Source organism: Hemiscyllium ocellatum, chromosome 9 (genome assembly GCF_020745735.1).
Source record: "Hemiscyllium ocellatum isolate sHemOce1 chromosome 9, sHemOce1.pat.X.cur, whole genome shotgun sequence".
NCBI lineage: Eukaryota > Metazoa > Chordata > Chondrichthyes > Orectolobiformes > Hemiscylliidae > Hemiscyllium > Hemiscyllium ocellatum.
The window spans coordinates 104,763,675-104,907,853 of NC_083409.1; the positions used below are offsets into that span (position 1 = coordinate 104,763,675).

The 144,179-nt window shown below is 44.1% G+C and overlaps 1 protein-coding gene across 1 annotated transcript; it reads left to right on the plus strand.

Annotated features, from left to right (window-relative positions):
• The first annotated feature begins 388 nt into the window (after positions 1 to 388).
• On the plus strand, positions 389 to 68,495 carry gipc2 (GIPC PDZ domain containing family, member 2). Its single transcript, XM_060830633.1, has 6 exons — positions 389 to 799; positions 41,740 to 41,925; positions 51,791 to 51,971; positions 62,349 to 62,461; positions 64,560 to 64,641; positions 66,017 to 68,495. Exons 1-6 carry the CDS (start codon positions 512 to 514, stop codon positions 66,166 to 66,168), a joined length of 1,002 nt encoding a protein of 333 aa, XP_060686616.1. The 5' UTR covers positions 389 to 511; the 3' UTR covers positions 66,169 to 68,495.
• The last annotated feature ends 75,684 nt before the right edge of the window (positions 68,496 to 144,179 follow it).

Genomic DNA, 144,179 nt, shown 5'->3' on the forward strand with positions numbered 1-144,179 from the left:
TAAATGAGAAGGTACAAAAGTACAGTATCAATGTACATTCCTATACAATGACAAACTCACATTCCAGGTATTTCTCTCTCATCTGACTCACACTACTCAACCAAGCCCAAATCTTTACAGCTCACTCCAAAAAGCGCATGCGTCCGAAGCCATAGGACAGAACCCATTGCGCCTGCGTCCTCAGGAGGTTGGATGGGAGGAGGCGGCTAAAACGGCACGACCGAGCATGCGCAATCCGGACTGGGCCATAGTGCGCATGTGCAGATGAGAATCAAAGAGAAATCCTGGATGGGAATTCTGTGCAAACGCCGGAGCGCACAGACCGGTAGAGTACGCATGCTCCAGAGGGTCGGAACGCACGAGCCAGTGCGCCTGCGTATCATTCTGGCCCTTCCCCGGGGAGAAGGTGGAGGAGTGCGCCTGCGCGCTGTTGCTCCGTGGTCCCTCCCTCTCTTACCTGTGGAGCGCGGCCGTTGTGGCTAACGGCAGGTCGGTGAAGTGAACGGCCAAGATGCCGCTGGGTCTGAAAGCCAGGAGGAAGAACAAGTCGCGGGACAGCTCCACCTTGGTGGATAACGAGGGGGGTCCGGCGTGGAGGGGCGGCAGTGCCGGCGCTGTTTCCCCCGGTGGTGGTGGTGGTGGACCGGGGCTCCCCGCGCCGCCGCCTCACGCCCGGCCCAAGCTGGTCTTCCACACGCAGCTGGCGCACGGCAGCCCCACCGGCCGCATCGAGGGCTTCTCTAACGTCCGCGAGCTCTACGCCAAGATCGGCGAGGTGTTCGGTATCCCCGCCTCTGAGGTAAGGGACCAGATCCCCCTCGGCCCCCCCTCCCCCTCGATCCCCCTCGGCCCCCCCCCCCGGCCCCCACTCCCCCTCCCCTCCCCCTCGATCCCCCCTCCCCCCCGATCCCCTTTCCCCCCCTCGATCCCCGCCTCTCCCCCTCTCTCCCCCTCCCCCTCTACCCCCTCGATTCCCCCTTCTCCCCCCCTCGATCCCCCTTCTCCCCCCTCGATCCCCCTTCTCCCCCCTCGATCCCCCTTCTCCCCCCTCGATCCCCCTTCTCCCCCCTCGATCCCCCCTCCCCCTCGATCCCCCTTCTCCCCCCTCGATCCCCCCTCCCCCCTCCCCCCTCGATTCCCCCTCGATTCCCCCTCCCCCTCGATTCCCCCTTCCCCTCGATCCCCCCTTCGATTTCCACCTCGATCCCCCCTTCGATTTCCACCACTTATCCCCCCCTCGATCCCCCTTCTCCCCCCCACGATCCCCCTTCACCCCCCCACGATCCCCCTTCTCCCCCCACGATCCCCCTTCTCCCCCCACGATCCCCCCTCTCCCCCCACGATCCCCCCTCCCCCCCTCGATCCCCCCTCCCCCTCGATCCCCCCTCCCCCTCGATCCCCCTTCTCCCCCCCTCGATCCCCCTTCTCCCCCCCTCGATCCCCCTTCTCCCCCCCTCGATCCCCCTTCTCCCCCCCTCGATCCCCCTTCTCCCCCCCTCGATCCCCCTTCTCCCCCCCTCGATCCCCCTTCTCCCCCCCTCGATCCCCCTTCTCCCCCCCTCGATCCCCCTTCTCCCCCCCTCGATCCCCCCTCACCCCCTCGATCCCCCCTCCCCCCTTCGATCCCTTCTCCCCCACCTATCCCTTCTTCACCCCCATCCCTTCTCAATCCATCCTCCCCCTCTAATACCCCCTGGTTTCCCCCCTCGATCACCCCTCCCCCTCGATCACCCCTCCCCCTCGATCACCCCTCCCCTCGATCACCCCTCCCCTCGATCACCCCTCCCCTCGATCACCCCTCCCCTCGATCACCCCTCCCCTCGATACCCCCCTCGATCCCGCCCCGATCCCCCCTCCCCCTCGATCCCCCCTCGATCCCCCCTCCCCCTCGATCTCCCCCTCGATCCCCCCCTCGATCCCCCCTCCCCCTCGATCTCCCCCTCGATCCCCATTCCCCTCCATCTCCCCCCCCTTCTCCCCCCCGATCCCCCTTCTCCCCCCCGATCCCCCTTCTCCCCCCTTTCGATCCCCCCTCCTCCCCCCTCTCGATCCCCCCTCCTCCCCCCTCGATCCCCCCTCCTCCCCCCTCGATCCCCCCTCCTCCCCCCTCGATCCCCCCCTCCCCCCCTCGATCCCCCCCTCCCCCCCTCGATCCCCCCTCCCCCCCCTGATCCCCCCTCCCCCCCCTCGATCCCCCGATCCCCCCCTCCCCCCCGATCCCCCCGATCCCCCCTCCCCCCCGATCCCTTCTCCCCCACGTATCCCTTCTTCCCCACCTATCCCTTCTCAATCCATCCTCCCCCTCTAATCCCCCTCGATCACCCCTCCCCCTCGATCTCCCCTCCTCGATTCCTCCCTACCCCCTCGGTTTCCCCCACCCCCCCCCAATCCTGCCCAGATCACTCCTTCCCCCCCCCCCAACATCGCCCCCCCATTCCCCCTTTGATTGCACCCCCGACCCCTCCTCTCCCTCTTGATTGCCCCCGATTCCTCCTCTCCGCTCGATTTCCCCTCCCCAGGATCCCCTCCATCACCCCCCATCCCTCACCCCCCACCCCCCATCATTGATTCCCCCACCCCCCTGATGCCCTCCTTGATCGCCCTGCCCCTATACACCCTCCCAGATCGCCTTTGTCACCCCCTCCCCGATTCCCTTCCCCTTTGTCCCTCCTTTGACGTCCCTCACCTCACCTCTGTGCCCCATCCCAATCCACCGCCTCCTGCCCACCAAATCCACCTTAATGCTCCTCGACCTGTCCCTGATCCCACTCCCCTCCCCGATCCTACTCCCCTCTGTTTCCCCCCTTTTCGATTCTCTGCTCCATCCCCTCTCTGTCACCGATCTCCCTCTGCTGCCCCTGTCCCCACTCCCTACCTCCTTGATCCACCTCCATTCCCCCCCATCCAGATTCCCCTCTCCTCTCCCCTCACACTTACCTACCCTCTCCCATACCAACTGTCCTCTTCCTTCACCTCCCCTGCTTCCCCCTCGTCCATCTAGCATCTACTCTCCCTTCATTACCTCTGTTCTCTGACTCCTTCAACCCCACCTTCATTTCTTCCCCCTTTTGTCTACTCCCCTCTCCTTTTCCACTCTTATCCCCCCGCCCCTTGCCCTCAGTTTCGTTCCCCTTTTTGCCCTTTGCCAAGCATTGCAGTTGATTTGTTTCCTTTTCACTGCTGCATCCACACCCACCGTCCCCAAATGCAAAGGACAATTTTACTAAGCCAACAAACCTGTTGCAACGTCTCTAAGCATTGCTGCTTGATTTTGCATGTTTCAATTGGTTTCTTACAAAACACTCATTGTGTAACTGAATTTGGTTTTGTTACTAATTGTTATGATCATTGTTGTGTATTTTTGTAATGTGATCTGCATACTGAGTCTTGAATTCTTACAGCTGACTAATTCCTAAAAGTTCTAGTTGCTGCCTCAGGGTTTATTTCACAACCTGAAAGTGTGGTGGAATGGATTCAGCTCCATCTTTCAAACAGACATTGAATTAACTCTTGACAAGGCAAGAACTGGTGATATGAAGACTGATTGGATAGCTCTTTCAGAAAGTTGGCATCAGCAACATGGACTGAATAGCTGTGTCCTGTGCTTGAAATCAATGACTGGTATATTATTTGTGTTGTATTTTGTGGCTTCATTGGAGAAGAGCATTCAACTCAGCATCGTTTTGCATTTGCGTATCACCTTTTTTTGTAATAAAAGAGCCCCAATCATTCCAAGGTGCTTAATCAAGTTAATCTTGAATACCTTTTTTTTGTTCCTACAAAAAGTAGAGAATGATAAGTAAGGATGAGCGCCATTTGGCCTATCATACCTGATTTAAATTTTCTGTTTTTCACCCTGTTTCTAAAATAAAAGATTTTGGGAAGGATATTTCAAGAATGGAGCCTGGATTTACGTCAGGCGTTTCATATTCTTGGCAAGTTCCAAAATGTTTTAAAACCAGTGAAGTTACTATTAAATCTAGTCAATGTTGTCACCATCCATTTGCACACAGCAAGATCCCACAAATAGTGAGTGATAATGACCAGATAATCTGCTAATTGTGTTGGTTGAGGGATAAATACAAGTTGGGCTTCTCCAAAATCAATCATTTGAATTTTTAAAGTCTTTCTGGGTGACAGGCAGTGCCTTGGTTTAATGTTAAACCTGGAAGGTTGCACTGCCGACTGTACCACATTGGACTGTCAACCTACATTTAGTGTTGAAGTTTCTGGAGTGAAGCTTGATTTCTGACTCTCTTAACTGATGGGAACCATCATCAACAAGAGTTACACACCCGCTTGATAATTACCTGCTCACTGCCACTCAATTAATTTCAATTAATTCAGACTCTGGTACAGCCATGGTCAGAGATGGACATGTGAGCAAAATGCCAGAACAGATGTGGCTGCCTGTGACATTAAGACCTCATCACAATCTCTGGGGCGCAGACAAATGACCATTCGGGTGCTTGACAAATGACCATTCCTCTGTTATGAGCTTGGCAGGGGTGCTGAATACTAATTGTTTCAGTGTTCAGTTTCATTTGATGAAGATTTAATTGAAGATGAGTACATAACCTCAGTAATATTTCATGGCCTCTTAAACTTATGAAAAATGCTATATCAGTAGGATTTGTTCTTCCAGGATTTGGTGGTTTATTCAGTATCAGTCATGGAAATGTGCAGTGAATAGTTGTATTTGGTTCCTACTCCTTTGAGACCACTGATGTACGTACATCCTGCATTTTTCTGCCACATAATCCATTTAAAGAGCTGCCTGTGGGTGTATCTCACATCCTCTCTGTAACTGAAACCTGATCTGTCATGTCCATTTATTACTTGTAATTGTCTTTTTCCGATTTTTCTTTAACTCAAGTTTGATTGCAATTAATATATTCTGAGGTGCTTGCAGCTGTTTATGTCCCCTCTTTAATTGAATAACCCAGTCGCTGTGTCGGCAGTTGTAATATTACCAAAATAATTATCATCGAGGAGATGTTAGTAAGTGGGATGCATTGTAATTCCTTTGTAACAGTGGAGCAGTAACTGGGGTTCAAGCAAAATTGTTTGCAGTGTTTAATGAAGATAGGCAAATCTCATTCAACTTTGGATGTGAATGGAGTGATTTCTGTTTTTGTCAATTGGCAGGTGAAGGTTTTGTGCACCAAAATCAAGCAGTCACATGAAAGACTGGGGAAATTGTCTGCATCCTGTTTCGAAGCAAAATAGTTTTGTGCTTGAAACTTTGTGTAATGGTCAGCTCTGACAACTTGCAGAATGTTGTATTGCTCCTGTCTTGGTGATCATATTTTAACAAGCACAGAAAAACTCAAGTTTTTCCAATATGTAAAACTCAGTTCCTTGATTTCCTTAAAACAATCAGATATGTTCATGAATGTAAAGAGAAACAAAAATATTGCACAGTGCAGTTTTCCTTTGCATGCTGTTTTACATGAATGTTTTGAATATTTTTATATAAATAGATTGCTGTGACCTGGGATTGGTGCTAGGACTTAAACTTACAATTTATATTTGTTATTTGTGGAATGTGGGCATGTGTGACCAGGCCAGCATTATTGCTCTTCCTTATTTGCCCAGAGAACAGTTAAGAGTCAACAACATTGCTGTGCGTCTGGAGTCACGTGTAAGATGGACCAGGTTAGGATTCCAGATTTTCTTCCCTAAAGGACACTAGTGAAGTGTTTTTATAGAGCAATAAAACAGTGCTATTTACTGGGTCTGGAGATTGGAAGGAGTGATATGCTCTTATTGTCGGATATGGAAATTTTGGGAGAGTTTTAGGGTTACTGAGGATTATATCTGCAATAAATGTTGTTGGCTGTGAATCCTGTCAGATTGAATGGATTGGTTGGAGTGACAGTTAGAGGCACTGAGGAATTTACAAGCGCTGGGGGGTGTGGTGGATGGCAGTTACAGGAGGGGAGAAAAGCCACAAATAAAGTCAGGTGGATGGGTTAACTCCAGCAAAGGTAGGCAATAATACGGTGTCTTCTGTGGCTATCCCCATTTCAAATAGGTATGCCGTTTTGGAAATCATAGGGGGTGATGGATGAACAGCCAAGTGTCTGGTATCAAGGCTGGCTCTAATGAGGGGCACATCAGGTTCCAAACGATTGATTCTGTTGGGGGACTGTCTAGTTGGGGCACAGGCAGACGTTTATGCAGCCAGCAGAGAAAAATCAGAATGGTGTGTTGCCTCCCTGGTGCCAGGATCAAGGGTGTCTCAGAGGGTGCAGAATGTTCTCAAAGCGGGGAGGGACCAGCAGAAGGTCATTGTGCACATTGGTACCAATGACATAGGAAGGGAAAAAGGTGAGATTCTGAAGTGAGAGTACAGAAAGTTCGGCAGGAATTTAAAAAAAGGTGGTCCCCGAGGGTAATAATATCTGGATTACTCCTGGTGCAATGAGCTAGTGCGGGTAGGAATAGGAGTTTTGAGAAGATGTGTAGTTCAGGTTGAGGTTCTGGATGTAGGTTTGCTCGCTGAGCTGGAAGGTTCATTTCCAGACGTTTTGTCACCCTACTGGGCAACATCTTCAGTGGGCCTCCGGGCGAAGCACTGCTGATGATTCCTGCTTTCTATTGATATGTTTGGGTTTCTTTGGGTTGGGTGATGTCATTTCCTGTTCTTTTTCTCAGGACGGTAGGTGGTGTCTAACTCTGTGTTTGTTGATAGAGTTCCGGTTGGAATGCCATGCCCCTAGGAATCCTTGTGCATATCTCTGTTTAAAATGTGTTGCTGGTTAAAGCACAGCAGGTTAGGCAGCATCCAAGGAATAGGAAATTTGACGTTTCGGGCATAAGCCCTTCATCAGGAAGGTTTATGCCTGAAACGTCGAATTTCCTATTCCTTGGATGCTGCCAACCTGCTGTGCTTTAAGCAGCAACGCATTTTCAGCTGTGATCTCCAGCATCTGCAGACCTCATTTTTTACCCATATCTCTGTTTAGCTTGTCCTACGATGGATGTGTTGTCCAAGCAGAAGTGGTGTCCTTCCTTTTGTGGCTATGACCCTCTCTCACTAGTATCCTTACATACAGTTAAGGAAGGACACCACTTCGACTGGGCCAACACATCTATCCTAGGACAAGCCAAACAGAGACATGCACAAAATTCCTAGAAGCATGGCATTCCAACCAGAACTTGATCAACATACACATCTAGTTAGACCCCGTCTACCACCCCCTGAGAAAAAGAACAGGAAATGACATCACCAACCCAACAAAAAAAATAGAAAGCAGGAATCATTAACAATGCTTCATCCAGAGGCCCACTGAAGATGTCATCTAGTAGGGTGATGAAACGTCAGGAAGTGAACCTTCCAGTTCAGCAAGCAAACCTACATCCAGGAATAGGAGGATAGAGCATATGAATGCGTGGCTGAAGAGCTGGTGTATGATTAGATTACCTACAGTGTGGAAACAGGCCCTTCAGACCAACAAATCCACCTAGAAGAGTAACCCACCCAGACCCATTTCCCTCTGACTAATGCAGCAAACGCCATGGGCAATTTAGCATGGCCAATTCACCTGAGCTGCACATCTTCGGATTGTGGGAGGAAGCCGGAGCACCCGGAGGAAACCCACACAGACACGGGGAGAATGTGCAAACTCCACACAGACAGTTGCCCGAGGCTGGAATCGAACCTGGGACCCTGGTGCTGTGAGGCAGCAGTGCTAACCACTGAGTTACCGTGCCGCCCCATTGGGAGAAGGTTTGACATTTTTGGATCATTGGAATTTCTTCTGGGGTAGAATTGACCTGTACAAGAAGGATGGATTGCACCTGAATTAGAAGGGGACTAATATACTGGCAGGGAGAATAGCTCGAGCTGCTCGGGAGGATTTAAACTAATAAGGAGGGCCGGGGTGGGACTTAGTGAGGAAAGAGATCAATCTGAGACTGGTACAGTTGAGAAAAGAAACTAGTGAAACTGTTAGGGCAGGCAGGAACAAAGCAGAGAACAAGGTCGGACTGATAAATTAAACTGCATTTACTTCAATGCAAGAGGCCCCACAGGGAAGGGAGATGAACTCAGGGCATGTTTAGGGACATGGGAGTGGTATATCATAGCAATTACAGAAATGTGGCTCAGGGATGGATAAGACTGACAGCTTAATGTTCCAGGAAACAAATGATATGGGAAGGTTAGAAAAGGAGACAAGAGAGGAGGGGTGGTGGTATTTTTGATGAGGAATAGCTTTACAGCTCTACTTAGGAAGAATATTTCCAGAAATACATCCAGGGAACTGAGAAATAAGAAAGGGATGATCACCTTATTGGGATTTGATTATAGACCCCCTAATAGTCAGCAGGGAATTGAGAAACAAATTTGTAAGGAGATCTCAATTATCTGTAAGAATAATAGGGTGGTTATGGTAGGGGATTCTAACTTTCCAAACATAATCTGGCACTGCCATAGTGTTAAGGGTTTAGATTGAGAAGAATTTGGTTATAGTGTATAAGAAAATTTTCTGAGTCAGTATTGGATGAACCTACTAGAGGGGGGCAAAACTTGACTTACTCTTGGGAAATAAGGCATTCCTGAAGAAGGGCTCATGCCCAAAACATTGATTCTCCTGCTCCTTGGATGCTGCCTGACCTGCTGCGCTTTTCCAGCAACACATTTTCAGCTCTTGGGAAATAAAGCAGGCCTGGTGTCAGTGGGGGAGCAGTTTGGGGCCAATCACCATAATTCTATTAGTTTTAAAATTCTAATGGAAAAGAATACACCAGACGGAACAGTTGAAGTTCGAAATTGGAGGAAGGTTAATTTTGGTGATATTAGACAAGAACTTTCAAAAGCTGACTGGGTGCAGATTTTCTCAGGTAAAGGGATGGCTGGAAAATGGGAAGCCTTCAGAAATGAGATAATGAGAATCCAGAGACAGTATATTCCTGTTAGGGTGAAAGGAAAGGCTGTTAGGTATGGGAAATGCTGGATGACTGAAGGAATGGAGGTTTTGGTTAAGGAAAAGAAGGAAGTGTATGTCAGGTATAGACAAGATAGATCAGGTGAATCCTTAGAGTATTCAGACAGTAGGAGTATACTTAAGAGGGAAATCAGGAGGGCAAAACGGGGACATAAGATAGCTTTGGCAAATAGGGTTAAGGAGAATCCAGAGGGTTTTAACAAATACAAATACATTAAGGTCGTCACAGGTCAGGTGCCAGAAGACTGGAGGTTGGCTAAGGTGGTGCCACTATTTAAGAAAGGCAGTAAGGACAAGCCAGGGAACTATAGACCGGTGAGTCTGATGTCGGTGGTGGTCAAGTTGATGGAGGGAATCCTGAGGGACAGGATTAATGCAAATTTGGAAGTACAGGGACTGATTAGGAGTAGTCAACGTGACTTTGTGCGTTGGAAATCATGTCTCACGAACGTGATTGAGTTTTTTGAAATAGTAACAAAGAGAATTGATGAGGGCAGAGCATTGGACGTCATCCATATGGACTTCAGTAAGGTGTTTGACAAGGTTCTTGTTAGCAAGACTGGTTAGCAAGGTTGGATCTCGTGGAATACAGGGGGAACTAACCATTTGGATACAGAACTGGCTCGAAGGTAGAAGACAGAGGGTGGTGGTGGTGGAGGGTTGTTTTTCAGACTGGAGGTCTGTGACCAGTGGAGTGTCACAAGGATCGGTGCTGGGTCAACTACTTTTCGTCATTTATATAAATGATTTGGCTATAAGCAGAACAGGTACAGTTAGTAAGTTAGTGGGCCAATGGGCTGAGAAGTGGCAGATGGAGTTAGCTAAATGCGAGGGGCTGTGTTTTGGAAAAGCAAATCTTAGCAGGACGTCTACACTTAACGGTAAGGTCTGAGGGAGTGTTTCTGAACAAAGAGACCTTGCAGTGCAGGTTCATATCTCCTTGAAAGTGGAGTTGCAGGCAGATAGGATGCAATCTCAGAATAAAGGTTGCACATTAAGACACAGGTGAGGATTTTCTCTTCTGAGGGTAGTGAATCTGTGGAACTCTGCTCCAATGTCTTATGGTCTTGCACAAAGTTTAGCACAGCTTTTCTGCTGATGTATTATTTTCTGTCTCTTTTGATACTTCATGTTGGAGCACACACGATTGCTGAATTGTACAATGTGTAAACGTGGACAATGAAGCTTGTAATACTTTTGCAGAAAGCACATCAATACTGTCAAAGTTATGAGAAGAACTGGAGGTCAGAGCTACTGGTTCCTCCTCCTCCACCTTCCCCCATCGATTTTCCCCCCCCCATCACCATCACAAACTTGGGAGAAGAGGTCTTGTATTGTTCAGCAGGGTGGTTATTGTTCCCCTGTTGATTCTCAAAATTATCAGTGACTGAAGGTTAAAAGTTTCCTTTTGGTGAAGTGCAGTTAATTTTATAAACCTAAATTTGTTGAGCACTTCAGATTGTTAGTTGATCCACCCTGTAGATTCCCAAGAGTTGGATCCAAATTAATTGAGATGGGGTGAATTAAAATATGTTGTTTTGTGTGTGACCTTTATTTGAACTTGGTGTACAAATTACTGCTCAACAAAAAGAATATTGATGGACATTTGGCAGCATTGGCACAAGACTAGAGATCTGCTAAGGCTAATAATGAAAATAGACAAAAGACTTTGGTATTTCAAACAATGCAAAAGTGAGTGTGTTGCAAGATTGGGCTGTCCACTTATTGGCCTGTAATTTTGAATATTTATATGTTTTGGATTTTTCTTAATAAACACGGCGAATGGTCCACTCTTGCCATATAAACCAATGCTTTTATCTACCTAATCCATCAGTTTCTTTTGCAAATCTGTGAAAGTGCAGCAAAGTCGATTTTGAGTCCAGATTCAGATTATTTTTCATGAACCTGGTGATATTCCCCAAAGTTTAAAGGTTTAATTTAGTTGTTGAAATAATGTGTTTCTTCTCTGGGGAAGCTGATAACTAGTGGACGCAAGGCTAAAACGAGAGGTACACTGTTCGACTTTGAAACCATACAAAACTTCTACATGGTCGTGGAAAGTTGCATAACCCATGTTTCCCCTGCTCCCCCCTCAAAAGGATGTCGCAAATTGCTTTTTAAGTAAAGGTGTCAGATGGTAGAAATCAGAACAGCATTTGACAGTGTGGCATCAAAGATCCCAAGAAAAATTCAAGTTGATAAAATCTGTTGCTTGGAATATATTAAAGATTGTTGTGGTTGTTTTTTAGTCAATTAATTCTCATGGTATGACTCCCTAAGTTTCTCACGGTAGCTTTCAAGGCCCAACCACCTTCAGTTGCTTCATGAATAACCTTTCCTTCATCAGCTGTGGGAATGTTTGCAGATTACGTCCTGTTGAGTACCATTTGCAGTTCCTCAGATAATGAAGCAGTCAGTGTTCCGATGAAATAAGATCTGTATGGTATTTAGGGTTGGGCTGACAAATGACCAATTTCTTGATTCCAACCAATTTCAACTTAAGGTTTAATTTCAATGTACTTTGTCAGTTTCTCTTTTTAAATGTCTCCAGCAGTTTGTCTTTATGTTGCTTTCCCTTAGGAATTTGACATCATTGGATTGCTACAAGAATCTGAGCTCAGGACCATGTTTATGTGAATGATGTGAAAGTAGATATTAAACAATTTCCCATGTTCACTGAGTATGTAAATGCATGTGCAAAACCTATAAGCATGGGTAGAAATGCTGGTCCCCCAGCCTGCTCAAGGCACTGAACCGCGCAATTTGAGTCAATACTTACTTCAGTTACCACCCAGGCCAATACAACCATTTTCCTGCACCACTGTAATTTCTGGAGACACAAAAACTGGCACCCAGGAGCAGGCTGCTCAATTACTTAGGTGTGTGTTTGTGTGAGAAAGAGAATATGGACATGGGAACATATAAGATTAAGGAGATTTATTTAAAGCTTTCAGTAATTTGAAAGAAATCATTCTAAGCTGTTTGCCTTGTTTGGTGAAGAAATCTAGGCCTTTGAGATGCAGATTTAAAATCATTCCTGGAAGAAGTTGGGAAGCATTTCCTCGTGCAAAGAATTGTGAAATTTGGAATGTTCTCCAACAATCATCTTTACTTTTTAAAAAAATGTCTGCACTTGTTTTAGCCTGCTGTGTCAAGGGATGTGGAGCTAAGATGGACAAATGAAGTTGGGATCCAAATCAGACAGAATCCTTTTGAATGGCAGGACAGTCTTTGGGGCTGGATAACCTAATCCTGTTCTCAAGTGAAGAGTACAAGCTGTATGAAATTGATTGCTACGGGAGGGAGTACGGACTGACTGGATCAACAAATTCAACAGTTACATGCATAGAAGGAAAATGACCAATCAGGATAGGGATAATGTGCTCATGGAGAACAATCAGTAGGAATGCAGCAGTCTTTGCTAATCCTGAACGTTTCTGTGTGCATGTCTTTGGACTTGGGCCGAATTCCTACTTGCTTAAGAAATCCTAGTGTAAGAAGGTTGACTACATTGATTTAACTCCTCACGTATTTCAGGTCCGCTCATCTACATTATCTAACTGTGTGGACTGTGTACCATCTGTAGGATTTTTATTAATTTGGGGAGCATTAAGTGACCCAGTAAATTAAAGCTGGCAATAATAGTGATCGGTTGCTGAATATTCCTTGAACACAGTTGGTTGTTTCATTATTTAGGAGAAAGTGAGGACTGCAGATGCTGGAGATCAGAGCTTAAAAATGTGTTGCTGGAAAAGCGCAGCAGGTCAGGCAGCATCCAAGGAACAGGAGAATCGACGTTTCGGGCATAAGCCCTTCTTCAGAAGAAGGGCTTATTCCCGAAACGTTGATTCTCCTGTTCCTTGGATGCTGCCTGACCTGCTGCGCTTTTCCAGCAACACATTTTTAAGTTCTGTTTCATTATTTGGCAATGTTTGCACAGGCAATCCAAATATTATAATTGAAGGTACTTGGAATTTGCTAAATAGTGGATAGAGCTTGGTAGCTGCATTGTGTGGTTCTGTACAGAATGAGAGCATTTCACTCTAATGTGTGATAAGCTTGTATAAACATGCATTTATATTTGAACTGGCGTGCCATAACTTCCTGCACTGAGTCAGTGCATCCTATTTAATTGGGTAAAATTGTGTCCCAGTGCTGAGATTGTGGCCAGTGTGCTGTACACATTTCGAATTCGGCAACATGGTTCGGACGCTACTTGTTCTGGTCATATTCATCATGTTTAACACTTTGTTCCCAAGTTCTTGTCTAACATAGGCACTTGTTCAAGAATGCTGCATGAAGAGGGATTTGAATTAATTTATTTTGTATGAGTCAAACTGAGGATATCTCATGCTTTACAGCCAGTAAATTACTTCTGAAGTGAGATTTAGTATTTAAATCCTTAGTTTAATTTTAATCAATTTGCCACATTTTGCACTGTGCTGTGGTTTCAGTGAAAACATGAGGCTGCTTATCAAAATAGATGATTTTTTTTCATCTTGACAGCATGAGTCATCTTGGAACTGGCAAGCCTGATCTTGTCTTTAGATGATTTTCCAGCCTGGAATGGAAACCTTGCTAACTTTTCTCCTTCCCTTGGAATTATTGAATGAAAACAATCAGCTTTTATCAACTAGTTTGCAACCGTCTATTAATACATGAAATGAGAGGAACTCAAGTGGTGGAGAGCTTTGGGAGTTGTGTTGAAAATTACTACCTGTTCATTCTCTGTCAGATAGAGCACATGTCCTTTCTAAAATTACTCATGCAAATTACAATATTCCAAAATGTTATTTTTGGCAAAATATTTATCCCTTTCACGTTCAAGACACTCAATACATTGTACTAAATCTGTGAAATTGTTGTGTGGCCATCAGTCACAGTTGGGATTTTCAATTGAACTGAAGATGATGGAGGGCTGTTGACTCTATTATCTTTCATCTTGAAACAAGAAAGCTGTCTCTGGATATGAATGGCACTCGATCAGAATTTAATGCCCGACCTAGGTTTTTATTGGAACTAAATGGCTTTCGAGGCTGCCTCAGCAGTTAAGTGCCAGCTGGTAAGAGACTGCACTGTGGTTAAAGCTGACGATGCTTTTACAAAGGATATCAGTGGGCAAGTTAAGTTTCAGGCAAACTTTTGACTTTGTTTTGACCTGGTGAGAGTAGAATAATTGAATCTTTTTCATCGCCCTAAAGTGAACACCAATAGCAGAGTCAAGATTAACTCAAAGGGATAAATCTTGATAAAATGCATGTTAGTAGTTTAGAGTAGAGAGGGTCGAAGTGGAATGATTGAGGTGGTTTAATTGTTTTGCGTATATTTGAGAGTGCATGAAGAGAGGAAGGAATTCTCCAGTGGTTTTACAATTTGACTTGTCAGTTTCTGAATAAATTGATACAGTAGATCAGTGTATAGCAAAAGCTCTCCATGATCTCAATGGTTTAAGTGGAGAGGAATTCAAGTGTGTACAGGAAAATGTTCTGATTCAGAATGTGGATGCACCGACGAGAGAAAGTGCAATACTTAACCCACTCTTGGGAAATAAGGCAGGGCAGGTGACTGAGGTGTCAGTGGAGGGACAGTTTGGGAACAGCAGCCATAATTCTATTGGTTTTAAAATAGTGATGGAAAAGAATAGACCAGATCTAAAAGTTGAAGTTCTAAATTGGAGGAAGGCTAATTTTGACGGTATTAGGCAAGAACTTTCAAAAGCTGACTGGAGGTAGATGTTTGCAGGTCAAGGGATGGCTAGAAAATGGGAAGATTTCAGAAATGAAATAACAAGAGTCTGGAGACAGTATATTCCTGTTGTGGGGAAAGGAAAGTCTGGCAATTATAGGGAATGCTGGATGACTAAAGAAATTGAAGGTTTGGATAAGAAAAAAGTGAATAGACTGGAGAGATCCATTGAATCCTTAGACTGTAAAGGCAGTAGGTGTGTACTTAAGAGGCAAATCAGGGTGGCAAAAAGGGGACATGAGATAGCTGTGGCAATTAGTGTTAAGAAGAACCGAAAGGACTTTTATAAATACTTTTAAAGACAAAAGGGTAACTAAGGAGAGAATAGGGCCCCTCAAAGATCAGCAAGGCAGCAGATGTGTGGAGTCGCAGGGGGTGGGGAAGATACTAAACGATTATATTGCTTCAGTGTTTACTGTGGAGAAGGACATGGAAGGTATAGAATGTGGGGAAACAGATCGTGACATCTTGAATAATGTTCATAATACAGAGTAGGAGGTGCTGCATATCTTGAAAATGCATAAAAGTGGATAAATCCCCAGTACCTGATCAGGTGTACCCTACAACTCTGTCGGAAGTTAGAGAAAGATTGCTGGGCCTCTTGCTGAGATATTTGAATCATTGACAGTCACAGATGAGATGCCAGAAGACTGGAGGGTGGCTAACGTGGTATCACTATTTAAGAAAGGTATTAAGAACAAGCCAGGGATCTGTAGATTGGTGAGCCTGACGTCGGTGGTGGTCAGGTTGTTGGAGGGAACCATGAGGGACAGGCTTTACACGTATTTGGAAAGGCATGGACTGATTAGGGATTGTCAGCATAGCTTTGTGTGTGGGAAATCATGTCTCATGAACTTGATTGAGTTTTTTTTTGAATAAGTTACAAAGAGGATTGATGAGGGCAGAGCGGTGGACTTGATCTATATGGAGTTTAGTGAGGTGTTCGACAAGATTCCCCATGGCAGTCTGGTTAGCAAGGTTAGCAAGGCCAACCCAAAGGACTGGCCACACTCCCATACATCAGGAGCATTTCTGAACTGACAGCCAGACTGCTGCGACCACTAGGACTCATAACAGCACACAAACCAACAGCCACTCTCAGACAACAACTCACCAGGACAAAGGACCCGATACCCAGCAGGAGCAATATCAACGTAGTGTACAAAATCCCATGCAAGGACTGCACAAAACACTACATAGGACAAACAGGAAGACAGCTAACAACCCGCATCCGTGAACACCAACTAGCCACGAAACGACACGACCAGCTATCCCTAGTAGCCATACACTCCGATGACAAACAACATGAATTCGATTGGGACAACACCACTATTATAGGGCAGGCCAAACAGAGAACAGCCAGGAAATTCCTAGAGGCATGGCACTCATCCACAAATTCTATCAACAGACACATTGAACTAGACCCTATATACCGACCACTGCAGCGGACAGCAACTGACAACTGGAAGCGGCAGATTCAAACCAGTATAAATGCCTGAGGAATCGGCACAGGAGGCTCCCAAGCACTGAAGATGTCACATAGAAAGGGGACGAAACGTTTGCAACAAAAACTCCCAGCTTGGCAAAAAGAACCACAACAAGGTTAGATCTCATGGAGAACTAGCCATTTGGATACAGAACTAGCTCAAAGGTAGAAGACAGAGGGTGGTGGTAGATGGTTGGTTTTCAGACTGGAGGCCTGTGACCAGGGAATTGCTCCAAGGATCAGTGCTGGGTCCATTACTTTCCATTATTTAACTTATTTGGCTGTGAACATGGGAGGTATAGTTAGTAAGTTTGCAGATGATATCAAAATTGGAGGTGTAATGGACAGTGAAGAAGGTTCCCTCTGAGTACAATGGGCTCTTGATCAAATGGGCCATTGGGCTGAGGAGTGCCAGATGGAGTTTAATTTAGATAAATGTGAGGTGTTGCATTTTGGAAAAACAAATCAGAGCAGGACTTGTGCAGTTAATGGTAAAGTCCTCGGGAGTGTTGCTGGTCCAAGAGACCTTGGAGCTCAGGTTCTAGCTTCTTTAAAAGAGTCGTAAGCAGTTAGGATAGTGAAGAAGGCATTTGGTATGCTTTCCTTTATTGGTTAGAGTATTGAGTACAGGAGTTGGGAGGGCATGTTGCGGCTATACAGGACATTGGTTAGGCCACTGTTGGAATATGGTGTCCAATTCTGGTCTTCCTATTGGAAAGATGTTGTGAAACTTGAAAGGGTTCGGAAAAGATTTACAAGGCTGTTGCCAGGTTTGGAGGATTTGAGTTATAGGAAGAGGATGAATAGTCTGGGGCTGTTTTCCCTGGAGCATTGGAGGTTGAGGGGTGACCTTACAGAGGTTTATAAAATCAAGAGGGGTATGGATAGGAGAAATAGAGAAAGTCTTTTCCCCAGGGTCGGGGAGTCCAGAATTAGAGGACATAGGTTTAGGGTGAGAGGGGAAAGACATTAAAAGAGACCTAAGGGGCAACCTTTTCAGACAGACGGTTGTGTGTCTATGGAATGAGCTTCCAGAGGAAGTAGTGGAGACTGGTACAATTACATCATATAACCATCCAGATGCCTTTTAAATTAAGGGTTTAGAGGGATATGTGCCAAGTTCTGGCAAATGGGACTAGATTAGATTGGGATATCTGGTCAGCATGTATGAGTTGGACTGAAGGGTCTGTGTCTGTGCTATACATCTCTGTGACTCTATATCAGTTGGGGACCAGCAATGAATTTCATAGAATCCCCAGTCTGGAAACAGGCCCTTTAGCCTAACAAGTTCACCAGAAAAAAACATGGTTTTTTTAAAATCAAGCTTGGATTATGTTAAACCTTTTGTCCAAGGGAGCACTTCAATTCTGTTTCTAATATGAAAGATGAAATCCATTTGATTGTAAATTTGAGTTTTTCAGTTTCATTCTCCTGATTTCATTGGTTAATGAGGTAAACAGATAAACTCTGAAAATGGTAAATAGTAAATGGTAAATAGCATTTCTGTTCTCCAGGTCTTGTTGCATTTTGTCATGGACTGCCTCAGCATTGACAGAGTTGTGTATGATTCTGAACATTATAGTCATCAGCAAGCATCCCCACTTTGACCTTATTACAGAGGATGGTCATTGATGAGGAAGCTGATAATAGTTGGGCTGAGTACACCACCCTGATGAATATCAGCAGAGATGTACTGGAGCTGAGAGGTTGACCTCCAACAACCATATCCATCATTGGATGTGATAAAGTACAACTTCAACCAGTGGGGATTTCCCCTGATTCTCAGTGACTCCAGCTTTGCTAGTGCTCCTTGATCCCACACCCAGTCAAATGGGGCCTTGATGTCAAAGGCAGTCATTCAGACCCCAGAGACAGTGTTGTATTAACCAATTGTCCCTATGTATTTAGAAAGTCTAGAATGCTGCAGGTCACTCCATGATGAGTGGTTGCCTTGGTTACATTTGACATTAATGGCTGGAATGAGTGTGCAGCTGTTCAGTTTCTCAGCTGTCAGCAGCTTATGGGAGGGAGAATTGTTGAGTTGTCTTGAATTTGTAAGAAATTCCATCGCTTGTATGCAGCTAACAGATCCCATGTTCTGTTTTGGGCAATGTGCACCTTTGTATTTGTCAAGGTGAAAGATGTTTAAACAAGAGAATGGAATTTATTAAAGCTGCTTGGTTGACTATATGTATGCATCAAGCATGTACTTCTTACACCCTGATGTGAACAAAATAGAGATGCCAGAACATCAAAAGTTAATTAAATTCTGAAGAAAAGTCACTGGACCCAAAATGCTTTCTCCAGACCTGTTGAATTCCTGCAGCAATTTCTGTTTTTGTGCAAGATAATTGCATTTTGGTTTTAAACCACAGTGGGCTTTTAAAAACTAAGACCACACACTTGAATTAAGTGAATATTTGTTTCTGTTCAAGTTGTGAGATTTGCTTGGTGACCATTAATAGAACACGGCTGAGACTTAGACTTAGGATTGTTTCAAACAATGAAAGGTATGTTTCTTTAATGTAGGATACAGAGTACCACTATTAAATATGACTGTCGTGACCCATTTTTGCATGTGCCAAGATTAGATTGGTGCTGGAAAAGCACAGCAGGTCAGGCAACATCCAAGGAGCTGAAAAAAATCCACGTTTCGGGCAAATTGACATTTTGCACGAAACGTTGATTTTTCTGCTCCTCTGATACTGCCTGACCTGCTATGCTTTTCCAGCACCACTCTAATCTTGACTCTAATCTCCAGCGCCTGGAGTACCCACCTCTGCCCATTTCTGCATGTCTCATTACACCTGAGAGTTAGTTGCTAAGAAGATCTGCAGCCTTGGGAATAAGCAGGACTGGTCCCAGAATTCGCTTTTGCTGATTTCCCCTCCACCTTTGGAAACATTTTCATAGAGTCATAGAGATCTACATCACAAAGAAGAGGCCCTTCGGCCCATTGTGCATGTGCTGGTCACTTCTCTAAAGTCACTTCCCCAAACACCTTTCTGTTTCTTATAATTTTTCCATCCCTAAATACTGTAGTCCTGTCACATTTCTCCTCCCCTTCATAGAGCTGTGTGTTGATGTGTTGTAAAATTAAATCAAAGTCCAACTATCATCTAGGGTAGATAATAAACTTTGAGCTTCGTGAAAGTGACTTTATTAGGGTGTTTTGACAGATTTGCATAACTCAGGCTGAATGGCTCTTTTTCTGTACTGTTATTACAGTGTAATTTGGGTAATTGCAGGATAACATAATGAAAGAGAGGTTGTGCTTAAATTTGTTCCATTCTTTCTTTACCTTGCCAAAATTGACAGTATACCCGTGTGAAAAATTGGATTGTTTGGATGAGTAATTGACTCTTGATTTGAGACCTGATTCTTGAGATTCATTTAGAATTCACCCTTGCTTGTTACTGCCAACCTATAGCAAGTAGACTGCAGTCGTACAAGAAGGCAACTCACCACCACTTTGCTGCGGGAAACTCTGAACAGGCAATAAATGCTGGCCTAGCCAACGAAGCCAATGTTCCACAAATGGGAAGAAAATCTCAAGTGCTTTAGTGCAGCAGACAGTATATGTGGTGAGTTAAAGGACTTCGAAATAACTCTGACCTGAAATTGTTTTTTTTGTTTGAGGTAAGCACATTTGCTTCAAAATTGTACATCAGTTCTTGAATTCGTTCAGCATCTTGTAATTCTTTTATCTCTTCCTCCCTCCTGTAGTTGCTGAAATTATGAATAATTGAATTGGAGCCAATTATTTTAGTTTGTTTTGTTTTGTAATAATTCCGACTCCAGTTGTATGTCCTTCTGTTTGGATGAAGTACAGCATGGGTGAGTGAATCCTATATCCATGTACAGCCTCAGAGTGAAACTCCAAACTCTGTTGATAACTGACTTATGCGTAATGAATCATGCAATTTGATCCAATTTAGACTTGAAGATTAGGTTTATTGAAAAGTCTGTTGACAGCCATGCTGCTCTGTATGTGTTAACTGCAGTGTAACTCAGTGGTCTAAGGTGACTGTCACATTTATGCTGGCTATTACACCCCAAATGTTATAATACTCTCAGTGACTAATCTATGTTGCCACCAAATAGGGAGTGCACTGTACAGTCATGAGATGTTCCTCTGGTTAACATGGAGATCATGTGACATAAGGTACAAGGTGAGTTGTGTTCTTTCCAGTGCTTAATCAACAATTGTCAGCCAACAGGCAAAACAGATACCGTCTTCCTTGCACTAATTGTATTTATGGGACATTCCTGTGACTGAATCTGTTGCAGTATGTTGTTTAAGTTGCAATTATGCTTCAGCAAAGTATTTATTTAGAATATCCTGGTGGCTGTGAACGGTGGTGCAGAAATGAGTTAATGCTTAAGTCTACATAAATAATCTGTCTGTGCCATATTATTATGGATTTAGGGCCATTTGGTGCAGCCTATTTTGCCACAGACCCATTTAGGCACAGAACTATTTTGGCGCAGATATGCGGTAGTCATTAATGAAAATCATCATAGTAGTAGAATTATTTAATGGGTAGTTTCCAGTAGTTTATAGTTATTTGTGTATCAACTGCATTTAGTCTGTGATTAGTCCACTCCTAACAGTGGTTCCTCAAAATTTCTAAAAAAAAGAATATAACCCATTAAATTTGGGCGGCACGGTGGCACAGTGGTTAGCACTGCTGCCTCACAGCGCCTGAGACCCGAGTTCAATTCCGGACTCAGGCGACAGACTGTGTGGAGTTTGCACATTCTCCCCGTGTCTGCGTGGGTTTCTTCCGGGTGCTCCGGTTTCCTCCCACAGTCCAAAGATGTGCGGGTCAGGTGAATTGGCCATGCTAAATTGCCCGTAGTGTTAGGTAAAGGGTAAATGTAGGGGTATGGGTGGGTTGCGCTTCGGCGGGCCAGTGTGGACTTGTTGGGCCGAAGGGCCTGTTTCCACACTGTAAGTAATCTAATCTAAGTAATCTAATCTAAAAAATTCCCTGAATTTCTTTAATTTCAATGGAATATCGTGCCGTGCAAGTTCAGAGTCGCAGTTGATAATGTCAGGGCGGCATTCAGGCTGTATTTCCAGAACCATTTCAAATAATTTATCGTATGTTCGTAACTTATTTGAGAGTAAAGCATACAACAGTGGGAGCACGCCTTTATGTATTTCCCCTTAAATTACATAAACTTGTGAAAATAGAGGTGGGGAAATTTTGAATGCTCCATCAATGTATAACTTTTTTGATTGTTTCAGAAACTCGGCATTCCCCTTTCTTCCAAATATAGGAATTCTGCAGGTGGTGCTATCGCTATCGGCTAGTAAAAATTGTTCTTCATTATATTCATTAACAGAATATGTTTTAAAGCTAATTGGAATTACAAGTTCTTCTAAATTTCTTGGATTTACTGGGTAAGCAGCAATTCCTTTCCTTGTGCTACGAATCATTTTCTTCAGTGCTCTGTTTTCAGGCATTATTCCGAAAAATTTTCTCTGCGCTTATTAATCACTTGTGAAGTTCCCTCTATAGTTGTTTTTCTTTGATGACTAGTTATTTTAATAATAACTACAAACTTTTGGAAACTGCACATTTAATAATTCTACTTATTAGGTTGGTTTTCATTGATGACCACCGTATATCTGCGCCAAAATAGTTCTGTGCCTAAATGGGTCTGCAGCAAACTAGGCTGCGCCAAACAGGCCGCGCCAAATCGCTCGTGCCAAAATAGCTGCGCTGAATGGTCCCACTACGTATTATTATGGCCTTTCCCAGTGCAAGTCAAGGATTTAAAGTTTGTGCTCTTGTTTGCTGTCTTTTGAGCTTCTTGAGTATATTGTTTTCATTGATACATGAAATCTCAGTTGGAGGTCCAAAGTGTGCCTTGGCACCTTTGCTGCATACCAGATTTTTTTGATCTTCAAAATTCAAGCCAGGCAATGCACAAACTACAATGTATGCATAATTAGAACTGACCTTTTTGTATTGGATTGATGAAAGTTTGCAGGGCAACTCTCGATGGGTTGCATTTCGGACACCCAGCTTTCTGGAAGTGACAGTATGTCATGCAAACTGTCTGAGGACTTCCTTTGGCTGGTTTAATCTGGCAACGTTTTGGGTATACCCATGGATTTTCAGGCTTAGGAATGGGAGGAGTCACTTCCTTGGTTTATGTGTGACTTTATGACCTCTCAGATGTACTGGAGAGCAATTTGTGTCTATTCTCCAGCAAGGTTTTGGTGATCAAATGAGAAGGGTACGCTAAATCAAGATGTGCCAACTTGCCCTGAATGAATTCCTTCCTTAAACCTCTGCAGCTCCCTTTAATGACCCAATCTCCAATGCTCTCTTCTGCAAAGAATTCCACTCATTTGTTATCTGAGAGAAGCATACCTCTTTATTTCCATCTTAAATGGGCAGTCATTTATTCTGAGATCATGCCCTCTGGTTCTGGACTCTCACACGAGGGAAATAACCTTTCTGCATCTATCCTGCCTAGTCTTGAAGGAACCTTGTCTTGTTTTCTAAGGTTGCCCCTCAAACTTATAACTCCAATGCGAAAGTTCAACCTTTTCTAATAAAATAATACCTGTTATATCCAGGAACAATCTCGCTGGAATGTCAGTATGTCTTAGGTAAGGGAACTAGCGTGTTCACGATATTCCTGGTGTGGTCTGATTAGTGCCTAGTTTTAGTTAGCCCATCTAATTTTATATTCCATTCCCCTTACATTCAAGCCAACATTCCAGTTGCCTTTTCTGTTTATGTTGGATTGCAAGCTTTTTGTGATTTATGCATGAGGATTTCTAAATCCTCCATGTGGTTAGCTTTCTAGAGTCTTTCTCCATTTAAATAATACTCCGCTCCCCTGTTCTCCCTGCTATGTTTTTGCCCATTTGATGATCCTTCTGCAAACTTTGTGTCATCCTAATCATTTAACTACTTTTGTCATCTGCAAACTTGTTGGGACGAATGACCTGTTTCTGCAAATGTAGGGGGGAATTCAAAAAAAAAACTTGACGACTGCATGCACCTTCTGATCCAACTCATTAGAGTCTGTTGTAAATAATTGTGATCCCGGCACTGAACCATGTGGCACTCTACTAGCTATGATTATAACAAAAAAATTGTCAATTGTTCAAAGCAAGAATGTTGAATTGTAAGCCTTGTATGACGTACTTGTTCTGGGAAATATGTGAAATTTATGTTTTGGCAAAACAAATTCCAATGTGAATAATACGGCACTCCTGGAATATACCAGGCAAACGATCCTTTTGAATGTGGCGATGTGTAGATATGTATCTGTTCTCAAACACCAATGTTTGATGGTATGTTATTGTATTTCCTTATGTATCAAGCAGACTGAGAAGCAGCATAATGGTTATTGAGAGTTTACAACCACAGCTAGCTAGTTTGCTGACATTAATGTGCATTAAAAGGTACTAAGTGCACCAAGGTGGCTTTTTAAAAATGAAGTCTTCCTGATGATAATAGTATTGTGTATCTGGAAGTTGAGTATTTTGTCTGTGTTGAGTGGAAGACGTGGGTAATCATTTTTAAGAGTTTCATTTGTGAGCTGTGGTGAAGAATCTAGGAGCTTCAATTGTCTACATTTTCATAAACCTGACTTGTAAGATCTGCTAAGGTTACCAGTCATTGTGCTAAAGAAAACTGTATGATTGCCTTGCAACTGAATGCAGTGACACTGCAGTAGAAGAATCTAAAAATACATCACTCAGTCTGTGCCAGCCAGAGTGTGGAATCAAGTCTGCTGGGCACTCTCTCTGATTAGGGATCTCTGGTACTTGTTCTGAAAGTAAATTTGTAGTGAGATTAGTTTGCAGTTTCAGGGAGCGATGTTATTCAGGAAAAATGGCATCTGATGAAAACGTAATTATGTGAAGGTGTGTTGCCTCGTGACCCAGGTTTGAATGTTTGTCTGGATTTCGCTGGGATAAAAAGAATGGTGTGAATTTGAATCCTTTTGTAGTGTCTGCAGTGAATCCTTTCCAGTCTTTCATTTTGTCTAGTGTATTGAAGCTTGGATAGAATTGAGGTGGAGGAAATACTTGCATAAGAAGGAGGGACCAGGACCTGAGGCTAGAACCTCGGTGAAAGGATGACCCTCAATTGAGATGAGTATGAATTTCTTCAGCCAGGGGGTGGTGAATTTGAGGAACTACTTGCCGCAGAAGGCTGTGGAGGCCAAGTCTTTGAGTGTATTTATGATAGAGTCTTAATTCATAAGTGAATCCAGGGTTACCGTCGTCCCTACAGTGTGGAAGCAGGCCATTCACCCCCATTGAATTCACACTGTAACCCTCTGAAGAGCAGACCTAGACCCACTGCCTGTACTCGACCCCTGTAACTCTGCATTTCTCATGCAGACTAATCCATCTAGTCTAGGAGAAAGTGAAGACTGCAGATGCTGAAGATCAGTGTTGAAAAGTGTGGTGCTGGAAAAGCACAGCATGTCAGACAGCATCCGAGCAGCAGCAAAGTTGATGTTTCGTGCACAAGCCCTTCATCAGGCATGGATGCTCCTTGGATGCTGCCTGACCTGCTGTGCTTTTCCAGCACCACACTTTTTGACTATAATCCACCTAGCCTGCACATCCCTGGACACTATTGGGCAATTTAGCATAGCCAACCTACCTTAACTGCACATCTTTGGACTGTGGGAGGAAACACTCGCAGATAAGCGAAGTTGTGCAAACTCAAACAGACAGTTGCCTACGGCTCGAGTTGAACCCAGGTGCCTAGCACTGTGAGGCAGCAATACAAACTGCGGAGCTACTGAGTCACTCCATTATGGGAAGAAGGCTAGAAAATGGGGTTGAGAAACATATTGGCCATGATCAAATAGCAGAACAGACTCAATGGGCCAAATGACCTAATTTTGCTCCTACATCTTATGACCTTATGGTTTTGTCGTCTTGTTTACTCAACATTTTACTCTTTGTGGTGCAAGTACTCTGGCAGCCTTATGAATGTGTTCAGTAACTGACTTGCATATCTTCCAGAAAAAAAAGGGAGTAAGGATTTTAACAGGCCACGTTTCATTCTGGGTTCTGACCTGTCCAGCATTAGCGCCTGCTCTGATTATAACAGTAGCAAACCTGGCACGTTTTCCAAGGGTTGAGGAGCTGAAAAATCAGCCTAACTTCTGTTTTCCCATCAATGCTACCTGCCCTGATGAGAATTTCCAGGAATTTATACTTCCATTAGGTTTCCATCATTGCAATATTTTGATTGTCTCACAAAGCTAATGGAATGTTAATCTTTATCTCAAGGTTTGTTGAGGAGACAAAATGATAATTGAGTTGCTTTACGCTGCGATTCAACAAAATCTGGAAAAGTATATTTGGTACAGCACCCAAGGAGGATAGATTTTCTTGAACAATTTGTTCAGGCACGCGTCTGGAGAACTTGAGACTTGAACCTGGGTATCTGGCTGAACAGTAGGAATAATACCACTGCACAGTGAGCCCCCGCAAAGGAAGGATGTATTGGTCTTGGAGGAGGTGTAACAATTTGGATGAAAAAGGTTAACTTGTGTGCATTGGTTGCACAGCCTGTGCTTGTTTGCTACTCCTTAATGATAAAAGAAGCAGAGATGATCTAATTGCAATGTTTAAGATGATTAAAGAATTTGTTAGGAGAAGGAAAGACGGATGAGTGGCACAGAATCCGGATAAGGACGAGTCGTCTTAAAGTTGAAGCCAGGGAGGTCAGTAGTGATGTTAAGAAGCATACCTCTACAGAAGGTTGTGGAAATCTTAAAACTGCTCCAACAGGTCCAGAAAAACTTATCAGACTGAGGCTGGATGAAAATTTCAGTTTTTTTTTGTTGGTTATTGATAATGAAATTAAAATAATTATTAAGCTAATTTCAAGCTCAAGGGGCTGAATAGCTTCCTTCTGTTATAAAACAAAGAACTGCAGACAGTGTGCGATAAAATCCGAAATTGCTGGAGATTTTCTGGCTCTGTCTACGGAGAGAAAGCAGAGTTAATGTTTTGAGTCAAGTGACCTTTCTTCAGAACTGGCTTCTTTCTGTTCCTGTTCTAAAGTTTTAACTTGCCAATGGCAATTTTGGAACGGGTATTGCCACACCAATTGCAATGTTAAAAGAAGTAAGTTTCTAGTTGACAATAACTTGGATTTGATATCAGCCCCAAGGTTATAAAGAAACTGTTTGGGCATGTATGTGGTTCTCAGGACTGCAGAAAAGCAACTTTCTTTTTTTAAAGTCGCAATGGTATGCTTCTTTACATCTACTTGTGTTGCACAAAGAATGTATCAAATCCACTCATGCAGTCTTTTGTCTATTCTGTGGGAAAAAGGAGATGACTATTGCACCTGCCAAGAATTTATAACTGGGTTTCTTGTTACTCTAATGCAGTTGGGCAATTTAATCTGTTATGAATATTTTGGTTGGAGTGTGACGGGAAAGCAAGAAGATTGATTGTAAGGCAAATTTAATCTCATAGTTTATGTATTAATAAAGTTTCCTTATATCCTGTACCTCTTCCCACATCTACCTCCTGCGTCCCATTACGCTGTGTTTTTTTTTGAGAGAAGTTACTTCAATAAATAAATGCATGAGAGGCCATTACAGGCATATTAGGAGGAGCACAGAGTGAGATGGGCTCACAGCTAATGTGAACCACAATGCATATGACAAAACACATAATCAGGGCATGAATTGGTGACTGAGGAAACAACTGAGGCACGGTAATAGAAAAGCTTGCTGTAAATTGTTGTCTGAGTGGTAGATTAACTGGCAACATTTTTCAAATTGTCTATGAAGGTTAACAGAGAATTTAAACCTACTTGTTTTGTTTTTATTAATAGTTTACAGATATGTTAGAATGAAATATAAATTGCTGTTTTTTTTTATATAGGATTTATACAGTCCACACAGTTTGACAACCTGAATTCATCACATTCCTTTCTTTATGCCAGATAAGTGGCATGAACCAAAATGCCCCTTTAGCTTCATGGGTGCGCAGAGTACAGGGGATAAACATTCCACATATCCAGAAACAGAGTCTCTAAGGTGTGCGCGTATGTGGCTGTTAGTGCTCATTAGGTTCTCTTATGCCAAGGTGATAGTATCCATTACCTCTGGATCAGAAGGGTTGGGTTTCATTCCCACCTGCTATGGAGGTGTGTCATGTTTGAACAAGTAGTTGATTTTTTTTTAACATGGCTACACGATAATACTTAAAATGACTGCACAATTTATAGACAGCAGAAGGAAATTAGTCGCCATTAGACGAAGCATTGTGCTGATGATTTGCCATTGCTGTTGTTTCTGTCACTTTAATGGAACTCAGCTTTTGAGACACTTTCATGAGCTTTTTGCACCTGTTAGAGTGCTCAACTATTTATTCCAAAATGTGACTATCCTTGAGCACTACCCACCCATTTTTGAATCTCTTTATAGTTACAAGGATCAGATGACTGAAACTGGCAAGGGTTTTCAATTTCAGGCTCTGCAGTTATTAATAGTAACAACAGCTGATAGAGGTCAGGCTAGACAAGCAGGACGTTGAAAGAACACAACAAGCCAGGCAGCATCAGGAGCTGGAGAAGTTAACATTTCAGGTGTACCCATATCTGAAACGTTGCCTTTTCCACCTCCTGATGTTGCCTGGCTTGCTGTGTTCTTCCAGTCTCCCACTTGTCTACCTTTTTGGATTCCAGCATCTGCAGTTTCTTTGTCTGTGATAGAGTTCAGGCAGCCATATTAATAAATGCAGCCTGATTTTTGATCAATTCCATGGATGCCACTTTTTAACTACATTTTGTAGGCAACATGGAGTCTTAGATTTAGAGATTAGACTGGTTAATGGGTAAGTTGTTTTTGCATGAATTTACCTGGCCTTAGTGGAGGAAGCTGTACTGGGGCAGACCAAACTCTAGATTCACTGATAGCAACTTGGTGTTTATAAATATTTGTAATCAACCTTGCAAATTGGATGTGGGGCTTGAAATTGTACCTTTTATGGCCCAAGGTAGGGATGCTACTTCTGCACCACAAGATGCTCAAATATTGCACACAGCACCTTTAAGTCTCATAAATTCTGCAGCTGTTGATTGCCCATAGTGCTTCAAAGATGCTCAGTCTTGAATTGCTAGATCTGTTCAGAATCTGACCCATTTAGAACAGTGATAGTGCCCACATAATGGAGGGTATTTTCAATGTGAAGGCGAGATTTGGTCTCCACAAGGGTTGTGCAGTGGTCACTGTTAGCCATACTGATATGAACAGATGCATCTGCAGCTGGCAGTTGGTAAGGATGAGGGTGAGTGTTTTCCTCTCTGTTCATTCCCTCACAAACCCAGTCTAGCAACTATGTCCTTGAGGATTCGATGTGCTCCATCATTATTGCTGCTGCCAAGCCACTGTTGGTGGTGGACATTGAAATCCCCATCTAGAGTACATTTTGCCACCCTTATGTCTTTTTAGATTGATGTAGTCCTTCGTAAATAGGGACACCCATAGTGCTGCAAGAGAGGAAGTGTCGAGATTTTGACCCAGCAATAGAGGTATGATTATAAGACAATGGTGTGTCACTTGGATGTGTTGGTATTCCCAAGTATCTGCTGTTCTTATCCATTTCCGTGGCAGAGGTTGCAGTTTCTCAAGATTCTGTTCAAGGAGGAATGCTGAGATACAGCAGTATACCTTGTAATCAATACATGCTACTGCTACTCTGCATTCATGTAAGGACATGTATGTTGAATATGAAGTTAATAGCTGAGGTTAGGTGATATTTCAAAAAGTCAAAGTGGCTGCAAAGATTGGTAATCAGTTAGACTCCTTTCATCCTCTTTCTTAGTGAGCCAATTAGCTGGGAGTTGGTGCCATGTGCACTTCAAGTTCGATAAAAGTTTTCTGTGTTTGTTCCAAAAAGGTTGAAAATTATTGGGATTGCAACAACAGGATGAGACATAGTTTGGTCTTGAAGCATTGGGTGATCTGTCTACTTTCTATTGCAGCCAATAGCCTATGCTGTTTGTCCACTACTTAGAAGGTGGCCACTTACTGATTGGAAGTCACTCAGAGTAACTTATGCTGTAAGATGATTGGATATTCTGGATCCTTTGCAATTGAAATTGCCTTTTGCATGAAGAACGCCCTTTGGTTGGGATCTTGGGAATTTAATTTTCTTAACCTTCAGATGATTAGTCATTTGATTTGGAATGTGCCCAGGTAACCTTTGAATGCAGGAATTACTGTTGTGGCCTAGTCAAGTGGAGCTGAGGTGAAAACCCATTACTTTATGTATAATTATCCATTGATGGTGCAACTCTGTACCTTGGTTTCTATCTGGGAGCGATTGGAAAAACCCCATGTTTTACACATCTCATTTCCACAGGTGGAGAAAAGTTTGTGTAGTCTGCTGCCAGTATTCTCGTATGTGTGCTGTGAAGAAGCAGGCATATCACTTCCAGTGTCTTGAAGTGTTACACAGTTGGATAAGCAAAAACTCACCCACTTTGTCAGTGTCAAGGCCATTTGTTCATTGCGTGCTTAATTTGTTTCTTTTTTAAATGTTTGAGAGGGAAGCAGACCATATGAGTTGCTGACACTTGCTTGAATTCACCATGTAGTATCTTGCATTCAGCTCAATTTAACGTGCTATTTGAAAAGATGGTATATTTGTAACTGCAACATTCATTCAATGGTTTTAAATGTCAGCCTACAATACATGCCCAAGTCTATTGTAGGGTTAAATTTTTTTTGTTCATGTGATGCGGTCTCCACTAGTTAAGGCAGCATTTATTGCTACACTTATCAGTATTATCAATCCATGTATTTTCCCTTTTTCAGCTGATTGGCATTTTACCCAACTTGTTCTTTGCATTGTCAAGAAATTGTGCACCATCTTGATACTGACCTGTCACTATGCCAACATTAAGCATTGGGTTGTAGAGTGCAATGTTGATTATCTGTAGTAATGGAGGATAATTGAAAATTAATATGTAATTGAATTATCAAAATTTGTAGCTTGCATTTGGAGCATAGCAGTAATCTTAACGTACCTTTCAGGAAGTTTATTCAATTCACTGACCAGTCTGTAAATTTGAACTTTACTTTGGCAATATTTGAATGATACCAGATGCTAGTGAGAATGAGTATGGGGTATAAGTGGGTAGGGAAAGAGTTAAGTTCAGAGTTTTGTGAAACAAGAGGTTCAGTTGAGCATGACTCAGATCAGATAAGAACTTGCAGTTAACAGTTACCAGAGACAATGATAATGGCTTAACAAGGTGGAAAAGTTTTCATTATGTCCGGCCATTTAACAATATTGGAAGCATTCAATATGTAAGGTCAGTTTAACAAGGTGAAAAGTATTCATTCTGCAAGCCAGTTAAGGTTAAGAACATTCATTGTGTAACAGTAGATGGCTTAATGTCTACTATTGGCACTCACTGATTGTAACAGACACCCAATCAGTATGTATGTTGCCTACTCTGAATGCTCCTCCCTGTAAAATGACTATATAATTCACTAAGAAACTACTGTTCGAGAGATAAGACCGAGAACTCACGTCCCTGCGCACATGGGCGATCATTCTCTATCCCTCCAGGGCCCAGAATAAAAATGAAGGAGATCAAACTATACCGTGTCTCTGAGTGTTTTGCTTCGACTGAGGGGGGGGGGGGGAAACAGGATGACACTGGTGCTGTGTGACGTCAAAGGTTCATAATCGGTTCTCATCGTCTGATCACTTTTTGATTCCATATTTAGCCATGCAAACTGGTTATTATGAGATTGTGTGATTTGCTCACTGAGCTAGTAGGTTTGTTCTCAGATGTTTTGTCACCATGTTAGTTAACATCATCAGTGGGCCTCCGGTGAAGCGCTGGTGTTCTGTCTCATTTTCTATTGTGTGTTTTGGTCTTTCGATGTGAGTGAAATAGTTATTTTGACTTAGATGAGATACCAAATGTTTTATGGTCTCACTTGACATTACTGCTTCTGGTTCAGATCCCAGAATGAAATCTGGCTTGATAAAATCACTTTTTTGAACTTTTATTCACAGCAACATAGACACACAAGGCTTCAGACTTTTATCTAACAAAGAAATGACATTATAATGAAGAAAGAAAACATATCAAGCTATCTATAAATGGCGAACAAGGTTTGAAAGATCTTATAACACAGGAAAACAAAGTATTTTTTACCCCAACACCATCACTTGATAGTAATCCAAATTCACAGTCATAAACCTTAGGTGCCAAATCTTGAGGTTTGACTTAAATTCTTCCTACTTCTGACCTGCAAACTGTAAAGTTGTCTTCATGAATGCACAGAATAGTGAAAACTGAGACTTCCTTAGTGTTCCAACAGTCTGATTTCTCACTGAACACCAAGGATCTGGAGGTTTCACAAGTTAAATGTTTACACCAAGTTAACTGAGTTTTAGGTGAACTGTCCTCTGCTTGTTTGTTTCTAACCCAGTCAGGTCTCCTCCAGAATTGCCCTCAAAGCTTTTAAATTAAAATTAAGCCTTGATTATTCTAAACCATAAACAAGTTAATACCTTTCAATGTTTGTACTCCCTGTTGTAATCCCCACTATATCAATTACCTTCTTTTAAGGTTCACAGTATGCAGTCACTTACCCTCTGATGCTTAACAGTTGTGGATCTGGTAGGACATTTTTGACATTTTTAAAAATCCTTTGCAAAAGTAATCAACAGCCATAATTTGAAATCCAAACTTTTAAAAATGATATTTATACATACAATTAAAACACACGTATATAGAAAGCATACAGTTTTCATTAGATGAGTACTTTTTCCTGTAACTTTTAAACAACACCAAATATTCTTGATGTGCTGAACTTCATTGTGTGGATTGACAGCCCAGTTGAAGTCAACTTCAGTTTTATTTTTATATTGCACGCTGATATTGATGAACAAGGAAAAGCAACCAAATTCAAAGTGATGAATATGATAGAAAGGGAGTAGGAAGCAGATGTAGTGATTTCTCTGTGATGGATTTATACTGATTGTGTGATGTCAAATTGAATATTCAGATTACTGTAATGTATAGCAATATCATGGGGATACTTTACACCATTCATCTATCCAACATTTTAAAATGGACATACCTCATCCTCAGAAAATTGATAATTTCCTCTACTGCCAGAGCCAGATCATTAGTTGTGTTGCTTGCTCCTGCAATAATTTCCTGATATCTGCCTTAACTTTCTATTCCAGTGATTCAGTCTGTCCTCCCACAGTATCATACTTCTCTCCCCACCCCATCCCCTAAACACAGCTCAATGTACTGCTCAGGATATACTTCAACTATGATGCCTTGTCCTGCAGAGTTCGATATGTTCCCCATTTTGATTGCTTATTTTCTGTCATCTTGCTTTAGAACTAGGTCTGTGAAATGTATGAATATAGAATAGAATATCCTTTATTGTCATGTGTACTCAAGTACAGGAGTACAGTGAAAAGTTTACAATGTCACCTCTCATGGCGCCATCTCAGATACAAATCAAAAGAGGAATAAAAGAGTAAAGAAGTTGCATTACCTTACAGTGATTCATAATATAAGTTAGACTTAGTTAAAAGGATAAACATTGCAGACAGATAAATAAATTACAGGTATGGTAAAGAAGCCATTTGCAATGTGTCTTGTTGCCCTGACCTCAGAGTTGATCTAGCACATTATCAGAGATGGCCCATTGGCATAGCCTTATATTTGTTTGATGTTGTCTCACATCACTCTGTACTCTTAGTCACTGAATTAAATGTTCTGATCTAGATGTTTCCCATTTTCCTCATATTGCCATGTGCGTTAATAATATATTTTAAGTATCGACATCTGGAATTTAATGGTGACCTCTAACTTCACCATCATGTTGCTTCAGTGCTGGAATCACTGATCTTCAACTGTCCAAAGTAGAGGAGAAGGAGCATCCAGGAAGGCATCGTGCACCTTGGGACTCGCTGCCAGGGGAAAAGTAAAAACCATGTGAAAACAGCAAAAGGAGTGCACTTCCATACCAACATCCCACCTACACCTTCCTGTGACCACCTTCTGCCCCAAGTGTCAGAGAGTCTGCAGTAGCTTCAATGGTCTGTACAGCCACCTCCGGAGATTGGAAAAGAGTCATCCTCATCTGCAAGGGACTGCCGATGATGAATGATGCTTCATAGCAGATTCTGCACATTATCTGTATCTTTGTTCCGACAACATCTTCTGATATTTTACCCTTCAAATATCATCTGCACTTTACTTTGTGCACCTATATCCAAACCCTGGACAGCAAGTGGGCGGCATGGTGGCACAGTGGTTAGCACTGCTGCCCCACAGCGCCAGAGACTCTGGTTCAATTCCCGCCTCAGGCGACTGACTGTGTGGAGTTTGCACATTCTCCCCGTGTCTGCGTGGGTTTCCTGCGGGTGCTCCGGTTTCCTCCCACAGTCCAAAAATATGCAGGTCAGGTGATTTGAAATGCTAATTGCCAGTAGTGTTAAGTGCAGGGGTAAACATAGGGGAATGGGTCTGGGTGGGTGCGCTTTGGTGGGTTGGTGTGGACTTGTTGGGCCGAAGGGCCTGTTTCCATAGTGTAAGTAATCTAATCTAATCAAACAATGCTATGTGCGGACTGCATCCTAACTGCAGCAATGTTATTGAACTGTTCAATTAGACTTGAATTCTTGATTCTCTCTTAGTGTTGCCTACTTTGTTATATATTCCAATAATACTTATGTCATTGTTCAATGACACACAAAGGTCTGCTTTATGGATGTTTGCAAGAATTGTCATTAAGACTGTAGGCATGGAGTGTCACACTTAGGAACCACCAGTTGATGATGGGGGAAAACAGTAATGTCTCCAGTAGGCTGGTGTGTGCAACGGACAGTAGCTGCAGTGGCTTGACAATGGCTGCCAAAAAGAACAGCCCAAAAGCCCCTCGGCAACTTCGAGTCAGAATCTCCCCATAAAGGATGGGCTTCGTTAGTCATCAGCAACAGTGTACGTTATGCAGCTACTTCAACACTTCTCTGGAGATGGAAGGATGCTGGAAAAGTTTTTGATTTTTGAAATTCACTGGCCATACTGGTTACTGCTCCAGACCTGAAACTATAACCCTGTTTCCACTTCTTTCATCCTTGTCCATCTTCAACTTCTCTTTTCTGTTACCTGCAATATTTTTCACTTCTGTTGCAGATACTCTGCCCTCCCTGATCCTTCAGTTCATCATCTTTCCCAGGCTTGGCACTCATTCAGCTATGTTACAGCTTCCTGCAATGCCTCTTGTCCTCTTACGAAATAGCCCTTTGAGTCACAAAGCATCACCTCAATATAAGCAGCAAACAAAGTGCTCTATTGCTGAACTCACTGCCAACTGTGCCCTGGAGTTAATTTTGTCAACTTCCTTCTTACCCCAACTTTCTTGGTGTCTGTAAACTCTGTTGATTGAAGTGCTCATTCTATGTCCTCCTCTGTATCTCCCTCCAGAGTCTTTGTTAATTTGTGAGCAAGGCCTTTCACATCCTTGAAGTTATTATGGGTAATTATAACAACATTGTTGCTTTGATGCAAGTGCAGCTTGAGGAGTATTGCCGCATTTCTTTAAATGAATAAATGCACTGGAGTGAGTGTTTGGCTTGGAACCATCTGACAGGAGGTCGTCAACTGGAAATTTAAATCAGCTTTTTGCTCCACTCCTATCTGACTGGAGTATTTCCAGTGCATTATGTATTACACAACAATATACACCAATAGTATGTTCTGTATTAGAACAGTATTCATGTAATTTAATTGCTTGATTTTCATCAGGTTAATTTAAACCAGAAGAGGGTGAAACTGATAGCAACTGGTCAAAACTGTTATTGGTTAAACATAAACATGAGCAGTGGGATGTGTTGAAAAAGCATTTAAGTTTATGCGGGGCCAGTATCTATGCTAAAGGAGAGAACTCTACAGAGCAAATAACACAGCCATGGTTGACAAAACAGATGTGATTACATAAAACTATAAGGTGATTATGAAAGTGCAGAGGATTGTGTGGACTCGGAGGGCTAGGGGTCTGAGGTTTCACAGAGGAAGATTTTTCTTTGAAAAGGAAGACCTGCAAAATTGAATGCAAAAAGAAACTTGGGTTTATCCATGTTAACGCACAGTTTTTGTTTATTTTCAAGAGGGTCAGTAAAACATAAAATCTTCAGAAACAGGTACAGGTAATATCACAACCGAAGTTCTATCTTCACAATAGAGGGAATGAGATACTGTACCTGACCTTCGAGGTAACCAAGATGTGGAATTTGAAGTTCATGTCAACAACAAAGCAGTTTTGGGAAAAATAATTGCCTGAAAGACTGCCACTTGCCGAGGAACTAATGAAGAGTAGTATCCCCTTTTTGGTCCATTTCTTGGGGATAGAGGATTATGTATTTTCACTTGAATTGTGGGCCCTGAGGTGACTAAATTAGCTAATCCTGGTTTCACTACCCTTTCAGATATGGAAGTTTTGAAGGTGGAATACTCTTTTCCCATGCTTACTCTAGTATTTGCATATGGTTTCCACCGAGGTTTGTTTGAGCTGCTTGAAATGGTTTCACTCCTTTATGTATGCTTCTTTGGGTTGTCTTGTGCAAGAGATTGTCGATTGGATTTCAGACTCTGAGGCTTTGAGGACAGCCTTGAAACATTTCCTCTGACCTCCTGTTAAGGCCTTGTGATACAGCTTGGAATGGAGCATTGTTTTTGGGAGTCTTGTATCATGCGTATAGACATTGTGGCCTTTCCCAATGCAGCTAACCATAAACCATGTCTCTACTTAGGGGTGTTTGCCTGAGAGTGGACACTGATATTTGAACACCTATATTGCTATTAAACTAAGATTGTATCTACCTTCTTGAGATGTGTGTGAAACATTCTGTTGTAAAATTGCAAAGAAGATCTCATGTTCTGTCTAGTACCCTGACAGATATTTCTTTCTCAAGTAGTGCTTAATAACAATAACAAAACAAAAACAGACATTGCTGGAGAAACTCAGCAGGTCTGTCAACATCTGTGTGGAGAAAGCACAGTTAATATTTTGAGCCCAGTGACCCTTCAGAAAAGAAGTGTTTCTAATTTCTAGCATCTGCAGTCCTTTGTTTTATCCTGATAACAAATGATCTGGCATTAAGCACGTTGCTGTTTATGGGATCTTGTCTTACATAAAATCATATTACCTATTTATAACAATGACTGATTTCACTTGGAAATATATTTCAGGGGCTGCCAACCATGTTGGAAGGTAAATTGCAGGTTAGTTTTAATTAAGATTAGAAACAATCTGTCCAAAACCTCAGGGATTCGATTATGATAGCCTAGTTTTTTTTCTTCTATTCCTTTATTGACTGGTTCCTTGTTTTAACCCATCTGCTAATTTTGTATCTCCCTCCTTCCTTTCAGTTGTCTTTTTTGTCTTTCCTTTTCTTTGCACCCATCTATTTGTCCACTTTTCTTTATGTTCCTGGTTGTTCTTCATTGCCCACAATTGTGACTTACCTGGTTACCGTCTTCTCCAACCTTGGACTCATCAATATGCTTTTAGGCACATTATTTGACCGACAGCTTCCTTTACAAGATTTCCAGTTGCTCAAGGTTGATGTTGATTGCTTTCATTTATTTGTGATTTACCATGATTTTGTCACTAATTGGAGCAGGTAGTGTCCAACAGGTAAATGATTCTGCCAAGAGAACAGAACAAGATCTCAGCAACTTAACTCCTATTCATGAAAGGTGCTTTATTGGCCTTCTTTTGTAAATATTTCACAGTTATGTTCATAGTCATCCAGTAGGATGAGAAAGGTACTTCAAAGAATATTTTTGACAGGACAGCAGCATTTCCACCTAAGCAGTGAATCTTTAGGAGCTAGCTCTAATGTATCTTTACCTCTCTCCAAATTGCACCAATGTGAAAGGTGTTTTAAGGCATACCTTGCTCCTCTTACGTTTGGAATTTTTGTTCTTTCCTACTGTGTTTATTTATTGCAATTCAAGAACACATGGTTAATTTACTGTCTTTCAGATGGGATATTAAACTAATGACCCATGTGCCTTCTGTAGGTGGATATTAAAAGGTACTGTGGTACTTGTTAAAATGAGAGCACGAATCTTACCTGATGTCGTGACATACATTTATTGTTCAACAAATCTTTTTGTTTCTATCCTTGTGGTGGATGAGGCAGGCAACACACATGCTCGTGCCTGTTTCCATGGCTAGAGCGGCTATGTTGCAGAGCAGGAAGTGCTGGATGCATAAAAGTGGTTAAATCCCCAGGACCTGATCAGGTACACCCTAGAACTCTGTGGAAAGCTAGGAACGTGATTGCTGGGCCTCTTACTGAGGTATTTGTATCATCGATTGTCACAGGTGAGGTGCCGGAAGACTGGAGATTTGTTAACATGGTGCCACTATTTAAGAAAGTGGTAAGGACAAGCCAGGGAACTATAGACCAGTGAGCCTGACATTGGTGGTGGGCAAATTGTTCGAGGGAATCCTGAGGGACAGGATATACATGTATTTGGAAAGGCAAGGACTGATTAGGGATAGTCAACATGACTTTGTGAATAGGAAATCATGTCTCTCAAACTTGATTGAGTTTTGTGAAGAAGTAACAAAGAAGATTGATGAGGGCAGAGCGGTAGATGTGTTCTATGTGGACTTCAGTAAGGCATTTAACAAGGTTCCCCATGGGAGACTGGTTAGCAAGGGAAGATCTCATGGAATATAAAGAGAACTAGCCATTTGGATACAGAACTGGCTCCAAGGTAGGTGACAGTGGGTGGTGGTGGAGGGTTGTTTTTTAGACTGGAGGCCTGTGACCAGTGGAGTGCCACAAGAATTGGTGCTGGGTCCTCTACTTTTCATCATTTATATAAATGATTTGGACGTGAGCATAAGAGGTATAGTTAGTAAGTTTGCTGATTACTCCAAAATTGGAGATCCAGTGGACAGTGAAGAAGGTTACCTCAGATTACAACAGGATCTTGATCAGATGGGCCAATGGGCTGAGAAATGGCAGACGGAGTTTAATTTAGATAAATGTGAGGTGCTGCATTTCGGGAAAGCAAATCTTAGCAGGACTTATACTCTTAATGGTAAGGTCCTAGGGAGTGTTGCTGAACAAAGAGATCTTGGAGTGCAGGTTCATAGCTCCTTGTAAATGGAGTCGCAGGTAGATAGGATAGTGATGAAGGCATTTGGTATGCTTTCCTTTATTGGTCAGAGTATTGAGTACAGGAGTTGGGAGGTCATGTTGCAGCTGTACAGGACATTGGTTAGGCCACTGTTGGAATATTGCGTGCAATTCTGGTCTCCTTCCTATCAGAAAGATGTTGTGAAATTTGAAAAGGTTCAGAAAAGATTTACAAGGATATTGCCAGGGTTGGAGGATTTGAGCTATAGAGAGAGGTTGAATGCACTGGGGCTGTTTTCCCTGAGGCATCTGAGGATGAGGGGTAACCTTACAGAGGTTTATTAAATCATGAGGGGCATGGATAGGATAAATAGACAAAGTCTTTTTTCTGGAATGGGGGAGTCCAGAACGGGAGGGCATAGGTTTAGGGTGAGAGGGCTAAGATATAATAGAGACCCAAGGGGCAATGTTTTCACACACAGGGTGGTGCGTGTGTGGAATGGGCTGCCAGAGGATGTGGTAGAGGCTGGTACAATTGCTACATTTAAAAGGCAACTGGACGGGTATATGAATAGGAAGGATTTGTTTGGATGGATGTGGGACTAGATTGGGTTGGGATATCTGGTCGGCTCGGATGAGTTGGACCCAAGGGTCTGTTTCTGTGCTGTACATCTCTATGACTCTGACAACTAGCTTGCACCCTGTTATCGAGGCTATAGCTTGTGGACTGGCATTCCACATCAAACATGACTGACCAGGAGACTTGCTTGCTTTTACTACTCATCATAGATATAATGGAAGGTGATGATCATCCTCCCGGCTATTTTATAAACACAACTTCTTGGCCACCAAGTCCTGGAGTGAACCTGGTGTTTATGGTTCCGGTTGGAATGCTGCTCTTTATGTCACAAGGCTTATCCAAAAAGATTAGCTGGACATCATTTAATTGCCATTTGTACAAGCTTTATTTGGAAAATTGCCTGTCTCATTTCCTGACATTCTAATGATGATGGCACTTGAAAATAGTTTCACTGATTGTGAAAGGAATTGGGACATGAGTTCGTAGACGACAAATAAGATTTTTTTGCTGACATGGTGGATGGTGGTAACTGGATCAGATGCTGACAGATGAAACAAACTGATCTTCCGTAGTGAATGGCAGTTAATTTGAAATGGCAGGTAAACTCTGTCCATCCACTCTGTCCTCACAGTCACTGATTCTTTTTGGTGACCATATGTTGTTGCTATTTAATGATTCCTCAATCTTTCTGATTAAAATGCTGTAAATAAGCTTTAAATCCTTTTTTTAGATCCTTACATGACACAGTTTAGCAATGGTCTTCAAAAAGCAATTTGTGTATATTTTACTCCATGATCTAGACAGGTGTGCAGGGCATAATTGAAAATAACAGATGACAAAACCAGAAAGTCTAGTGAACTATGAAGAGGTTAGTGTTGAACTTAATGGGGATATAGACAGGCTGGTGGGATGTACAGATAACTGGCAGATGAAATTTAATGGAGAGAATTGTAAAGTTTTACAAGATTACTTTTAGAAGAAAGAGTGAGGAGAGCAATACAACATTAAGTTCTAAAGTAGTAGAAAAGCCATAGCACCCTGAGTATATGTGCACAAATCATCAACGTGACAGGACATGTTGAGCCTTTTTTTGAGGTAGTTTAGGTGTTGGAGGTGATTTCCTCAAATTCTAGGAGCAGCAATTACTGTTTCATACGCAGTTACATTGTTTTGGAACTTTGGAGAAAAAAAGTCAAACAACAGCAGTTTTGAAAGGGAGAAGAACAGGCAGAGGAAGCACATGGTGAGGTTAGTGCAAGAGAGAGAGAGAGGAACCCACATTGCTAACTGAGAGAGTTAGCAGTTACTGCCTTTGCTATTGAAATCATGTATCTAGTACAATGCAGCATTTAAAAGGCATCTGGATGGGTATATGAAAGGAAGGGTTTGGAGGGATGTGGGCCAGGTGATGGCAGGTGGGATTAGATTGGGTTTTTTTTTAGATTAGATTACTTACAGTGTGGAAACAGGCCCTTCGGCCCAACAAGTCCACACCGACCCGCCGAAGCGCAACCCATGCCATACCCCTACATTTACCCCTTTACCTATCACTACGGGCAATTTAGCATGGCCTATTCACCTGACCCGCACATCTTTGGACTGTGGGAGGAAACCGGAGCACCCGGAGGAAATCCACGCAGACACGGGGAGAATGTGCAAACTCCACACAGACAGTCGCCTGAGTCGGGAATTGAATGCGGGCCTCTGGCGCTGTGAGGCAACAATGTTAACCGCTGTGCCACCGTGGTTGGGATATGTGGTCGGCATGGACGAGTTGGACTGAAGGCTCTATTTGCATGCTGTACATCTCTATGACTGTATGACTCTATAATACTATATGAGTAACTCTCTGGCCTTTCTGAAGAGGTGCATAGAATACAAAAACAGCAAAGTGTGATAAGCCTGTATAAAACACTAGTTCAGCCGCAACTGAAGTAATGTCCTGTTCTGGCACTTCACTAGATGATGCATGTGAAGGTATTAAGAAAATGCAAAAAGGAATTGTCGTGAATGGATCTAGGGCTGAAGGAATTCAGTGAAATTTGAGAGGTTAGACTTAGACTCTTCTGATGAGAGAAGTCTCCTGATTGAGGTGCTTAAAATCATTAAGGTTCTGCACAGAGTAGATGGGGAGAACCTTTCCATTGGTGGTAAGATCAGAGGACACCAATTTAAGGCTAATAGCAAAATAAACAAAAGAACAGTGACTTCTGCTCTGTGTGTGGCAGAGACAAAGTCAAGGCCTTCAAAGAGAAATTAAACAGTTATTTGAAGAGGAACCAGTGATGGTGGGAGGAGGCATTATGATGGACTGGTGACCTTGTCTTGCTGTCCATTGTACTGGCAGGAATCGGAGGAACTAAATCAATGGAAGACAGGAGGAGGAGTGGTTCCGAGGGAGTTGCCTTAGTTGAAATCTGGTGTGGTCACAGCATTTGCCTGTGCTGTAACCATGCTGAGATTTGATTTAACAATTACAATACAATAGCAAAATCATTCTCAGAATCGGGCAAAAACTGGCACTGGACTACATATAGGGATTTTAGGGACAAATAGTCAAAACACTGTTTAAATAATTAGATGAGCAGTGAGAAAGTCCCAATTTGAACCAAAAACATCACAGTGGTGGAGTAAATTAATTGACAAATCTACAAATGTTATGAGTTGAATGGGTTGAAATTTTTCATGGATTTGTTTGATAAATGCAAGGAATAACAAGTTTGAAGGCAACTTGTGTCATCCTGTAGGTTAGGGCCCCTGCTGTCCTGTGCTCATCATTTATGTTTTTCTTCCCACACAGATTCTTTTCTGCACATTGAATACGCACAGAATTGACATGGAAAAACTTCTTGGAGGTCAAATAGGCCTGGAAGATTTTATTTTTGCGCACACAAAGGGCCTGAAGAAAGAAGTGGACGTGTTTAAAGCAGAGGATGCTCTGGGATTAACTATAACTGACAACGGGGCCGGATTTGCTTTTATAAAAGTAGGTTTGAATTCTGTACTTGAGCAAGTGGAGGAAGTCGCACTCACTTTCCATCAAATGTAATGTGGAACATTTCTAGTCAAGGAATTCAGTTTTACTGCTTGCTCTAGTAATACAGTTACAAATGTTACTGCTATTGATAGCTGTTTTGAACTTTATCTGTATGATTATTGAAAGTTTTTTTTAACCTCTTAACATAAAGTTGCACACAATCCTGACTTGGATGTATGTCACTGTTCCTTCATGTTTGCTAGATCAAGTTCTACTTGTTCAAATTCCTACTTACCTCATTGCAGTGTAATACTATCATCATCATGAGTACTGAGGTGCTAGTTGATTCATTATATCATCTTCAGGCCAGTTAAGAATGGGTAGTAAATGCTCATTATGCCAGTGACTTGTATCCAGAGAATCATATTGCAAGTTGAATTGGACTCCGGTGTTCCTATTGGCAGGCTCGTACATCGAGTCATATAGCACAGAACAGATGCTTTGGTCCAGCCACAATCCCAAACTAAACTAGTCCCATCTGCCTGCTCCTGGTTAACATCCCTCCAAATCTTTCCTATTCATGTACAGTATCTTTTAAATGTTGTAACTGTGACCATATCTACCATTGCAAGTTCATTTCACATACAAACCGCCCTTTTAAAAAAAGGATTGCTCCTCGTGTCTTTTTTATATCTCTGTCCTTAAATGTCTCTGTCCCCTGGTCTTGAAATCCCCCATTCTCGGGAAAAGACATCTACCATTAACCCTATCCATACCCCTCACAATTTTCCAAACCTCAATAAGGTCACCTGTTAATTTCCTACAGTCGAGTGAAAAATGTCCCAGCTTTTTAGCGTTTCCTTTTAACTCAAACCCTCCATACCTGGCAACATCCTGGTAAATCACGTCTGAACCCCCTGTTTTTTAACAATATCCTTCCTATAACTGGGTGAACAGAACTGGACACAGTTGGCCAAAAGAGGCCTCTGTACAATCTGTCACTTTACACTCTTTTCCTTTGATTCCTGTCAATCTTTATATGACTTCTACTGAAACTAAGAGTGATCATGTATTTGATGATGCCTGCTTTTGTTAGCTGTACTGTTGTGTATATTTATAAAGTTTGTTAGCTGCAGATCTTGAAATTCCTTCTTCAGGAATGCCTGAAATGTCGACTCTCCTGTTCCTTGGATGCTGCCTGACCTGCTGCGCTTCTCCAGCAACACATTTTCAGCTCTGATCTCCAGCATCTGCAGACCTCACTTTCTCCTCCTGGCTGCAGATCTTGGCATGGTGGGAGAGAATATCACCATCATGGGAGAAAAAAGCCACCTTCACTTGTAGAATGTTTGCTTTTTGCCTTTACCTCCCCTGAGGTGGCATTGTGGAATGGGTATTGGTGTGCTTTGTACTTCTACAAAGCTCAGAAAACTTCAATTTAATGTTAGTAACCCAATGCCAAGCAGATCTGCATGGCAATGACTTGATCTGTTTAGATGTTGAATCATTTTTCTTGCACGATGCACTGGAGATGAAAATGTTCTCTGGATGTAACTGTGTTGCTGCTTGGATTGCACACTTGTCATCTGTAACTATTGACTTAAGGCAAAAGAACAGGTGGACAGATGAAAATACTTCTTAACGTAGTCAGCTATGATGATCAGAAGCAGACTTTAGAAGGTCACAGAAGCAGACGAGCAGCTTTGAAAAAGAAATTGGATAAAATCTTCATGTGTTTTAAAAGAGACCTAAGGGGCACCTTTTTCCACCCAGAGAGTGATGCATATATGGAATGAGCTGTCAGGGGAAATGTTGGAGGCTGGTACAATTATAGCATTTAAAGGGCATCTGGATGGGTGTATGAATAGGAAGAGTTGAGGGGGATATGGGCCAAATCCTGGGAAATGGGACTAGGTTAGGTTAAAATATCTGGTTGGCATGGATGAGTTGGACTGAGGGGTCTGTTTCTGTGCTGTACATCTCTGAGTAGCTTAGCCTATGGCAGAGAGCAATGAAGACTAATTAATTCCATTTAACAGAGCCAGCAAAGGTACAAGGTGCCGAATGGCCACATCCTGTGCTTCATATTCCAAGATAAAATCCAAAAATAAAAGACTACTTTGCGTAGCTGTGCAAGACTTTTTCAAAAAAAACCTTATAAATTGGGAATGCTGTAATTTAGAACAAAGCTACTCCACTGCAGGGACTGGAAGTACAATGTCAATGTCCTTTTGCAGGCTCAGTGCAGGAGGAAGTGCCAAAAGGGTTGGGTTTGGGTGTGGATATTTCCAGTAGGCAGTCAACCAAGTGAAAAAGCCAGCCAGCAGATCATTGTTGACATAATAAGCACTGTAAAATGTTGGCATGGGGAAGGAAGTCATTACTGCTGTGTTTGCCCTGAATAATGACCTTTTTTTTCTGTGTTATAGTTAGAATAATAATTCTAGGTGAAAACTAGGGTTGGCTACTCATTTACGTAATTGAATTCATTAATGTTGGAAGATATATGTCATTAGTTTCCAGAGTAACTTAGAAGGTTCACAGCAATGCAGGCAGATATTCACAGGGTTTACGGCATAAATTGTAATTGACAATTAAATATGCAGTTAGATTCTCTGGGTTATAAACTCTCAAGTACTGATAACCATGAAATTCCCACTGGATCAGATCTCAGTGAATTCAAAGATCTATCATGTAGCCACATGGTTCTAGTTTGCTTCTTTGTAATCTGTTCTGTTTTATATTGCCGAATGTTCCGTTTTGGTGCCTCATTAATGATTTTAGTTCTGCAGAATATGATTCATTGGTTAAACAGATCATGAAGACAAAGCTACTTATGGAGCTACCTAAGGCTGTCTCTCAGTACCACTCACAATTACTTAGCTAATACATTAAAACATATTTCTTTTGACAGAAGCCACTTTCCAGGATGCCCTTTGTATATAACTGTTTATGTATCAATACAAACACCTAACCACTGTGAAACTGACACACCTGTGAAACTCAAAACCAAATTTTGACCAAGATGACGTTATGACTACATGCCCCTCCCAACATTTTCCCCTTTCTGTATTGGCTTTGGGCGAATAGGAAATAAATCTGAATTGTTTCGGTTAGCACTCAGGTCCTTTAATCACATACATGTATGCTTGTTATTTATCTGTCCTCAGAAATATCTATTCAGTAATGTCAACAAGTTGACAGTTTAAGTTCATGGATATACACTTTAATAGGAAGAAAGCATTCTGCTTCACATTCCTAAAAAATACTTGTCTGATTGCAGTTCATGTAATTACATCTGAATTGTATTCATCAAGGTCTCATACTAGCATTGGAAGTAGTCCAGAAAAGGTTGACTTTGCTGATGACAGCTCTTGAAATTTTGTCTTGTATGGAGAGATTGAATATTTCCTGTTCCTGTGCTATATTGTTCTTTGTTCTTTGTGAAGACAGTTTTAGTGTAGAAGGGCAAAATGTGTCCGCACAGGCTTGAGAGATGTTAAAGGGTTGATTTGTTCTGCTGACATGTTAGACATTGGATATCCTGGGGTGGGAGGGTGTTTTTTTTTCTGTCTTGCAGGCAGGATGTGACTATCAATTCATACTCTGTAAATACTGCTGTTTGAGGAATAACCTAATCACTCACTGTTTTGAGGAATAATCCACACTGTTCTGAGGAATGGTCTGTTCACACATTGTTTGAGGAATAATCTAATCACACATTGTTCTGGATATAATCTAATCACTTTACATTGTTTTTGGTTGGCATATGATTATAGGGGAATGGCAGGGGGCGGTGTCTTGCGTGCATGACTGACTGTGGTGTAAAATCTTGTACAAAGGGAGGACTGTTCCCTTAATCGGGAGACATCTCTTGATATGGCTCCACAAACCTCGCAAAGAGTGTTAAGTGATCCTGCAAAGGCTTGTACTTGCTGAAATAAATTGTGGCTGTTCACAGAATATGGAGTATTGCAGTTGCATCAAGCGTGTAAGAATCTCAAGAAGGTAACCTAACACGTGGAGGGCCAAAGGACCTGTCCCTGTGCTGTATTGTTCTTTGTTCTTTGTTCTCCGCTTGGGTCTGTACTTGTTGTAATGTAGAAAAATGAGAGGCAACCTTACTGAAACATCCAAGAGTTTTCGGGAACTTTGTAGAATAGATGCAGACAAGTTGTTTTCTTTATAGTTGAGTCAGGGAGCAGAGGGCATCATTTCAGGATAAGGGTTCTCCCATTTGAGACAGATGATGGGGAATTTCTTCTGAGAGGGTAGTGAATCTGTGGAATTCTTTACTGCAGAGGGTTGTCAAGACTGATTCATTGATTATATTCAAGGCTGTGACACAGATTTAATCAGTAAGGCAATCAAGGTTGATAGGGAAAAGGCGAAATAGTGGAGTTGGATCTCGGGTCTTCACAGTCACAGTGGCAAAACAGGCTCAATGGGCTGAAAGGCCACATTCTGCTCCTATGCCTTGTGTTTGCCAGGGACCATTGGAATGAATGTGTATTGCATTGCCATCTAGTGGCTGTAAGAAGCCTATACCAGAGAGTTGCATTGCTACCTTCCTTTTTGCATTTCTGATGTGTTCTTAAAAAAAGGCCATGCTAAAGGAAAATTACTTTCCCATATATAAACTTGTTGTAAAAACGAGTTATGTTTCTGAAGTGTATTTTTAACATGAAAGATGTATTGGACGCCTTGAACCTAATCAACCCAAAAATCATCCACCCACTACTCAGTAATTCTTAACATTTTTTCTGATTCATCCATTTCCTGGCTCACTTCTCTCACTTTGAGTGAGGGACTGGGGGAGCTGGCTGAAGGAAGCAGCAAATGGGAGGATAGAGGTACGGAAGTGAGGAAGTGACAGTTTGTTTTTCAAAAAGTGACCATGCTTTATTTTAGAAAAAGGAGACAGTACCATTTAGGAGAGAACCCTATTTTACTGACTCTGCCCAAGTAGGAAGTCACAGCTTTTGTCTATTTAAAACATATTCAAACTATCATTGAAGATCTGCATGACTTCTTAAAATTTGTACATGTTGATTGTGATTGTTGTTAGTGTAATCATTCTTCTTCCCCACTCTATCAGCAGATTGTGTATCTGTGAGAAGCCAGTATGATCAAAAATCACATCACACCACACCACACCAGGTTATAGTCCAATGGGTTTGTTTGAAAGCACAAGCTTTCGGTGCACTGCTCCTTCATCAGGAAGGAACAGCGCTCTGAAAGCAATTGTTTTCAAATAAACCTGTTGGACTATACCCTGTTGTGGTGTGATTCTTGGCCTTGTCCAACCAGTCCAATGCCGGTACCTCCAAATCATAGAAACCAGCACAGCCTAGTTCACAGCTTATTACCTGTCGAGATCCGTTGATTACAATCAAGATTAGTCTGAGTTGCTTCTTCTCTCATTCATTATGATAGTGTAGATTATGGAGACTGAGAATTGGGGATTGACCCAATTTTGCACTGAGTCCAACTTCTTTATTTTTAATTGCATTTTTCATTATTTTCAAACATTTGGTTTGTACTAAATAATATAGTGACTCTCAAATAGTTTGAGGTGGACAGTTTGGGATAACTGTAGGTTGCTTAAGAATTGATCTTTGACAGAGATCTTGCTGCTTGGTTCACCAGGAATATTCTCATCAATGTGCACCTCCTATCCTTTTTTTTGGGGAAATTTGTTCAAAGATATGCTTTATTCAAACGTGTCTAGGTGGAGCATTGAGAGTTGGTTAGACTCTCTCGTTTAATGAATTACATAGTTTAAATCACAGAAATATGTTCCATTTGCCTCCTTCCATTTTTCCTGATCTAAATCCGCCACCTTTGCAAACATTTATTTCAATATATCTTCTATTCTCTTTGCCCTCATATACCTGTCTAACCTCAAAGCATCTGCACTAGTCATTCCAAGAGAAATTGAGCATTTCATATTTTAAAATTCGTTTGTGTGATATGGATATGGCTGGCTTGGTGTGCATTTACTATCTATCTCTAATTTCCCCAGAGGAGTTAGACAATAGACAATAGGTGCAGGAGTAGGCTATTCAGCCCTTCGAGCCTGCACCACCATACAATATGATCATGACTGATCATTCCTAATTAGTTTCCTCTTCCTGCCTTATCTCCATAACCCTTGATTCCACTATCTTTGAGAGCTCTATCCAACTCTTTCTTAAATGAATCCAGAGACTGGGCCTCCACTGCCCTCTGGGGCAGAGCATTCCACACAGCCACCACTCTCTGGGTGAAGAAGCTTCTCCTCATCTCTATCCTAAATGGTCTACCCTGTATTTTTAAGCTGTGTCCTCTGATTCGGCACTCATCCATCAGTGAAAACATGTTTCCTGCTGCCAGAGTGTCCAATCCTTTTATAATCTTATATGTCTCAATCAGATCCCCTCTCAGTCTTCTAAACTCAAGGGTATACAAGCCCAGTCGCTTCAGTCTTTCAGTGTAAGGTAATCCCGCCATTCCAGGAATTGACCTCGTGAACCTACACTGCACTCCCTCAATAGCCAGAATGTCTTTCCTCAAATTTGGAGACCAGAACTGCACACAGTACTCCAGGTGTGGTCTCACCAGGGCCCTGTACAGCTGCAGAAGCACCTCTTTGCTTCTATATTCAATTCCTCTTGTTATGAGTTGGTGGTGAGCTGCCTGCTTGAATTGCGACTGGCCTCGGGGAATAGGGGCCGTCACAGCTGTTAGAAAGAGGATTCTGACCCAGCGACAGTGAAGAAAAGGTGATATAATTTCAGGCCAGCGTGATGTGTGGCTCAGAGGGGAATTCCCAGGTGCAGTATACCCATTTCTTGCTCTTGCTCATGTTGGAGCTTGAGTTTGACAGGAGTTGTCAAGGGAGGCTTGGTGAATTCATGCCATGGATCTTGGAAATGACACATACTGCTGCCACAATGCATCAGTGATAAAGAGAGTTCATGTTTGAGGGTGGCTTATGGGCTGCTAATCATGCAGACTGCTTTGTTCTGAATGGTTTTGAGCTTTGTGTATTGTAGGAGCTGGACTCATTCAGGCAAATGGAGAGTATTCCATCACAGTTATAACTTTTATATTGTTGCAGGCATTGGGGAGACAGGATGTAAGTTATCAACCATAGAATTCTTCGCCTCTGACCAGATCTTGTCATCACAGTATTTATGACTGGTTCAAGTTTTGGTCAATGGTTACCCTGAGGATGTTGATAGCAGGAGATTAGTAATGCCATTGAACATCAAGACATTTACAGAGGAATCTCGATTATCTGAATTCTGGATTATCCGAAGAAGATCTCAAGGTCCCGATAGAAACGTTACATCAAAGAGGTGTTTCCAACACTGATTGCTTCTTTTGTTTACAATGATTAAAAATGAATTTGGCTTATTGAAATGCTGTCAAGAACAGCCCTGGGCATCGATGGGAGCCCAGGCACTGTCTCCAAATGACTGTCCTCTCTCTCTCTCTCTCTCTCTCTCTCTCTCGGGGGGGGGGGGTCTGCTCAGAAACAAACCCTGAGACAGAGAGAGGGAGAAAGGCAGGCAGAGCGAGGAAAAAGAACTTCAGAAAATTCCAAGGCCCAGAGGAGAGACATTAAATCAATTAACTGAATAATCAATTGTCCGAACGAAATACTGCCCGCGCATCTCATTCGGATAATCGAGATTCCTCTGTATTAGTAAAGGATTCAAGGGTAAAAGTAGGAAAGTGTTTCTGCAACTACACAAAGCAGTCGTGAGCTCACACTTGGAGCGAACAGTTTTAATCCCCTTACTTGGGGCTCGATTCCAGAGATGACTTATGAAGAGAGATTGAACAGTTTAGGCCTTAACTCTGGAATTTAGAAGAATGAGAGAAGATCTAACTGAACTTTGCAAGATGCCAAAGATGATTGATAAAGTAAACATAGAGTGGATGTTTCCTCATAGAGCAATCTAGAATGAGAGGTCATAATTCTCAGAAAAGGGATAGCAGATTTCAAAATGATGAACATTTGCTGAAGACAACCGCATAAGACCATAAAATACAGAATTTTAATTAAGTCATTGGGCCTATCAACTCTGTTTCACCATTCAATCATGACTGATATGTTTCTCAACCCCATTCTCCTGCATTCTCCCTGTAATCTTTGATCCCCTTACTAATCAAGAATCTATCTATCTCTGTTGTAAATACACTCAATATCTTGGCCTCCATAGCCTTCTGCAGCAATGAATTCCACAGAATCAGCATCCTCTAGCTGAAGAAAATCCTCCTTGTCTCAATTTGAAAGGGTCATCACATCACTCCGAGGCTGTACCCTGGGGTCCTAGTCTCTCCTCCTAGTTCTCTCAAAGTCTGTGGAGTTAACTACCTCAGAATATGGTGGTTGCTGGAGCATGCATAAATTTGAGGTGATTGACAAATGTTTAATTAGTAATGATTGAAAGTTATTGGAGAGTAAGCAGGAAAGTGGAGTTGAGGCGACATGAGATCAGTATTGATTGTATCAAATGGTGAGCTGGCTCGAATTGTCTGTTCCTGCACTAAGTTCATGTGTGTTTAGATTTGATCTGTTGATTGGATAATTATTTCATCATGTCCATGGTAGGAAAGGTGCAAAAAAGATTTACAGTGATGTTGCTGAGACTGGAGGGTTTCAGTTGTAAGGAGAGAATGGATAGGCTGGAACTTCTCCCTGGAGCATCGGAGGCTGAGGGGAGACGAGGTTTATAAAATCATGAGGGGCATTGATAAAGTGAATAGCGAAGGTCTTTACCCCAGACTATGTTTAAGATGTGGGGAGAAACATTTAAAAGTACTTGAGTGGCAATTTTTTCCACTCTCAGGTTGGTTTGAATGTGGAATGAACTGCCAGAGGAAGTGATAAATGCAGGTACAGTTACAACATTTAAAATATTTTTGGACAGGTACATGAATAGGAAAGGTTCAGAGGGGTATGGGCCAGAAGCAGTCAAATGGGACTAGTTCAGTTTTGGAAACCTGATTGGCATGGCCAAGTTGGGCTGAAGAGGCTGTTTCCGTGCTGTACTACTGTATGTTACCTAACTTCTATGGATGTTGTTGGCATGCCTACCTGCATTTTTCAGTGAAACAGAGTTAAAATCACATCTTGTTCATGATACTAAAGTGGGAGACATGCAACACTGAGGTTACAGACTGAGATTGAATGCAATTCTGCTGATGACCTACAGCATCTCATGGGTGTCCGGTATTGCTTAATTTGTCAGAGTTGCTGGCTTTTTTCGAAGCTTGTTAGTTAGCATGGGGATTAAAAGGCAGTGTACAAATTTGACGTTGCTGACCTGGTGATATTTTGTAGAGATTTCAGGTTTACAGTATTAATTACATAAGCTCATAACTGCATTGGTATGGCTCACTGTTTGAGATGAGGAATAGCTGGATCTGCTTTGCTGTCATTCATCTATTTGGTGCTAGAGTTTTTTTTCTTCTGTAGATAAAGTACCACATTTGATTCTGCCAATGTCCTGAGAAGTTTAGAAAGAAGGCAGCCAACTGGGTAGCACTTCGTCAAGTGAAGCATCGAGCAGAACATTGACAGCCTGAATATTAAATCACCATGTTGGCTTCCTAAACTGAGATTTTTTCCAACTTAAACAATAACATTTTGGAGTGATTATAGTCAGCATTGCAGAGAGGCTTGATTTGGAGGAGTGCAAATATATTATGTTGAATATATTAACATATATGAATTAACATGTAAAAATTAAAATATAGCAGAAATATTGAGTATATTGACAGTCACAAGCTATTTCTGTTGCAGAGTGTTTATTGGAAAGAAGTTAGTGCTGCTTGACTCTAACAGTGCTTGGTATTTTCATTTTCTTTCTTTTTCCAGCGCATTAAAGAGAACAGCATCATCGACCGAGTCAAAGTCATCCTTGTCGGTGACCACATTGAGTCAATTAATGGCCAGGGTGTAGTGGGATGTCGGCATTATGAAGTGGCCAAGATGCTGAAAGAGTTGCCAAAAGGCCAGACATTCACTTTGAAACTGGTTGAAACGACAAAAGCATTTGGTAAGTTTTGACGACTATGTGGTTACAGCCCTACTCCTTCCTCTCTCAGCCCACCCTGGAACTGTTTAACAACAAAGATGGATACTGTGGCTTCATTATTTGCTGTTTATATTCATGCCTTGAAGTGGGAGCAGAATATAATGTATCCAAATTTGCTACTGGTACAAAGATAGGTGCATATTGTGATGAGGGCAAGGATCTGTAAGGGGTTAAATGATTTGAGTGAGTGGAATTTAATGTAGGAAAATCTGAGGTCCTGTATTTTGGTAGGAAGTATCAAACGACAGATAATTATTTAAATGGGGAGTAGCTCCCAAAAACTGCAATGTAGAGGAATCTGGTTGTTCTTGTGCACGAAAGACAAAGTTAGCACGCAGGTACAGCAAGTAATTAAAGTAAGTTAAATTTTGGCCTTTATTGTAAAGGGACTGGAGTTTAAAAACAGGCATGTTTGTTTCGAACTGTACAGGCTGTTGGTGTGGCCACACCTGGAGTGCTGTGTTTTGTTCACCATATTTAAGAAATGATGTTGTGGCTTTGCAGATTGTGTTCAGATGAGATGCACTGGATTGATTCTTGGGTTGAAGGGGTTGCCTTATGAACGATAGCTAAACAGATTAGTATTTGGAAGAATGAGATGTGTTTATATTGGGTAATACAAGATTATAAGTTAGTTTGGTAGGGTGGATGTTGAAAAAGTGTTTCCAGTAGTGGAGGAGGCTTGAAGTAGGTGATATATCTAAAGAATAAGGGCATTTTCCTTTAAAACTGAGAGGCAAAGTAATTTCCTTTTGCGGAATGTAGAGTATATCTGGAATTCTGTATTCCAGAGACTTGTGTAGGTTAGATCATTGGAAATGTTTGAAGCGGAAGTAATAGATTTTTGAAATCTCAGAATTGAGGGGTATGGCACAAAAGAGGAGTTGAGGTCTGTGGCAGTTTAGCCATCATTTTATAGAATGATGGGACAAGCATGAGGGGCTGATTAGCCTACTCCTGCACCTATTTCTTATTCTTATTTGCGTCAGTCTGTATCTGGGGCATGTTTAAAGACTGATTCTTTTCTTTAAAACTATGTGCTGCATTGTGGCTGTGTTTTTTTTTTCAAGAGCTAGTGAATGCTACCTAACCCACCACCGCCAATTTATCCTGCCTGCTCTGCCATTCCAAAGTGACGGTGAAACTATTGAGTTGTTGTTTAACAGAATGCACATTTTTTATTTGTTTGCAGAATGTGGGCATTGTTAGCCAGTTCTGCATTTATTGTTCATCATATTACCAATTCATGATTGCCCTTGACAAGGTGCCTTCGTGAACTGCAGCTGTTGCTGTCATTCATGTTGGGGAGGTACATGTGCAGTGCTGGTGAGAAGCAAATTCCAGGAATTTGACCCAGCAACAGTGAAGGGATTGCAAAACAGTTAGAATTGAGTATGCTTTGGGATTTGGTGGGGAGCTAGCAGGTGGCCGTGCTTATTTGCTGCCCTTGTCCTTGAAGGATTGTTCTTCCCATGCTCGGAAAGTGATGTTAATATAACCTTCACAATTGATCGTTGAGTCTAATGTGAACCTCTTTTGGGGTAGGGGGTGTGGGGGGAGTTAGTATAGTACAGTTCCGTCCTGAATGAAAAGGAACTGCTCAACATTATTCTCTGCTTAGCTAAATTTGTACATTATTATCACTTAATCATCCAATTCTAACATCCTGGGCGTTGCCATTGCCCAGAGACTAAGTTGGATTTGTACCTACAGTGGTGGGTTTCACCAGTTTCCCCATTCTCCCTCCCCCACCTTATCGCAGTCCCAAGTCTCCAACTCAGTATCGCCCTCTAGACCAGTCCATTGTCTTTCCCATCTATCCACTCCACCCTCCCCTCCGACATATCACCACCTCCCCTACCTTCATCTATCTATTGCATTCCCAGCTTCGTGCCACCTCCACCCTCCCATTTATCTCTCAGCCCCCCTGCCCACAAACGTCATTCCTGATGAAGGGCTTATGCCTGAAATGCCAATTTTCCCACTCCTCAGATGCTGCCTGACCTGCTGTGCTTTTCCAAAACCACACTTTTGACTCTGATCTCCAGCATCTGCAGTCCTCACTTTCTCCTGAAGTAACAGTGAGCATATTATTGCAAAGCAGTTACTGTTTGAAGTGCTATTGATTGATAATAGAGTGATGGGAGTAATTGGGTGCGTTGGATTTGTTGTTTCTGATGAAAAGCCATGGCAGACTGGAAGCATTAACCCTGTTTTCTCCTCACAGATGCTACCTGACTTGCTACATTTCTTGAGGAATTTCTGTTTCTGTTGTATTTGCCCTTGTGTGTGTGAGAGAGACATAGCTGAGCAATTTCATGACTGGATGTTGGCAGAACTGCAGAGGTCTGACCTGTTAGTTGTGGGATCATTGGTCTGTATATCACTTGCTGCTTCTGCTGTTTAAACGCACTAGTTCTGTATTTTTGTTCTATTTGTAGGTTGTACCTAGTGCTGCCCTTGACATGCCTCATGCGTTTTGCATGGAACCAGGGTGGATCTGATGGTAGTGGTAGATATGCACGGCCACAGAAGTTGCTACTTGTGGTTACATATAATTCTTCCAATACATATAATTCTGCTGTTGATGGCCAGCAGTGTCCTTAGTCTCAAATCTTTTGAGTTTTTAATTAATTCATGGGATATGGATGTCTCTGATATTTATTGCCCATCCCTAGTTCCCCAGAGAGCAGTGAAGAGCATTACTATGGAACAGTGAAATCCAGACATGGAAAAGATTTCCAATTTCTTTCTGTTGTGCTACTGAGACTCCATAAAGCTCTGATTAGGCCCCATTTTAAGTACTGTGTCCAGTTTTGGTCCCCACACCTCAGGAAGGACATACTGGCACTGGAGCATGTCCAGCGGAGATTCACACGGGTGATCCCTGGAATGGTACGTCTAACATACGAGGAGCGGCTGAGGATCCTGGGATTGTATTCATTGGAGTTGAGCAGATTCAGGGGAGATCTAATAGAAACTTACAAGATAATACATGGCTTGGAAAGGGTGGACGCTAGGAAATTGTTTCTGTTAGGCGAGGAGACTAGGACCCGTGGACACAGTCTTAGAATTAGAGGGGGTAAATTCAGAACAGAAATGCGGAGACATTTCTTCAGCAGAGAGTGGTGGGCCTGTGGAATTCATTGCCACAGAGTGCATTAGAGGCCAGGACGCTAAATGCCTTCAAGGCAGAGATTGATAAATTCTTGATGTCACAAGGAATTAAGGGCTATGGAGAGAATGCGGGTAAGTGGAGTTGAAATGCCCATCAGCCATGATTGAATGGCGGAGTGGACTCGATTGGCTGAATGGCCTTAGTACCACTCCTATGTCTTATGGTCTTTAAACAAATAGCAAACCAGATCAGTTTTTAGGACAATCGGCAGTAGCGTGAATGCCAGTATTTAAGTCTAGATTTTTCTAATTGCATTCACGTTTCACCATCTGCCGTGATAGGATTTGAGCCTGTGTCTCCAGAACGTTAGGGGGGTTCTGGATTACTGATGATAAGTCTGTAATAGGTAGACTGTGTGATGGTGAGGTCCCTCTTATTTTTCCCTCTCATTGGTTCCCTCACCAGTTGCTGTAGACCCTGTTTAGTGGTTGAGTCCTTTGGGGCTCTGTCAGTAATTTTGCTACCGAGCTACTCATTGTGATGGACATTCAGATAACCCATCCAGAGTACCTCCTGTGCTCTTACCAGCCCTGGGTTTGGGTTGGTGATGTCATTTCCTGTTGGAATGCTATGCTTCTAGCCAAACAGAGACAGGCATGAGAATTCCTAGAAGCATGGCATTCCAACCAGCACTCTATCAACAAACACATCGAGTTAGACCCCATCTACCACTCCCTGAGAAAAAAACAGATGACGACATCACTAACCCAAACATATAAATAGAAAGCAGGAATCAGCAGCAGCGCTTTGCCTGGAGTCCCACTGTAGATGTTACCTAGTAGGGTGACGAAATGTCTAGAAATGAACCTTCCAGCTCAGCGAGCAAACCTACATCCAGAGCCTCAACCTGAGCTACAAATCTTCTCAAAACTCGCAAAAAGCAGAATTTAGTAGAATTTGCATGTTAACTTCCAGATTCAACTCTTCATTATGATTAGAAACGCAACAAGTGCCTCATTCAGTGTATTTGCAGAATATTTCAAACATGAGATGTTCTTGGCAGAGTATGTGATTGAACATTTAATGTTTTGGCATCAGCCTCTGAGACAGGCAGGTCCCAACTTTTTCACCATGCTATTTAATTGTGCATTTATTTGGGAAGAAGTAAAGCATAATCGAGGTGAAGGTTTTAGAACTTGTACTTGAAAGCCAAAGGAGAATTGTTGCAAGTAATCTGAGTTTAAAAAAAGCTGTCAGTTATTTGTTTGAAAACTTTGAATTTTCCTTTGTGGTTAAGCCAATGGTCTTTGGCAGAGGTTTTTATGTCTTCCAGTAAATGTTTATAAATTCTCGGTTGCCTGCTGGGAAGTATAGGTTTTGCAGTCTTTTAAATAGATCTGGGGGTTTTTCATTGAGTTGCATGTGTTATTTTGACTTCGCGCATGCAATAGTGCTGACCAAGTCTGCAGTAGGCAAATCCTCCCCTGAAAACCATTTTGCTGTAGTTGAGGAGAGAGTGGCAGAGGCTCGTGCTACAAAGGAGTGAAAACCGTTTTCACCAGTTGGCAAAAGACTAGAAAATATGAGCAAATGTTGGCTTTTCAGACCATGGAATCTGTTCTACCATTCAACATGATCATGACTGATCCTGTATCTCAGTGCCATTCTCCCCTCTCCCCAAACCCCTCGATAATACTAACTCATAGACATATATCCCTTTCTTAAATATATTCACTCACTTCACCACCACAGTCATCTGTAGTAGAGAATTATACATGTTAACCACCTTCTGAAGAAATTGCTCCTTATTTCAGTCCAGAATGGACCATGATGTACCCTGAGACTAGGACTCCTAGTTCTGACTCCCTTGCCAAAGGACACATTATCCCATCATCCAGTCAGTTTGTTTTGTCGAAGTGGCAGCACTGGCATGGGGTAGGTAGGTTTTTGGCTCCTGAGCCTGTTTGCTGCAGACTGGCTGCTTCCTTCCTTCCGCCTCTTCCTGTCCGTAGTGGCAGAGAAGGTGACATCATGGAGGAGGTCAGCTGGAGCAGCTCGCTTGGTGGGGCAGTGGTGGCCTAGCGTGGCAGCAGAGTCAGGGGGCTCCTGGTTGTGGGCGGCCCAGAGGGAAGACTCCAGTCCTTGGCAACAGCGTGGTCGGCTTGGAGTGGGGAAGATCCAGCACGGCACCCAGCTTCAGTGCAGTGTTGGCGAGGTGGACCCAGCGGCGACGAGGTGGCGATTCTGCCATTGATGGGTCTGGAACAGGTGGCAAGGTGGTGGAGGTGCAGTGAAGGTTCAGGTTTCATTGGTAACCCAGCCCAGGGCACAGATCTCATGGTGGAGGCAGCAGAACAAAGATGGACTCCTTTTCAGCTATATATTTTTATTCTTTTATTCTTAAATTATTCAAAATAGTGCCGATTGTGATGACAGTTGAAGCTTTTGACTGTATTTTACTGTATTATTTGCTGTGAAATAAAAGTGACAATAAATCATTCCAATTCAAATCATGTTGCTGCTGTATAAAATTTTAGTTCAGCCACTTTTGGAGTACTGTGTGCAGCTCCATCCCCTCACTGTAAGAATGTTGTGAAGGCTTTGGAGAGGATGCAAAAGAGGTTTACCAGAATTTTATCTGGATTGGACTGTATTAGCTACAAGGAGAGGTTGGACAAATGTGGATTGTTTTCACTCGAGTGTTAGAGGCTGAAGGGTGATCCGATAGAAGTGTATAAAATTGTAACAGGCATGGACTGGTGGGATAGTTGGAATCTTTTCTGTATCCCCTGAATGGAAATATCAAATACTTGAGGACATCAGTTTAAGTGGGAGGGAGAAAATGTAAAGGAAATGTGCCAGGCTGGGTTTTCACACAGAGGGTAGTAGGTGCCTGGAACGTGCGAGCAGGGAAGATGGTATTAGCAGAATGGACAGCACTGTTTAAGAGGCATTTAGACAGGCACATGAACAGGCAGAGATTCGAGGAATACCGATCACGTGCAGGCAGCTGGGATTGATTTAGACAGTATCGTGGTTGGCACGTATGTGGTGGGTCAGAAGCCCTGTTCTATGTTCTAATAAGGTCTATTTTTATGCGGCTTGACTGGAGTGAGGATGTTGAATGCAGAGTTGATGAGTGAGATGTTCTGAACTTGCTATCTGTAAAGTTCCAGTGTGGAAGTCACATCTTGCAGAATGTCCAAATTACAGAGGAGGAAGTGCTGGATGCCTTAAAACGGTTAAAGGTGGATAAATCCCCAGGACCTGATCAGGTGTACCTGACAACTCTGTGGGAAGCTAGAGAAGTGATTGCTGGGCCTCATGCTGAGATATTTGTATCATCGATAGTCACAGGTGAGGTGCCGGAAGACTGGAGGTTGGCAAACGTGGTGCCACTGCTTAAGAAAGGCGGTAAAGACAAGCCAGGGAACTATAGACCGGTGAGCCTGACCTCAATGGTGGGCAAGTTGTTGGAGGGAATCCTGAGATACAGGATGTACATGTATTTGGAAAGGCAAGGACTGACTCAGGATAGTCAACTTGGCTTTGTGCGTGGGAAATCATGTCTCACAAACTTGATTGAGTTTTTTGAAGAAGTAACAAAGAAGATTGATGAGGGCAGAGCAGTAGATGTGATCTATATGGACTTCAGTAAGGCATTTGTCAAGGTTCACCATGGGAGACTGATTAGCAAGGTAAGATCTCATGGAATACAGGGAGGACTAGCCATTTGGTTACAGAACTGGCTCAAAGGTAGAAAACAGAGGGTGGTGGTGGAGGGTTGTTTTTCAGACTGGAGGCCTGTGACTAGTGGAGTGCCACAAGGATCGGTGCTGGGCCCTCTATTTTTTGTCATTTACATAAATGATTTGGATGCGAGCATAAGAGGTGCAGTTAATAAGTTAGCAGATGACACCAAAATTGGAGGTGTAGTGGACAGCGAAGAGGGTTACCTCAGATTACAACAGGATCTGGACCAGATGGGCCAATTGGCTGAGAAGTGGCAGATGGAGTTTAATTCAGATAAATGCGAGGTGCTGCATTTTGGGAAAGCAAATCTTAGTAGGACTTATACACTTAATGGTAAGATCCTAGGGAGTGTTGCTGAACAAAGAGACCGTGGATTCATAGCTCCTTGAAAGTGGAGTCACAGGTGGATAGGATAGTGAAGAAGGCATTTGGTATGCTTTCCTTTATTGGTCAGAGTATTGAGTACAGGAGTTGGGAGGTCATATTGCGGCTGTACAGGACATTGGTTAGGCCACTGTTGGAATATTGCATGCAATTCTGGTCTCCTTCCTACCGGAAAGATGGTGTGAAACTTGAAAGGGTTCAGAAAAGATTTACAAGGATGTTGCCCAGGATTGAAGGATCTGAGCTCCAGGGAGAGGCTGAACAGGTTGGGGTTGTTTTCCCTGGAGCATCAGAGGCTGAGGGGTGACCTTATCGAGGTTTACAAAATTATGAGGGGCATGGATAGGGTAAATAGACAAAGTCTTTTCCCTGGGATCTTGGAGTCCAGAACTAGAGGGTATAGGTTTAGGGTGAGAGGGGAAAGATATAAAAGAGACCTAAGGGGCAACTTTTTCGTGCAGAGGGTGGTAAGTGTATGGAATGACGTGCCAGAGGAAGTGGTGGAGGCTGGTACAATTGTAACATTTAAAAGGTGTCTGGATGGGTATATGGGTTTGCAGTTATATAGGCCGGGTGCTGGCAGGTGGGACTAGATTGGGTTGGGATATCTGGTCGGCATGGACGGGTTGGACCGAAGGGTCTGTTTCTATGCTGTACATCTCTATGATTCTATGACTGCAGAGTGCAGGCCTGAAGGTGTTAAAGGAAATGGTTGCTGGGAACAGGCCAGAACCGTGCAGTTGGTGTACATTCTCTCATCTGGGATTGGTTTATTCACTTCACTGCTTTCTGTCAGGATTTGACACCAATGTCCTGCTACTACATGGTCTGGGAATGATAATACTTTGATTTCACTTCTCTGAATGTTCATGTGACATCTGTATACTGCTTATCTAGTTTACAGATGACTGCTGTGTGACTTGATTGGCAACACTGTGCTGTCATTCAAACCCAACGCAAAGACACAAATGACACTTCCAGTGCATTACTCAAGGTGTGCTGCATTGTTGATGGCCCTATCTTTTGGATGAGGCTTTGAACCAAAGACTCATCCACCTTCTCAGGTGAGAAGAAAAGACAGCAGGGAGATTCTTCCAGCATTCTGGCCAATATTTATTCCACAACCAAATCACTTTGAGAGAAAAAAAAGCCGAATCATTGTCACATTGTCATGAAGCTTCTAAAGCAGAACATGTAGTGCTAATATGTGACTGCACTCTGACTTAGCCACTTGGTGGAGCTATGGACATTGTTTTACCAATGCATCTCATTTAATGCTGAATTTGACTGGAATTTGTGTAATCTGTTACTGAGAGGTAATCATTGAGTGGAGTCATTTAGGGTGGCACGGTGGCTCAGTGGTTAGCATTGCTGTCTCACAGCACCAGGGACCTGGTTTTGATTCCAATCTCGGGTGACTGTCTATTTGTGTTTAGTTAGCACGTTCTCCCCCTGTCTGCGTGGATTTCCTCCAGCAATCCAAAGATATGCAGGTGAGGTGAATTGGCTGTAGTAAATTGCGCACTGTTCAGGGATGTGTATGTTAGGTGCATTAGTCATGTACAGTATGTACAGTACTAGGGTAGGGGAATGAGTCTGGGTGGGATACTCTTCAGAGGGTCGGTGTGGACACGTTGGGCCAAGTGGCCTGTTTCCACACTGTAGGAATTTTATGATGATTCCTGATTGATAAGAGATTCCAAAGGTATTGTAAATTAGCAGTCTAACACTTTCTGATCATGTTGTGAAATTTCATGATGTTTCAATGAATTCAGGTTTGCTATATAACTGCAGGTTATTAACAATCCAAAGATTCCATCTGCATTGTGCAGTTAAATTCATTGATCTTCAGGTTTGGAAAAAAAGGTCATTGATTTGAAACGTGCACTCTGGTTGCATTACAGATACTGTCTAATCACTGGGTATTTATTGTATTTTCTATCTATGCCCCAGAATTTTAAATGAGTGTAAAACAAGGTGCACCTATACTTACAGCCATCTCCATATCTAAATCAATATTCTACCCATGTCTGTTGATCTCTCAGTACCTTCTGTTTCTTTCCTGACCATAGAGAATGAACTCTCAGCTGTCACAGGTCTGCATGCTTTCATTCTCCTGAAGTGTCACTTTCACTGTCTTCAAATGGCCTCCATTAGTGGTGATAGTTTCAGGCTCCCCACTTGAATTTTGTCACTGCCTGCTTGCTCAGATACTGTTGTGCATTTTTCTTTAAACATAGTTCGCAATTTGAAAGCAATTGATTTTCTCTTTTTGAAATCATGGTTCAGGCACAGGCGGCACTACATTAAAGTGAGGGTGCAAAACAGCATCTGCAGCGTTTTCAGACTTGTCCATGAATTCATGTTCTGCAACCACCTATTCTTATTCTCTTTTATCTCTTCTTTATAATATAGCCACTTTTTCCTCATGCCCTCAGCTAGCTACCCTTCAAATGCTTCCATGCTATTTGTTGACTTCCACATTATCGCCATTTTCTGGGTAAAGAAATTTTCCTTGATTTTCATATGGGATTTATTTCTTCCCTGATCTAGCCGTTTCCCACGTTCTCAAAGTCCATCGCATAAAAACATAATTAAGCATTCTGTGAGATCATACATCTTTTTATTGTGTGATTGCGTGATTAAATCATATGACCAAATATTAATTGAAACAAAATTTTTAACAGCATTGTAAGTGCGAAACTTATGGATTTAACAACTTATTTGATAACTGATGTTTCACCTCGTACTGGATTTAACATCTTATTTGATAACTGATGTTTCACCTCGTACAGCTGGAGTCACTGTCAAAAGCAACATTTTTTGCCTGTTAACTGTTTTCTGACATTTCTGGCAGCAATCTAAGGTGGAGCACCAATGCACACCTGTTTGAATCATTCTGTTCATTCATCTTATTTGCCACCTTGGCTGCTAGCCCACCTTGTCTAACAGTGGATTCAAATCAAAATTTTTAAAATTGGCTATGAAATGTTTTGGGCCATCTATATCGCACACATTTTGTCACAGTTTTCTCTTTTCCTTGGTGTGTTTTCACTTCAACTTAATTTCCATTCCCTTGTTAGAAGCGATTGAACCGAGGTCACGAGGAGCCAGACCTGGTGGTGAAGCCAAGATTGGCACAGGGAGGGGCACATTACGATTACGTTCAAAGGGCCCTGCAACTGTTGAGCAATTGGTAGGTGCTACAAAACATCATTCAAGTATCAAGTATTCAAGTAGAAATGTTGTTATCTTTCCACTGAAGTTAAGGAATTCTTAGCAATGCATTAAATCCATCCAGCCATGGATAGTATTGACAAATAAGGAGTGAAGCTCTCTGCTCTGACTCAATAGTGTGCCTCAGCCTGAACCTCCGATATGCTGCTGATAGTGTATCAGTTTGGCAACATGCAAGTTTTCTAAAATTCCATTTTTCATGTCTTTCAGTCTGGGAGATTGTTGATTTGTGCTGAGTAGAAGATAATTGTTTATTCAACTTCATTTGCTGTAAGAACATATTTTTCTGATAAAGATCTTAGAGGAAAGTTGGTTGGGACAGTTTGAAAATTGAGAAGCCTTTGTTGAGATAGATGCTAAGATGCTATTTTTGTGTATGAAAAGGGCCACCAGACTTGTTAGAGAAAACTGAGGACAGTTTGCTGGAGAAGAATTGTGGGGGATAGGGTACTGATGAGATCAGGATAGATTCAGGGGGCCTCTAGTCATCCATCTGTCAAAATTGGAGGAAAGGGGTATGAGCCACTATTGCTGCTGTTTTCATATGGTAATGCATGGACATATAAAAATAATAATAATGATAAGTAATTTCTTGAGCAGTTTTCTTCATCTCTGCGTTGAGAAATATGGGACAGTATGTGCCTTGGGCAGCACATACCTAGGATGTGGATGATTGAGACAAATCCCAGGATAATCCTAGACAATCTTGCAAAAGCAAATTACTGTGGAGATCTGAAATAAAAACAGTGCTGGACAAACTGAGGAGGTCTGCCAGCATCTGTGGAGGGAGACACAGAGTTATTGTTCAAGTCCCTTTACTGTTCTTTGGAACTGTTGCAATCCAAAATTTTGGGCTGGTTGGTTAAATTGTGACCATTGAGTTCACAATAATGGAGTATAAATATATGATGGTTATTGATAGATCAGATTGAGTTGAAGAACATTTCCACAGATAGATGAGAATTTTGACTTCATTGCAATGTGGAGTGATTGAAGCAGGTAACGTTAACCCATTTATGGAGAGAAATGCTGCATATCTAATTAATACGGGGCAGGCTGAGAAAGATAGCCAGAGTAGAAAAAGGCTTGTATAGCTAATGAACACTAGCATAGACCTAGTAAAGGACAAAGTAGCCTGTTTCCATGCTATAAATTCTATCTAGTTATACGGTTCCATCAAATGGGCCGGATTTTAACTCAGATTTTATAGATTATAGGCTCGTGTCAAGCCACCCAGTTTTCATCCACAGTCTGTTGAAATTTCTAAGATAATTACAGTTGGTACTGCTGTAACACATATTTCTTCAATGCAAATGTGCTTTAAATTGATTGAAGAATGTAGACTGTTTTTTGTGGAATGCAAACTTTCCTTACCTGTATTGTCTGTAATGTGATTCTGTAAGAACATATTTTTCTGATAAAGTAAAGACCCAAGAGGAAAATTGGTAGGGCATTTTGAAAATTGAGAAACTCTTGTTGAGACAGATGTGAGGTCAATTAGTTTAAATAGCGTGGCTATTACACAAGATTGCACGAGAATGGTACTATCGTGTTATATCAAAACCAACTGTATATCTTAACTAACTTCTGTTGGCTTTGTGTCCAATACCTGAACTTGTGTAACTAATGCCATAAATTAGTGGCAACGTCAGTTTACATTCACCTCATACCTTTAGTAAAGTCCATATTACTTCACAGGAGCAACTTGACACTCGACAAACTTGCATCTGTACTTCATTGAAATGTGATCACCACTGCAAAGATAATTCATTAGCTACAAAATTCATTTGAGAGATTTTGAGGTTTCAGTGGGAGCTTTGTTAGGGTGGATTGGCTGTGCTAAATTGTCCCATCATGTCCAGGGATGTGCATGTTTGGGTGGGTTGGCCATGCTAAATTGTCCCATCGTGCCCAGGGATGTGCAGGTTAGGGTGGATTGGTCATGCATAATTGTGAGATGATTTTGTCGTTGTACTCCTGTATTTGCTTTTCCATTTATTTATCACTTGCAGCTCTAAGCCAACTGCCTTTTAACCTTGAACTTTCTTTAATCACAGCCCACTGAATTCGAAGAGAAGGCCATCGCTAAAGTTGATGATTTGTTGGAAAGTTATATGGGTATAAGGGATACAGAGCTAGGTGAGTTTATTGCCACCGTGGATATTTTTGGAACATTTAAGCTTTAGTCAAAATTTTTCTCTGTTTTTCATGGTTACCTGCAATCTCACGTTCGTAGTGTTTCACTGGGATTTTGGGGTTTAATATGCCCACAATGTTTCAAAATGTCTGGTTATTTAAGGAGAATATTGGGTTGCCTGAAGGAAACAATTTTGGGCCAATTTGAGTATTCTGCAACAATATACCTTATTGTTTAAGCTGTGAGATGGCACCAGGTGACATGTTCTGGACAAAGGAAAGGCAAATTTTGACCTGATGTTGAGAGGCCCTTGAGAATCTCAAATACTTGAAACAGACGCCTGGTTCTATTTGCATGCAAATGAATGGTAGTATACTGGTGGGTCAAGGTTTTTATTGGATAAATTAGTTTATGAAGTTAGGACCTGAATTCTTCACCTCTTTTAAAGCGTTTCATTTTTGCCCTACATTCATGTGAATTTGCTAATTGAGCCAGTTGAGCAATTTAAAAGGGCGAAGTGGAGTAGTTTGGAGGGACCCTGGACGGAGTAATTAAGTGCTAGCATTGGCCAAATGACATTTGACTGCACTCAATATTGTATAATTCTAGATGAATGCTATTTGTATATATTATTACTCTAATGCTTAGCATGATACCAAATCTGATTTCCCTCTACTGTTTTGAAAATTTTTTGCAAGACTGTGTTTTTGATTAAACAGTTGCTCACTCAGTCAACAACTGAACTGATTACAGCAAGGAACTCATCGAACAAGTTAAACTCTACTCTTCAACCATTGTTAGCTGATTGCAAATAGATCTGAGTAGTACTAGTTATTTGTAAGGTTTTCTTTTGCACAGGATTGATTTGCTGTGTCACTGCAGAATGTTAAGAAGTAATTGTGTTGTGCACCTGATCTAAGGATTCCTAACAGGTTAATTTTTGGAATAGCCTCACAGCCATTCTCTCAGAATCCACCTTCATCTGCCAGTATTACAGAGCCTTTGATAGCTATCTCTGAATATGTTTTACTCATTCGTCGGTTAGATCTTTTGAATTCTGGAGAGCATCCGCTAGAAATGACACTGGATATCCTAAAACTGTATAAGGAGTAAACACACAGAGCAAACCCCTTGCTGAACTACTATTTCTCATCCAGCTGACAAGCACATAATCCTCATTGTTAGATTTGATCCAGAGTTGGCTCTTGAGGGAATTAAAGGCACCAGTTGTAACACTGCATAATAGGTCAAGTTCTGCAGGTCATAGCTGGGCCGTCGGTGGAGATGGAACCAACATCTTGTGAGGTGGCATGGGATATTCTGTTAAAGGGGCTGCATGTGTTGTTAAAATCTGTACCCATTTTTATTTTCGTATAGCTGCAACCATGGTTGAAGTTGGAAAGGACAAGAAAAATCCCGATGAATTTGCAGTGGCTCTGGATGAAGCTCTTGGAGACTTTGCATTTCCGGATGAGTTTGTCTTTGACATTTGGGGTGCAATAGGTGACGCAAAGAAGGGAAGACTTTAGTGCCAACATTTCTGTAGAGATCAGTGGATAGTGTTTGAAAACTCTTGGTTCACTGTTCCCTTTTTAATGTCAAATGGACAATTAACTGTGTCGATTGAAAGTGGAAAGAATGCAGTTTTAATTGAAACAATTCATTTGCCCTATAACTGTCAATTCATGCTATTTCAGTCTAATTTTAATAAGTGCTTTTGATTTTCTAAATTGGAAGATGATAATCATAAACACAAGGCCATGGAAAATACAGCCAATGGAATGAAGCACCCTCCATACTACACCACTCTGCCTGCAGTCGTCCCCCCCCCCCCCCCCCCCCCCAATACAGACTTTCCCCAAATGATTTGTTGGGGAAAAAGACATGCTGAGCTGCCTTGATCAACCCTACTGCACACTCACTTTTTTTCCATGAGTATCAATTACTTTTTCAAGTTGCCTTCTCTCTCTCCCTGGTGCCTGCTGGAGATCAGCATTTGATACAAATATATAGAGGAAGGTGACTGGGATTAAGATCAGTTTGTGCTTGCTCTGCCTCTACTCAGAACACACAGTAATCAAAGCACTTATAACCTAATTGACCATTTACCAATGATGCCGTTGAAGTGTAATGGGAGCAGGATACAATTCAAGTAAGAAATTACAGCTATAGATGTATTCAAAACTAAGCTTGTGTTAAAGGCAGCATGTGAAATTTTTGGAACTCTGGCTTAGTGCTTTTGGTAGCACTCTGAGGTGCAGAATGAAGGGTACTGTATACTCAATTATATAATAGCTCCTTATAAATATCCTGAAAGGCTGGCAACATCATTGATTAACCATAGCTGTATAAATTATATTAGACCAAAGATTTTCTAAAAGAATATTTTGCACACTCCAGTTGCTGAATTGAGTGGGGATTTTATATAATGTTAAGCATTTATGGGTCTAACATAATTTGACTCAAAGTATAAAGAACTGCAAACCACGAAGTTTTTTTTATAATGACTATCTGGGTTTTTTATGAAAACGTAAATTTACTCACCGCAGTGTGCCTAATGCCACATCACAGTGTTTTATAACCAAATTATTGATTTTGATCTTTGCATGAAATGTGGTACTAGAACTACCATCCAATCAGAATTTTGTTAGGGTTTCTGTTCAAATAGTGATCCAATACTTTCTACTTTGAGTTCATTTAATCTGTAAATACCCATTGCTTGTTGATTTATATGAATGCAGCTGCAAATGTACTGAAATCATTTAGCTTTTCCTTGGACCAATGTCCTCATCTGCCACAGTTCCTCAGTACCCAGTATCTGATTCCTTGGAAACTATTCTTTAATCCCAGTGATGCAGGGAACCTGGGAAATGAGCCAGAACTTCTTGGAAGTATCATTATTGTATAACGTTGTTGGTTGACTCAAGCTACATAATTATTTTTCCACACAGGTTTAGAACATTATAATTTTTAATGCAGTATATAATCTGATATAATTGAGATTGCATCATGCTTTGGATGTCTATAATCATTTATTTATTTAAACTTTTTATTCTGCATCTTGGTGAATTTGTTCAAGTTGCTATATTTTTCAATGGTGTATTGGTGCTTAATCCATATTATATCTCTTTATCCATCTAATCATTTTACTGAAACACTTACCTCAAAAACTGCTCCCCTAAAGCATTTAACCGTAATGTGTTTGGGAGCCTTGCTCTCTCCCAACTGAAGTTTAAATGAACATTTCCAATTATTTGTTTCTCGAACTGCCAATATCAGCAGGTTTTGGTATTTCAATTCGGGATTTATTGACCAATAATGGGATAGCACAATCTCTCCTTTCCACCACTGTTCTCCCACACCTCTCCCAACCTCCCAAATAACTTGGCACTTTCCGAATCCACAGGCTGTCAAAATTGAAGCAGGACTAACCAGAGTCAAAAAGTAAGATGGCTTGACCTGCTCAAAACCTGGTGATTGCTTATCAATCAGTTTGGATAGCTCTGTTCAGTGGGACCAATTTTTGTTTCCAATTCAACCAAATTTCTCCTGTACATGCGTTTCCAGAAGAAATCAAACTATTCTAGAATAACATAATCATCAGTTTTCACAAAGGGTGTCACACAGTGGGGGAAAAGACATTCTGCCATTATTGTACTTCATAATGCAACAATGGATTACAATGACTACTTTGTCTAAAGCAATGCATGTGTGTGTGAACTACTGAAAATTAGAAATTCGATTTACACTACATCAGGTGAAAACGTCTTCTGTAAAGATTATTTTCTATTAAAAAAATTGAAATGTCTTGTATTGTGTGAAAAATGTTAATTTGATAAATAACTTTGCACAGAAATGCAGCTGTTTTGTTCTTGCTGTTAAGCCCATTGTCATTTCTTCCGTTCATCATAGTGTATCTTCATTTCTGCAATACAAAATTTTCCACTGTTGGCTATTCTTAATGCACTCCCAGGTCAGTGCAGAGCGAAGTCTGCTGTATTCCTTTTTCAGTAATGTGCCTTGCATTTGCAACCTTTTTCATTGCTGGTTAATGTCCCATTGGCCAAATTTTGTGCAGCATCTATTTCAACGATGGGATGACTTGAGGCCACTAAACCTCACGTTTCACAGATTGCTCTGAGTCCATCACTTTGACTTATCTCGAACTAAATTGGTCTTTTGCTCTTTGCAGTGCTGTTGTGTTCTTCACATAGCTTACATTATATTACATTACATTAATAGCCAACTTGTCTGATGGCACAGTGTATTGTCCCTGCCTCTAGGTTGGAAGGCCCAGGTTCAAGTTCAATAAAGTGTGGAGCTGGAAAAAGCACAGCAGGTCAACCAGCATCTGAGTTATGATGAAAGGTCCCGACCTGAAACACTGACTGTCCTGTTCCTCTGATGCTGCTTGACCTCCTGTGCTTTTTTCAGCTCCACGCTTTGTTGACTCTGACTTTCCCGCATCTGCAGTCCTCACTATCTCCAGGTTCAAGTTCCACCTGCACTGGAAATGTATCATGACCTGTCTGAATGAGTTGATTTAAAATACTTGCGTTATATTCAGTCCCCACATCAGAGTAATTGATGTAGATTGTAACTGGCTGAGAACTAAGCCCTGATCCTTGAGATACCCCTTCATTCCTATTTTAGTTTTAGCTCCGAACCATTGCACAATCCCAACAGCCTTATTACCCCAATCCCAACAGCCTTAATTGTTATTGCCTCAAAACACTCTAGTCGATAAATCAAATGTAATTTTCCTTTCATACATCAGTGTTAAATTTGCCTCATCATTTTATGATTTTTAAGAGCACGTTAGCATGTCTCTCCTAATAGATTTTAATATTTCCTCTACTACTGAGGTCAGGCTAACGAACTTGTATTTCCCTGCTTTTGCTCTCTGTCCTTTCTTGGATAATGCAGTTATGCTTACTTCCTTTCATCACTGTGATTGTTAGAGTCTAATAGAATCATAAAGTCATACAGCATGGAAACAGACCTTCAGTCTAACCAGTCCATGCTGACCATAATCCCAAGCTAAACTAGTTCTACCTGCCTGTTCCTGGCCCATATCCCTCCAAACCTTTCCTTTTCAAGTACTTATCCAAATGTCTTTTCAACATTGTAATTATTATGCACATCCACCAGTTCTGCAGGAAATTCATTCCACACATGAACCACCCTCTTTGTAAAACATTTGCCCCTCGTGTCTTTAAATCTCTCTCCTCTAACCTTAAAAATGTGTCCCCGAGTATTGAAATCCCCCATCGTAGGGAAAAGATAACCACCATTAACTCTATCTTTACCCCTCATTATTTATAAACTTCTATAAGGTCGCGTCTCATCCTCCTCTCCACTGAAAAGATTCTGGAAGATCAATACCAAGGTATTCACTTAAAATAAAAATTCTACTGAAGAAAAACTGGAGACATTAACTATTTTTCTCTCCACAGATGGTGCCAGACCTGCTGAGTTTCTCCAGTGCTCTGTTTATTTACTTTAGATGTTTATCATTTTAACTCTACTACCTTATATAGTCATAGAGACGTTTAGCACGGAAACAGCTCCATGCTGACCAAATATCCTAAATTAATCTAGTCCCATTTGCTGGGATCGCACCACTTTCTGTCTTCTACCTTCGAGCCAGTTCTGTATCCAAATGGCTAGTTCTCCCTCTATTCCATGAAATCTAACCTTGTTAACCAGTCTCCCATGAGGAACTTTGTCGAACGCTTTACGGATGTTCATATAGATCACGTTCACTGCTCTGCCCTCATCAATCCTCAATCCATTAAAAAACTCTATCAAGTTCGTGAGACATAATTTCTCACGCACAAACCCATGCTGACTATCCCTAAAAAGTCCTTGCCTTTCCAGATACACAAGTCCTGTGTCTCAGGATTCTCTCCAACAACTTGCCCACCACTGATGTCAGGCTCACCTATAGTTCTCTGACGTTTCCTTATCACCTTTCTTCAGTAATGGCACCGTATTTACCAAAGCTATCTCATGCTCCCTTTTTGCTCTCCTGATTTCCCTCTGAAGTATACTCCTACTGCCTTTATACTTTTCGAAGGATTCAGTCGATTTCTCCTGTCTTTACCTGACATATGCTTCCTTCTTTTTCTTACCAAAGCCTCAATTTCTCTTGTCATCCAGCATTCCCTGCACCTATCAGTCTTTACTTTCACCCTAACAGGAATATATTGTCTCTGGACTCTCGTTACCTAATTTTTGACAGCTTCCCATTTTCTAGCCATCCCTTTACCTGCGAACATTTGTCTCCAATCAGCTTTTGAAAGTTCTTGCCTAATACCGTCAAAATTAGCCTCCTTCCAATTTAGAACTTTAACTTTTAGATCCAGTCTATCTTTTTCCGTCACTTTTAAAACCAATAGAAATATGGTAGCTGGTCTCAAAGTGCTCCCCCACTGACACCTCATTCACCTGCCCTGCCTTTTCTCCCAAGAGTAGGTCATGTGTTGCACCTTCTGTAGTAGGTACATCCACATACTGAATCAGAAACTTGTCTTGTACACACTTAACAAATTCCTCTCCATCTAAACCCTTAACATTATAATCTATGTTTGGAAATTTAAAATCCCCTACCATAACCACCGTATTGTTCTTACAGCTAACTGAAATGTCCTTATAAATTTGTTTCTCAATTTCATGCTGACTATTAGTGGGTCAATAATACAATCCCAATAAGGTGATCATCCCTTTCTTATTTTTCAGTTCCACCCAAAAACTTTCCTGGATGTATACTTAGAGTATTCTCCCTAAGTTCAGCAGTAATACTATCCCTTCTCAAAAATGCCACCCCCCTTCTCTCTTGCCGCCCCAACCCCTTTCTATCCTTCCAACAGCGTTTGTATCCTGAAACATTAAGTTGCTAGTCCTGTCCATCCCTGAGTAACATTTCTGTAATTGCTGTGATATCCCAGTCCCATTGTTCCCAACCATTCCCTGAGTTCATCTTACTTTCCTGTTAGGCCTCTTGCATTGAAGTAAATGCAGTTTAATTTATTAGGACTACCTTATTCTCTGCTTCGTTCCTTCCTGCCCTGACTGTTTGCCTCACTCCCTTTCCCAACTGTACCAGTTTCAGATTGATCTCTTTCCTCACTATCTTCCTGCGTCCCACCCCAGCCCTCCTTACTAGTTTAAATCCTCCCGAGCAGCTCTAGCTATTTTCCCTGCCGGTATATTAGTCCCCTTCCAATTCAGGTACAATCCATCCTTCTTGTACAGGTCACTTCTACCCCAGAAGAGATTCCAGTGATCCAAAAATATGAACCCTTCTCCCATGCACCAGCTCCTTAATCATGCATTCATCTGCTCTATCCTCCTATTCCTACCCTCACTAGCTCATAGCACCGGGAATAATCCAGATATTACTACCCTCGAGGATCTCCTTTTTAAATTGCTGTCTAACTTTCTATATTCTCCCTTCAGAATCTCCACCTTTTCCCTTCCTATGTTGTTGGTTCCAATGTGTACAATGACCTCCTGCTGGTCCCTCTCCCCTTTTGAGAACTTTATGCACTCTTTGAGACATCCTTGATCCTGGCATCAGGGAGACAACACACCATTCTGATTTTTCGCTGCTGGCCACAGAAACATCTGCCTGTGCCTCTGACTAGAGTCCTCTACCACAATCGATCACTTGGAACTCGAAGTACCCCTCATTGCATTAGAGCCTGACTCTATACCAGAAACTTGGCACTTTGTGCCACATTCGCCTGAGAGTCCATCACACCTTCTCCCCCCCCCCCCCCCCACCCCACCACCACCTACATTTTCCAAAACAGCATACTTGTTTGAAATGGGGATAGCCACAGAAGACTCCTGCACTACCTGCATACCCCTTCTACCTTTCCTGGAGTTAACTCATCTGCCTGAATTTATCTGCAGCTTTCCTCCCTTCCTATAACTGCCATCCATCACACCCCCAGCTCTTGTAAATTCCTCATTGCCTCTAACTGTCGCTCCAGCCAATCCATGCGATCTGATTGGATTTACAACCAAACACACTTACTGCAGACATAATCATCAGTAACATTGAAACTCTCCCTAAACGCCCACATCTGACAGAAAAAGCATATCACTCTACTAAAGACCATTTTTGCTCCTTCACGATCTGTAGATCCAGGAAATAGCCCTTTTTTTAAGAAAATAATGTGCTCCAGGCTAACTTGGTACTTATGGTTTATATTTTTAAAATTCAATAGAGAGAGATTTCAGTAAAACCCTAATCAAGACCGAGCCTACTATATTCACTATTGCAGACTTGCAGCAAGGTTACACGTTAAATCTATGTACTTATCTGTTCCTGTGCTGTGAACTTTCCCACATAGGTTCCTCCAAGGTCAGATGTGAATTTTGCTATTTGTTAATTTTTTCTAGACGTACCCCAATGTCCAGGGATACATGTACTCAAACAGCAAAGGCAGTAACGGTGCAGATTCACTTCTGTATCAGTTAGTATTGTAGGTTTCTTTCTGTCCCTCTCCCTTCTGACCATGTGCTCGGTGCCTTTGTCTGTTTTTGTTCCTTTTTTAAAGTGCAGTTGTTTTGAATTTTTTTCCCAACGTCCAAAAATAGTGCAACAGCATGTAAAATAGGAATGGCTACTCCTGGAATTTGAGAAAATCACCTCCAACACCGAATATACCTCAAAAAAGGAGCAGCTCTACAACCACAATTTTCTCCTGTCCTCCATCTTAGATTACCCAGAATCCTTTTATCTTTCAGTCTAATTTCCCAAATGACATAAGCTACCCTGCCCCTCATACCTTTGTATATTGTGTAAAGGGCACTCCATAAGCAATGGTGATGGAGGGCATCTGAGGCAGTTGCTGAGAGAAAAAAAACTGTCTGCTAGAAACCGTGTTGGTGGAAAGGCGAAACAAACAGGCAAAAGAAATATTCAGTTGAATAAGCCCCTCCTGATGAAGGGCTTATGCCCGAAACATCGAATTTCCTATTCCTTGGATGCTGCCTAACCTGTTGTGCTTTAACCAGCAACACATTTTCAACTGTGATCTCCAGCATCTGCAGACCTCATTTTTTACCCAAAGGAAATATTCAGCCCAGTATAACCCACAGGCTCATTCCAATGAATGCTGTGAATAGTTCCTCATTTATCTTTAATTTTTGGCACTTTGTGATGCCAGTGAAATAAAATCACCATCCAACTTGGTCAGCATGGATGAGTTGGACCAAAGAGTCTGTTTCTCTGCTGTATGACTGTGTTAAATTTCATGTTACACTTGCTTTGTTCGGTTTTAAGACCACGGTTTTCCAATCTATGTAAAACTCTACCATATATGGATCATTTTTCCTACTGACACTTTAATGTGAGATTATTAATTAACTCCTTGTTGTCATGGCCTACCAGATCTCCCTACTTAGCCTTTGAGATCACTATGACAAGAAACTTGGGTTCAATGAACACTGACTTGTTGATATTTATTTCTAAGGGGCATGTCTTATACACTAGGATTGAGAAAGTCTCTAGCCTTAAAACTTGTCTTTGCACATTTAGACTAAAATGTAATGCTGAATTATAGAACACATTTGCTGCACACTAGAAAATAGACAGGAAGGCTCAGCAAAAGGGGGAACTCAAGGTATGCAGAAGATAAAAAATATCTGTGCTCACCAAGAGATAACAGGATGCTCTAAGGCAATTAAGAACATTTGCCTTAACATCCGTGAATCTGTGTAAACAGGACACCAAATGATAACGTTCACGGCTGTTCCCTTGTGAAATTAATGAGTGTTTGATTCTGACCCCAAAACAAAACTCAATACTATCAAAAGCCTTGTAATTGATGGTCAGATTCTGTCAATTATAATGGATTCTCATTGCCCCTTGCAAGCTCGACAAACACAGAGGGAAAAACATCTTTGCAGTTACAAGTCCCTGACTTGAGAGTTCAAAAGGACACTAGAGAGAGAGACCATTTTAGTGCTGAGGCTGTTGAAGCCAGTAGAAAATTAACTCTTAGTTAATGCTATGGATTGAATTTAATTGCATTTTGGGACTTTATGATGATATTGAGCCATTACCGTTTATTAAATACAAACTCTGTAAAAAGTTAATATTGATGAAGCTTTAACTTACTTGCTGTTCTTGCAGACCACTCGACAGACCTTACAGACTGTCCCACTGTCAGTTCTAACTAATCAGATCTTATTTGAATTTGAATCATAACCCCGAAAAGAAAGCATGTTTAATTCAAAGATTAATGAATCCGTTTCAATGTAACTTTACGGTGACATCTCAGCCTCAGGTACAGAATGATTCAGTGCTTAAAAAGCAGGAGTCAGCTCCTGGCTTAGAAATTATCCTAGGCCTCACATTGTGCCAGGATCTCTTCAATGTGTCAGGAAGCCATTTTATGGTCAAAAGTTTGCCCTCCTTCCTAAGAAGCCATTTTGTAAAACAATTGTATCAGACATGTGAGCTGTGCAAGGTGACCTGATGAACTCTCCAATTAGCTCAGACTGGTATCTCTTATGGTCGGAGTTTATCTCACTAGCAGGCGCCTAACTCAGCTGGGTATGTTTTTCCAACCTGATGAATGGCTTCGGGGCTGTAGGAGTGATTAGTCAAGTGTACACAGACCTGTTAATTAACGTTTCTTTCTTACGAATTACTGTCTAATTTACAATGTTTTTGTAAACTTATGTATAAAGAAAACCACTTTGTATCAGTACATCGGAGTACCCTGCTGGGGCACTTGAAGAGCTGGTATCCTACTCTCCTAGGTTATTAGAACCTAGTTAGTTTAGCTTCTAGGTATCACTGTTCTGTTGCAACAGTGATGCTATTGGTAAATTAAGGTGATGACTAAAATTAAACTAATCTTTTTTATTCCTGACTTCCAAAGAGTGCGATCTCCGGGATGAACTGAGAGAGGCTCAGCGGTCTGGCTCTATAAGGGATTGCCTGGACTGTTTCAAATCTTCACAGGATGATTTGTCAGAGGCAGTAGATGAGCCAGGAGTAGTGACTTGTCACTTGTATTGAGGGAGGAGGACCATGACCACAATTTGAGTTGACTTGATTATCTTTGATCTTGGTGACACAGGCGTTGCTATTTTTATTTCCTTTTGGAAACAATCCAAATTCATTACAGCCCAGATGCCAAAATTGAAATGACATTAACCACAGCTAATTTTAGTATTCAGAGTTTTGCAATTTTGTCTAGATTCCATCATTTGCCATCTTGCTTTAACTATAGACTCATATGTAGCTTTTTCTTGTAAACAGAAGTAGTAAGTCAACCAAAAAGATATACTCCTCGCTAGAACAGTAAAAATAGCTAAAATTGAAGATCCCCATCTCTCAGGTTTAATGAAAGCTAGATTTAGATTCATACAGACCTTTAAAAGAAGCCTTGAGATATCCCAAAAGTATACAGAAAATACTTGAGAAAATCAGCAGGTCTGGTGGCAGCAATTTAACATCTTGATGCGACTTAGTCTTCTTCAGAGGATAAAATTCCTCAACATGCTTTGCAATTAATTACGTACTTTTTAAATGCAGTCACTGTAACAATGTCAAAAATGTTGCTGCCAAATTGCACACGGCAAGTTCCCATATACAGCAACGTGATAGTGATCAGATACTTTTGTATTGATTGTGGGATAAATTGGCCAGGGTGCTGAAGCAAATTCTCCTGTTCTTCAAAATAGTACTCTTTTCCAAGAGTATCAAGGCCATCAGTATACATCTTATTTGTGAAAAGGCATCTCAAGTCGACTTGGTTTACATTTCCTGGACTTCAGAGGAATGCAAAGTGATGCAATTTCTGCAACAGTCTGACAGAGCAGATGCTGTGAAAATGTCTGAATGGATGTGGAGTCTGCGGTCACAGTTGTGCATAAGGATTGGGGGTGGGTGGGTGGGGGATTATTTTAAATGGAGATGAAGAGTCTTTTTGGTCCTTTAAGAAGGAATTAGAGTTAGATACAGTCCTTAGGGCTATGGGGATCAAAGGGTGTGCAGTGAAAGTTGAAACTGGGTGCAGTGTTGGATGATAGCTAAGATCATATTAAATGGCAGAATAGGCTCTCAATAGCCTACTCATAGAATAGAATTCTTATAGTGCGGAAACAGGCTACTTAGTCCATCAAGTCTGCACCAAGCTTCCGAAGAAATTCTAACTCCATACCTATCCCCATAGTTTCCCCCATTTGGCAAGGCTAACCCATCTGTACTGTATATTCCTGGGCAACACAGACAATGTAGTGCAGCCAATCCACATAACCCCCTGTACATTTTGGACTGTGGGAGAAAACCAGAGCTTTTGGCAGAAACCCAGAAAGACACGAGAATGTACAAATGCCATGCAGACAATCACCTGAGACTGGAATCCAACCCAGGTCCCTGGCAGTATGAGGCAACAGTGCTAACAGTTAGCCACTTTTGCAGGCCATCGAGGATCGATTCGATTAGATTCCCTACAGTGTGCAAACAGGCCCTTCGGCCCAACAAGTCCACACCAACCTGCTGAAGAGTAACCACCCAGACCCATTTCCCTTTGACTAATGCACCTAATACTATAGGTAATTTAGCATAGCCAATTCACTTGACCAGCACAACTGGGAGAGGAAACCAGAGCACCCGGAGGAAATCCACGTGGACCCTGGGAGCATGTGCAAACTCCAAACACAGTCGCCTGAGGCTGGAATCGAGCCTGGCGCTGTGAGGTAGCAGCGCTAACCACTGAACCACCGTGAGTTGCTCTCTTGTTAGATGATGGGTAGTGAGACCAACTTGAGGCTCACCGTGCCTCAGGTAAGGGGAGAGATTCAGAAGGAGACGCCATCATTGTAATCTCAGCCAGTCCAGGAATTGAATCTTTGCTCTTGGAGCCAGTCTAATGTGATAGTTAATACTGCAATCTCTGGTCTGTCATTCAGTGTACTCCCATTCTTCTGACCAGTATTCTCCTGTCCCACTCTGTTACTGGCACTTCTGTTGCATAGACACCATTTATGATCTGCAACAATAACCTCTCTTCCCTCAGGCTCCTGTCCTGTTCCAATGAAGCGCAACAGAAGCTGGACAAATAGAAACATATAAGATTCTTAAGGAGCTTGACAGTGGAAATGTTATTGAGATTGTGTCAAAACAGGACAGAAAGCAAGGTTTTACAGATCCTCGGGAAAGTGCCCTCGAAGGCGGACTTTGAGATACACATGAATTGCTGAGCAGAAACTGATAGCCAGGTTCTGTATCCATGAAGACAGCTTTTACTCTGATCTTGGGGTTATGTCATGCTACATGTGAGTCCACCACACTTCCGTATCTGTAAAGTCTTTACTGTCCTGTTTGACAGCATCATCTTTACAAATTATTGTGATCTCTCTACCTTAATTAGTTTGTACAGTTTTGGGTTACTTATTACTTTGTTTAGACCCTCAGCATGCTACTTTATACCTGTCAGGTTATTCCAGTCATTTAGTTTGTCTTCAGCACCATCTTATTTTTAATTTTTTGTAATTATATCTGTGCCTCATGTAATCAGATTATGTCATCCCTTCTCTTGTTCAGCTGATGACACTTTACTCATGCCATCTAACATGCTTGGTCACCAGCAGAGACTCATTATTCAACACTCCACCCCCACCAGTTGTATGATCTTTTGATCTCGCTGCCCTTGATCTCTGTGCCTATAAATTCTGTGACTGAGTGAGCTTCTCTTCATTTCACCTGACGAAGGAGCATCGCTCTGAAAGCTTGTGATTTAAAATCAACCTATAACCTCGGGGTCACATAACTTCTGACTTTGTCCACCCCAGACCAACACCAGCATCACCATATTTTGCTCAGGTTTGGCAGTCATGCAACTCAAGTTGAATAACTCAAGAAGTTTAAAGTTATCAGTTCATCACCACTGCTCTTTTTTTCCAGGCAGTTGGCATGGGTAATAATTCTGCTGTTGACTCACACAGCCTATCTTTGATTTGTTTTATGTTGGTCAGTGTGGTAACGTGTTCACGTCTTAGTCAAAAGGTTATGGGTTCAAGACGCATGCCAGAGGTGTGGGCACGAAGGTATAAATTAATACGTAACCACAAGACGTGAGTAAGTGCTGAACTGACGGTGTAGTAACGGCTGCCTTTCACATTGCGATCAAGCCCCGTCTACCCTCTGAGTGGGTCTAATTAATCCCAAGTCACTATTTTGAAGAAGAACAGAGGAACTTTCCTTGGTATTTTGGCCAAATTTATCTCTCAACATCAAAAGATCAGACTATCTGATCATCATCACAGAGCTGCTTGTGGGAATAGTTGTGTGCAAATTGGCCACCCCATTTCCTCGATTCCAACATGTCATCAAATGTACTCTATTAGCTATAAGTGAAACTAAGGCAGCTTGAAATTGTGAAAGGTGCCTACGGATGCCAAAACACAGAGAATTTGCACTTATTTAGCACCTTTAACGGAATGAAATACCCCAGGGCATTTCCCAAAATTGTTCCAATCAAGCCATGATGGCAAGATACCTGAGATACATGAGGGGATATTAGATCAGATGACACAAAGCTTGATCAAGGAAGAGGATTTTACGAAGTGTCACAAAGAAAGAAAATGGGGTGGAGGTCCTGAAGGATGTGAGAAGGGATTTCCAGAGGTTAAACACGAAGCATTGGAGTCACCATTGGTGCAGCAATTAGTATTGAGAATATGCAAGAGGTCAGAATGCTGATATCTTGGAAGGTTGTAAGGTTGGTGACTGCAGGTCTGGGGTGAGGTGGGGGTCAAAACGAATGGAGAGCTTTGAAAAACCATGATGAGAATTTCAGAATCAAAAGGGAGATTCCAGAACGAGAGGGCATAGATTTATGTTGAGAGGAGAAAAATTTATAAAGGACCTAAGGAGTGACTTTTTCACGCAAAGGATGGTGCGTGTATGGAATGAACTGCCAGAGGTAGTGATGGCACAAATATGCTGTTTATTTTCTGTTTGTCTTTCTACTCCCACAGCTGCTGCTGGTTCGCTAAGAGCCTGGATTCAGACATTCAGAAGGTGACAGAACAGTGATGAGCAACAAAATCGAGTCAAACGCTGCTCTCACCTGACATTCACACATTGCAGCCGGAGCAGGAACTCTGCTCTGATCTGAAGAAAGGTCTGTAGAAGAAGGACCTGAAACATTAACTCTGCTTTCCCTCCGCAGATGCTGCTAGACCTACTGAGTTTGTCTAGCAATTTCTGGTTTTGTTTCTGATTTCCAACATCCACAATCCTTTGGTTTACTTGAGGAGATTATTCATCTCTCAAGCCCAAGGAGAAAGTTATAAATTACACTACGCCAGGTTGTAGTCCAACAGATTTATTTGGAAGTACAAACTTTAGGAGCGCTGTTCCTTTGTCAGGTAACTTGTGGGGCAGGATCATAGGACACAGAATTTATTGTAAAAGATCAAAGTATCATACAACTGATGTGATGTCTTGAACAGACCTAGATTGCTGTTACACTTTCAATTATTTAGAATGGGATTGCAGGTTTTGATTGATTAATATGTAAATCCCAAAACTTCACAGTCAGCGTTCTCATATCATTTACCGTTTTATTTAAAAAATGGTGACAGCTCAGACAGTGCATTATAGGTGTGATTTTACAGTCTGTCTGTATCTGCAGATTTGTATTTGCAGATACTCTCTATTTTGTTCAAAAAGCTCACAATCTGTCGGCACTCAGTCCATGTGACACTTTATAAGTTCCTACTTTGAAAATAGACCCAGTCTGACTCAAAGTTGGGAAACAGACAGACTCTGACCTCACACCTTTAATGCATTGTCTGAGCTGAGATGTCACTTTTTTTATAAAACCTTTTAAGTTATCTTGAGACTGTGACTTGAAAGAAGTTCTGGGATTTTACATACTAATTAATCGAAACCTGCAACCCATTCTAAGTTATTAAAGACCTAACAGCAATCTAAGCTTGTTCAATACATCGCATCAGTTGTGGGACACTATGACCTTTTATTATAAATTCTGTGTCCTATGATCTTGCCCCACTAGCTACCTGATGAAGAAGTGCTCCGAAAGCTAGTGCTTCCAAATAAACCTGCTGGACTACAACCTGGTGTTGTGTGATTTTTAACTCTGTCCACCCCAGTCCAACACCAGCACTTTCACATCATAGCACAAAGAGGACAAGGTTTTAGACAATCTTAATCTGTGCTGCTTGTAGCGGTGGTGGACGTGATAGGGGTGGAGTGGTGGAGGTGGTGGTGGTGGAGGAGGTATTGGTAGTGGAGGAGGTGGTGGCGGTGGAGGAGGTGGTGATGTTGGAGGTGGAGGAGGTGGTGATGTTGGATGTGGTGGAGAAGGTGGTGGTGGAGGAGGAGGTGTTGATGGAGGAGGTGGTGGTGGAGGAGGAGGTGTTGATGGAGGAGGTGGTGGTGGAGGAGGAGGTGTTGATGGAGGAGGTGGTGGTGGAAGAGGAGGTGTTGATGGAGGAGGTGGTGGTGGAAGAGGAGGTGTTGATGGAGGAGGTGGTGGTGGAAGAGGAGGTGTTGATGGAGGAGGTGGTGGTGGAAGAGGAGGTGTTGATGGAGGAGGTGGTGGTGGAAGAGGAGGTGTTGATGGAGGAGGTGGTGGTGGAGGAGGTGGTGATGGATGTGGAGGAGGTGGTGGAGGAGATGGTGGTGGTGGTGGAGGTGGTGATGTTGGATGTGGTGGTGGTGGAGGTGGTGATGTTGGGTGTGGTGGTGGAGGAGGAGGTGGTGATGTTGGATGTGGTGATGGAGGTGGTGGTGGTGGTGGAGGAGGAAGAGGTGGTGGTGGAGGAGGTGGTAATGTTGGATGTGGTGGAGGAGGAGGAAGTGGTGGAGGAGGTGGTGATGGATGTGGAGGAGGTGGTGGAGGAGATGGTGGTGGTGGTGGAGGTGGTGATGTTGGATGTGGTGGTGGAGGTGGTGATGTTGGGTGTGGTGGTGGAGGAGGAGGTGGTTGAGGAGGAGGTGGTGATGTTGGATGTGGTGATGGAGGTGGTGGTGGAGGAGGAGGTGGTGGTGGAGGAGGAAGAGGTGGTGGCGAAGGAGGTGGTAATGTTGGATGTGGTGGAGGAGGAGGAAGTGGTGGAGGAGGTGGTGATGTTGGAAGTGGTGGTGGAGGAGGTGGTGATGTTGGATGTGGTGATGGAGGTGGTGGTGGAGGAGGTGGTGGTGGAGAAGGAGGTGTTGGTGATGGAGGAAGTGGTGGTGGTAGTGGAGGAGGTGGTGATGTTGGATGTGGTGGTGGTGGAGGAGATGGTGGTGGAGGAGGTGATGATGTTGGATGTGGTGGTGGAGGAGATGGTGATGTTGGATGTGGTGATGTTGGATGTGGTGGTGGTGGAGGAGATGGTGGTGGACGTGGTGGCGGGGGATTCTGGGTAATCCAAGATGGAGGATGGGAAAAATTTCTGGCTGTAAGAGCTGCTCCTTTTTTTTGAGGTATTTTAGGTGTTGGAGGTGATTTCCTCGAATTCCAGGAGCAGCAATTACTGTTTTATATACTGTTGCATTGTTTTGGAACTTTGGGAAAAAAAAGTCAAAGTAACGGCAGTTTTAAAAGGGGGAAGAGCAGACAAAGGAAGCACATGGTGAGGACAGTGCAGGAGAGAGAGAGAGAACCTGCACAGTTACTGCCTTTTGCTGTTTTTGAATTCATGTATCGCTGGACATCGGAGTGCGTCTAGGAAAATTAACGAACAGTGAATTTCACAACTAATCTTGGAGGAACCTGTTTGGGTGAAGTTCACAGCACAGCATCAGATAAGTTAATCGTTGTTTAGGCTGCAGTAGTGAGTACAGTGGGTTCTTTCTTGATTACATGTTTTTGGAGGTAAGTCTCTTGATTAAACTTAAAATATAAGCCCTAACTATTAATTTAACCTGGTGCAGTGTTTTGTAGAGGAATAAGATGGTGTTAATTTCTGGGTCTGTAGATTGTGAAGGAGCAAAAATAGCCTTTGCAGTGAGATGTACTTCTTGTCAGATGTGGGAATTTAAAGACAGTTTAAGGGTTACTGCGGATTATATCTGCTATAAATGCTGTTGGGTGCGAATCCTATCAGATCAAATGGATCGGTTGGAGAGACAGTTAGAAGCGATGAGGAATTTGCAACAGCAACAGTGTGTGATGGATTCTGGATTAGTGGTGCTGGAAGAGCACAGCAGTTCAGGCAGCATCCAAAGTGCAGCGAAATCGACGTTTCCTGATGAAGGGCTTTTGCTCGAAATGTCGATTTCGCTGCACTTTGGATGCTGCCTGAACTGCTGTGCTCTTCCAGCACCACTAATCCAGAATCTGGTTTCCAGCATCTGCAGTCATTGTTTTTACCAGTATGTGATGGATGGCAGTTATAGGAAGGGGGGAAAGTCTCAGATACAGTCACAGAGGTGGGTTAACTCCAAGAACGGTAAGAGAGGTAGGCACCTAGTGCAGGAGTCTTTTGTGGATATACCCATTTCAAACAGGTATGCTGTTTTGGAAAATATGGGGGGTGATGGATTCTCAGGGGAACGTAGCACGAACAGCCAAGTTTCTGATATTGAGACTGGCTCTAATGCAATGAGGCGTATATCGGCTTCCAAGAGATCAATTGTGTTAGGGGATTCTGTAGTCCGAGATACTGACAGACTTTTCTGTGGCCAGCAGAGAAAAAGCAGAATGGTGTGTTGTTTCCCTGGTGCCAGGATTGAGGATGTCTCATAGAGGATGTAGAATGTTCTCACGGGGCAGACGGGCCAGCAAGAGGTCATTGTCCACATTGTACCAACGATATAGGAAGGTTGAGATTCTGAAGGGAGATTACAGAGAGTTAGGCAGAAATTTAAAAAGAAGGTCCTCAAAGGTAAATAACCCTGCTCCCATGCCCACATGTCTGTCCTTGGCCTGCTGCAATGTTCCAGTGAAGCTCAACGCAAACTGGAGGAACAGCATCTCATCTTCCGACTAGGCACGTTACAGCCTGCCGGACTCAACATTGAATTCAACAACTTTAGATGATTATTCCATCTCGATCCCCCTGTTTTCATTCTGCTCCGTAATTTTAATTCAATTATTTTATTTATTTTTAAAACTTTTATTTCACTGTTCTGTACCTTTTATTTCTTGCTTGTCTCTCTTTCTCTCGCTCCCCACTCTCTCATCACCTTTTCCTCTCCCCTTCTCTCCTGTTTTCCATTTTGCCTCTGCTTCACCCACCTCCCCCATCCCCCACATATTTTGTCACATAGCCTTGGTCCGAATCTCCCTGTAATCTCTCTATGCACTGTCATTATCACTTCTTTATTGCTACCTTTGTTCTGGAGCCATGACTCACCTTCTCTCAGACTAGTACAAACACCTCCCTATTTCGCCCTTTTCTTTAGCTTTGACAAAAGGTCAGCTCTTTTCTCTCCTAACAGATGCTGCCAGATCTACTGAGATTTTCCAGCATTTTCTCTTGGTTTCAGATTCCAGCATCCGAGGTAATTTGCTTTTATTTTGGTCCTCAAGGGTAGTAATATCTGGATTGCTCCCAGTGCTACAAGCTAGTGAGGGCAGGAATAAGAGGATATGATAAAATTGATAAATCTCCTGGCCCTGATGGGATACATCCTAGAGTTCTGAGAGAGGTGGCTGAGGAAATACCGGAGGCATTGGTTGAGATCTTTCAAAAGTCACTGGAGTCAGGGAAAATCCCAGATGATTGGAAGATCGCTGTTGTAGCCCCCTTGTTCAAGAAAGGATCAAGACAAAAGATGGAAAATTATAGGCCAATTAGCCTAACCTCGGTTGTTGATAAAATTCTAGAATCCATCATTAAGGATGAGGTTTCTAAATTCTTGGAAGAGCAGAGTCTGATTAGAACAAGTCAACATGGATTTAGTAAGGGGAGGTCGTGTCTGACAAACCTGTTGGAATTCTTTGAAGAGGTGACAAGTAGGTTAGACCAGGGAAACCCAGTGGATGTGGTCTATCTAGACTTCCAAAAGGCCTTTGATAAGGTGCCACATGGGAGGCTGCTGAGCAAGGTGAGGGCCCATGGTGTTCGAGGTGAGCTACTGGTATTGATTGAGGATTGGCTGTCTGACAGAAGGTAGAGAGTTGGGATAAAAGGTTCTTTTTAGGAATGACAGCCGGTGACAAGCGGTGTCCCGCAGGGTTCAGTGTTGGGGCCGCAGCTGTTCACATTATATATTAATGATCTGGACGAAGGGACAGGGGGCATTCTAATGAAGTTTGCCGATGATACAAAGTTAGGTGGACAGGCAGGTAGTACTGAGGAAGTGGGGAGGCTGCAGAAGGATCTAGACAGTTTGGGAGAGTGGTCCAGGAAATGGCTGATGGAATTCAATGTGAGCAAATGCGAAGTCTTGCACTTTGGAAAAAAGAATAAAAGCGTAGACTACTTTCTAAACGGTGAGAAAATTCGTAAAGCCAAAGTACAAAGGGATCTGGGAGTGCTAGTCGAGGATTCTGTAAAGGTAAACATGCAGGTTGAGTCCGTGATTAAGAAAGCGAATGCAATGTTGTCATTTATCTCAAGAGCGTTGGAATATAAAAGCATCGTTGTGCTACTGAGACTTTATAAAGCTCTGGTTAGGTCCCATTTGGAGTACTGTGTCCAGTTTTGGTCCCCACACCTCAGGAAGGACATACTAGCATTGGAGGGTGTCCAGCGGAGATTCACACGGATGATCCCTGGAATGGTAGGTCTAACATACGAGGAACGGCTGAGGATCCTGGGATTGTATTCATTGGAGTTTAGAAGATTAAGGGGAGATCTAATAGAAACTTACAAGATAATACATGGCATGGAAAGGGTGGACGCTAGGAAATTGTTTTCGTTAGGTGAGGAGACTAGGACCCGTGGACACAGCCTTAGAATTAGAGGGGGTAAATTCAGAACAGAAATGCGGAGACTTTTCTTCAGCAGAGAGTGGTGGGCCTGTGGAATTCATTGCCGCAGAGTGCATTGGAGGCCGGGACGCTAAATGTCTTTAAAGTCTGGTTGAAGATTTGTAGCTCGGGTGTCCGTTGTTGTGGTTCTGTTCGCCGAGCTGGAAGTTTTTGCTGCAAACGTTTCGTTCCCTGGCTAGGGAGCATCATCAGTGCTATTGGAGCCTCCTGTGAAGTGCTGCTTTGATGTTTCTTCCTATATTTATAGTGGTTTGTTCTTGCTGCTTCCAGGTGTCAGTTTCAGCTGTAGTAGTTTGTATGTGGGGTCCAGGTCTATGTGTCTGTTGATGGATGTTCTTGCCGCTTCCGTGTGTCAGTTTCAGCTGTAGTGGTTTGTATATTGGGTCCAGGTCTATGTGTCTGTTAATGGAGTTTGTGGATGAATGCCATGCCTCTAGGAATTCCCTGGCTGTTCTCTGTCTGGCTTGTCCTATGATGGTAGTGTTTTCCCAGTCAAATTCATGTTCCTGGTTGTCTGAGTGTATGGCTACTAGGGATAGCTGGTCGTGTCGTTTTGTGGCTAGCTGATGTTCATGGATGCGGATTGTTAGCTGTCTTCCTGTTTGTCCTATATAGTGTTTTGTGCAGTCCTTGCATGGTATTTTGTAAACTACGTTAGTTTGGCTCGTGCTGGCTATTGGGTCCTTTGTTCTAGTGAGTTGTTGTCTGAGTGTGGAAGTTGGCTTGTGTGCTGTTATGAGTCCTAAGGGTCGCAGTAGTCTGGCTGTCAGTTCTGAGACGCTCCTGACGTATGGTAGTGTGGCTAGTCCTTTTGGTTGTGGCATGTCCTCGTTCCGTGGTCTATCTCTTAGGCATCTGGTGATAAAGTTGCGTGGGTATCCGTTTTTGGCGAATACCTTGTATAGGTGTTGCTCTTCCTCTTTTCGCAGTTCTGGTGTACTGCAGTGTGTTGTGGCTCTTTTGAATAGTGTCCTGATGCAGCTTCGTTTGTGTGTGTTGGGGTGGTTACTTTCATAGTTTAGGACTTGGTCCGTGTGTGTTGGTTTCCTGTGTACCTTTGTGGTGAATTCTCCGTTGGGTGTTCTCTCTACTAACACGTCTAGGAATGGGAGTTGCCCATCCTTTTCCTCTTCTCTCGTGAATCGTATTCCTGTGAGTGTGGCGATGATGATTCGGTGTGTTTTTTCTATTTCTGTGTTTTTGATGATTACAAAGGTGTCATCGACGTATCTGATCCAGAGTTTGGGTTGGATTTGTGGTAGGACTGTATGTTCTAACCTTTGCATAACTGCCTCTGCTATGAGTCCCGAGATTGGTGATCCCATGGGTGTTCCGTTGATTTGTTCGTAACAAACACACCCAACACACACAAACGAAGCTGCATCAGGACACTATTCAAAAGAGCCACAACACACTGCAGTACACCAGAACTGCGAAAAGAGGAAGAGGAACACCTATACAAGGTATTCGCCAAAAACGGATACCCACGCAACTTTATCACCAGATGCCTAAGAGATAGACCACGGAACGAGGACATGCCACAACCAAAAGGACTAGCCACACTACCATACGTCAGGAGCGTCTCAGAACTGACAGCCAGACTACTGCGACCCTTAGGACTCATAACAGCACACAAGCCAACTTCCACACTCAGACAACAACTCACTAGAACAAAGGACCCAATAGCCAGCACGAGCCAAACTAACGTAGTTTACAAAATACCATGCAAGGACTGCACAAAACACTATATAGGACAAACAGGAAGACAGCTAACAATCCGCATCCATGAACATCAGCTAGCCACAAAACGACACGACCAGCTATCCCTAGTAGCCATACACTCAGACAACCAGGAACATGAATTTGACTGGGAAAATACTACCATCATAGGACAAGCCAGACAGAGAACAGCCAGGGAATTCCTAGAGGCATGGCATTCATCCACAAACTCCATTAACAGACACATAGACCTGGACCCAATATACAAACCACTACAGCTGAAACTGACACCCGGAAGCGGCAAGAACAAACCACTATAAATACCTGAAGAAACATCAAAGCAGCGCTTCACAGGAGGCTCCAATAGCACTGATGATGTTCCCTAGCCAGGGAACGAAACGTTTGCAGCAAAAACTTCCAGCTCGGCGAACAGAACCACAACAGCTAAATGTCTTCAAGGCAGAGATTGATACATTCTTGATGTCACAAGGAATTAAGGGCTACGGGGAGAATGCGGTAAGTGGAGTTGAAATGCCCATCAGCCATGATTGAATGGCGGAGTGGACTCGATCGGCTGAGTGGCCTTACTTCCACTCCTATTTCTTATGGTCTTATGGCAGATGAATATATGGCTGAGGGATTGGTGTATGGGAGAAGGATTCACATTTTTGGATCATTGGAATCTCTTTTGGGGTAGAAGTGACCTGTACAAGAAGGATGAATTGCACCTCGCAAGGTTTGTGAAGGTTTGTAGCTCAGGTTGAGGTTTAGGGTGTAGATTTGCTCGCTGAGCTGTAGGTTTGATATCCAGACGTTTCATTACCTGGCTAGGTAACATCATCAGTGGTGACCTCCAAGTGAAACAAAGCTGTTGTCTCCTGCTTTCTATTTATATTTTTCTCCTGGATGGGGTTCCTGGGTATTGTGGTGATGTCATTTCCTGAAAATGTCACGAAGCTAATGGACCTGAGCCTCACCACCCACTTCACCTTCAACAACATAATCTACAAACAAACCAATTGCACACCCATGGGATCTCCACTATCAGGATTCATAGCAGAAGCGGTAATGCAAAGACTAGAACAAACAGCCTTACCAACCATCAAACCAAAAATCTGGGTCCGCTACGTAGATGACACCTTTGTCATCACAAAACGAAACAAGTTGGAAGAGACATTTAACATGATCAACAGCACCCTCACAGGCATAAAGTTCACCAAGGAGGAAGAAACTGACAACAAACTCGCATTTCTGGATGTCACAGTAGAAAGAAAGGGCAAGGGAGAATTACAAACCTGCGTATACAGAAAACCGACAAACACTGACCAAATACTCAACTACACCAGCAACCATCCCAACACACACAAACAAAGCTGTATCAGAACACTATTCCAAAGAGTCACCTCACACTGCAGCACAGACAAACTTCGGAAAACAGAGGAGAACCACCTATACAACGTATTCAAGAAGAACGGATAGTCAAAAAACACAGTCCGCAGATTCCTCAAGAACAAACCACGACAAGCAGACAAAACACAGCCAGAAACCCTAACCACCTTACCTTACATCAAAGAAGTTTCAGAAATGACAGCCAGACTACTGAGACCCCTCGGAATCCTAGTAGCACACAAACCCACTAACACTGTCAAACAAAACCTAATAACCTTAAAAGACCCAGTACAACCCATGGACAAAACCAGCGTCATCTATAAAATTCCATGCAAGGACTACCACAAACACTACGTAGGACAAACAGGAAGAAAGTTAGCCACCTGGATACATGAACACCAGCTAGCCACAAAAAGACACAACCCTCTCTCCCTCGTAGCCCTACACACGGATGAAAAAACCCACATTTCGACTGGGACAACACATCTATCCTGGGGCAGGCTAAGCAAAGACATGCCAGAGAATTCCTAGAGGCCTGGCACTCCAACCACAACGCCATAAACAAACACATAGACCTAGATACCATCTATCAACCCCTCAGAAAACGAACAGGAAATGACATCACCACAAACCCCAGGAACCCCATCCAGGAGAAAGATATAAATAGAAAGCAGGAGACAACAGCTTCGCTTCACTTGGAGGTCACCACTGATGATGTTACCTAGCCAGGTAATGAAATGTCTGGATATCAAACCTACAGCTTAGTGAGCAAACCTACACCCTAAATGGATTGCACCTAAATTGGAAGGGGACTAATATACTGGCAGGGGAATTTGCCAGAACTGCTCGGGTGGATTTAAACTAGTAAGGTGGGGAGTGGCGGGGTTGGGGGGAAGCACAGGGAGATAGTGCGGAAAGAGATCGATCTGAGACTGGTACAGTTGAGAACAGAAGTGAGTCAAACTGTCAGGGCAGGCAGGGACAAGGTAGGACTAATAAATTAAACTGCATTCATTTCATTGCAAGGGGCGTAACAGAGAAGGCAAATTAACTCAGGGCATAGGTAGGAACATGGGACTGGGATATCACAGCAATTATGGAAACATGGCTCAGGGATGGACAGGACTGGCAGCTTAATGTTCCAGGATACAGATGCTACAGGAAGGATAGAAAGGGAGGCAAGAGAGGAGGGAGAGTGGCATTTTTGATAAGGGTTAGCATTAGAGCTATGCTGAGGGAGGATATTCCCGGAAATACATCCAGGGAAATTATTTGAATGGAACTGAGAAATAAGAAAGACATGATCACCTTATTGTGATTATTTTATAGACGTCCTAATAGTCAGAGGGAAATTGAGAAACAAACTTGGAAGGAGATCTCAGCTATCTGTAAGAATAATAGGGTGGTTATGGTAGGGGATTTTAACTTTCCAAACGTAGACTGGGACTGCCATAGTGTTAAGGGTTTAGATGGAGAGGAATTTCTTAAGTGCGTACAAGACAATTTTCTGATTCAATATGTAGATGTACCTACTAGAGAAGGTGCAAAACCTGACCTACTCTTGGGAAATAAGGCAGGGCAGGTGACTGAGGTTTCAGTGGGGAAGTACTTTGGGGCCAGCGACCATAATTCTATTTGTTTTAAAATAGTGATGGAAAAGGATAGACCAGATCTAAAAGTTGAAGTTCTAAATTGGAGAAAGGCCAATTTTGACGGTATTAGGCAAGAACTTTCGAAAGCCAATTGGAGGCAGATGTTAGCACGTAAAGGGATGGCTATGTCAGGTATAGACAGGATAGATCAAGTGAATGCTTAGAAGAGTACAAAGGAAGTAGGAATATATTTAAGAGGGAAATCAGGAGGGCAAAAAGGGGACATGAGGTAGCTTTGGCAAATAGAATTAAGGAGAATCCAAAGGGTTTTTACAAATATATTAAGGACAAAAGGGTAACTAGGAAGAGAATAGGGCCCCTCAAAGATCAGCAAGGCGGCTTTTGTGTGGAACGGCAAAAAATGGGGGAGATACTAAATGAATATTTTGCATCAGTATTTACTGTGGAAAAGGATATGGAAGATGCAGACTGTAGGGAAATACATGGTGACATCTTGCAAAATGTCCATTTTACAAAGGAGGAAGTGCTGGATGTCTTGAAATGGGTAAAGGTGGATAAACCCCCAAGACCTGATCAGATGTACCCGAGAACTCTGTGGGAAGCTAGAGAAGTGATTGCTGGGCCTCTTGCTGAGATATTTGTATCATCGATAGTCACAGGTGAGGTGTCGGAAGACTGGAGGTTGGCTAATGTGGTGCCACTGTTTAAGAAGGGCGATAAAGACAAACCAGGGAACTATAGACCAGTGAGCCTGACCTCGGTGGTGGGCAAGTTGTTGGAGGGAATCCTGAGGGACAGGATGCACATGTATTTGGAAAGGCAAGGACTGATTCGGGATAGTCAACATGGCTTTGTGCGTGGGAAATCATGTCTCAGAAACGTGATTGAGTTTTTTGAAGAAGTAACAAAGAGGATTGATGAGGGCAGAGCGATAGATGTGATCTATATGGACTTCAGTAAGGCATTCGACAAGGTTCCCCATGGGAGACTGATTAGCAAGGGTAGATCTCATGGAATACAGAGTGAACTAGCCATTTGAATACAGAACTGGCTCAAAGGTGGAAGATAGAGGGTGGTGATGGAGGGTTGTTTTTCAGACTGGAGCCCTGTGACCAGTGGTGTGCCACAAGGATCGGTGCTGGGTCCTCTACTATTTGTCATTTACGTAAATGATTTCGGTGCGAGCATAAGAGGTACAGTTGGTAAGTTTGCAGATGACACCAAAATTGGAGGTGTAGTGGACAGCAAAGAGGGTTACCTCAGATTACAACAGGATCTGGACCAGATGGGCCAATGGGCTGAGAAGTGGCAGATGGAGTTTAATTCAGCTAAATGCAAGGTGCTGCATTTTGGGAAAGCAAATCTTAGCAGGACTTATACATTTAATGGTAAGGTCCTAGGGAATGTTACTGAACAAAGAGACCTTGGAGTGCAGGTTCATAGCTCCTTGAAAGTGGAATCATAGGTAGATAGGATAGTGAAGAAGGCATTTGGTATGCTTTCCTTTATTGGTCAGAGTATTGAGTACAGGAGTTGGGAGGTCATATTGTGGCTGTACAGGACATTGGTTAAGCCGCTGTTGGAATATTGCGTGCAATTCTGGTCTCCTTCCTGTTGGAAAGGTGTTGTGAAACTTGAAAGGGTTCGGAAAAGATTTGCAAGGATGTTGCCAGGGGATTTGAGCTACAGGGAGAGCCTGAACAGGCTGGGGCTGTTTTCCCTGGAGTGTCGGAGGCTGAGGTGTGACCTTATAGAGGTTTGCAAAATTATGAGGGGCATGGATATGGTAAATAAGCAAAGTATTTTCCCTGGGGTTGGGGAGTCCAGAACTAGAGGACATAGGTTTAAGGTAAGAGGGGGAAGGTATAAAAGAGACCTAAGAGGCAACGTTTTCACACAGAGGGTGGTACGTGTATGGAATGAGCTGCTAGAGGATGTGGTGGAGGCTGGTACAATTGCAACATTTAAGAGGTATTTGGATGGGTATATGAATAGGAAGGGTTTGGTGGGATACAGGCCGGGTGCTGGCAGGTGGGACTAGATTGGGTTTCCAGATCTAGTCGGCATGGACGGGTTGGTCTGAAGGGTCTGTTTCCATGCTGTACATCTCTATGACTCTATGGTGGACGTGGTGGCGATGGTGGTGGAGGTGGATTTGGTAGTGATGGTGGAGTTGGACCTCCTGTTTGGGTCATTGCAGGTTATTAGACAGGGAGATCTCTCATTTTGACCCAGTGATGGTGAAGGAACAGTCAATATGTTTCCAAAAAGGGGATGGTGTGTGTGCTTAAGGGGGCAGTGTTCCCATGCAATTCCTGCCTTCGTCCTTCTAAGTGATAGACGTTGTGTGAGATACCACTAAGAAAGCCTTGGCAAATTGCTGCAGTGCAAGGGTGGCTCAACAGTTAGTGCTGCTGCGTCACAACGCCATCGACCTGAGTTCAATTCCAAACCTTGGGTGACTGTGGAGATTGACACATGGAGAATGTGCAATGTGGGTTTCCTCCGGGTGCTCTGGTTTCCTCCCACAGTCCAAAGATGTGCAGGTTAGGTGGATTGGCTATGCTAAATTGTTCATAGTGTCCAGGGTTGTGCAGGCTAGGTGGGTTAGCCATGGGTAAATGCAGAGTTTCAGGGATAGGGCAGGGGTGTGGGTCTGGCTGGGATGCTCTTCAGAGTGTCAGTGTGGACTCGATGGACAGAATGGCCTGCTTTCACACTGTAGGGATTCTATGACTCTATCCAGTGTACAGTAAATGCTATGGCCAATACATGTCAGTGTTGCAGCATTAATTGGAGATAACAAGCCTGCCAATTCCTCACTGAGAAAGGGAAGAATTAAGCTTTTTTTTTACATAAAGCCAACAAATGTCAGAACGATGTTTTCCTGTATGTTATATATTATACTGAACTCTGCCAAATTTGAGGCTGCCAATACAATGGCTCTGTTTAGAAGACATGTTATTAATGGGAAGTTCAGTTTCATGACTGTAATGGTTTTTAAAACACAGTCTGCAATTCTCTAAGTGTCCCTAATCTTTAGAAAATGTTATGCAGATTAACAGAATAAAATGAGTGGTGACTGACAACTATTGGAAAAGTGTTTACTTTGGGAGGCCGAACCAACCAGACTTACAGTCCATTGGAGTGACATGTTTTGCTAGCATTTAGAGTCTTAGAGTTATAGAGATGTACAGCATGGGAATAGACCCTTTGGTCCAACTTGTCCATGCTGACCAGATATTCCACCTCAATCTAGTCCCACCTGCCAGCACCCGGCCCATATCCCTCCAAACCCTTCCTATTCATATATCCATCCAGATGCCTTTTACATGTTGCAATAGTACTAGCCTCCACCACTTTCTTTGGCAGCTCATTCCACACATGCACCACCCTCTGCATGAAAAAGTTGCCACTTAGGTCTCTTTTATATCCTTCCCTTCTCATCCTAAACCTGTGCCCTCTAGTTCTGGACTCCCCCACCGCAGGGAAAAGACCTTGCCTGTTTATCCTATTCATGCCCCTCATGATTTTATTGACACTGTAAAGTCACCCCTCAGCCTCCCACGCTCCAAGGAAAACAGCTCCAGCTTGTTCAGCCTCTCCCTATAGCTCAAATCCTCCAACACTGGCAACATCCTTGTAAATCTTTTCTGAACTCTCAAGTTTCACAATATTCTTCTGATAGGAAGGAGACCAGAATTGCACACAATATTCCAAATGTGGCCTAATCAATGTCCTGTACAGCCTCAACGTGACTCCCCAACTCTCTCATACTCAATGCTCTGACCAATAAAGGCAAACATACCAAAGCTGCCTTCACTATGCTATCCACCTGTGACTCTAATTTCAAGGAGCTAAGAACCTGCACTCCAAGCTCTCTTTATTCAGCAACACTCCCTAGGAGCTTACCATTAAGTGTATAAGTCCTGTTAAGATTTGCTTTCCCAAAATGCAGCACCTTGCATTTATCTAAATTAAATTCCATCTGCCTCCCCTCAGCCCATTAGCCCATCTGATCAAGATCCCATTGTAATCTGAAGTAACCTTCTTCACTGTCCATTACACCTCCAATTTTGGTGTTATCTACAAACTTACTAACTATACTTCTTATGCTCACATCCAAATCATTTATATAAATGACGAAAAGTAGTTGACCCAGCACCGATCCTTGTGGCACTCCACTGGTCACAGGCCTCCAGTTTGAAAAATAATGCTCCACCATCACCCTCTGTCTTCTACCTTTGAGCCAGTTCTGTATCCAAATGGCTAGTTCCCCCTGTATTCCATGAGATGTAACCTTGCTAATCAGTCTCCCATGGGGAACCTTGTCGAACACCTTACTGAAATCCATATAGATCATGTCTACCACTCTGCCCTCATCAATCCTCTTTGTTACCTCTTCAAAAGCAAGCCAGAGTCCTCAAAGAAGTAGCCTGGACCCTAACTTTGCTAGTTATTTTAAGCAGGCGTTAGGTTGATATTCCAGGAATAATGCAGCTGGTTCCACCACTTAAACAAAACAGAATTTATTGCAAGATTACCAAATAAAGTATAAACAAAAGGAACAGAATGTAGAATAACAATCTATCCAAAAATCCAATAGATTATCCCAGTTTAATGATGCCGTTCCAAATACTTGCAACATTCCCCATAAACACCCCTTTGGCACAAAAGGTAAAATCCAACACCGGTTCTTACAGGGGAGATGTCAGAGAGAGGGAGGATCAGCATGCACCTGCTTCTTTGGGTGCAACAACTTCACCACTGACCGCCTGCCAGATTGCTAAAACCAAACCAAACCAGAGAAAAGCTGAGCTGGGAGAACTGCCACTCCCCTTTCATTGTACAAGGGTTTTTTTTTAAATCTTGAAAGCATTCTCAAGTAGTTAAATCCAGATTTTTTGGAATGGCTGCTTGTATGATCTCTCTGAAAAAAAAGGTCAGCATAACCTTATTAAAGGAGCAGCATTATCACCCATTGTAGTGTGAGCAGAATCATAGGTGTTGAGATTGCATTGCCTCTGCTTTGTTGCCATCAACCTGTTGCTACAAATGATTATTGTATTGGAATGAACTGGTCCTAACTACATGCCACAAGACCATAAGGCAAAGGAGCAGGAGTAGACCATTCAGCCCATCGGGTCTGCTCTACCATTCATCTCCCACTGTCAGGGTGAGTCCATAGGTGGCTCTACAGGCGACTACCACAGGCTCTGTTACAATTGGGACAGAAGGTGGTGGTCCCAGGAAGGGGTGGATGGGGCATTGGAGTGGAACGCGCTCCTTTTGCTATTTGCACCTGGCTTCCACTTTTTCCCAGTCGCAAGTCTCGAGGTTATTCGCTCCTTTTTGGATGTTCCTCCATTTTGGATGGTCTTATTCCAGTCATTCCCAGGTGTCTGTGGGAATGCTGCACTTGCTCAGTGAGGCCTTGAGGGTATCCCTGAAGTACTATCTCCTTCCCACCTGGGACTTGCCTGCTGTTTCAAAGCTGGGCATCGAGCAGCTGCTTGGGGAGACTTGTGTCCATCATGTGGACGACATGCCCAGCTCACTGCAGCTGATTGGTGCCTCAATGCTGGGGATGTCGGCCTGGTTGAGGACAGTAGTGTTGGTGCTTCTGCCTTCCCAGTGGGATTGGCAGGATGTTGTGCAGGCAGCATTGGTGGGACTGCTTCAGGGCCTTGAGGTATCTGCTATAGACAGTCTCAGAGCCAGAAAGGAGCGTAGGAACCACCACAGCTCTGTATACTGTGAGCTTGGTGTCGGGTCTGATGTTGCTGTCCTCAAACACCCTTTTCCTCAGGTAGAGTCATAGAGATGTTCAGCATGGAAACAGACCCTTCAGTTCAACTCGTCCATGCCGATCAGATGTCCCACCTGCCAGCACCTCTCCCAAATCCCTCCACACCCTTCCTATTCATATACACATCCAAATGTCTTCTAAATGTTGCAATTGTACTAGCTTCCATCACAACTCACTCCACCCATGCACCATCCTATGCATGAAAAAGCTGCCCCTTAGGTGTCCTTTATATGTTTCCTCTCTCAGCCTAAACCTATCCTTCTAGTTCTGGACTCTTCCCACCCCAGCCAAAAGACTTTGCCTATTTATCCTATCCACGTCCCTCACGATTTTATAAACTTTTATAAGGTCACCTCTTAGCCTCTGACACTCCAGGGAAAACAGCCCCAGCCTGTTCAGCCTCTCCCTGTAACTCAAATCCTGCAACCCTGGCAACATCCTTGTAAACCTTTTCTGAACCCCTTCAAGTTTCGCAACATCCTTCCGATCAGGTCATGGCTAATCTGATAATCTTCAATTCCACTTGTCTGCCTTTTCTCCATAAACCTTGATTCCTTCACTGATTAAAAATCTGTCTACCTCAGCGTGCAATATTCTTAATGATGAAGCTATGACAACTCTCTGTGGTAAAGAATTTCAAGGATTCACTGCGCTCTCTGAGAGAGGAAGTCCTTCCCCATCTCTGTAATGAGCCATGAGCCAGCGAGCTGACGTTTATGGAGGATCATATTACGGAAACATGGATATGGTGGAGGAAGAGGGTAAGTGGAGGGGGGAGGAAGAGGTTGAGGGTAGGGAATGGTCAGAAGAAATGGAGTGCATGGAAGAGAGGTTCACTGATTGTGGTAACGTGGGGTATACAGTGAAAGGGAGAATAGCGAAGTGCTTTGGAGGGAGGTAGAGTGAACACGAGAGTGGGAAAATGTTCAGGGTCGTGGCAAGGCAATCAGGAGTGTCTGGGAGTGGGGAATATGGTTAGCTGGGAGCGGATCTGATTGTTTGGAAAAATGTTAGGTGAAGGAAAGCTATTGGGGGGAGCAGTTAGGAAGAAGGATAGAAGTGGGGGGATCTTGAGAGATGTTGTGATGAGGGGATTGAGACTAACCGGGGAGAGAGAAAGGAGCCGGATTCAAATTTTGGAGGCCCTTTTCCTTGTCAAAATGGTCGGCAGACTGTTAAGAGTTTGAGCCCATCCTTCAAAGGAAAATGCATGATTGTCAAATTGTTGGTGGGACCTGCCGACTGCCATATTTCTTGCTTTACACCAGTGATGTCAATTCAAAAGAATTTCATTGGCAGGGAAATGTTCTGGGATATCTTGAGGTTGTGAAAGTTGCTATATAAATGCAGGCCTTTTTTAAATTGCAATTTCCTGCTGTGGTTCTTTGAACAGGTGTGTAAAAACTTTTTTTTTCCTGTATTTCTAATAGTGGGCTGAAATGAGGAAAGAGCTGTTCTAAAAAATTCTTGCATATTTTGAAAACAAGTAACCTGACCCTCATTGTAAGTATTGTTGACACAGTTGCTTATTTGAGTGTGGTTAAGCTGAGGTTGCCAATGAACTGGAGCTAAGAGGTTGTGGACAGATGGAGCTTTGGTTGGTAAAAGTAACTGATTGGAAACTATTCCACAGATCAATGAGAAAGGTCTTTTTTTTATTATTATTCCAGGAAAATAGGAAAACACCCGAGTGGCCAGTGACAAGCACTGCCCTTCACATCGAAGGGCAATGCTGATGAGAAAGGTCTTCTACCTGCCAATAACAATACGATTGGTTCTCAGGTAATTGAACAGCTTGGAGCTATGAATAAGATACTGAGAAGCCTTTTGAGACCCATCAGCTTAGGAGCTCTCTCACTGTTCTCTGCAGTAAAGGTCACTTTATGTCTATCGTGGCTTCTAATTGAAAGGTCAGAGATCTTTTATAAGTGAACTAGCCACCCTGTGTTTCTTGCAAACCAATGGAAGCATCTGCAGAAAGATAACTAAGAAGGAGTATTCTGACCAGCACAAGCATCATCTCAGCAACCCTTGTGAACAAGAACCATTGAACTGCATTTCTGCTTTTTCCCTCTATCCATAACACCCTTGTTTTCTTTTCCTGTTTGTATTGGGGTAGTTTGTTAAGGGATTGGGGTTTGCTAAGGGTTTAATTAATAAAGTTCTAGATATATTTTTAATCATGTTATTAAACACGATAACATGATTATTATTACACACTTCTGGAACATGAACCTAGGTGTCCTAGCTCAGAGGTAGGGACACTACAACTGTTCCATAAAAGCTCCTATTAGTACAGTTATATATTGATGTTTTAGAATTGTTTACCTGTAGCTAGAATCTAGTTACTTGTAATAAATAGGCATTTTTGTTGTGCACAGTCCATGCTTTGTGTCAACCTAGGTCTACAGGAAAGGCAAATTTTTAACTGTTGTGATGAGTCCGGATTGATTTCCAGTGCATTGCCCTGGTGAGGCGTGAGTTGGCGTTGTTGCCAAGCATCTGCCAATCAGCATCTCTCTGCCCTGTTTTATTCATTTGAGCGATATGGGAAATGGTGCAAGGCCAGCTGGCTAATCCCAGATCGCCCTTGTGAAGGTTAATGGGAGCTTTGCTCACTTTGCTGACCTCTGAGAGTGTGCTCGGGGTGTGGGGCAATGATGGATCAGGTTCGGTTTGTCCTGCTTTTTGGTGGACAGGAGATACCCGGGCAATTTGCACATTGTTGGCTGATTTCCAGTGTACTGGCTTATTGTACTGTACTGGCTTAACTTGGCCACTGGCTCCGTTAGTTCTGGAAGGTTAGTCCTTAGTACTGTTGCCAGAATATGGCCCACAGTCTTTGCAGTATCTGGTTGTTTTTTATTATCTCATGAAGGGAGTTACATTGGGGATGATGTGAAGTTGGAGAGGTCAGGAAGAGCTTGCTTAATGCCAGCCTGCAGAAATTCACTAAAATGTAAAGAATCAGAAAATCATGTCCTGATATTTATTAGAATGTTGTGCAGTCTGAAGCAAGGAAAAAGTTCATCAGCCAATCTAACTTCAGTTTCATCAGTGCCACATGCCTCTGTTAGAGTCATAGAATCCCTACAGTATGGAAAGAGACTAGTTGAGTCCACACCATCCCTCCAAAGAACATCTCAGCCCCCTACCCTGTAACCCCACATTTCCCATGGCTAATCTACCTAGCCTGCACATCCTTGGACACCACTGGCAATTTAACATGGCCCATCCACCTAATCTGCACATCCTTGTACTGTGGGAGGAAACCAGAGCATCCAGAAGAAAGCTAAGCAGAGGCAGGGAGAATGTGCAAACTCTACAGACAGTTGCCCAAAGCTGGAATCAAACCTGGGTCCTTGGTGCTGTGAGGCATCAGTGCTAACCACTGAGCCGTCATGCCATCCCAATAGGCTTCTATTTTGTTTTGTTTTTGGGGTGTAGATGGCAAGGTTGAAATTTATTGATCACCCTGAGGAGACGTTGAGTGTTGTGAAGTGGCAAGCACTTTAGTGTTGGATGACAGACAAAAAAGCTAGACAGCTTTGTGAGATGGAACCAGAAGTAGGCCATTCAGCCCCTTGAATCTGTCTCATCCCTATTTCAGTCTTACATATAGTTAACAACCCAACCTAGACAGCTCTCTGCGGTAAAGAATACCATGGATTCACTCTGCTCTGAGAGAAGAAATTCCTCCTGGTTTCTGCATTGGGCTCAGACTTGCACAGAGAGGTTTAGATCAGCAAACATCAGGAAGAGGGTCTAAAATGTCAGCAAAGACCCCAAAAAAGTAAATGCCTTTGTCCATTATCCATACTCTTTTGGATTTATAACCCTTCAATGTTTTCATTCCAGGTATCAGACCAATATTCGCAACCCTGAGAAACAAACCGGGCGAATTTTTGTGAGATGTCGTGGGCTTTGCCTTGCAGTTTCCATCCATCACTATTCTGCCAGATTTAGCTCATCGATGGAAAATTCTTTTTGAGCAATGAACAAGAAAACAACGCATCCCTCTGTTACTGGAAACAGATCATCTGCAAAATTCTTGGATTAGTTTGTCTGACATGTTCATCACAGATATTTTATCTTTCCCACATGTGGGCTCTTAAACTAGCAGCAAATTCTGTTTTCCCGCTTCACTGTGATGGACAGCTGTTTGGAAGGAAAGAGCTTGCATTTATATAGTGTCTTTTATCTTGCACTCATCAGAACATCTTGCAATGTAAAGTGATACATAATTTTATTTTACACTATGAGAAGAGAGTGCTGATTGCTTGACAAGCACTTGATGTTCTTGCAAGTTGTCCTGATGAGTGCACTTCAAAAAGTGTCCTTTTTAAGAAATATTGATGTTCTGTACTCTTAAAGTGAGCTATTGATCTCAGTTTCAGACTGGCCTAAAGGACTTTGCAACCCTCAAAGTACTTTTTATTTTCAACTGCAATGTAAAAACAGCACACAAGTGTGTGGATCCTCTGTTTATCCAGAATAGTCAAGGTGGATCCAATAGTTCGAAGGAGCCATGACAGGTTTGGAGGTGAAGCAGATAAAGGCATTACTTGATATGTGGTGGGTGCTGGCAAGTGGGACTAGGTTAGGTTGGGATATCTGGTCGTCTTGGACGAGTTGGACCGAAGAGCCTGTTTCTGTGCTGCACATCTCTATGACTCTGGTGTAGAATTAGGAGACATTTTCAAAACATTTATCCATTAATAAGAATAGGTGACAACATGAGTAGCCAACTTTACCTCTTTTAAACTTTCTTCATTAAAAGCAGGGATGACTATGCTCAAGAAAGACAGCTGTGACTTCATAAACAATGCTTCCACCCCAAATACAAGTAATGAGGTCTATGCCTGTGCTAAATGATCAAAATGAACGCTGGGTTTGTGTGTGTGTGTGTGTGTGTGTGTGTGTGTGTGTCTCTCTTTCTCTCTCGAAAGAACTGTGAGGTGGCTCAGTGGTTAGCACTGCTGCCTCATAGCACCAGGGACCCAGGTTTGATTCCAGCCTTGGGTGCTCATTTGTGTGGAGTTTGCACATTCTCCCATGCTAAATTGCCTGTAGTGTTAGGTGCATTTGGCAGAGGGAAATGGGTCTGGGTGGGTTACTCTTCGGAGGTTGGTGTGGACTTGCTGGGCCGAAGGGCCTGTTTCCACACTGTAGGGAATCTAATCTAATCTAGAATCTAATCTCTTCCACCATAATCCTATATACCAGGGCCCCGCAAGACTGTACTCACCTCCCTACTATACTTCTTATACACTCAATGAGTGTGTGGCCAGATTCCAGCCCAGCTCCATTTACACATTGGTTGATGATACCACCATTATAGATTGGATGTCAAACAACAACAGGACAGAATACAGGAAAGAGATTGAGTGCTTAACGGCATAGTGTAAACACACCAATCTCTCCACCAATGTCAGCAAAATGAAGGAGCTGGTCATTGACCTCAGGAAGTAGAGTGGAGGGCATGCCCTTGTCTGCATCAGTGGTGCTGAGTGGAGATGGTCAACAGCATTAAGTTCCTGGGGATGATCCTGGAATGAAGAATCTATCCTGGTCCACCCATGTCGATGTTGTGATTTCTTGACCATTGCAATGTTCAACTTCCTCAGGAGGCTAAGGAAATTCAGCATGTCCACAAGGACTCTTACCAAATTTTATAGATGCACAACAGAAAGCATTCTATCTGGATGCATCACAGAATGGTTTGGCACATGTTCTTCCTGCAAGAAACTGCAGAGGGTTATGAATACAGCCCAGTCGATCACGCAAACCAGCCTTCCATCCATTGACTCCGTCTATATTTTTTGCTGTCTTAGGAAAGCAACCAACATAATCAAAGACCCCTCACACCCTGGTTATACTCTCTTCTACCATTTTTCATTGGACAGAAGATATATAAGTCTGTATACATGCATGAACAGATTAAAGTACAGCTTCTTCCCCACTGTTATCAGACTTTTGAATTAATTTCTCAAATGTTAATGTTGATCTCTCTCTTTGCATCTCTGTGTGTCTGTAGCACTGTATTCTGCACTCAGTACTGCTACCCTGATGCACTAGTATGATCTGCCTGGAGGGCATGCAAAACAACGTTTTTTTTAACTGTATCTTGATTCGTTTGATAACGATAAATCAAACTCATCAAACTCAAACTTATACTTGAGCAACATTACTATATTGAATCAAATACAAAGGTGTTAACATCTTACCTCAAGGAAAATCCAATATATTTATTTTCAGAATAAATAGCAAATGAGAGGATCAACCAATATTGCTAACAATGGAAGTTATTAGTAGCCAAATATAATGTGGGAGAAGTGTAAAGTGAATATAAAGTGTCCCTTCAGCTAACACTGTTGGAAAACGCTAGAGAAAAACAAAAAGCTGTCAGACTTGCCAGAGTTCACAAGGTCAGTATTACTGTCCAAGTCGACGGCCGTTGTAGTTGAACCCATCAAAAACTATGCTTTCAGTTCACCTTCTGTAAACACTAAATGGCTCATGCCACAAAACCAAATCAGAAAACAGTGGTTGCATAGAGTCAAGAATTGTTCATACAATGCCCGGCAATATTCCTCCACAGCCCAGTCCTTCGCTGAGAAACAGTAAAACAGCAAAACCTACAGAAAGTCCAACTTTGCTCATATTGACCACTCATTGAAAGAAAATTATTCACAAGCAATACTGTGGCGTCATAAAATCACACAGCACAAAAACAGACCTTTCGGTCCAACTCGTCCATGCCAACCAAGTTTCCCAAACTAAACTAATCCCAGTTGCCTGTGTTTGGCCAATATCCCTCTAAACCTTTCCTATGCTTGCACTTGTTCTATCCATATACCCAACCAAATGTCTTTTAAATGTTGTAACTGTATCCACATTCACCACTTCCTCTGGCAGTTTATTCCACACGTGCACCACCATCTTTGTGAAAGAGTTGCCCCTCAGGCTCCTGTTAAATCTTTCTCCTCTCACCTTAAAAATATGTTTTGAACCCTCCCCCATCCTGTGGAAAAGACATTCACTCTTCACTTTTGCCCTTTATGATTTTATAAACCTCTATAAGGTTACCTCTCAGCCTCTCCACTCCAGTAAAAAAAAAGTCCCTGCCTGTCTAGCCTCACATTATAATGCAAACTCTCATGCAAAATCCTGGAGTTTCTCTTCTGCATCTTCTCCAATTTAATAATATCCTTCCTATAGCGGGGTGACCAGAACTTTGTAAACAGAACTTCAAAAGTGGCCTCACAAATGTCCTGAACAACCTCAGCATAACATCCCAACTCCAATACTCAATGATCTGTGTTAAACACCTTCTTAACCACCCTGTCTACCTACGAGGCAACTTTTAAAGAGCCGTGTACCTGAACCCCTAGATCACTCTGTTCAACAACATTTCCCAGGGCCCTATTATTAACGGTATGAATCCTGCCCTTGTTCATTTGACCAAAATGAAGAGTGCCAGGTATACAGCAAATGAAGAGCGTGTGCAGCCAAAATAGAAACAGGTGAATATGAACATGCTCTTGGGCATCGTGGTTAGCACTGCTGCCTCACTGCACCAAGGACCTGGGTTCGATTCCAGCCTCAGGTAACTTCTATGTGAAGTTTGCAAATTGTCCCTGAGTCTATGTGGGTTTCCTCAGGATGCTCTGATTTCCTCCCACAGCTCATACTAAATTGCCCTGTGGTGTGCAGGCTAGATGGATTGATCAGGGTTAAGGCCAGGGAATGGGGGGTGGGGGTGGGAAATAGGTTGGGTGAGAAGCTGTTTGGAGCGTAGGTGCACACTCAATGGGCCAAATGGCCTCTATCTGCACTGTAGAGATTTGATGAAGTATGTGACAGTGACCACTATCTGCTCAGATTTGAGTGCTATCATAGCTGTGGGCGAATCTGCCAATTTTACAGGAGACTAACAATATTATTATCTGAGGCAGCAGTGCTCATTAGTGCTGTTTGCATGTTAGGGGTTTAGAGAGGGTTGACAATGAGAACCTTTTTCCATGTATGGAGTCTGCTATTATGAGAGGGCATAGCTTTAAATTAAGGGGAGGTAGGTATAGGACAGATGTTAGGGGCAGATTCTTTACTCAGTGAGTCGTGAATTCAAGGAATGCTCTGCCAGTAGTAGTGGTGGACTCTCCCTCTTTATGGGCATTTAAACGGGCATTGGATAAGCATATGAAGGATAGTGGGCTAGTGTAGGTTAGGTGGGCTTGGGTCGGCGCAACATCGAGGGCCAAAGGGCCTGTACTGCGCTGTATTTTTCTATGTTCTATAAACATATGGCTAACCATCTGGGAAGGCTTGGGTAGATTCATCACCACCAATACTTCCTATTGGTGTTCGTCTAATATCCTGGTACCAAGTGGAGAAGGATGTCTTCGTGAAATCTTCATCAGAAGATAGGCTCACTTTGGATAAACAGTCAAGGTTTATTACGTTGTAGTTAATGGCTAGTTACATCCAGCTAATACTCATGAGTATCTCTCATGAGACTTCAACTGAGCTGAAGAGAAAGTAAAGATTGTTTCTTTAGCCATGTGCTGTTAAATTCTAAGAACAATCAGTGAAGAATTGGTTTGCACTTCCTATGATCAGTCCTTGATATCCAGATGGGTGAGGCTTCACTTGTGATGTTAGTTAACCCTTTCAGGTACTAACTAAGTTGAATACAAGAATCTTCAGGACAGCCCATTCCCTACAAACCAGGAAATTAGAAACTTGTCCCTGGCAATCGTGGCAAACCACTGAAGTTGTTCTATTGTTTGAAATGCCCATCTCTTTAAAAGACAGGAGGGTGAAGGCTATATGATCCCTCCTCCCTGGAGCACCTGAAACCCACATCAGTTTTTACACCGTAATAGAACTGCAAATCTATTTCTATTACATTCACAATCCCCACACATTACCAGCAACAGTTAACATCTTAACTGCTTAGGTTTACATGTGGTGTCTAAGTCTGAACTGTTGGAAGAAGGCTAACTCAGAGTACAACAGGATCTTGATCAGATGGGCAAATAGGCTGAGGAGTGGTGAATAGAGTTTAATTTAGATAAATGTGAGGTGCTGCATTTGGAGAGGTAAATGACAGTTGGACTTATACACTTAATGGTAAGGTTCTGGGCAGTGTTACCGAACAAAGAGACCTTGGAGTGCAGGTTCATAGTTCCTTGAAAGTGGAGTCGCAGGTAGACAGAATAGTCAAGAATGTATTTGATACACTTGCCTTTATTGGTTGATGCATTGAGTATAGGTGTTGGGAGGTCATGTGTTGCTGTACAGGATATAGGTTAGGTTACTTTTGGAATACTGCATTCAATTCTGGTCTCCCTGCTATAGGAAAGATGTTAAACTTGAAAAGGTTCAGAAAAGATTTACAAGGATGTTGCCAGGGTTGGAAGGTTTGAGCTATTGGGAGAGGTTAAATAGGCTAGGGCTGTTTTCCCTGGAGCGTCATAGGCTGAGGGGTGACCTTATAGAGGTTTATAATATCATGAGGGACATGGATAAGATAAATAGACAAAGTCTTTTTCCCAACATAGGGGAGTTCAAAACTAGAGGGCATAGGTTTAGGATAAGAGGGGAAAGATTTAGAAGGGACTTAAGGGGCAATTTTTTCACACAGAGGGTGATGTGTGTATGGAATAAGTTGCCAGAGGAAGTGGTGGAAGCTAGTACACTTGCAGCATCTGGATGTGCATCTGAAAAGCAAAGGTTTAGAGCGAAATGGGCCAAATACTGGTAAATGGGATGATTAATTTAGGACATCTGGTCTGCATAGGATGAATTGGATCAAAAGGTCTGTTTCTGTGCTGTACAGCTTTATGACACTGTGACTGTAATGGTTGAATGTATGAAGGCCTTCAATGTATGAAGGCCATAGAATCACAGAAGTTGAATACAGGCAGTCCACACGTTGCAAGTGGATTCTGTTCTGGAGTTTGTTTGCAAGTCAATGTGTACGCAAGTTGGAACACAATGCAAGACAATATAAAGTAGCTGATTGTTTGTACAGGAAATGTTTGCCTGTGGGGATTTGAAATTGTCTCCAATGCGATCGCGAGTGGTGATAACTCAGATATTTGTTAATGAGGGATTTCTGTAATGTGATAGAATAAACACAGCGCCTGAGACCCGGGTTCAATTCCCGACTCAGGCGACTGACTGTGTGGAGTTTGCACGTTCTCCCCGTGTCTGCGTGGGTTTCCTCCGGGTGCTCCGGTTTCCTCCCACAGTCCAAAGATGTGCGGGTCAGGTGAATTGGCCATGCTAAATTACCTGTAGTGTTAGGTAAGGGGTATATGTATGGGTATGGGTGGGTTGCGCTTCGGCGGGTCGGTGTGGACTTGTTGGGCCGAAGGGCCTGTTTCCACACTGTAAGTAATCTAATCCACAAAAAACATCCAGAAATGAAAGCATTCATGCACTGCAAGATCTTTCCAATGAGTGAGATGTGCTCCTGGCCACGTAACAAGCACACCATTACCACCCAAACATTGAGGAAATGAATTGTTGATTTGGCCTATGACGTTCACCAGCGAACTAGCAAAACCAAACAGATCTTTAGGAAAATGTGTGAGTTTTGGGAATTGATTGCACAGTTAAACGGCAAATTAAGTTGGAGAAAGTGAGGACTGTGGGTGCTGGAGATCAGAGTCACGTGTTTGATGCTGGAAAAGCACAGCCGGTCAGGCAGCATCTGAGGAGCAGGAGAATTGATGTTTCGAGCATAAGCGCTTAATCAGGAATACAAAGAACAACAAAGAACAAAGAAAATTTACAGCCCAGGAACAGGCCCTTCGGATCTCCAAGCCTGAGCCGATCCAAATGTACTGTCTAAACCTATCGCCCAATTCCTAAGTATCTGTATCCCTCTACTCCCCACCTACTCATGCATCTGTCCAGACGCATCTTAAATGAATCTACTGTGCTTGCCTCTACCACCTCTACTGGCAACGCATTCATGACACCCACCACCTTCTGTGTGAAGTACTTGCTGCATGTATCCCCCTTAAACTTTTCACCTCTCACCTTGAAAGCGTGAGCTCTCGTTACTGAATCCTTCACCCTGGGAAAAAGCTGGTCTCTATCCACCCTGTCTATACCCTTCATGATTTTGTAAACCTCAGTCAGGTCCCCCTTCAATCTCCGTTTTTCTAATGAAAACAATCCTAACCTACTCAACCTCTCTTCATAGCTAGCAACTTCCAGACCAGGCAATACCCTTGTAAATGTCAAGCAGCCATCACGTTTAATTCTCTATGATTCTTTTAAGAGGTCAAAATTATTTCCTCGACCCTGGGTTGAGGTTCATGTTGCTTTTGCCGACCTCCCACACTGGTGACCAGATTCATGTTCTTGTTGCTGTGTATAACAGACTCCCAGCTATCGATATAGTTACATCAACTTCACCGGGTGCAGTGACTACGAAGCTTGACTGGATTTTCACCTTCTCATAGAATCCTTGAAATGTGGGAAGTAGTAATGGATCCCTGCTCAACAGCGATGAATTCAGTAGATTCTCAAGCCATCTAAAATTCACTCAATGATAGGTTGGGCATCTTTGGCTAAGAGTTAATGCAGAGGTCCAGAGATTTTTGTGTACCCTAAAATGTAAGAAATGTGGCTGTGGCTGAGGGCAAATTCAGAAAGTCAGCCTTGTCTCATTTCTTTGCAATTGCAGAGTGACCCTCCAACAATCTACTGAAAAAGCCTGCAGCTGCACTGTCTGTTGCACATCTTGTGCACACACATCTTTCTCAGCCACCCCACAGAGCTAATGAGCAATGTGTACTCAAACACGATTGAGAACTGAAGGGTTGACTGAGTGTAAAAGCAGAAGGAAATGTGAATTTCAGAGCAGCTAAAGCTAGGAGATAAAATGCTTGTGGAAAGCAAACAAAGCTGAAAATGTGTTGCTGGAAAAGCGCAGCAGGTCAGGCAGCTTCCAAGGAGCAGGAGAATCGACGTTTCGGGCATGAGACAATCATTCTCCTCAAAAGCAAACAAAGTCTTGTGACTATGGTGGAAGGGCTAAAGACTCTTCAGCAACCTTGCAACGATGCCATGGATCTGCACCGCCCTGAGCATAAATAACAGTCTGGATGGAGTTAGAGAAGAGAGAGAAACATTAGGGGGCTTGGGAGAATGATGGCCACAAAATAAACTTTCTAAATCATCACATGGAATGTGCCTTTCTCCAAAGCAATGAAAACACATCATAAGCATTGAATCTGACACTGACATTGACATCAGATAGAGAAAATGAATTAGATGAGATTCCACCTGATGTTAGATAATATCCTATTCAGTGTACGTAAGTGACTGTGTGGTGATCTGAATTATTTTCAGTTGGTGAACTCCTTAAAATCTTCTCATATACGGTTAAAAATCACGCAACCCACGGTTATAGTGCAGCAGGTTTATTTGGAAGCACTAGCTTTTGGAGCATTGCTCCTTCATCAGGTGGATGAGGGAGCGGTGCTCCGAAAGCTAGTGCTTCCAAATAAACCTGCTGCACTATAACCGTGGGTTGCGTGATTTTTAACGTTGTACATCCCAGTCCAACACCGGCATTTCCAGATCATTCTCACATATGAGTTTGTTGGTAACAAAGTGAAACTATGTAACAAGATGAATGACTCAGTTTATGAGGAAGGGTCACTGGACCTGAAACACTAACTCTGATTTCTCTTCACATATGTGCCAAAGCTGCTGAACTTTTCCAGCAGCTTCTGTTTTTGATTCTGTTTTTGAACAATAACTTCTGTTATTGTTCAGATTATGGGAATGAATCATAAGACATGCTATATTTCTCATTTGCAAGAGGGGAGAGGAATGTCATAGAGATGTACAGCATGGAAACAGACCCTTCGGTCCAACCTGTCCATGCCCACCAGATATCCCAACCCAACCTAGTCCCACCTGCCAGCACCCAGCCCATATCCCTCCAAACCCTTCCTATTCATATACCCATCCAAATGCCTCTTAAATGTTGCAATTGTACCAGCCTCCACCACATCCTCTGGCAGCTCATTCCATACATGTACCACCCTCTATGTGAAAAAGTTGCCCCTTAGGTCTCTTTTATATCTTTCCCCTCTCACTCTAAACCTATGCCCTCTAGTTCTGGACTCCCCGACACCAGGGAAAAGACTTTGTCCATTTATCCTATCTATGCCCCTCATAATTTTGTAAACCCCTATAAGGTCACCCCTCAGCCTCCGACGCTCCAGGGAAAACAGCCCCAGACTGTTCAGCCTCTTCCTGTAGCTCAGATCCTCCAACCCTGGCAACATCCTTGTAAATCTTTTCTGAATCCTTTCAAGTTTCACAACATCCTTCTGACAGGAAGGAGACCAGAATTGCATGCAATATTCCAACAGTGGCCTAACCAATGTCCTGTACAGCTGCAACATGACCTCCCAACTCCTGTACTCAATACTCTGACCAATCAAGGAAAGCATGCCAAACGCCTTCTTCACTATCCTATCTACCTGTGATTCCACTTTCAAGGAGCTATGAACCTGCACTCCAAGGTCTCTTTGTTCAGCAACACTCCCCAAGATCTTACCATTAAGTGTATAAGTCCTGCTAAGATTTGCTTTCCCAAAATGCAGTATCTCGCATTTATCTGAATTAAACTCCATCTGCTACTTCTCAGCCCATTGGCCCATCTGGTCCAGATCCTGTTGTAATCAGATGTAACCCTCTTCACTGTCCACTACACCTCCAATTTTGGTGTCATGTGCAAACTTACTAACTGTATCTCTTATGCTCGCATCCAAATCATTTATGTAAATGACAAAAAGTAGAGGACCCAGCACCGATCCTTGTGGCACTCCACTGGTCACAGGCCTCCAGTCTGAAAAACAACCCTCCACCACCACCCTCTGTCTTCTACCTTTGAGCCAGTTCTGTATCCAAATGGCTAGTTCTCCCTGTATTCCATGAGATCTAACCTTGTTAATCAGTCTCCCATGGGGAACCTTGTTCAATGCCTTACTGAAGTCCATATAGATCACATCTACTGCTCTGCCCTCATCAATCCTCTTTGTTACTTCTTCAAAAAACTGAATCAAGTTTGTGAGACATGATTTCCCACGCACAAAGCCATGTTGACTATCCCGAATCAGTTCTTGCCTTTCCAAATACATGTACATCCTGTCCCTCAGGATTCCCTCCAACAACTTGCCCACCACCGAGGTCAGGCTCACTGGTCGATAGTTCCCTGGCTTGTCTTTACTGCCCTTCTTAAACAGTGGCACCACATTTGCCAACCTCCAGTCTTCTGGCACCTCACCTGTGACTATCGATGATACAAATATCTCAGCAAGAGGCCCAGCAATCACTTCTCTAGCTTCCCACAGAGTTCTCGGGTACACCTGATCAGGTCCTGGGGGTTTATCCACCTTTAACTGTTTCAAGACACCCAGCACTTCCTCCTCTGTAATCTGGACATTTTGCAAGATGTCACCATCTATTTCCCTACAGTCTATAACTTCCATATCCTTTTCCACAGTAAATACTGATGCAAATATTCAGTTAGTATCTCCCCCATTTTCTGTGGCTCCACACAAAGGCCTCCTTGCTGATCTTTGAGGGGCCCTATTCTCTCCCTGGTTACCCTTTTGCCCTTAATATATTTGTAAAAACCCTTTGGATTCTCCTTAATTGTATTTGCCAATGCTATCTCATGTCCCCGTTTTGCCCTCCTGATTTCCCTCTTAAGTATACTCCTACTTCCTTTATACTCTTCTAAGGATTCACTCAATCTATCTTGTATATACATTACATACGCTTCCTTCTTTTCCTTAACCAAACCCTCAATTTCTTTAGTCATCCAGCATTCCCTATACCTACCAGCCTTCCCTTTCATCCTGACAGGAATATACTTTCTCTGGATTCTTGTTATCTCATTTCTGAAGGCTTCCCATTTTCCAGCCGTCCCTTTACCTGTGAACATCTGCCTCCAATCAGCTTTCGAAAGCTCTTGCCTAATATCGTCAAAAATGGCCTTTCTCCAATTTAGAACTTCAACTTTTAGATCTGGTCTATCCATTTCCATCACTATTTTAAAACAAATAGAATTATGGTCGCTGGCCCCAAAGTGCTCCCACACTGACACCTGCCCTGCCTTATTTCCCAAGAGTAGGTCAAGTTTTGCACCTTCTCTGGTAGGTACATCCACATACTGAATCAGAAAATTGTCTTGTACACACTTAACAAATTCCTCTCCATCTAAACCTTTAACACTATGGCAGTCCCAGTCTATGTTTGGAAAGTTAAAATCCCCTATCATAACCACCCTATTATTCTTACAGATAGCTGAGATCTCCTTACAAGTTTGTTTCTCAATTTCCCTCTGACTATTGGGTGGTGCTGATTTCATTTGAAAATGTAGTGACAAGGTGGAAAGTGCTGGAAAATTCACCATGCCTTGCAGCAGCTGTGAAGAGAGACAAAATGCTACAGGAGGTCTTAAATAAAAACAGATATCGTGATTCCCTTGAAGCTGCCATACAGACCAAAGTATTAGATGGACTGTAGGGAAGAGGCAGAGGAAAAGAATGGAGCTAAAGCAGCCATTGTTCTTTCCTAGCTTTGTTTGTAACTGTTTCAAAGTGCGAAAAGTCTCACACTCTCCATCTGCTGTCTCAGTGGTTATGGGTGTGGAATACCCACTCATTAATGGTTATGGAGTCAACTTATTAGATTAGATTCCCTTCAGCCCAGCAAGTCCACACTGACCCTCCGAAGAGTAACCCATCCCCTTACCCTATATTTACCTCTGACTAATGCACCTATCACTACAGGCAATTCACATGGCTAACTCACCTGATCTGCACATCTTTGTGACTGTGGGAGGAAACCCACACAGACAATGTGCAAACACCACACAGACTGTTGTCCCGGGCTGGAATCGGACCCGGGTCCCTGGTGCTGTGAGGCAGCAGTACTAACCACTGAGCCACCGTGCCGCCCTTCAGTGATGTGTTTCTGAACATACAGAATCCGATGACTAGATTCATTGTGTCACCGTTGCGGTGGCACTTTCCGTCCTTCTCGTTACTGCCTCTTTAAAGAATTTGGTGAAATTATAGTCTGCCCCTGGATTGCCAGATGGCAAAGAGTCAAGGGCTGGCAATTTGAATACCACCCAAGCATCCTCTCCAATACCCCATTCCTCCTTTATTACTGAATATTATTCATTCTGCAACTCCAAATCTGAGCCTCTATAATTCCAATGTATACCTCTGTGGCAAATAGACAGTTGTGCCATTCCTTGATTCTCCACTGGGAGGCATCTTTTGTCACTTTGCACCTTACTCCACATCAATTGTTACTCATCTTCTCATTGTCAATGTGTGCTTATTTTTGGCCATTTCCTCCCATATTACCCCTTATTGTTTCTTATCTCTCTATCTGTGACTTTTCCAGATTTATCATGACTTGCAGACTATTTGAGCCAACTCACAATTGCAAAATTATTCTGATAGTCATCGAGTCATACAGCATGGAAACAGACCCTTGGGTCATCATTCCTGATGAAGGACTTATGCCTGAAACGTTGACTCTCCTGCTCCTCGGATGCTGCCTGACCTGCTGTATTTTTCCAGCACCACACTTTTCAACTCTGATCTCCAGTATCTGCGGTCCTCACTTTCTCATTCGGTCCAACCAGTTCATGCTGACATAATCCCAAATTAAACTACACCCATGTGCTTGCTCCTGGCCAATATCCTTCCAAACTTTCCTATTCATGTATTTATCTGAATGTCTTTTAAATTTTTTAACTGTACCCACACCCATGACTTCTTCTGGAAGTTTATTCCACACAGTAACCACCCTCCTCGGCAAACAGAACCACAACAACGAGCACCCGAGCTACCAATCTTCTCCCAAACTTTGAACCACCCTCTGCGTAAAATGGTTGCCACTCATGTCTTTTTAAAATATTTCTTCTCTCACGTTAAGAAATATGCCCCCAGTCTTGAAGTCAACCACCGTTGGGAAAAGACACTTGCCATCCGCCTTTTTTTTAGATTACTTACAGTGTGGAAACAGGCCCTTCGGCCCAACAAGTCCACACTGACCCGCCGAAGCGCAACCCACCCATACCTCTACATATTACCCCTTACCTAACACTACGGGCAATTTAGCATGGCCAATTCACCTGACCCACGCATCTTTGGACTGTGGGAGGAAACCGGAGCACCCGGAGGAAACCCACGCAGACACGGGGAGAACGTGCAAACTCCACACAGTCAGTCGCCTGAGTCGGGAATTGAACCCGGGTCTCAGGTGCTGTGAGGCAGCAGTGCTAACCACTGTGCCACCGTGCTGCCCACAATTTATACCCCCTCATTATTTTATAAAGCTCTATAAGATTATCTCTTATTTTCATATGTTTCAAGTTTGATTTAATGCTCTGGTTAGTCAAAATTGGTCAACTGCCCATTCTTCTGCTTGATGACTGTTCAGGAATTTAGCAATGAGTGCAGTTCCTGTTTCAAGGGCATTTACCTCCATGGCCTGACCCATTAAGACATTGTCCTCTCAGCATTAGATGGAAGAACTGCATGCAGCTGCCTTTCTAAAGCTCATTGATCAATAAATGTTAAGGAAATGAAAGAAGGCACAAAGGAAGCAGCAATTTAACCAATTACAAACATGGTAATGTGGAACAGAATGATTAGGCTCTAAATTCAACATTGTGTTATCTTTATATGGTAACCACTGCTTGAAACAATTACAGGCTTTATTCACTGGTAGAAATGACAAAATGGCACAATATTTCTTAAATGGTGAGTATCATAGACTCATAGAGATGTACAACACAGAAACATTGATCCAACCTGCTCACCATATATCCTAAATTAATCTTGTCCCATTTGCCAGCATTTGGCCCATATTGCTCTAAACCCTTCATATTCATACACCCATCCAGATGCCTTTTAAATGCTGTAACTATACCAGCCTCCACCACTTCCTCTGGCAGCCCATTCCATACACGCACCACCCTCTGTGTGGGAAAGTTTCCCCTTAGGTCCCTTTTAAATCTATCCCCTTTCACGTAAACCTATGTCCCTTGATTATGGTCCTCTCTACCCTGGAAGAAAAGATGTTGACCATTTTACCCTAACCATGCCCGTCATGATTTTATAAAGGTCACCCCATAGCCTCCTAAACACCAGGAAAAAAAGTCGCAGCCTATCCAAACTATCCTTTTTGGGAAATGTGGGTGTCGGAAGTGACCTGGGCGCATGAGTCACTAAAAACTAAAAACAAATCTTTCTTGGTCTCAGAATTGTGTTTCTCATGGGAGTAGAAGTAGGCTATTCAGCCCATCAGCTCTACTTTACCATTCAATTACATCATGACTCAGTGCCATTTTCCCAAACAACCTCCCTATCCCTTGATGTCATTAACTTTCCTCAAAATTATTGTAAAACCCTACAAAGTGGAAGCAGGTCATTTGACCCATCAAGTCCACAATGACACTCTGAAGGTCATTCTACCCAGACCCACCCACCTACATTTCCCATGACCAATTCACCTGACCTGCACATCTTTGGACTTCAGGACCATACTGGACCACCCAGAGAACACCCCCAAGCAGACACAGAGAGAATGTGCAAACTCCACACAGTCAGTCACTGGAGGGTGGGATTGAACACTAGTCCTTGGTCCTGTGAGGCAGCAGTGCTAACCACTGAGGCACCATGCTACCACCACTTCTGTCTTGAACTTACTCAGTGATTGATCTGCCCCAGTCCTCTGAGCTAAAGAATTCCAAAGATTCACCACCCTCTGAGTGAAGAAATGTCTCCTTATCCCAGTCTTAAATGACATTCCCATTATACTGAGACGATATCCCTGGTTTGATATTCACCAGCCCGGGGTTGTTTCATTTTTCAACTATATTGTTGCACTGTGAACCTGAATGGCAAATACATTTCTCATCAGTCGAGAACTGTTTATTCCTCAACTTCGGAGTTAATTTTTAGCAGCAGACATTTCACTCTGCCAACTACTTTGACAGTAACCAGATGTCTGGTTACATGATGGATCAGAATCATCTTAAAAATGTTGGGCTGAAATGCTTAACTGATAGTTGATATTTAAAGGTTATTAAACATTGAGAAATAATCCCATTATTGCTTTAAGTCATGGAGGTTAAATGTTTGACCCCTTCCAACACGGTTGATTTACTTGAGTTTATGGCACAGTTAGGTAGTGTGTACCCTCCAATGTTCCTCAATATCTCTGAGGTAGGGAATCCAAGCTGACCAAAGCCTAGCACAGAATTGTTACTGTCCCTAGGAGGCCATTCAGCCCACTGTTTCTCCCCTGGCTCTCCACCTCTCCTCTTTTCATTCATCTGTTCTCTCCCTGTAAACCTGCACATACTTTCTTAACCCTGATACCATTCTGGTAAACCTCTCCCATACTCTCTCCAATGCCTTCACACCTGTTCCAAAGTGTTTCACGTAGAACTATCACACACAATACTCCAGCTGTAGCCAAACTGGTGTTTTATACAAGTTCAACATCACCTCAAAGGCTACTCACTGGGATTTAGAAGAATGAGAGGTGATCTTATTGAAAGATGTAGGATTCTTAAGGGGCTTGCCAGGGTAAATGCGGAGAGGATATTTCTCTTCAAGAGAGAGCCTTGGACCAGAGGGCACAGTCTCAGAATAAAGGGGCACCGATTTAAGACTGAGATGAGGAGGAATTTCTCTCCTCAGAGGGTTGTGAGTCTTTGGAACGACTTGCCACAGACACTGTGGGGGCAGAGTCCTTGCATATATTTAAGGCTGATTGCTCAGTTGGGGAATTAAGGATTACAGGGTAAATACAGGAAAGTGGACATAAGGAATGTCAGATCAGCCATGATCCTATTGAATGGTGGGGCAGACTTGAGGGGCAGAATGGCCTTCTCCTGCTCCTATTGTTATGGTCTTATGCATGACCCCATTAATAAAATCAAGGATATTATTAACTGGAAAGTCCAAGTTTAGAGGGCATGGATTTAGGGTGAGAGGGGAAAGATTTAAAAGGGACCTAAAGGGTAACTTTTCCATGTAGTGGGTGGTGTGTGTATGGAATGAGCTGCCAGAGGAAGTGGTGGAGGTTGGCACAATTACAACATTTAAAAAGCATCTGGATGGGTATATGAATAGGAAGGGTTTAGAGGGATATGGGCCAAGTGCTGTCAAATGGGACTAGATTAATTTAGGATATCTGGTTGGCATGGACGAGTTGGACCGAAGGGTCTGCTTCCATACTATACATCTCTATGACTCTATGACCTATCCTGACATCTTATTTACACACACAACTAGGTCACTCTGCTTCTGTATCCCTTTTGGAGTTGTACCCTTCATTTTATTCCCATGTCCTTCCGAACAAAGTGTATCATTTAACACTTGTCCGGATTGAACTTCACCTGCCATCTGTCTACCCACTCCATTAACTTGGTCTATGTCCTCTTGAAGTTCTGAAATTCTACACTTTTCCTCCACTTAGTTTACAATGCTTCTAAATTTTATGTCATCCGCTAATTTTGAAATCGTCTCCTGTACACCAAGATTTAAGTCATTCATTTAGATTAGGGAATGCAGGGGCGCTCGCACTTAACCCCAACCTGGAAGGCATCCATTAACTATTGCTCTCAGTTTCTTGTCACTCAGCCAAATTGCTACTGTTTCCTTTATTCCGTGAACTGTCTCTTTGCTCACAAGATCTGTATGGCACTGTTACCAAATGCATTTCCGAAGTTCACGTACATTGCATCTTCATCATTATGTCGCACAGCAACAGCATTGTCCTGAAAATTCTCTCTGTTACCACTACAAAAAACTCCAGTAACAAGGCTATCATTGGTGACCAAACTGGATAGAGCAGGAATGACAGTCCTTTCACCCTCTGACTATTCTACCACTTTAGCTGGCATTTTTTTTTAGATTAGATTACTTGCAGTGTGGAAACAGGCCCTTTGGCCCAACAAGTCCACACCGACCCTCCGAAGAGCAACCCACCCAGACCCATTCCCTTACATTTACCCTTTCACCTAACACTATGGGCAATTTAACATGGCCAATTCACCTAAACTACACATTTTTTGGACTGTGGGAGGAAACCGGAGCACCTGGAGGAAACCCATGCAGACACGAGGTATTTTCTGCCCCCAAACCCATTGTATAATTGTGTGATGTCCCACCTCTTTCAGGGGTCAGAGTGAATCTCCAGAGGCAGAACCTTCAGTTCCCTGGATCACCAGTCTGTGAGGGTGCTCCATGCGGTAACATGGCTGGTTCGGAATTCATGCCACAGGTGGACAATGACTTGAGCAAGGCTGTGCGAAGAAACAGAGCAGGAATGCAGGTGACAGCATGGAATCTGTAGGTGTTGCAAAAGCCATCAAAAGTGTGAACAACAATCATGTACTTTTTAAGCCATATTCAGGATACTACCTGACGAAGGAGCGGTGCTCCGAAAGCTAGTGCTTCCAAATAAATCTGTTGGACTATAACCTGGTGTGGTGTGATTTTTAACTTTGTCCACCCCAGTCCGACACCGGCACCTCCACATCATTATACTATTGAATGGTTTGAAAAGTAGAGACTTCAAGCAAGTATTAGTTTCTCTGAAGATCATTATGATGAACAAATAAGTTATACAGCGCTTCAAACAAAGGTGTTCTCTTGTAGTGTTAACATAAAAATGTCTATAATGGAAACAGATATCGCTGGAGAATCTCAGCAGGGCTGGCAGCAACTGAGGGAAGAAAGCAGAGTCAATGTTTTGAGTCCTGTGACTCTTCATCAGATGTGTGATAAAAATGTCTGTTCCTTGTTCAAATTAGTATAGCGTTTAATAGAAAATGTGCATAAATTTATTAAACTTCGTAACAAAAAGGAAATGCCTACATTGCCTGCAACAGTCATAGACTTGCCAACATTAAGGACAGTTAAATGGTGACTGGATAGGCATATGTACGAGAATGGAGTAATGTAGGTTAGATAGGCTACGGATTAGTTCCACAGGTCAGTGCGACATTGAGGGCTGACCCTTACTGCGCTGTAATGTTCTATGTTCTATGTCTAAGTGGAGTATTTAGAGTTTCCAGTCATTGCCATAAGATGTGATGGGTTTTTTTATGCTGGTAAGTGGATGAGAGTGGGGTAAGAATAGCTGTGAATTCTTTTTCGCTGTCTAAGTGGTGCATAGACTAAAAGGATTGGTTCCAGTCCATAATGCAAACAAGGATTGCATACAAAATACAATGAAAATGTGTTGCTGGAAAAGCACAGCAGGTCAGGCAGCATCCAAGGAACAGGAAATTTGACGTTACGGGCATAAGCCCTTCTTCAGGAATCTTCAGGAAGGGCATAAGCCCGAAGAAGGTGCAGGTGACAGCACAGAATCTGTGGGTGTTGCAAAAGCCATCAAAAGTGTGATAGAATTTCCTGTTCCTTGGATGCTGCCTGACCTGCTGCGCTTTTCTAGCAACACATTTTCAGCTCTGATTTCCAGCATCTGCAGACCTCACTTTCTCCTTAAAATACAATGGGTTGTGTCTAATGGCTCTTTACTGGAGCTGACTGAAGATGTTACCTAGTAGGGTGACAAAATGTCTGAAAATGAACCTTCCAGCTCAGTGAGCAAACCTACATCCAGAACCTCAACCTGAACTACAAATCTTCTCAAAACTCGCTAAAATTGTTATTGTTGAAACTTTGCATAGCAACTGGATTTGTTCTGTCTATGAGTGAGAGAGTTTCTCCTGGAAACACAGGAGATGTAGGGGTGTTTTCATTGAGGGGTTTAAGATGATTAAGGATATCAATAAGATAGATAAAAAGTTTCCTCTGGTTGGATAGTCCAGACAAGAGAGCATAGTCTTAATATTAGAGAGGGGCCTTTTGGGGGTGGTGTTCAGAAACACTCCAGCATGCATAGGTCAGTGGAACTCTCTTCTCACAAACACCTCTGAATGTAAGTAACAATGGAAAGTTTCAAGGGTGAGACTGACAAAAATTTGTTCAGGCAGAATATTAAGAGTTATGAAACCAAGGTGTGATCAATCAGACATGATCTAAAATCAGCTTGAAGGGGTGCAGGTTCATAGTGCTTTGAAAATGGAGTTGCACGTAGACAGGGTTGTGAAGAAGATTTTTGGTATGCTTTGCTTTGTTGGTCAGTGCATTGAGTATAGGAGCCGGGGTATCATGATGCAGCTATACAGGACATTGGTTAGGTCACTTTTAGAACACTGCATTCAGTTCTGGTTTCCCTGTTAGGGTGGTGTGTGTATGGAATGGGCTGCCAGAGGAAGTGATAGAGGCTGGTACAATTACAGCATTTAAAAGGCATCTGGATGGGTGTAGGAATAGGAAGGATTTAGAGGGATATGGGCCAAATGTTGGCAAATGGGAATACGTTAATTTAGGATATCTGGTCGGCATGGATGAGTTGGACTTGCGGTATGACTGTATGACTCTATGAATGGTTTTTCCTTGTTCTTTTGTCTCTACATTATGTAATAATGTGTAAAACAATCCTGTCTCTTCCCTTAGATTTCATCTCCCAAATATTTTAGAGATATTATGGAATGACTTTCCTTGTTGATAATGTTCAGGATTTAAGTCTTTGTAATTTAGATACTGACTCAATCAGGACTTGAGGCATACAAATTAAAATGATTTCTTTTTCTTCATTGCCCCTGCCTTACTCTTTCCCAACGTAAGAGCAATGACCACTCTTCAAAACGAATTTATTCTCTGTCATGTGCTTTGGGAAACCGCCAGGTATGAAACACATTAAACAAATGTAACCGTTCTATCTCAATGTGCCACCATTGCAAAACATTGGCTGTACAGGTAAAACTGAAGAAGCTGTACCTGGGGATATACGTACTTAAGATGGCCCCCTCAGCAACTTGTGTAATTTTCACTGTACTCATCTGAGTACATGTGACAGTAAAGCCAATTCAAATCAATTCAAAACTACTGCTCTGCAAGGTTTGCAACCAGCGCAGTGGGTGGCATGGTATCTCAGTGGTTAGCACTGCTGCCTCACAGCACCTGGGACCCAGTTCAATCCCTGCATCAGGCAACTGTCTGTGTGGAGTGTGCACGTTCTCCCCGTGTGTGTGTGTGTGTGTGTGAATTTCCTCCCACAATCCAAAGCTGTGCAGATCAGGTGAATTGGCCATGCTAAATTGCCAAGTCAGGGGTAAATGTAGGGTAGGGGAAAGGGTCTGGGTCAGTTACTCTTCAGGGGGTCAAAGTAGACTTAGTGGGCCAAAGGGCCTCTTTACGTACTGTAGGGAATCTAATCTTTAAACAAAAAAGCTTGTGTATCATTTTTGAGGGATATCTCAAAGAGTTTCAAATAAAACTGTTTGCACTGACTCTTGTTTTCCAGGCAAATGTTGCAGAAAATTTGCAAGATCACTGCTGAGTCCCACAGACAGGAAAAACAAAGTTGAATGAGCAGTCATTCTGTTTTTTTTTGGTGTTAGTTGAGATACTAGTGATTTACACTGCAACTCTTCAAAATTACACAGTGGGGTATTAAATATCCCCCTGAGTGTCATTGACAATGCTATCAAGCAGCACCTGCTCAGTGACATTCAGTTTCACTACTACCAGGGTCACTCAGCTCTTGACCTCAGTACAGCCTTGGTTCAAACATGAACAAATGAGCTGAATTCCAGAGGGAAGGTGAGTGTGACAACCCTTGAACTCATGGCCACATTTGATCGAGTGTGGCATCAAAGAGCCCCAACAAAACTGGGGTCGAGGGGAAACATCCACCAGAAAGGATGATGGTTGTGTTTGTTGGAAGACATTAATCTCATCGCATGACATCTCTTCTGGAGTTCCTTAGAAGCCATCTCCAGCTGGTTCAATTTTGGCATTCCCTCCATCATAACATTAGAAGGCAGGATGTTTTCTGAAGAATGCACAATATTCAGCATCCTTTGCCACTCTTCAGACACTGAAGCAGTCCATTTCCAAATGCAGGATGACCTGGAAAGTATTCAGATTAGGCTGACAATAATATAAGTGCCAGACAATGATCACCATCAACAAACAGAGAAGCAATGCTATTAAGAGGTAAGCAATGGAGGTTTTTTGCTTAATTGTAGACTTGGAGAAGCCTAAGATGTGTGCTGTGCATTGTTTAGCAACAGCCTCTGAGATCAAGTTACAATGTGATTTCATTGTAAGTGAGTTGTTGAAGAAGCTGACGTCCAAACGCTCACTGTCTTAGGGATAGATCTTCAAGCAAAACCAACTGAGAAATCTCTCTCACTGAAGTAGTTAGAAAACATGATTATTCTTAAAATATCCAACCTGAATGTCAAATCTAATCTGAAGAACTATCATTCAATGGCCATTAACAATTTGATCTTGTCAGCAGGGAACTGAAATAACTGTGAGAGGTGAGTCCATTCTATCTTCTGAATTTGTATCCTTGACTTACAGGGATGTTCATTTTTCGCCTATTTGTTTCAAACTCATGATATGCCTACAGAGCTGTATGGTCTTGTTTTATTGATGTATGTATGTGTATGCTTAGGATTAAGGGAAGATAGTTTAATTCTGAATGGAGGCTTAGTTGTTAACTAATTTAGCCTATTGTTGATAAATTTCTAAAAGCTGAATTATATTTTGACTTCATTGATGCAGCGTGATCTTTAACACTGGCTTGTGGAACAAAAGAGAGAGCACTTGACCATTTGGTGAGTCAATGAAGCAGTTTGATTACCATCAGGGTTATAACCAGTGGACAGCTGAGGCCTCAGTTTTGCGTCATATTGCCATTGAATACTGTTCCGTGAACAGAGTGTGCTGAAGAAGAGTCATACCAAACTCGAAACATTAACCCTGTTTTTCTCTCTCCACTGGATGCTGCCAGACCTGCTGAGTTTCTCCAGAATTCTCCGTGTGTGTTTCAGATTCCCAGCATCCATGGTATTTTGTCCATGCACTCAGTGCCAGACTGTTCCACCAGGCCTCTTGGGAGCTATGACCACCTTCCCCATTGAGTTTGAAACAGCTTCAAGGCAGCTTTATGTTTTTAATACGTGCTAAGTCTTCCTGAATGTTCCGCGTTTGACAGTTCACAATGTTCTTTTTGTCTTACTGCTACACGTCAAAACCAAAACCTGTATATTTTCTCAGAAACGTTCCTATTGATATTCGGTTGGAAATAATTTATGTTCGAACATTCTTCAATTAAGATTTCCATCCAAACATGTTGTGAATCACTGGGGCCAACTCTCAGCTCCACTTTCCTGCAGAAGTTGCGGCCACTTGCACAACTGCCTTAAAGTTATTTTGTTTTCTCCTTTTCTCCCTGGAGTTTATGGGTGAGACATCCCTGGGTTTTTAATTACATTTATACAGCACCTTTCAAAACCTCAAGTTATCTCCAAATGCTTTACAGCCAATCAATTTGTTTTTTGAAATACAGCCATTGCAACTAAGTAGGAAGTATGATTACCAATTTGTGTAAAGAAAGTACTCACAGATTAAGACGAAAGGAAATAATAACCCAACGACTTCTTATTGCTGATGTTGACTGAAGAATATGTATTGGCCTAGCGGTATTATCACTGGACTGTTAATGTAGAGACCCAGGTTCAAAACCTGCCACAGCAGATGGTGGAATTTGAATTCAATATAAAAAAAGACAAAATCTGAATTAAGAATCTAAATGATAACTAAGAATCCATTGTCAATTGTCAGAAAATCCATCTGGTTCACTAATGTCCTTTAGGGAAGGAAATCTGCCAAGCTTACCAAGATCTGGCCTATATGTAACTCCAGATCCACAGCAATGTGGTTGACTCCTAACTGCCCTCTGGGCAATTAGGGTTGGCCAACCAACGCTGCCCAGCCAGTGATGGCCTCATTCTGTGAATGAATAAAGGAAAGAGAAGAACTGGGGCCTATTAGGGATTTAAAAGGAGAGTTAGACATGGAGGCAAGGTGAGATGTTTGAGATATTAAACGAAAATTTTACCAAGGAGGATGGTATTGCCAAAGTCATAGTGTAAGTGGAGGTCAGTGTAACCCTGGGTGGGCCCAAAATTGATCAAAGTGGCTATTGGATCAGGTAGTTATATTCAAAGTGGATAAGCCAGCAGGACCAGATCAGATACAGCCAAGGAGGGAAGGTAAAAATTGTGGAGGCACAGGGATACAGTGCCTGAGGACCAGAGAACTGGCATTTCATTCACTGGATGTGGATGTTGTTGACCAGGTCAGCATTTATAGCCATTCCAAATAGCCCAAAGAGTCAACCACATTGCTGTGGGTCTGGAGTCACATTTAGGCCAGACCAGGTAAGGATGGCAGATTTCCCTCCCGCAAGGACATTGGTGTACCAGGTGGGCTTTTCCTGACAATCCACGATGGACTTTTCATCACCATTAGACTCTTCATTCCAAATTCAAATTTCACCATCTGCAATACTGGGATTCAAAAACGGAGTCTCCTGAACATCGCCTGTGTCTCCAGATTACTAGCCTAGCGATAATGTCATTAGGCTATTGTCACTCCTTAGATACTTGTGGTAAGACACCATCAGTACCCTGCAGGCAGTGTCCCCTCAGCGGACCAAACAGCAAACTGATTACCTCAAACTCAGCCAATGGGCAATTGATCATCCACCACATGTTCCACTGAATAAATACATTTTTTTATAATTCATTCATGGGATGTGGTCTTCACTGGCCAAGCCAGCATTTATTGCCCATCCCTAATTACCCAGAGGGCAGTTAACAGTCAACCACATTGCTGTGGGTTTGGAGTCACATGTAGGCCTGACCTGGTAAGGATGGCAGTTTCCTTCCCTAAAGAACATTAGTGAACCACATGGGTTTTCTGATATCGTTAATGGATTTTCAGTTATGGTTTAGACTCTTAATTCCAGATTTTTTTTAGCATTGAATTCAAATTCCACCATCTCCTGTAACAGGTTTTGAACCTAGGTTGCCAGAACATTACCTGGGCTCTACATTAACAGGCCATTGCCTCCCCTTACCACCTTTCATTGTATATCTGCTGATAGATGACTTCCCAATCCCATTTTAAGGTAGATGCTAGTCTTGTTCTACTCTCCTTTCTTCTCCTATTTTCTTACTGCCCCTCTGAGCTTACAGCCTCATTTATAATTGTATCATCCACCTGACATCTGCCATGGGCACCCATTTTCTGCTTCATCTTGCTCTTGATCGTTTTCAACATACGGCTTGGTTTGACCTACCTTTCCTCACCATGGCAATGTGTCATGACCTGAATCTCTTAATAAAGGAAGCAGACCCATATTCCTGGCAGTTTTGTCTGCTAGTCTTTGGCATCAAGTTTCCTGGGTCAGATCCATTCTTACCCAATTGACATTGGCCCTCAGCCAAATAATTATCGTTATTATGGGTTGCTTCTTCAACTTTTCCATAGCTAATCTAAACCTGATGTTACAGCATATGACCTCAGCGGCAGTATTGTGTACAGTTGCGGGCACTGTTAAGAAAGATGTGAATGCATTGGAAAATGTCCTTAAGTGATCTACAAGAATGGTTTTACACTTAGCTTACCACATAAATAAACACCAATAGTATATTCAGAACAAACGATACAATCATCGAATTTAATCTCTTTCTAAACATTTACAGAAATGATTATGAATTATCCTTGACAGTGCAAAAATGATTTACAAGCATGGTTCCAAGAATGAGAAACTTCTGTGATGAGGATAGATTGAAGACGTTGGGACTGTGCTCCATGGACAGAGGAAAACTGGGAAGGAGATCTCGTTGAGGTTTTCCATATTAAGAGTGGGCTGGACAGAGGAGGCAGGGAGCAGCAGTTCCCGAATGTAGAAGGAGCAAGAATGAGAGGGAATAGATTTAAAGTGATCTGTGAAGGAAGCAAGGCAAATGAATCATAGTTGAATTATAGAATCCCTACAGCGTGGAAACAGGCCATTTGGCCCAACAAGTCCACACTGCCCTCTGAAGAGTACCTCGCTCTGAAGTGAGACAGGACATTTTCGCACAGAGAGTAGTTTGGGATGGAATGCACTGTCTGGAAATGGTGTAGGCAGGTTCAGCTGAAGCACTCAAGGGGGCATTGGGTGGTTATTTGAATCGTAATGGTATGCAGGATGATAGGTAAAGGCTGGAGATTGGCACAAGGGGATAGAGCCAGATGAGACAATAAAGCCAATGCAGGCATGATGGGCTGGATTGTCTCCTTCTACACTGTAATAATTCAGTGATGTTCACAAAATTCTCCACTCCTGAGTCTCTTGACTGAACTCATTTCACAGCCACGCCATCTTTGGACTGGGAACATACTGATTCAGAAACCTCTCCTGAGAACATTCTAGAATTGCTCTCCCACCTCTTTCCTTTGCCTTACCATTAGCTGAGTCTATAGCAGGAAAAATAAAGACTCCTGTTATAACTACTTAATATTTCCTGTATGTCTCTATAACTTATTTGAGAGTTATTGTTCTGTATTTTTCCCACTGGTTGGTGACTTGTAGACAATATGCGAGGAGTGAGTGAGGACTGGAGATGCTGGAGATCAGAGTCAAAAAGTGTGGTGCTGGAAAAGCACAGCCAATTAGGCAGCATCTTATGCTCAAAATGTTGACTCTGATGCTCCTCAGATGCTGCCTGACCTTTTCTAGCGCCACACCTTTTGACAGTGGACAATATGCCACAATGTAATGATTTTTTACCTTTAACCAAATAGATACTATCACAATAAGAAAAGGACTGACCATACCTAACCGGCCTGCACTTGCAAAGTAATGTCTAACATTAGATGTGAGTCTACAATTGGACACCATTTGCTGAATAATCCCAAGTGTGGGGGGAATGAAACTGACATCCAGTTTCATCCATTGGACTTGCAGTGTGGCACACTTTCACTGATTGGTAACTACATACGTTAAGACGCATAGGGCCCTGTTCTTGCTGACAGAAAGAAATCTATGTACAATGCACTTGTCTTAACTCAATTGGTGACAGCCATGCCCTGACCAATTGGAGAAAGTGAGGACTGCAGATGCTGGAGACCAGGTGCTGGAAAAACACAGCAGGCCAGGCAGCATCCGAGGAGCAGGAGAATCGCCGTTTCGGGCATAAGCCCTTCTTCAGGAATGAGGCTGGTGTGCCAAGCTGGCTGAAATAAAGGGTAGGGGGGAGGGATTTTGGGGGAGGGTCACTGGGAATATGATAGGTGGAAAGAGGTGAGGGTGAGGGTGATAGGCTGGAGAGGGGGTGGGGGCGGAGAGGTCAGGAAGAAGATTGCAGGTCAAGAGCCTGCTTGGCACAGCAGCCTCATTCCTGAAGAAGGGCTTATGCCTGAAACGTCGATTCTCCTGCTCCTCGGATGCTGCCTGGCCTGCTGTGTTTTTCCAGCACCACATTTTTCAACCCTGACCAATTGGAGTCAACTTGCTGAGTTTAAATTGAAACAAAGATGAAAATAAGGACTGCAGATGCTGGAAATTAGAAGCAAGAGTGTGGTGCTGGAAAAGCACAGCAGGAAGGCCTGAAGAAGGGCTTTTGCCTGAAACATCGATTTTCCTGCTCCTCAGAGCTGCCAGACCTGCTGTGCTTTTCCAGCACCATAGTCTTGATGCTAAACAAAGTCTGGCTTTTAACTATCAATTAAAAATCTTAACTGGTGCATTCAGTATGTCTAAGTATCTACCAATTTGAGTCAACCAATCAGGACTCTCCTCTCATGCAGTATGAATGTTGGTTCCTCCTTGAATTAGTATTCATGTGAATTGTCCTAATAAGTGCAAGAAAACCTTCGACTCAATGTATCTTTACTCAAGGTCTGTATTACCAAATGACTGTCTCCAATGTTAATTACTGATTCCCCCATCCCTGATAAGTTACTTTAAGCTCTCCCCAATGTCACATAAATCATCCGTAAGGATTCTGGTCAGTTGTAACCCAGAGAAGTCACACTGCACTCGGTTAGAGTCCAACAGGATAGTTTGAAGTCACAAGCTTTCATAGAGCTGCTCCCTCGTCAGCTCCGACAGCTTGAGATTTCAAATAAACCTGTTGGACCGTACCTTGGTGTGGTGTGACTTCTGACTTTGTCCACCCCAGTTCAACACTTTCACATCACGGATGCAATCCATACAGCTGTCTCCTGCAGAACCAGTCCCAATGTTCCAGGAATTAAAAATCTTCCCTTTTCCATCATCTGTCCAGCAAGGCACCCATCCAGTCATTCTTTCTGGTTCTGTACTGACTTGTCCCTGATCTTGAAGGAATGATGAAGGGTCTGTTTCCATGTTGTGCATCTCTATGACTCTCTTAAAAACAAGAAAAAAAAGGTTCTCAACTGTCAATCATCATCTCACTGGTGCATTCTCTGATGCAACACCTTTACCCTCAGGATTCACTAACCAAGGAATAGGCAAGTTGTTCCCTTTTGCATTGGGAGAAATGTCCTGATGAATGCAAGATGGAAATGTCAACAATATGCGTCTTTTTTTCACAATGTTCAGACTGGGATATTGGTGAGAGAGTGAGACAGACTCAGAGGATTCCTGCACAACCCATCCGGTCCGTCTTGACTGTCTGACAGTCAAACATTTCCTTTTCATTCACATAACACCCTGTGGAGCCACAGCATTAGCTCCAGCTGTAACCCACATCTCTAGGCACTGCGGCTGGTGACACTTCTTCAACACGTGCGGGCAGTTTCCTGAAGTTTCCACATGGATTCAAGACATCCGTCTATGTCTCTATTTGAGAGATGATTTAAACAGATAAAGACTCATCAATTAGCTACTTCTCTTGTTCCGATTTCAATTTATTTTAGAGGGAGGTTAACTCGAGTTGTTTTCAAGATACTTTCAGTTCATCCTAATGATCGGAAAACATCTTGATTTAATTTATTGAGAAACATTCTGACTGCTTTAGTTTTGCTTCTTTGACTGAAGGCAGATCCTTAATTATTTACCAGACCACAGCTGGGATTTTTACTATGGGGAGGGTGCCAAGGCTTGCATGAATCTTCCTAAGGAGGAGAAAGTGAGGACTGCAGATGCTGGAGATCAGAGCTGAAAATGTGTTGCTGGAAAAGCACAGCAGGTCAGGCAGCATCCAAGGAGCAGGAGAATCGACGTTTCAGGCATAAGGGTTTAAGCCGGTAACGTCAAATTTCCTGCTCCTTGGATGCTGCCTGACCTGCTGCACTTATCCAGCAACACATTTTCAGCATGAATCTTCCTAAGCCCAGGATGGGGTTTGAAACCTGGGCTGGAGGCGATCATTCAATCCACACAGGAACTGGCAAACTTGGAATTTTACCATCCCATTTTATTTTCAACCCTGGATCTGATTAGCAAGTAGAAGAGTGATTTTAATCAGATAATACATCAAATTGCATTTAAGATTTGTTTCTTTTGGAATTAATTGATTGGTTTAAAGATGTGGAGGTGCTGGTTTTGGGCTGGGGTGGACAAGGTCAGAAGTCACACGACACGAGGTATAGTCCAATCAAAAGATTTCATTGTGCTGCTCCCACATCCTTAGGACAAAGGAGCAGTGCTCTGAAAGCTTGTGATTTAAAATAAACGCTGTTGGAATATAACCTGGAGTCATTTCATTTTATAATTCATTAATGTTGATTAAATGGAATATTTTATGCATTCTAAGATGTTTCAAAAATTGCATTTTCTCCTTTTCCTTTCCCCCTAATACCAGCTCAGACTCTATTAGTTTCAGGATTGTAGGCCACAGATTGCTCCACTCTGAGTCTGATCAGCCATACTGCTCAATACCTGATCTGATTTACACGGCTGCATTCCACATCTGTCCTGCCCCTGATCTATATCACACTGCCCCACTATCTCCTTCACACTGTCCCACTCTCTCCTTCACACTGTCCCACTCTCTCCTTCACACTGTCCCACTCTCTCTCTCCTTCACACTGCCCCACTCTCTGTCTCCTTCACACTGCCCCACTCTCTGTCTCCTTCACACTGCCCCACTCTCTCTCTCCTTCACAACGCCCCACTCTCTCTCTCCTTCACAACGCCCCACTCTCTCTCTCCTTCACAACGCCCCACTCTCCATCTCCTTCACTCTGCCCCACTCTCTGTCTCCTTCGCACTGCCCCACTCTCTCTCTCTCCTTCACACTGCCCCACTATTTCCTTCACACTGCCCCACTCTCTCTCTCCTTCACATGCCCCACTCTCTCTCTCCTTCACACTGCCCCACTCTCTCTCTCCTTCACACTGCCCCACTCTCTGTCTCCTTCACTCTGCCCCACTCTCTCTCTCTTCTTCACACTGCCCCACTCTCTGTTTCCTTCACACTGCCCCACTCTCCATCTCCTTCACACTGCCCCACTCTCCATCTCCTTCACACTGCCCCACTCTCTCTCTCCTTCACACTGCCCCACTCTCCATCTCCTTCACACTGCCCCACTCTCTCTCTCCTTCACAACGCCCCACTCTCCATCTCCTTCACACTGCCCCACTCTCTCTCTCCTTCACATGCCCCACTCTCTCTCTCCTTCACACTGCCCCACTCTCTCTCTCTTCTTCACACCGCCCCACTCTCTCTCTCCTTCACACTGCCCCACTCTCTGTTTCCTTCACACTGCCCCACTCTCTCTCTCCTTCACACTGCCCCACTCTCCATCTCCTTCACACTGCCCCACTCTCCATCTCCTTCACACTGCCCCACTCTCTCTCTCCTTCACACTGCCCCACTCTCTCTCTCTCCTTCACACTGTCCCACTTTCTCTCTCCTTCACACTGCCCCACTCTCTGTTTCCTTCACACTGCCCCACTCTCTCTCTCCTTCACACTGCCCCACTCTCTCTCTCTCTCCTTCACACCGCCCCACTCTCTCTCTCCTTCACACTGCCCCACTCTCTGTTTCCTTCACACTGCCCCACTCTCTCTCTCCTTCACACTGCCCCACTCTCTCTCTCCTTCACACTGCCCCACTCTCTCTCTCTCCTTCACACTGCCCCACTCTCTGTCTGCATCACACTGCCCCACTCTCTCTCTCCTTCACACTGCCCCACTCTCTCTCTCCTTCACACTGCCCCACTCTCTCTCTCTCCTTCACACTGCCCCACTCTCTCTCTCCTTCACACTGCCCCACTCTCTCTCTCTCCTTCACACTGCCCCACTCTCTCTCTCTCCTTCACACTGCCCCACTCTCCATCTCCTTCACACTGCCCCACTCTCTCTCTCCTTCACACTGCCCCACTCTCTCTCTCCTTCACACTGCCACACTCTCTGTCTCCTTCGCACTGCCCCACTCTCTCTCTCTCCTTCACACTGCCCCACCCTCTGTCTCCTTCACATTGCCCCACTCTCTCTCTCTCCTTCACACTGCCCCACTCTCTCTCTCCTTCGCACTGCCCCACTCTCTCTCTCTCCTTCACACTGCCCCACTCTCTCTCGCTCCTTCACACTGCCCCACTCTCTCTCTCCTTCACACTGCCCCACTCTCTCTCTCTCCTTCACACTGCCCCACTCTCTCTCTCTCCTTCACACTGCCCCAATCTCTCTCTCCTTCACACTGCCCCACTCTCCGTCTCCTTCACATTGGCCCACTCTCTCTCTCCTTCACACTGCTCCACTCTCTGTCTCCTTCACACTGCCCCACTCTCTCTCTCCTTCACACTGCCCCACTCTCTCTCTCCTTCACACTGCCCCACTCTCTCTCTCCTTCACACTGCCCCACTCTCGCTCTCCTTCACACTGCCCCACTCTCTGTCTGCATCACACTGCCCCACTCTCTCTCTCCTTCACACTGCCCCACTCTCTCTCTCCTTCACACTGCCCCACTCTCTCTCTCCTTCACACTGCCCCACTCTCTGTCTGCATCACACTGCCCCACTCTCTCTCTCCTTCACACTGCCCCACTCTCTGTTTCCTTCACACTGCCCCACTCTCTCTCTCCTTCACACTGCCCCACTCTCTCTCTCCTTCACACTGCCCCACTCTCCCTCTCCTTCACACTGCCCCACTCTCCCTCTCCTTCACACTGCCCCACTCTCCCTCTCCTTCACACTGCCCCACTCTCTCTCTCTTCTTCACATTGCCCCACTCTCTCTCTCCTTCACACTGCCCCACTCTCTCTCTCCTTCACACTGCCCCACTCTCCCTCTCCTTCACACTGCCCCACTCTCCCTCTCCTTCACACTGCCCCACTCTCCCTCTCCTTCACACTGCCCCACTCTCTCTCTCTTCTTCACATTGCCCCACTCTCTCTCTCCTTCACACTGCCCCACTCTCTCTCTCCTTCACACTGCCCCACTCTCTCTCTCCTTCACACTGCCCCACTGTCTGTCTCCTTCAGACTGCCCCACTCTCTCTCTCTCCTTCACACTGCCCCACTCTCCATCTCCTTCACACTGTCCCACTCTCTCTCCCTCCTTCACACTGGCCCACTCTCTCTCTCTCCAACACACTGCCCCACTCTCTCTCTCCTTCGCACTGCCCCACTCTCTCTCTCTCCTTCACACTGCCCCACTCTCTCTCTCCTTCACACTGCCCCACTCTCTGTTTCCTTCACACTGCCCCACTCTCTCTCCTTCACACTGCACCACTCTCTGTCTCCTTCACACTGCCCCACTCTCTGTTTCCTTCACACTGCCCCACTCTCTCTCCTTCACACTGCACCACTCTCTCTCTCCTTCACATTGCCCCACTCTCTCTCTCCTTCACACTGCACCACTCTCTCTCTCCTTCACATTGCCCCACTCTCTCTCTCCTTCACACTGCCCCACTCTCTGTCTCCTTCACACTGCACCACTCTCTCTCTCCTTCACATTGCCCCACTCTCTCTCTCCTTCACATTGCCCCACTCTCTCTCTCCTTCACACTGCCCCACTCTCTCTCTCCTTCACACTGCCCCACTCTCTGTCTCCTTCACACTGCCCCACTCTCTCTCCTTCACACTGCCCCACTCTCTCTCTCTTCTTCACACCGCCCCACTCTCTGTTTCCTTCACTCTGCCCCACTCTCTCTCTCTTCTTCACACCGCCCCACTCTCTGTTTCCTTCACTCTGCCCCACTCTCTGTTTCCTTCACACTGCCCCACTCTCTCTCTCCTTCACACTGCCCCACTCTCTCTCTCTCCTTCACACTGCCTCACTCTCTGTCTCCTTCACACTGCCTCACTCTCTCTCTCCTTCACACTGCCCCACTCTCTCTCTCCTTCACTCTGCCCCACTCTCTGTTTCCTTCACACTGCCCCACTCTCTCTCTCCTTCACACTGCCCCACTCTCTCTCTCTCCTTCACTCTGCCTCACTCTCTGTCTCCTTCACACTGCCTCACTCTCTCTCTCCTTCACACTGCCCCACTCTCTCTCTCCTTCACTCTGCCTCACTCTCTGTCTCCTTCACACTGCCTCACTCTCTCTCTCCTTCACACTGCCCCACTCTCTCTCTCCTTCACTCTGCCTCACTCTCTGTCTCCTTCACACTGCCTCACTCTCTCTCTCCTTCACACTGCCCCACTCTCTCTCTCCTTCACTCTGCCTCACTCTCTGTCTCCTTCACACTGCCTCACTCTCTCTCTCCTTCACACTGCCCCACTCTCTCTCTCCTTCACACTGCCCCACTCTCTCTCTCCTTCACACTGCCCCACTCTCTCTCTCTCCTTCACATTGCCCCACTCTCTCTCTCCTTCACACTGCCCCACTCTCTCTCTCCTTCACACTGCCCCACTCTCTGTCTCCTTCACACTGCCCCACTCTCTCTCTCTCCTTCACACTGCCCCACTCTCTCTCTCTCCTTCACACTGCCCCAATCTCTCTCTCTCCTTCACACTGCCCCACTCTCTGTCTCCTTCACACTGCCTCACTCTCTCTCTCCTTCACACTGCCCCACTCTCTCTCTCCTTCACTCTGCCCCACTCTCTGTCTCCTTCACACTGCCCCACTCTCTCTCTCCTTCACACTGCCCCACTCTCTCTCTCCTTCACTCTGCCCCACTCTCTGTTTCCTTCACACTGCCCCACTCTCTCTCTCCTTCACACTGCCCCACTCTCTCTCTCTCCTTCACACTGCCTCACTCTCTGTCTCCTTCACACTGCCTCACTCTCTCTCTCCTTCACACTGCCCCACTCTCTCTCTCCTTCACACTGCCCCACTCTCTCTCTCCTTCACACTGCCCCACTCTCTCTCTCTCCTTCACATTGCCCCACTCTCTCTCTCCTTCACACTGCCCCACTCTCTCTCTCCTTCACACTGCCCCACTCTCTGTCTCCTTCACACTGCCCCACTCTCTCTCTCTCCTTCACACTGCCCCACTCTCTCTCTCTCCTTCACACTGCCCCACTCTCTCTCTCTCCTTCACACTGCCCCACTCTCTGTCTCCTTCACACTGCCCCACTCTCTGTTTCCTTCACACTGCCCCACTCTCTCTCTCTCTCCTTCACACTGCCCCACTCTCTCTCTCCTTCACACTGCCCCACTCTCTCTCTCTCTCCTTCACACTGCCCCACTCTCTCTCTCCTTCACACTGCCCCACTCTCTGTCTGCATCACACTGCCCCACTCTCTCTCTCCTTCACACTGCCCCACTCTCCATCTCCTTCACACTGCCCCACTCTCTCTCTCCTTCACACTGCCCCACTCTCTCTCTCCTTCACACTGCCCCACTCTCTGTCTGCATCACACTGCCCCACTCTCCATCTCCTTCACACTGCCCCACTCTCTCTCTCCTTCACACTGCCCCAATCTCTCTCTCTCCTTCACACTGTCCCACTTTCTCTCTCCTTCACACTGCCCCACTCTCTGTTTCCTTCACACTGCCCCACTCTCTCTCTCCTTCACACTGCTTCACTCTCCATCTCCTTCACACTGCCTCACTCTCTCTCTCCTTCACACTGCCCCACTCTCTCCCTCCTTCACACTGCCCCACTCTCTCTCTCCTTCACACTGCCCCACTCTCTGTTTCCTTCACACTGCCCCACTCTCTCTCTCCTTCACACTGCCCCACTCTCTCTCTCCTTCACACTGCCCCACTCTCGCTCTCCTTCACACTGCCCCACTCTCTCTCTCCTTCACACTGCCCCACTCTCTGTTTCCTTCACACTGCCCCACTCTCTCTCTCCTTCACACTGCCCCACTCTCTCTCTCCTTCACACTGCCCCACTCTCTGTCTGCATCACACTGCCCCACTCTCTCTCTCCTTCACACTGCCCCACTCTCTGTTTCCTTCACACTGCCCCACTCTCTCTCTCCTTCACACTGCCCCACTCTCCCTCTCCTTCACACTGCCCCACTCTCTGTTTCCTTCACACTGCCCCACTCTCTCTCTCCTTCACACTGCCCCACTCTCCCTCTCCTTCACACTGCCCCACTCTCTCTCTCCTTCACACTGCCCCACTCTCTCTCTCTCCTTCACACTGCCCCACTCTCTCTCTCCTTCACACTGCCCCACTCTCTGTCTCCTTCACACTGCCCCACTCTCTCTCTCTCGTTCACACTGCCCCACTCTCCATCTCCTTCACACTGTCCCACTCTCTCTCTCTCCTTCACACGGCCCCACCCTCTGTCTCCTTCACATTGCCCCACTCTCTCTCTCCTTCGCACTGCCCCACTCTCTCTCTCTCCAACACACTGCCCCACTCTCTCTCTCCTTCGCACTGCCCCACTCTCTCTCTCTCCTTCACACTGCCCCACTCTCTCTCTCCTTCACACTGCCCCACTCTCTGTCTCCTTCACACTGCCCTACTCTCTCTCTCTCCTTCACACTGCCCCACTCTCTCTCTCTCCTTCACACTGTCCCACTTTCTCTCTCCTTCACACTGCCCCACTCTCTGTTTCCTTCACACTGCCCCACTCTCTCTCTCTCCTTCACACTGCCCCACTCTCTCTCTCCTTCACACTGCCCCACTCTCTGTCTCCTTCACATTGCCCCACTCTCTCTCTCTCCTTCACACTGCCCCACTCTCTCTCTCCTTCACACTGCCCCACTCTCTCTCTCTCCTTCACACTGCCCCACTCTCTGTCTCCTTCACACTGCCCCACTCTCTGTCTCCTTCACACTGCCCCACTCTCTCTCTCCTTCACACTGCCCCACTCTCTCTCTCCTTCACACTGCCCCACTCTCTGTCTCCTTCACACTGCCCCACTCTCTCTCTCCTTCACACTGCCCCAATCTCTCTCTCTCCTTCACACTGCCCCACTCTCTGTCTCCTTCACACTGCCCCACTCTCTGTCTCCTTCACACTGCCCCACTCTCTGTTTCCTTCACACTGCCCCACTCTCTCTCTCTCCTTCACACTGCCCACTCTCTCTCTCTCCTTCACACTGCCCCACTCTCTGTCTCCTTCACACTGCCCCACTCTCTCTCTCTCCTTCACACTGCACCACTCTCTCTCTCCTTCACACTGCCCCACTCTCCATCTCCTTCACACTGCCCCACTCTCTCTCTCCTTCACACTGCCCCACTCTCTCTCTCCTTCACACTGCCCCACTCTCTGTCTCCTTCACACTGCCCCACTCTCTCTCTCTCCTTCACACTGCCCCACTCTCCATCTCCTTCACACTGCCCCACTCTCCATCTCCTTCACACTGCCCCACTCTCTCTCTCCTTCACACTGCCCCACTCTCTCTCTCTCCTTCACACTGTCCCACTTTCTCTCTCCTTCACACTGCCCCACTCTCTGTTTCCTTCACACTGCCCCACTCTCTCTCTCCTTCACACTGCTTCACTCTCCATCTCCTTCACACTGCCCCACTCTCTTTCTCTCCTTCACACTGCCCCACTCTCTCTCTCCTTCACACTGCTTCACTCTCCATCTCCTTCACACTGCCTCACTCTCTCTCTCCTTCACACTGCCCCCCTCTCTGTTTCCTTCACACTGCCTCACTCTCTGTCTGCATCACACTGCCCCACTCTCTCTCTCTCCTTCACACTGCCTCACTCTCTCTCTCCTTCACACTGCCCCACTCTCTCTCTCCTTCACTCTGCCCCACTCTCTGTCTCCTTCACATTGCCCCACTCTCTGTTTCCTTCACACTGCCCCACTCTCTCTCTCTCCTTCACACTGCTTCACTCTCCATCTCCTTCACACTGCCTCACTCTCTGTCTCCTTCACATTGCCCCACTCTCTGTTTCCTTCACACTGCCCCACTCTCTCTCTCTCCTTCACACTGCTTCACTCTCCATCTCCTTCACACTGCCCCACTCTCTGTCTCCTTCACATTGCCCCACTCTCTGTTTCCTTCACACTGCCCCACTCTCTCTCTCTCCTTCACACTGCTTCACTCTCCATCTCCTTCACACTGCCCCACTCTCTCTCTCTCCTTCACACTGCTTCACTCTCCATCTCCTTCACACTGCCTCACTCTCTGTCTCCTTCACACTGCCCCACTCTCTCTCTCTCCTTCACACTGCCCCACTCTCTCCTTCACACTGCCCCACTCTCCCTCCTTCACACTGCCCCACTCTCCATCTCCTTCACACTACCCCACTCTCCCTCCTTCACACTGCCCCACTCTCCATCTCCTTCACACTGCCCCACTCTCTCTCTCTTCTTCACACTGCCCCACTCTCTCTCTCCTTCACACTGCCCCACTCTCTGTTTCCTTCACACTGCCCCACTCTCTCTCTCCTTCACACTGCCCCACTCTCTCTCTCCTTCACACTGCCCCACTCTCTCTCTCCTTCACACTGCCTCACTCTCTGTCTCCTTCACACTGCCCCACTCTCTCTCTCTCCTTCACACTGCCCCACTCTCTCTCTCTCCTTCACACTGCCACACTCTCTCTCTCCTTCACACTGCCCCACTCTCTCTCTCCTTCACACTGCCCCACTCTCTCTCTCTCCTTCACACTGCCCCACTCTCTCTCTCTCCTTCACACTGCCCCACTCTCTGTCACCTTCACACTGCCCCACTCTCTCTCTCTCCTTCACACTGCCCCACTCTCTCTCTCTCCTTCACACGGCCTCACTCTCTGTCTCCTTCACACTGCCCCACTCTCTCTCCTTCACACTGCCCCTCTCTCTCTCTCCTTCACACTGCCCCACTCACCATCTCCTTCACACTGCCCCACTCTCTCTCTCTTCTTCACACCGCCCCACTCTCTGTTTCCTTCACTCTGCCCCACTCTCTCTCTCCTTCACACTGCCTCACTCTCTCTCTCCTTCACACTGCCCCACTCTCTCTCTCCTTCACACTGCCCCACTCTCTCTCTCTCGCCTTCACACTGCCTCACTCTCTCTCTCCTTCACACTGCCCCACTCTCTCTCTCCTTCACACTGCCTCACTCTCTGTCTCCTTCACACTGCCCCATTCTCTGTCTGCATCACACTGCCCCACTCTCTCTCTCTCTCCTTCACACTGCCCCACTCTCTCTCTCTCTCCTTCACACTGCCTCACTCTCTGTCTCCTTCACATTGCCCCACTCTCTCTCTCTCCTTCACACTGCCCCACTCTCTCTCTCTCCTTCACACGGCCTCACTCTCTGTCTCCTTCACACTGCCCCACTCTCTCTCTCTCCTTCAAACTGCCCCACTCTCTCTCTCTCCTTCACACTGCCCCACTCTCTCTCTCTCCTTCACACTGCCCCACTCTCTGTCTCCTTCACATTGCCCCACTCTCTCTCTCTCCTTCACACTGCCCCACTCTCTCTCTCTCCTTCACACTGCCCCACTCTCTGTCTCCTTCACATTGCCCCACTCTCTCTCTCTCCTTCACACTGCCCCACTCTCTCTCTCTCCTTCACACTGCCCCACTCTCTGTCTGCATCACATTGCCCCACTCTCTCTCTCTCTCCTTCACACTGCCCCACTCTCTGTTTCCTTCACACTGCCCCACTCTCTCTCTCCTTCACACGGCCGCACTCTCTGTTTCCTTCACACTGCCCCACTCTCTCTCTCCTTCACACTGCCCCACTCTCTGTCTCCTTCACATTGCCCCACTCTCTCTCTCTCCTTCACATTGCCCCACTCTCTCTCTCTCTCCTTCACACTGCCCCACTCTCTGTTTCCTTCACACTGCCCCACTCTCTCTCTCCTTCACACGGCCGCACTCTCTCTCTCTCCTTCACACTGCCTCACTCTCTCTCTCCTTCACACTGCCCCACTCTCTCTCTCCTTCACACTGCCCCTCTCTCTCTCTCCTTCACACTGCCCCACTCTCTCTCTCCTTCACACTGTCCCACTCTCTGTCTCCTTCACACTGCCCCACTCTCTCTCTCTCCTTCACACTGCCCCACTCTCTCTCTCTCCTTCACACTGCCCCACTCTTTCTCTCCTTCACACTGCCCCACTCTCTCTCTCCTTCACACTGCCCCACTCTTTCTCTCCTTCACACTGCCTCACTCTCTCTCTCCTTCACACTGCCCCACTCTTTCTCTCCTTCACACTGCCCCACTCTCTCTCTCCTTCACACTGCCCCACTCTCTCTCTCCTTCACACGGCCACACTCTCTGTTTCCTTCACACTGCCCCACTCTCTCTCTCCTTCACTCTGCCCCACTCTCTCTCTCCTTCACACTGCCCACTCTCTCTCTCCTTCACACTGCCCCACTCTCTCTCTCTCCTTCACTCTGCCCCACTCTCTCTCTCCTTCACACTGCCCCACTCTCCCTCCTTCACACTGCCCCACTCTCTCTCTCTCTCCTTCACACTGCCCCACTCTCTCTCTCCTTCACACTGCCCCACTCTCTCTCTCTCCTTCACACTGCCCCACTCTCTCTCTTCTTCACACTGCCCCACTCTCTGTTTCCTTCACACTGCCCCACTCTCTCTCTCCTTCACACTGCCCCACTCTCTCTCTCCTTCACACTGCCCCACTCTCTGTTTCCTTCACACTGCCACACTCTCTCTCTCTCCTTCACACTGCCCCACTCTCTCTATCCTTCACACTGCCTCACTCTCTCTCTCCTTCTCACTGCCCCACTCTCTCTCTCTCCTTCACTCTGCCCCACTCTCCATCTCCTTCACACTGCCCCACTCTCTCTCTCTCCTTCACACTGCCCCACTCTCTCTCTCTCCTTCACACTGCCCCACTCTCTCTCTCTCTCCTTCACACTGCCCCACTCTGTCTCTCTCCTTCACTCTGCCCCACTCTCTGTCTCCTTCACACTGCCCACTCTCTCTCTCTCCTTCACACTGCCCCACTCTCTCTCTCTCTCCTTCACACTGCCCCACTCTGTCTCTCTCCTTCACTCTGCCCCACTCTCTGTCTCCTTCACACTGCCCCACTCTCTCTCTCTTCTTCACACTGCCCCACTCTCTCTCTCCTTCACACTGCCCCACTCTCTGTTTCCTTCACACTGCCCCACTCTCTCTCTCTCTCCTTCACACTGCCCCACTCTCTCTCTCTCCTTCACTCTGCCCCACTCTCTGTCTCCTTCACACTGCCCCACTCTCTCTCTCTCTCCTTCACACTGCCCCACTCTGTCTCTCTCCTTCACTCTGCCCCACTCTCTCTCTCCTTCACACTGCCCCACTCTCTCTCTCCTTCACACTGCCCCACTCTCTGTCTGCATCACACTGCCCCACTCTCTCTCTCCTTCACACTGCCCCACTCTCTCTCTCCTTCACACTGCCCCACTCTCTGTTTACTTCACACTGCCCCACTCTCTCTCTCCTTCACACTGCCCCACTCTCTCTCTCCTTCACACTGCCCCACTCTCCATCTCCTTCACACTGCCCCACTCTCTCTCTCCTTCACACTGCCCCACTCTCTCTCTCCTTCACACTGCCCCACTCTCTCTCTCTCTCCTTCACACTGCCCCACTCTGTCTCTCTCCTTCACTCTGCCCCAGTCTCTCTCTCCTTCACACTGCCCCACTCTCTCTCTCCTTCACACTGCCCCACTCTCTCTCGCCTTCACACTGCCCCACTCTCTCTCTCTCCTTCACACTGCCCCACTCTCTGTCTCCTTCACACTGCCCCACTCTCTCTCTCTCCTTCACACTGCCCCACTCTCTCTCTCTCTCCTTCACACTGCCCCACTCTGTCTCTCTCCTTCACTCTGCCTCACTCTCTGTCTCCTTCACACTGCCCCACTCTCTCTCTCTCCTTCACTCTGCCCCACTCTCTCTCTCCTTCACACTGCCCCACAATCCGTTTCCTTCACACTGCCCCACTCTCTCTCTCCTTCACACTGCCCCACTCTCCCTCCTTCACACTGCCCCACTCTCTCTCTCCTTCACTCTGCCCCACTCTCTCCCTCCTTCACACTGCCCCACTCTCTCTCTCCTTCACTCTGCCCCACTCTCTCTCTCCTTCACTCTGCCCCACTCTCTCCCTCCTTCACACTGCCCCACTCTCCCTCCTTCACACTGCCCCACTCTCCATCTCCTTCACACTGCCCCACTCTCTCTCTCCTTCACACTGCCCCACTCTCTCTCTCCTTCACACTGCCCCACTCTCCATCTCCTTCACACTGCCCCACTCTCTGTTTCCTTCACACTGCCCCACTCTCTCTCTCCTTCACACTGCCCCAATCTCTCTCTCTCCTTCACACTGCCCCACTCTCTCTCTCTCCTTCACACTGCCCCACTCTCTCTCTGTCTCCTTCACTCTGCCCCACTCTCTGTCTCCTTCACACTGCCCCACTCTCTCTCTCTCCTTCACACTGCCCCACTCTCTCTCTCTCCTTCACACTGCCCCACTCTCTGTCTCCTTCACTCTGCCCCACTCTCTCTCTCCTTCACACTGCCCCACTCTCTGTCTCCTTCACAGTGCCCCACTCTCTCTCTCCTTCACACTGCCCCACTCTCTCTCTCCTTCACACTGCCCCACTCTCAGTTTCCTTCACACTGCCCCACTCTCTCTCTCTCCTTCACACTGCCCCAATCTCTCTCTCCCCTTCACACTGCCCCACTCTCTGTCTCCTTCACACTGCCCCACTCTCTCTCTCTCCTTCACACTGCCACACTCTCTCTCTCTCCTTCACACTGCCCCACTCTGTCTCTCTCCTTCACTCTGCCCCACTCTCTGTCTCCTTCACACTGCCCCACTCTCTCTCTCTCCTTCACACTGCCCCACTCTCTCTCTCCTTCACTCTGCCCCACTCTCTCTCTCCTTCACACTGCCCCACTCTCTCTCTCTCCTTCACACTGCCCCACTCTCTATCTCCTTCACACTGCCCCACTCTCTGTCTCCTTCACACTGCCCCACTCTCTCTCTTCTTCACACTGCCCCATTCTCCATCTCCTTCACATTGCCCCACTCTCTCTCTCCTTCACACTGCCTCACTCTCTCTCTCCTTCACAGTGCCCCACTCTCTCTCTCCTTCACACTGCCCCACTCTCTCTCTCTCCTTCACACTGCCCCACTCTCTGTCTCCTTCACACTGCCCCACTCTCTCTCTCCTTCACATGCCCCACTCTCTCTCTCTCCTTCACACTGCCCCACTCTCTGTCTCCTTCACACTGCCCCACTCTCTCTCTCCTTCACACTGCCCCACTCTCTCTCTCCTTCACACTGCCCCACTCTCTGTTTACTTCACACTGCCCCACTCTCTCTCTCCTTCACACTGCCCCACTCTCTGTCTCCTTCACACTGCCCCACTCTCTCTCTCCTTCACACTGCCCCACACTCTCTCTCTCTCCTTCACACTGCCCCACTCTCTCTCTCTCCTTCACACTGCCCCACTCTCTCTCTCCTTCACACTGCCCCACTCTCTCTCTCTCCTTCACACTGCCCCACTCTCTCTCTCCTTCACACTGCCCCACTCTCTCTCTCCTTCACACTGCCCCACTCTCTCTCTCCTTCACACACTCTCTCTCTCCTTCACACTGCCCCACTCTCTCTCTCCTTCACACTGCCCCACTCTCTCTCTCCTTCACACTGCCCCACTCTCTCTCTCTCCTTCACACTGCCCCACTCTCTGTCTCCTTCACACTGCCCCACTCTCTGTCTCCTTCACACTGCCCCACTCTCTCTCTCCTTCACACTGCCCCACTCTCTCTCTCTCCTTCACACTGCCCCACTCTCTCTCTCTCCTTCACACTGCCCCACTCTCTCTCTCTCCTTCACACTGCCCCATTCTCTGTCTGCATCACATTGCCCCACTCTCTCTCTCTCTCCTTCACACTGCCCCACTCTCTCTCTCCTTCACACTGCCCCACTCTCTCTCTCTCTCCTTCACACTGCCCCACTCTCTCTCTCCTTCACACTGCCCCACTCTCTGTCTGCATCACACTGCCCCACTCTCCATCTCCTTCACACTGCCCCACTCTCCATCTCCTTCACACTGCCCCACTCTCTCTCTCCTTCACACTGCCCCACTCTCTCTCTCCTTCACACTGCCCCACTCTCTCTCTCCTTCACACTGCCCCACTCTCTCTCTCCTTCACACTGCCCCACTCTCCATCTCCTTCACACTGCCCCACTCTCCATCTCCTTCACACTGCCCCACTCTCTCTCTCCTTCACACTGCCCCACTCTCTCTCTCTCCTTCACACTGTCCCACTTTCTCTCTCCTTCACACTGCCCCACTCTCTGTTTCCTTCACACTGCCCCACTCTCTCTCTCCTTCACACTGCTTCACTCTCCATCTCCTTCACACTGCCCCACTCTCTGTCTCCTTCACACTGCCCCACTCTCTCTCTCCTTCACACTGCCCCACTCTCTCTCTCCTTCACACTGCCCCACTCTCTGTCTGCATCACACTGCCCCACTCTCTTTCTCTCCTTCACACTGCCCCACTCTCTCTCTCCTTCACACTGCCCCACTCTCTCTCTCCTTCACACTGCCCCACTCTCTCTCTCCTTCACACTGCCCCACTCTCTCTCTCCTTCACACTGTCCCACTCTCTGTTTCCTTCACACTGCCCCACTCTCTCTCTCCTTCACACTGCCCCACTCTCTCTCTCCTTCACACTGCCCCACTCTCTGTTTCCTTCACACTGCCCCACTCTCTCTCTCCTTCACACTGCCCCACTCTCCCTCTCCTTCACACTGCCCCACTCTCTCTCTCCTTCACACTGCCCCACTCTCTGTCTGCATCACACTGCCCCACTCTCTCTCTCTCCTTCACACTGCCCCACTCTCGCTCTCCTTCACACTGCCCCACTCTCCATCTCCTTCACACTGCCCCACTCTCTCTCTCCTTCACACTGCCCCACTCTCTCTCTCCTTCACACTGCCCCACTCTCTCTCTCCTTCACACTGCCCCACTCTCTCTCCTTCACACTGCCCCACTCTCCATCTCCTTCACACTGCCCCACTCTCTCTCTCTTCTTCACACTGCCCCACTCTCTCTCTCTCTCCTTCACACTGCCCCACTCTCTGTCTCCTTCACACTGCCCCACTCTCTGTCTCCTTCACATTGCCCCACTCTCTCTCTCTCCTTCACACTGCCCCACTCTCTCTCTCCTTCACACTGCCCCACTCTCTCTCTCTCCTTCACACTGCCCCACTCTCTCTCTCCTTCACACTGCCCCACTCTCTCTCTCCTTCACACTGCCCCACTCTCTGTCTCCTTCACACTGCCCCACTCTCTCTCTCCTTCACACTGCCCCACTCTCTCTCTCCTTCACACTGCCCCACTCTCTCTCTCCTTCACACTGCCCCACTCTCTCTCTCCTTCACACTGCCCCACTCTCTCTCTCTCCTTCACACTGTCCCACTTTCTCTCTCCTTCACACTGCCCCACTCTCTGTTTCCTTCACACTGCCCCACTCTCTGTCTCCTTCACACTGCCCCACTCTCTCTCTCCTTCACACTGCCCCACTCTCTCTCTCCTTCACACTGCCCCACTCTCTCTCTCTCCTTCACACTGCCCCACTCTCTGTTTCCTTCACACTGCCCCACTCTCTGTCTCCTTCACACTGCCCCACTCTCTGTCTCCTTCACACTGCCCCACTCTCTCTCTCCTTCACACTGCCCCACTCTCTCTCTCTCCTTCACACTGCCCCACTCTCTGTCTCCTTCACATTGGCCCACTCTCTCTCTCCTTCACACTGCCCCACTCTCTCTCTCCTTCACACTGCCCCACTCTCTCTCTCTCCTTCACACTGCCCCACTCTCTGTCTCCTTCACAT

Excerpts from the sequence above, each read along its gene's own strand:
- gipc2 (XM_060830633.1), top strand. The coding sequence starts at position 512 with ATGCCGCTGGGTCTGAAAGCCAGGAGGAAGAACAAGTCGCGGGACAGC. Across the intron at positions 800-41,739 it reads TCGGTATCCCCGCCTCTGAG|ATTCTTTTCTGCACATTGAA; the intron begins GTAAGGGACCAG and ends CTTCCCACACAG. Across the intron at positions 62,462-64,559 it reads CTGCAACTGTTGAGCAATTG|CCCACTGAATTCGAAGAGAA; the intron begins GTAGGTGCTACA and ends CTTTAATCACAG.